This window comes from Sturnus vulgaris, chromosome 6 (genome assembly GCF_052056855.1).
Source record: "Sturnus vulgaris isolate bStuVul1 chromosome 6, bStuVul1.hap1, whole genome shotgun sequence".
In the NCBI taxonomy this organism is placed as follows: domain Eukaryota; kingdom Metazoa; phylum Chordata; class Aves; order Passeriformes; family Sturnidae; genus Sturnus; species Sturnus vulgaris.
In genome coordinates this window covers 21,201,994-21,320,967 of record NC_142248.1, presented here as the reverse complement: position 1 = coordinate 21,320,967, position 118,974 = coordinate 21,201,994, and the positions used below count along the sequence as shown (strand labels likewise).

The following is a 118,974-nucleotide window of genomic DNA, read 5'->3' as shown; positions in this document are numbered from 1 at the left end:
CTGTCTTAATTTCTAATATTCTTAAATTTATAATAACAAGACTGATGCAATTAGATTGTTTTAGGCACTATTAATAAGAAATGTCTTATCTAAGACTTGCAATGATTTCCTTAGACTTTCTATTATTTTTTCAGAAGCACCTATCCATTTATAATTACTGTGGCTGCACTTCCTTGCCAAGGAATTCAAATGTAAAGCAATCCTGCTTGTATTTTCAATTCAAACCAAGCTGTATTAATAAAAAAAGAGTATAATTACTTTCCAGTATTTTGAAGAATGTGCATACATATACATATGTATCTATATTACATCTACAGCAAAACTTGTGTTCAGGACATATAGTACAGGTGGTCAAAACTAACAGAGGGAAATAGCATAATTTCGAAACAGACAGCAGCATACATTTAAAAAGAATGTATTTAAATGTCTTCTTAATGTCATAGTTTTAGTAATAACAACAAAGTGTTGCTTTATAGGAATTTCACTACTTATCTTTTACAGCTTTAATGGCCCTGCCACTTTCACAGCAGCACTGAATTACCACAGCACTAAAATATATTTCATACAGTGCTCAGAATGCACCTATGAACTGGAAGAGTTTAAAATAAAAGCTAGAAAAGTGTCAGGCCTGGACAAGCTTGATGGTAGACTGCCTTTAGTTTAAGGGAGAGCTTTAGTGCATGGTCGTATGAAAATACTTTAATGGAAAACAAGTTTACATGTTCTAATGAGCAACAAATTTTATTCTTTCATACTCAACAACATTAAGTCTAGCTCCTACATTTCAGTTTGAAAGACTAGTTATTGTTGCGTGTTCAACATTTCCTTCTGGTTTTTACTGTTTTGGATCTCTGAGTAATTAAAAATTAATGCATGACAGTAGAAGGCAGAAACGTGCAAATGTCAAAGATTTTCTTTAAAAACAGAGATAAGTTCAACTGGACTTTGTCCTTATTCTGTATTATTTTACCTATGTTTTCTCCAGACCTTGAATGCACTAGCCACAATGATCATAAAAACTACAAGTATTTTTAAAAGTTTCCTAAGTTTCTATGAACCATCAGAATGTAAATGAATCCATACAAAACAATTACTGAAAAAATATACATATACTGAAAAACTGCATCACAGTTTTTACGCAAGACAATGCTCTACAGCAATTATCTTTAAAATTTACCTGGTTTGTTTCTGATAAATAAGATACCTAAGTATTTGATACAATCCACATACTTACCTGTTACAGAGTGTGATAACATTTCATACCTGTCTACAGCAAAAGCTGACATTTAAACTACTTCTGCAAGAGGACACTTAAGGTCAACTTCAACAGGAAAATTATTCAGAAGAGAAAGTTTTTTTTAATTTGAAAATTGTCTTCCATCTCATAACATTACAACTTTTAGCACACAATTTTGGGGGAAAGGTTGGAAAAATACTAAAAGCATGTTGTCCAAAAATACAGTAGCGAACTGAAAGCAGACGTTCCTATGGAAAATGCAGATTTCCAACATTCAGTTCAATAGCAAAAATACTTATTCCCTTTCGAGTCTTAGTGTGTTTCTGATGGTGAACTCCATTTTATTTTTGAACTGCTGATACGTCTTTGTTATAGGAAGCTCTAAGCAATTAAGAAGTCTGTTTCCAATGGGATACCTTATACGCAAAAATTTAATAGTAGGTTCAGGATCAAAACCAATGGATGGTATATAACAGGAGCCTGTTACAAACAGCAGAACATCCTCCAATGTCACTACAGACTCACCACCTAAAACAGTAAGAGTAAGTTCTATCATTGATTGTCTATTACATATAAACAGTTACCCTGCATGTTAAGTGCTAAGAGGAAAGAAACCCCACATGAAATCAATCAATATGCTGGAAAAACATGCAGTTATATGGCTACCTAAGAAAAAGTTTAGCAAGAAAAACCCACTTTAGTTAGGCCCGAAAAATCTTAAGTGAATATAAAAATCCCTTCTGGGAGAAAAAGATAGATTGTCTGAAGTCTTAAAGACCACTGTTTTCCATCTAATAAAGGATTTTTCTGTATCACGTAGGTTAAGTGCTGGATTTTTACTTTCTAATTCACAGAAATCCTAGAGCCAATCTTTCAGATATTACCCCTCCAAAGTTTTGGGCAACAGTTTCAGAAATTCTAATTAGTAAAAAAGAGGGGGAAGAAGTAACAATTAAGAACTGATAATGACTACAAAACCTTGATTTATTTACACTACTGAACGCGAAAAATAAAATTCTGTATGTATACGAGCAACTAAATAACCTGGACGGGGAGGATTTTTTAATTTAAAAAAAAATTACTTACTTTCCACATCTTGCAAATAGCCCATCCAAAAATCAGCACCTTCAACTTTATTTACATCTGATGAGGAATGGATTGTAAAGAGATCACAAACAGTTTTTGCTGAAAGTCTTTCGGGTTTGTGGCACATTATGCTAGAGAACACATCTGGGTGCATTTGCATTTTCTCTAGAACGCCAAGGGTTTTCAAACCCTGCCTAAAACTAGGAGAGAGGGAGAAAAAAGAGTTGACCATGCATCAGAACTCTGCATTTTATAAAGCTGCAAGATGGGATATAATAAACTTCCCCATCTCCAGTCTCTAAATCTTGTCAAGAAGGTTACACAGTACTCTCCCATTTTATCTTGGGAAACGTGTCTAACTCTCATTTTAACAATCTAAATGTTTCTGAGCTTTTTGGGGAGATTAAAGAAATACCAGTGATATGTAGAAATGAACCTTATTTCCTGGTACTTGACTGTATGTACAAGGTATACTTCTAACTTCAGTATGAAAGCATAGCAATTATTTTCCTTACAAATCGCTCTTTGGAAAACAGCTTAAATTCTTTATCCAAAGACAAAATGAGTTGCCTTAAAATATAGCCTTTGCTTGGCTTTTGCAAGTCTGCACGTGCTTACATGCTATTATTTGTGCCTGTAGCAAATGCAGACAGCAGCATCCTGGGCTGTACGAGGAACTGTGTTGCCAGCAGCTCAAAGGAGGTGATCTTCTTCCTCTGTTTAGCAGCAGTAAGGCCACACTTGAAGTGCTGTGTCCAGTGCCAGCCTCCCCAGTACAAGAGATAGGGACTGGAGAGAGCGTGGGGAAGGGTGACTAGGATGATTAAGGGACTAGAGCATAACCCTATGAGGAGAGGCTGAGAGAACTGGGACTCTTCAATCTAGAGGAAGAAAAGGTTCAGGTGGAATCTCAACATGTAGAAGTATCTGAAGGAAATGTGCAAGGAGGTCAGAGACAGGCTCTTTTCAGTGATGCCCAGTAGCATAGAACATTTAACAGCTAAAATAACCAACTCTCTAGTTACTCAGTCCTTTATAACGACAAGTAATTTCTTGTTCTACTCTCTTATGCCCCTCTTAAGCCCATCTCCCAAAATGTACAAAACTCCACTACCTCAAACAAATGAGCTAATTATTGTTTTACTTTTTAACTCATTAATTTTAAAATACGGTAATGATTATTCAAACATGCCCGAGGGCCTTGACTTAAGGACTATGAAGGTCTGACCTTCCTTAAAAAAAAACATCCTCACATTAAGAATCAGTTTTCATAGCTCTTAGAGATTGAGTTGATCAAATTTGTCAAATATAACACTATATGTGAGGTTTAAATCAGGCTATGCTTGTTGGAAAAATTAGCATCCAATAAATTTTTACCAAGCAGATGAAATATGTGAATTGGAAATAAGGCCAGAGACCAATCAAAGAACAGTCAAAAGCTGCAACTTTTCCAGCTAATGAGGTCATCACTGCCTCACAGAAACATCAATGCAGCGCTTATGTTCTAAGCAGGCCAATTTACACTTATTGACAGTATTGTACTCCTAATGGCACACACAAACTCCCTAATCAGAACGCTAGAAAATTCACTTGAGTTTTAAATGTACGTTAAACATTTCAAAAACGTAAAGATTCTAAACTCAAGCAATTCTGAATTAGAATTGATCACAGGCTAGAGAAATCTTATAGTACAAAGGTATTTGTGATATTGTAGTTTAAAAACTGTGAATCTGCCTTCTTCATAAGGCTGAAAAAAGAATATGACCCAGGGAGAAGTCAGAGCAGATATGTAGAGAAATAATTTCAGTCTTTTGGTTTAACTACCTAGTTAACAGCTGTTACTTAATCAACTGAAAATTACAATATACTTTAAACCACTACAGTGGTTTAAATGGAGATTAAGTAAGAACATGTGAAAGTTAGTTTTAGCAACATATTATTTAGAGTTGCAGTGAGGAAAAGAACCAAGAAGTTCAAAAACTCAAGCCAAACAAACCTTTCTAAGGGTAAAGTAACTCTCTTGATTACATAGGACATCAATATGTCATTCACCAGCACTTTCTTATCACACAAAGCTGTTACAGGTCTTAAACATCCAGCAGCAGCGAGGAATTCACAGCAGTCCTGTAGTGTAGACTGTAGGCTGGACAGACTATTTGCATATTTTATCTGCATAAAAAGATAAGTTAGGCACTTGTTTACTACATATGTGTGTGTATATATATATATATGTGTGGAAAATAAGCCTTTTAATTTCAACAAAATTTTTATTCAGTAAGTCCTTCTTTATCTCCAAATAGAGTCTTGAGCAAGAACTAAAATGAAACTTATTGCATAGTACCTTTTTTATTGTTTGTGCTACATCATCATCAGCAACATCTTCCAAAGCTGGCTTCACATTCTCTGGACCATAGACAAGACAATTGAACAGTGTTTTGGAAAAGAAACCAGGAGATGGACCACCATGAACCAGAGAAACTGCAATCATTTTACCAGCTTCAAAATAAAGATTTTCTTCTAGAGCTGCAAAAAGAAAAATATGTTTATTTATATGCATAGAAATTATTTCTAATCCTCATTTTTTAATAGCAAATGTCATAGTGCTTTTTTTAATGACTTTTTCTATCTTCTGATAGTTCAAACTATAAGACCATACTTTTACATAGGAGTACCATGTTCTTTTACACCAACTCTTCAGTCACTATCAAGGTTTGGGAGATGTAACTTCCTCTTCCACTTTACACACAATACATATTTAATTCTGAAGCATAAGAACTCAAAGAAGCTAACTTGGGGTCTTTGGGGAGCACGCTATGAGAAAAAAATCTAGAAATTTGAGGAAAGATAAATAATTAGCAGAGAAAGTGAGTTCGGAAGAAATTAATTTAAAAGAGAACAAATAGAAGTTTTTAATTAGTGTAAGTTCAGTTATATGCTGTTTTTCAATGGTTGTCATCAACTTTTCCAACCAACCCAATTTTTCAAAATTAAAAATCCACACACCATCTCCCTTTAGAATTGAAAAAATAAAAATAAAAATAAAAAAAAAAAAAAAAAAAAAAAAAAAAAAAAAAAAAATCAATCCCCAATTTTTATCCTTCAGGACTATACCAGTGAACTGACACTCACACTGGCTGAAGACTGAAAAATATTTTAAGATATATGCTTCTCAATATATTTTTGAACAAAGCAACTAATTACCTTGAAAATCAAGCGACAAATTCTTTCCAGAAGAGCCCTCAAACAATGATGAATTCTGAAGGTGAAGCATTAACAACTGGAAGAAATGGTGTTTTGATGCAGCAGAAGTATTTGTCTTCGATCTATTTTTGCAGTTTGAGAAACTTACTTCAATAGTGTTTGTGGGACTGAAGATGCGCTGTCTAAACCCTTTTAAAGCACTACTCCAAATATTTTCTGCATTGATGTTAAGTCTTGTTGGTTTTGTTTTAACTTGTACCTTTAACTCCTTCAGTATATTACAAACTTCCCTTCTTTGCTCTCCTAAACGCCTACAAGAAAATTGCATGTATTTTCAGATGAAAGCTATAATTCATAATTAGCAACAGTTACACAAAAAACATTTTAAGTCTGCCAAGAAGAACACTTCTTTAAAGACTGTGGCACGTTCAGGTATTGCCTGAATTATATCAGTAAAACATTTAGCCTAGATTTAAAAAATTTTAACACTGAAGTAGCAAGTTTTAAAATACCTCCAAGAACTGAAAAAAGGAGGTAGAAATAATTACCCAGGCATAAAACAGATTTTCTTAATTCAGTGACTCCAATACAGTGCCAAACAATTCTCACACAATGAGCTGACATTTAAACGAAGTGAAACAAGTGAGAAATTGAAAAGTTTATCATTTTACATTAAAGATGTTTTGCAACCAAATTAGAACAATCTTTGTCACTACAATAAAAAAACAGATTTGAGTAGGAAGAAAATTCTCATTTAAAAAAGCAAGATGTTTTCTTTGTTTTCTAGCTTCCAACCAAAATGATCTCAAATGCCATATCTACTAGAAATAACTCATTCCCTCATCAGAATTTTTAGCACATCAGGTAGAATCCATAAATTAACTACTCACAAGAGGATAATGAATTTTATGTTCTTAAAAACTGAATATTCTGTGTTAAAACGTGTTGTTTTAGCACTAACTTTAGTACAATCATGAACTATTCATATGGTACAGATATAAAAACATAAAAAATTTAGGACACATCTAATTAGAAGAAAGCAATTAGGATTCTTTGTATTCCCTATTTTCTAAAGAATGTTTAGCCATGCATCAGTAAGGACAAATATGCATTTTTGGGTTTTGATCCCCTCACTACCTAACCTAAAAATTCTCAGTAGGTTTCACTCTTTTCTCCTCACATTCCTCTAGCATTTATTAATAGTGGAAGCCTTTCTCAAGCTTCAGTTTTTAAGTGTACACTCATGTTATTTTTGCAGTGACTATATACATATATACACACAAATATATATGCATATTGTATATAGTCATATAAATATATATGGATACTGGATATACACACAAATGCATATGGATACTGTATATACACACACAGACACCTCCCCCACATGTTCTGTAGGAAATACAGTATAAAGCCATGTGCTAGATTACTCTTCAAAATCAGAAAAATAGAAGAAATACCTGTGCCTCAGGGACCAGTTCCTGTTTGACATCATTGGAGATAAGGACATTGTCACTCTGTCGGATGCTGGAAGTTCTCGGTGTGAGCACGGTGACAAGTTCTGGCACATTATCTTTGGTGATCTATACGCCAAAACAGTATTTCAAGAAGAGATACAACTATTTCAAGATACTTCCTATTTCAAAGGAGCACTATGGTTTCCCACTAAATCAGTACTGAATCTCATTTGTATCTCCATTTCCATGAAGCCCACCAGCTCCTGAACTACAATTTTTAAAATAATAGTTCAGCATTTTATTACATTATGGTCTTAGGATGTGTTTTTAGTTGCATCTTTTGCATCAGACAAAAGTCCTGACTGACACAGTAAGTAAAAACTAAAAATATTAGTTTCTACAAACTTGAAAAGTTTTTGTTAAAGCAGAGGAAAACATTATTATGAACATCCTTAAGTCAGACTTCTAGAACTCTATTAAAATGGAAAAAAATACCAATAAGCAAACTTAAAGCTTTGCTGTTTGTATACTTGTTACCACTAAATTGTTAAAAAGCAAGGATCTATCTTTACCAAACTAAAAAGTGGTTCACATGCCACCAAATCCAAATAACTATAGCAAATTTCCAGAGTTCATGGCTTACTCAGAAAACTTCAATCACTAAACTTTATTCCAATTTCATTTGATTTGCAAATCAATATAAATTTCTCCTACAGAATAAGCCATCATTTCCTCATGTTTAACTGTTATTTTACGCAATAATAAATTTCTGTGAGAAAACAGAAAATTACACACTGGAGCAGAAAATTGCGTGGAGATCCAGAAGACTGCCGAGGGAACTTTGGAGATGGCTCTTCCAGGATACAAGGTGTTCCATTTGTCTTTTCAGAGGTACCCAAAGAACGCTTTTTCTGTTTGCTATACTTCCCTGTATGATTACACGATATTAATTTAATGAATTTGCTATTTGTAAAGAAGTGTTCTTATATAACTTTAAAATTAACAGTTAAGAAATCACTGTCACACCCATAATTTTACCTGATTTTGCAAAGATACTTCTGCATTCCATGCACTCCCAGTTTTCTTCCCACGACCTCATAGATGAACAGGCCAAGTGAGTCCCACGAGAACCGCAGTACTGGCAACGCTTTATTTCCCATTTACTAAAATGAAAAACTTAGGTATTTAGAATTACATAGAAGAATGAGGCTAATTAAAACAAAGACTACTCAACAGTAAGTGCAATCCAGACACTAAACCAACAAAGCATAATTTTATCAGTCTGGTAGAACTGATGCTAATCAAGGAGACTTTCTTCATGCAAGATGTAGCCATAAGTGGCTGCAACAAGAAAAAAAAGCTACTCCAATGTTCCAGCATCTTGCATTGAATGAGACTGTAAGAACTCCTCTGTCCTGAAGTCAACAGATTGCAGGCACTATTTTCTCCTCATCCTGCTAGTCAGCAAAATCTTCTGCGTTTTATGAGTATCCACCACAGCCAGCTTTTCCAAAATGGTAAATCTTTTAAAGGAGAGCTCTTGAGGGAAACATTCAAACTGATCTGTCTTTACAATACTTTAACAATAACTTCTTGTAAAGACTAAGTATTTTAACACTTATTGAACTGCTGCATTAAAATCTGAATGATACATACACAACATTCATTTAGGCACATGCTACGTTGATGCACAAATTCTACTTCAGCCTGTAAAAAATGAGGACAAGGACAAGGTAAATGATAACCCCTTGAATTTGTTTTTCATGGCTTTTATAACCAGATCAAGTTAGAGAAATTTGTATTGAAATAGTATTGTATTGAGTTAAACACTACTTGGACAGTGTGTTGGCTTGACATTAAAACCTGATGCCAAAAAATATCAAAACATTTAAGTAAATAAAAATAATACTAATAAATAGCCACAGTGAAATATGTCAAAAACCTAATTCCATCCTAAGTTATACTTTCCTGCTAAAGTATCATACCTATCAGGTTCATTATAATCTCTTCCTTTCCTGCAGAGACATCTTTTAACATCACAGTGTTGATAACAATGCAGTAAGTCTTGATATGCATTTTCTTCAAGTTCCCAAGACGCATCCCTGTGAACAAGGCAGAAGACTGGATATCAGAACTCTATTGCTGACTGTTTCAATGGGTTACTCTGTATTTTGAAAAACACAATAAACATATGAATATATTTCAATCATGTCACGTTGTAGGTAACAGATAGGGGTTCTAGGTAACTGAGAGAGGGAAGAAAAGTCTAGTAACTAAAATAATACTATAAAACACACAGACAGACTTTTTCTTGATTTAAGTTACTTGGATTTCAAGTGTTTATTTTTCACATGACCTCAGTGCATGTTTGTCTCTGTTCTTTTTTTCTCTCACAGAAAACAAGAATATTTGTTTAGGCAGCTCATTCAAGTTACTGCTGAAACTGGTTTCATGAATGGTAACCTGGAACGTTCCAGGCCAGGACAGCAAAGTTCATAAATTTTGATTCTTCTTCCTCTCCAGAATCTAAAGCTTTTGTCTCAAGAGGGAATTAATGGTGCTCTCTAGAGAGACTAATAGTTACTAAGGGATAATAGTCTAACAAAGAAATATCATTCTGATCTCTTTCTGTCATATTTTGAGCCTTGTCAGGTGATAGAAACAGGAAAAACAGCTCGGAATTTTGGAAGCAGTTATTGCACTAATGTAACCTTTGCAATCCCTTGGCAGAAGATTGAAGCTGTATGGCTGAGTAATCAGTCAGTTACAATTCTGTCTTGACAGAAATTCAGATAATTAAACTTGTGCACAGAAAATACACTTCTAATCAATCTCTGTTAAGGAAAAATTATTGTACTTGAGAAGTGCTTTTATCTTCTAATGTGGTTTAAAGTTCAATCATAGTATTAAAAATGATTTTTCAGAGCTTCCTGTTTCATGGTTGAGATAAATAATTTCACCTTTGCCAATTTTTATGCATATCTAAAAGGAAACAGGCTACTCCTTACCAAACTGAACAATGCTACAACTGAAGGTAGAACCAATGTTTCATATATTAATAGTTGAAGTTCTGTAGAATAAAGTAAGTGTTTAGAACAGTCTATGAAAGTTTTCATACAAGAATAATCATTAACAAAATTACTTACCTTTCTGGAATGTGTATGCCCATTCTCAACATTTCTTTTTGAAATTTGTCCTTGTTATTACATACTGTGCACCTAAAGAAAAATAGCCCAGCACTCAAAGCTTGATACTGTGCCAAGAAAAAAAAAAAAAAACACAACAAAGAAACCAGACCAATTATTGAATTACTACCATCCGTAAGATGCAATAAATTATGTCTTAATATTGAGACGCATTACATTCATGGATACTGTCTGACATGGGTGTTAAAGCTGCTATCAATCATGATGTGACTTGACATTAAAGCAAACAGCAAGGATTTTCTTTTCCTTTAGAGGAAAGTGCTTATATGCTAGAGTAAGGCTCATAAACAAAAGCGCCATCCTTTTCAGTCAACCTTTCCATATCCAGTGTAAGTTTACAAAAAGAATGTTGCAACTTTTTCTAGTCCTGGATTCAGCCAAACAGAACTGATGATGGATAAATTACATTTTTAGCACTCAGATTCTGCACATAATGACTTGCAGGAAAGCAACTGCATAGGTTGAACTTCAGTTCCTGAAAGTAGTAAAAGCATAAAGTATATACCATACATAGTGAAACATGGAGAGGCCACAGGGGGAGAAAAATTAATAGCATTAAAAGCTCAAAATCCTTTTGTGCCCATGACACAATTTTAGCACTGTTCTTCAAACCTAATATACTTCATATCTACTGCGTACACTTAAGAGTATGCAATTGTTCCATTATTTTTAAACAGAAATGTGATCTCCATGGTTGCAAAAAGCATGAAAGGGAAAACCTGTATTACCTGCAAGCATTCTCGATGAAACCAAGCGTTTTTACAGCAAGGACTTCTCAATACAGTGTACACTGGAAGATGTTCAACCAAATCCAGGCATATTGTGCACTGTGAAGCTCCTCTAAGTTCTTTATCCGTAAACTCTTGGACTGGTCTATGCTCCCAACAGTAAGATCTAAAAATAGTAATTCATGGTTCCCTTAACAAAATAACATTTTAAGAATCTTCTTCATAAAGTTTGAAGACAGTAAAATTAATTCATTAATCCATTTTTCATGAGTAAGTGCTATGCAACAAGCTAAAAATGCAGACATACTGGTTTTGGCTAGGCTAGAGTTAAATTTCTTACTAGTAGCTTGTATGGTGACATTTTGGATTTGTGAGGAAAACAAAATATTTTTTAGACATCTGATATTAAGCCGATTTCCCCTGCAGTCCATCTCTAATAAACTTAGAAACACAACAAAAGGGCAGACACTGTTTTGGCTGCTGAGATACACAGGTAGCCAAAGCTCTGCCACTTCAACAAAGGCACAGGAGACAGGTAAACAAAAAACCCAATTCGACCATTATGCAGTCTATTTCAGAGTTCAAAATTTACTGCTCCATTTTATAAACAGCTTAACTACTTGTATAAGGTCATGTATTTAAAAGTGTTGAGAATTGAGTTTATAAATATTAGGTATGCAATATAACTGTTTCACTTTCATGCCTTCCACAAATCGGGTATTTATTTCCTAGATAATACGTCATTTGCAACTATCAGCCTATCCAATAACAAGCCATGAAAGAAACCCAAGTCCTGTATAAATAAAATAAATTGAAAATGGAAAATCAACAAAGCCCCAAAACTCACCTGAAGTCTTCCATAAACTGGAAAATGCATTCCCTTTGTAACCCACAAGGAAAATGGTAACTTCGTTTGCATTTAGGAGCTACACATCCAATTGAAGCTCCCTTTTTCTTACAGATATTACATTTCTAGAAATAATTTGTTTTGGAAACAGAGGATTAACATTTCAAATACAAATAACATTACAGGAATTAAACCAATAGAAACGTTACAAAAAGGGTAAGAAAGAATAGTAGCTAATAGATTAAAACTGTGACAAGACTAATGTTTTAGCTCTATTGCAATGAGTAAACACATGCCATTATTTCACACACTTTATGTACTGGCTTATATGCCTCGTGTCTTGTGACATGAAAGATAAAATGCAAGTTATTTTACCAGTACCTATATTTTATAGGGGTATAATAGGCATACACATATATACTTATATATAGGTATCTATAAATTATTTACTGTCAGCTTCAAGCTCAGCACAATGTCATGAGGTATTATGAAAGTTTAATTCACTCTTATATATCTGCAAGTCACCCAAGGAATAAAAATAGCTGCAAACTGTAGAGGCCCTGGGAAGCTGACTTCAGTTGTGGGATGGATTGTAATGGAACACCCAGGCCACACTGATCTCAGAGATGCTCACTAGGCTTCAGTCTGAACAAACTGCACTGGACTAAGCCTCTCTTGAGGCTCATCAGAAACACTGTCCGTTCCCAGAAACTAACAGGTATCTAATGACCTCCTGTTTTAAAACAAACAGCCTTAGAAACTTATTTTTCTGGCCTGAATAACAACCCAAGTGGAACAGTATTGTTACTGAAACTTCAGAGAAAGTTACAAACTCAAATTGCAGCCAGGATGGAAAATCACTGTAACTACAGCCCACTCTCTCTCTTGTGGCCCTATAAACAGTGGTCCAAAGTGAGACCCTTGGAGCTCTTGATTTCCAGAAGACAAGGGGCTAACGTGTATGTCTCAAACACTGATAACCACGTGGCTCTGGAGCCAACCAACGACTGCTGGTAGAAACACACAAGAACTGTTGGCAATAACCAAGGACTATTGGTACTAACACACCCTGAGAACAAGATTTGACTGGAGTGGAGGGCCCGGCAGAGATTCACTATAATGTGAGAAAGAACCACAACACAGCACAGTGCAAGCACAAGAACATGTGGCAGGAAGTCGGCATGGATTATAGGTCAGGATTTGGACTCCCAAAGCCCTCAAAACCCATTTCCAGAAAGGTGTGAAAGAACAGACTGCTCATGGTAACTAATTTACACAGAAAGAAAGAAATCTACCTTTGAGGTGGAGAAACCTATTCCCAAAAAGGTAGCACCCTCCCACAAAGCCCATGCCAGTTTCCATGCCAAGTGTTTAATCGACTAATAAAACTTTGTGATCTCTAGTGGAGTCTCTGACTTTTGCCACTCCTTTTGCCCAACTTATGAGCATTATGTATCTTTATGAGCCCATTACAAGCATTTACGAATCTTAGGTTCTTTCTTCCCTTTAACAGTGGATCATTACAATTTTGGCAGGGCTTTTTTTCCTTGCAGCTCCAACAGATCAAATATACTTGTTACCTAAACATAAAATTCAGGTGCCTGAATGGACTCAGCACACTGACCATTGGAGGAAGAAAACAAGACCTATGGGCTTGTACTAAGAGCACTTCAAAGTTACCTTTTTCCTCTTGTAAATACCAAAGACATAATTCTTACCAGTTTTGCAGCTCTCTTTACTTCTTTTCTAATATCCGTGATTAAAAATCCATCTACACCTTCATCTTCTTCACCTCTCTGCCAAATGCCACTTGACATCAACTACAAAAACAAATGAAGTATTTCAAAACATCCACGTAACCTAAAGATTTAAAATTACATACACTCTGCTTGTCAAATAAGAGAGAAACTTAGTCAAAAAAAAGCTCACGTGGAAATGTTTTAAGGATAAAGAACCTGGAATAAAATACATTTTTGTTTGACATGACAATAACCAGTAAAATGAAAACAAATATTTCATAACATCAAAGTATTGTATCATACTGTAGGACCAGAGACAGTATATTTTACCTTCCTTTTTGAAGTATACAGACTATTCAGATAATTTTCAGACAATTACTTTCAGCATATAAATTTTCAGAGGAAGTAAAATTAAATTAGCTTAGTTAATATGAATGACAATTGTGCTGTGGAGATAATGAAGCACAGTAGGAAGTAACTGTACTGAAGTGTCACCTAAGAGGAAAAGTAATTCGTTTTAGAGGAGATTTAAATAAACACTGAATCAAGTAACTAGGCAAATCAGAAGAGCCTGATGATAATTTAAAGTTAGGCAGCTACATTACAATCTTCAAATAACTGAAGAGTTTCACAACTTGATGCCGTGTATATTTTTTACAATCTTGTTTTATAATTTCAGCACAGCACCATTTAAAGTAGTTTTATCAATATTTTACTCAAATAAATGTAAGATTATATACCCAAACCAATTAACTATATTTTTCCAACTGTGAGACATTTGGCAAAGAATAATTAAACTGTCACTAATGTGCCTCTTAGTAGAACTCTTCTCTTATATAACAAACTATATTTAAGTAAAATCACAGGGCTTTGCTCATTTTTAAAAGAAGCAGAGACAAAAAATGTAAAAGATGCTACGATGATCTTCCTGCAGTTAAAATACCTTATAGTCCTAATGCTTGGTATTGCATACATGCCTTTTCCTAGTTGTTCATCAGGGTAGGATTTTTTCTTATCATTTGATATGGCCTTATATATGAGACAAAATTACCACTAACATGGCATAATGGCCTCTATTTCCTTACAGCTGCTTAAAGTTTATTTAAAAACAATTACCTATATTTTCATGTAACTAGAAAACCTCCACTCTCCTTAGTTTTTAAAAGATTCAGTATCCAAACTATTAAACCATCTACAATCAACACTCTTTTAAAGAGCTTGTTGAGAAAACATACTCTCTATATTACCTCTGATGCTCAACACTCACTTTAGAATTGGGGAGAACAATTCAAATTATATTTATTAACAAACAAAATACTTTTTTCCGTAAAGTAGTAATATTATTCTAAAGACCTGCAAAAATTTAGAGTTTGACAGGAAGTTTAAGTATACCTTTAAGAATATGAATCTTGGAAAACTTCAAGGGTGCTAACCAAAGCTGCAGGTTATATTCACAGCTTTGTTTAAATTATAAACTTCTATTGATTAGTGAAGCTGTACTAATATGATCAACAAGGTACATATAACTTAACTGAGAATTAGGACTTAAGTGTTCCAGTGTTCTATGTAATGTTGGAGAATAGCTCACAGCCAGTAAGAACTATTGAGAAGAAATGAGAAAAAAACCTTTTCTGTACTTTGCCCACATTGGGTAGAATTTTCACATTTCAAATTTTGAAACGACACTTTTCTTATAGGAGGGAATATGTAGGTGTCAACTTTGTCTTAACATGTACCTTCATTGCTATTTGCTAGGATAGGTTGGGAGAATTAATGAATTCCTTTGAATGGACCATGAATAGAATCTAGCTTTGAATAAAGGCTTGTTAGGATTTACGAATTTCATCTGCTGCACCTGACAAGTACAAGCCTTCAAGGCTATGAGTTAAAGCTCACATTTCAAGCTTTACAACAACAGAATTGTTACAACAACAAGACAGGTTATTAGTATTAAATACTTGTACCTTTTTTTTTTCTCCAAATAAAACAGGAAACTCCCAAGATCAATACCATACACTTACCAAACAGTAATAATGAACAGTGAGATCGTATTCCACATAGGTCCTTTTTTCTCCATACTTTTCAGTGCAGTCATCTGTCCGTCCACAGAGAACACAGACTAAAATATAGAATCATGTTTAGAACCACAGTGAGTGTACTGGAATTACTATGGATCAACTACAGAGCAGTAGCTTTCACCTCTTTTAATCACATGCATCTTCAAGTAGATTACTGCATAAAGGACAGTAGATATCCCTTACCTTAATGTTGAATTTTATAATAGATACAGAAGAATATACTATCTGCTCCTCCTCTAGTTACTAGAAAGAAAATACTTCACCAGCCTGCTGGATTCAGGAGTGGTCTATCAGCCAAGCTAAATTTACATGCAGACTGTGCTCTCAATTGAAATACTCTTCCCAAAACACTCAAAGAGAATTATCAAGCGGTCAGCAATTTCCAGGTGTATGTGAAATGTCATCTAGTTGTTTTTAGTACTATACATAAAGTCATCCCCATATTAGAATCCATGAATCAATCATTTATTTGTCTACCTATGTACCTTGGTGATCAGCAAGTGAATGGTTCCAAGCCATTTGCTACTATAGCTTTTAAAAATATTTATCTATATGAGAGAACACCCAATTCAACTAAAACCTTGAGGATTTCCCACTTACTGGAGTTTCTAGTCGGCTATCATAGTTCCATGGACTTTTAACAGCTTCCCTTTAATTCCCAGTAGATGTACAAAATATATTTATAATATTCTAGATTAAGAACAGTCACCATAGTAATAAGAATAGGATTACTGCCTCAGCCTAAAAGTCCTGAATGGTACATCTCAAACACAGCTCTGTGTGATTTTGCTGCTAAATTCACAAAGTTACTTTCTTAAAACATCTGCAGAAAATACTACTTAAAATAGTCTAATTACAGCAAACAAACCAAAGGCAGTCTGTAAGTTATTTCTTTTCCATTTCCTGAGACAAGTGGTGGTTCCAACACAATTTCACAGAATGGTTAGGGTTGGAAGTAACCTCTGGAGATCATCTGGTCCAACCCCCTGCAAGGCAAGGCCACCCAGAGCAGGTAACAAAGGACCTTGTGCAGGTGGGTTTTGGGTGTCTCCAGAGAGGGAAAGTCCATGACCAGTCTGTTCCAGTGCTCTGCCACCTTCAATGTAAAGCAGCTCTTCCTAATGCTGAGGGGGAACTTCTTCTGTTTTAGTTCATGACCATTGCTCTTCATCCTGTCACTGGGCATCACTGAAGAGCCTGGCACCATCCTCTTGAGATGGCCCCTGCCTCTGAGATATTTATATGGGTTAATGAGATTCCCTCTCAATCTTTTCTTCTCCAGACTAAACAGGTCCAGCTCCCACAGTCTCCTCATGAGAGAGATGCTCCAAACCCCAAATCATCTCTGTGGCTTCTGCTGAACCCTCTCAGGAGCTCCCTGTCTTTCTTGTACTGAAGAGCCTCAAACTGAGCACAGCAATTTGTTTACTGAAAACTCACCTGCTCTTTAAGCCCAAATAAAGCAAGTTATAACTAGCATAATATATGCAGAATAAGTATTTCTGAAATTATTTGATAAAAAAACTTTACTCACATGTGCTTTGAGCATCAAAATTATTCGTTTTACTCATCTTGAGTTGTTCCAGCTGTCTGTAATGCAAAAGAAACAAGGTATTAAATACATCCAGTGAACATTATACACTCCTTTTCCGTTTTATTTAAAATTGCCAAAAAAGCACATAAACTCAATAAACTAAAAGCAGCATTATGAGAAAATAATATTATAATTCAACTGTTATTGTGAGAGATAGAGGTTGAGAAAGCAGGATGCAATTGTCCAGAAAAAAAATCTGTAGACCACTGAGAGATACAGAAACTTCTAGCTATTTCCTCAAACTAACAATATATTTTATTTTCAGAAGAGAAAGTAAATCCAATACAACAGCTAGTTATCTACAAACTTAATTGTACAGAAGAGTTCTTACTTATTTTAAGTAACAGAAATAATAGTCTACACAGGCAACATAGGAAACAGCTCTGACTTCTGCTCAAATAAAGACTGTACTAAGACAAAGAATTTGGAAACAAACAACCCACAACTGTGTAGTGATGTGACTATGAATATAACCTCCACTGTTTGCAGAAAATGCAGGAACCTGGCCTAATCGGAGAAATCCTGATCTACAAGAAAGTCAAAGGAAAAAAAACCCCAAAAGAACTAAAAAGGTGAGGAATCCAAAACTGGGACATGCATACAAGGGAATTTATACCATGTAGGATAATGTATTTACATTTTGAAGTGGAAAGTAATTTATTTAGAAACACTGATCTAACTTGCATTTCTTTGCATGTTCTTTCTAGGAACACATCTGTAGATCTTAGGCTTACCTTCCCTCAGGAAGCTGAAGAAAGCATTAGCTAAGTTCTGCAAGCCAGGAATCACAAGTGATGGCCTGTATCTCCAGGCTAGATCTCAGGTTGGCACAGACAATTCCCTCTCGAGGTGAAGAACAGGGAAGCAGCCAGTAACAAACCCAAGGTTCAAACCAGAAGCCTGACAGACTGCGAGCTATCTGTGGTCTGGTATTAATAGTTTGGGTGACTGCCAGGTATCAGCCTCAGGAACAAACTTTAGGCTAATTCAAACTATTGCAAATAAAGCACTGTAGCAATTTTACTGGAGATTTAGGGAAGGAGGCACATTAAGAAAGAAAAAGAAAGGGAGACAGAAGGCAAATGCCCTATGCCATTAAGAACAGGAGTAGGTGCACAAAGCAGCTTGGCCACGAAACGATATAAAAGGAAAACAAACCAAAAAGCACCACCACTAAATCAGATGAAAAGTTTCCTAAAGACACAACACACTGACAGCCAGATTAAATAAGTGACTCCATTTTCCCAGAAACACACTTCCCTTTTTCTAAATTAAAAAGGAATAACTATACTTAATCAGGTACAGAGGGAGCAAAAGAGAAGCACAGAGCTCACACACATTCCCTTTCTTCAGGATTTCCTCAGGATGGTCACTGCAAGTTTCACCATTCCCAAGCTCCTGCGGTAATACAACAAAGAAACTACCTACACATGGCCGCACAAGCCGAGACTGTTTTGGTAAAAAGCCCTACAGGTGGGCAAAGCACATATGTGGCTGGAAACAATAAAATCACCTCCCCACCTTTCCTCGGCTCCAGCAAAATAGAAAGAAAAAAGAAATCATTACACCACCCCCATCCTCAATTCCCTCTACTTTTCACAAATTCTTTCAGGTAAGTGAACCCAAAGTTCGAATTTACAAGTTAAAAGATACGTGGATCACCATTGAGACCCTCTGCATAAGTCCTCTGGGGCTTTTCACAGGAACAAAGCAATTCCTCATCAAGTCTGTTTGCAAGACAGGAACGACCACATTATCGCCCAGTGTCTAGAAAACTGGTGTGAACAAAAGGTATCTACTTTGCCTAAACAGGCTAGAAAAGTCCTAAGAGTGAGCGTTTAGATTTTGCTAAATTCTGTAACTTTTTAACCACTCCATAACCTAAGGCGTTTCAAGAGTCTTTTAACTAGAGTTGAAAAAGAAAAAACAAAGCCACCTCCAAGAGGCACGATATCAGGCACACATTTTCCCCAGCACAGGAACAAAGGAACTCTCCCCAAGCCATCGGTGCACCCTGTGTGTCCTGCATTTCCAGGCCGTGGGACCTCCAGGTCACCCTGCGGTCACTGCGGCTGCCGTGTCCCGAGAAAGACGCGTCTCTGGGCACGCAGCCCCGGGCGGCGCGGGAGCGCTCCGGGCACGGCCCGAGGAGCGGAGCACCGGGGTGCAGGCGGCCGCGCTCCCCCCGCCCGGCACAAGGGCCACAGCAGGTCCTGGGCGCGACCCCCGCCCGCTCCCCTTCCCACTCCGCGTCTCCCCGGCACGCCGCCCGTCTCCCGCTAGCGCGCAGCCAAGACGGAGCACGCTGAGTTAGTTACTCCCGGAGCTCCTGCCGCTCCGAGCGGCGGGAGCCAAGCAGCGGCGGCTCCCCAAAGCACGGGCTGGGAGGCTGCCGCACCTCGCTCCCCGCACGGCCAAAGAAGGGGCTCCCTCCTCCCTGCCCCGGCAGCTCACACAGCCCCTGGGGCGCCCCGCCTGGCCCCGGGCCGGGCGGCACTCGCCTCCCCCCGCCGCGGAGCCCCGAGGGCGGCACTCACCGCTCGCACCGGGCCGGGCCGCGCCAACCGACGGCCGATTCAAACCCCAACATCCGCCCCCTGCCGGAAGCGCGGCCCGCCCCGCCCAGCGCCCCCGCCACACCCGGGAGCCGCCCGCAAACCTCTTCTGGAGGATTTACCTAAGCTAACAAAAGGTCGCGGTTTTTGTAAAAAATCCTCTCCCCCTTTTAAAAAAATTTCAGGAGTTTGTTCTGAAGGGGCCTAAGACGCCACAGTGTAAGGCTGTGCTGACCCTTTTTTCCCCATAGCTGCAATGAAATGGAGTTTCTCAGTGGAGCACTGTATTTGATGTTTGTGCTGATGTTTTTCCATCGGAATGCCGCTGGCGGTGCGCTGTGAAAGGAGCTCGTTCCAGCGGCTTCGGGACTGCGGTCCCGGGGTCCATGCGGAGGGAACGCTGAGCGGCTGTCGGCTCAAACCCGCGCTCTGCGCGCCATCGAGAGCGGCTCTCCGCTCATGGCCGCCCTGCCCCGGCTGGCCTCTGCACTACCCGCTCCAGACCTCTATTCCCCCCTTAACTTGGCTGTTGAGGCCGGAGTCTCTGCAGATCCCAGGTCACTTGCCCTGGCTGGAAGTGCTTTTGCGGCACACAGGGACAGAACAGAGAGTTTATCTGGCTCCTGGAGTTGGTTAGGCAGGTGTGGTGACCTGCAGCTTATTTTCACACAACTGGCCCTATTGTCCCACTCCCTCTCTATTTTCCTGTTCTTGTTCACTATAACGTACCTTCATCACACCCGTTGCCCTAAACATCCCGTAAGGCATTTTGTGCAATGATATAAATACCCTAAAATACCCCATAATGCTTTTGTTCTTTCCTGATAAATATGTGATCATCTTTCCCCGTCAACAGTTGGAAAGTTCCAGTTAAATCTCCATGGGCTGGAATGTTTCCTTCAATAGCCTGTCAGAGGTCCTGGTCTTTTGTCACAGTCTCTGTTACTTCCTGGGTTTGTGTATCTGTGTTACCTACTCTTGTGTATTGCCCAAGTCCTGCATGTTAAACAGCTGTTAATCCTTCCAGTCTGTGCTTCTGAAAAGAAATGAAGGATGTCTTCAAATGCACATTTTCAAGAAATGTACAGTGTCATTCTTGTCCATACCCTGTCTGGCTTGCTGACTATTCTATTATGTAAAAGGAATTGTCACACTGCCAATGGAAATTATAAGCCTTAATGTTGTCTTTTGATAGTCTGATCCCAGTCTGCCACATTCTGGATATATCTGTCTCAAGTAATGGTCTACTGAATAAAGGACGTTATTATTATATTACCTCCATCTTTTGTAATATATAATACTATTTCTGGTATATATTACAGAATTTATTTGCTGTGTACAGTTATGTATGCTGTATGATTCCAAATACAGAATATCTCATTTTAGTTCAGCTGTTAAGTTCTGTTAGAGTTACTAATATTGTAATAATAATTATTATTATTATCATTATTCTCAGTCAGAAAAAAAAATGAACATTTTTTGTTTTCGTTCAGTCTTTATCAGGGAGAAAGCTCTAAAAGGAAGAATTAATGTTTGAATGTATCTGTGTGTTCTGCTGGGTTTTATGAACTTTTTTTTTTTTTTTTTAATTAATGAGATAGCCTCAAACAGTTTTCTATATTTAGGTAAAACTTTAACAAGCAGTGTATCCTCTAAACATCTGAAGTATGGTAAGCTGTGTAAAACTCCATACCACCTGTGGAGATGCTTAGTATTCATGTCAAAGCTTATAAAGTTTTTCAGGATGTAACCATGATGGGTGCATGATATACTCGACTTATGTGGTTATATAATAAAAAAATTAACATAATAACTAATAAAGTCCTTATTCTTTAATTGTTTTTAAAAGGTGTCCAGGTTCCTTAAAATTTATGTGGATATATATATATATTTAAATCATAGGCTGGCTTATTCTTTTGTTCTCACATAACCTTTTAAAAAGCACTAGCTTACTATTTACCACAAAACAGAAGTGTTCTGTTTTCCTAGCTCTCCCCTATTATATTTTCTGTTTCTTGTTTGAATGTTTGATCTGTAATCACTTCTGACTGTTCTTGATGTCTTTTAAACTGACACGTAGAAGCTCTTGGCAGCAGGAATTTCCTCACAAAACAGCAGTTTCAGGTCTCCTGGTCCCGGGTTGCTCTGACAGCAGGCAGGTGTGTGAACAGCAGTGGCTGGGGTGATATTTCTCCTGCTGTGAGACAGTGGGGCTTCACTCCACAGGGATCATCTGCTGCCTGCACTGCAGCGTTCACGCCGGGTCAGGAGCTCGATGGGCCTGGGTAAATGCAACAGAATTGTTCCACTCCGTGACTTTTCAGATGGGACATAGGCAAAATTGCTTACAGATTTTCCTCCCCAAGCTAAAGGTATAAATAGGTCTCTTCTGTGTATCTGGACACTTGTGAGAACCAGGGTGGGGAAAACAATTTCATTTATTGACTGAAAGTTATTGCACACACCATATCAGTTATCCTTCCTGAAGCTGATAAAGCACTTTAAAATTATCTTTCTACATGTGATGAGCAGCTGTAGTTTACATTTCTCTGATTTTTAATTGATAGTTTGTTGAGATTTTTAGGTTCAGTAAAAAAAAATTAGAAGTTTTTCCTTTTTCATCCTGTGTCAGAAAAATTTCAATTTCTCCCAATCCAAATGATCAAACTCTAGCCTGAAGATGTGAATGTGCTGTTTTACTTCAATAGTTCATGTTGTGTTTTATATTTGCAAGCTGTATTTAAATATCAGCTAATACTTGCCTTGCAGAAAGTATTCTGTAGAGTACATTGTGGGTGATGCTGATGAAATACTTTTGATTCAGAGACTTATAAAATATTCCAAAAGAAAATTGTATTCGTTTTTGCACAGTAAGTAGCTTTAGGGAAAATAGTTGGGAAAATGTTTTGAAATTCTACTGCCACTTAGTTCTCTGAATGTTGATGCCTTCCAGTATTTCTTAAACCTTTAAAATAGGTTAATATTTCTTGAGATGTTTGTTTGAGCATACAAGTATTTAACATAATTTGTGAGATAGGTAGCCTTGCTTATGAAATTCCTAATCCACCTCAGGCAAGAATCTTACTTATAAAGTAGAATAGAGAACATTTTCTTTGAGCATTTAAATAAATATTTATTTTAAAGGTGGACAGGGTTTTGTTCCTTTAAGGGTTGGTATTTTCTGTTTAATTTGTTGTGGAAATCTTACAGGTTTTACAAATAAGCAGAAGTGAGCAAATTTAGCTGAAATCTGCTGAGCCAGAGTTTTTCAGTTGGATAGACTGTAGCCACCTTATTTGTCCAGTAATAATTAAACAAGAGCAGAGTGAACCAGTTTACCTTAAGCAATCCAAGAAGACTCAGATGAGGGAGCAGTCAGTGGATACAAAAATCAGACAAAATTCAAACCTTGAAATAATTTAAAAGTGCACATCAGATGCTATTTTTTTTTTTTTAATGGGAAGGTTTCTGTCTGTTCTCTCCTTATCTACTTTTGCCAAAATCTTATGGACAGCCTTACTGAAGAGGTAACTAGTACTAGTTTTTCTTTCTTAATAGTCTAGGGCTTATTGAAAATGAAAATGTCAGAAAGACACATAGATTTCGGAAAGCATGGAAGCATTTGGAAACATACCCCTGAATTGTCATTGAGGGCTGACCATCATTCACAGTTGACTCTAAATTCCTTTCACCTAATATCCAGTCAATCATATTTTCCTTTCATAATGATGCCCTGAATATTATTCACAATTTTTTACAGATACAAAGACAAGTCTGAAAAGGAATCTGCCTTTACAAAAATGAGTTGTTGGATTTTTTAAAATACATGTTTTTTAAAGATCTTTATGTTTAACTGTGACAATTATGATGCTAATTTTGCCTTCTCAGGCAATGGTGAATCATCCTTCAATGCACCATGCAAACATTTTGTTTTCATCACACCCAGACAAGACAGAAATACAGGTTAACTCCCACAAGAAACCACTGGTGTACCCTGAGGGTGGAATTGTCCTGTGCAGCACAAATACCTTTGACTTACATATTAATGAAGATCCCAGCTCCAAGATCCAGGGTGTCCGCTTGCAACTTTGTTGATTTGTAACAATTAATCTCTTTTGAAAAGATTTAAATGCTAATAGAGGAGTTTCACCACAAAAGCTTAGTACTGGAGTCTGACAAAAGTAGAATAAAAATGGTGATGGCCTCAGTGATTGCTCTGCTGATGTATTTTACTTAAGTATGTATGAGGTTTGTGTGGCCAGGTGTTGGGGGCTGGGGGTTGGGGGTGGCTACAAGGGTGGCTTCTGTGAGAAGCTGTCAGAAACTTCTGTCAGAAGTTTCCCCATGTCCTGCAGAGCCAAAGCCCGGTGGCTCCAGGATGGACCTGCTGCTGGCCAAGGCCAAGTCCATCAGCCATGGCAGTAACGCCTCTGTGATAACATATGTAAGAAGGAAAAAAGCTATTGTGCATGTAACACATCTCTGCGGCCAGAGAAAAGCAGAGTGAGGAAATGTGAGAGGAGCAACTCTGCGGAAACTAAGGTCAGTGGAGGGTGGGACAGGAGGTGCTCCAGCTGCTAGAGCTGAGATTCCCCTGCAGCCCATGGTGAAGACTATGCTGAGTCAGGCTGTGCTGCTGCAGTCCATGGAGGACCACAGGAATGCAGAAATCCTCCTTCAGCCCATGGAGAAGACCCACACTGGAGCAGGTGGATGCCCAAGAGAAGACTGTGAATCCTGCAGAAGCCCGCACTTCAGCAGGCTGGCAGGGACCTGCAGACTTGTGGAACGAGTGTTGCCAGTTTTGGGAGCTCTCCAAACACAGGCAGTCTAGTTAGAAAAGAGACATTGTTTATTCTGTGCAGGGTGCAAGGTGGAGGTTTCCACAAATCAAGTACACCAACTGTCAAAACTTTTTACTATTTCTACTTTGCCAAACAAAGGCATTAATGTTTATTGGCTATAAATGACATGGTTCTCTTATTAATTAACATTGTATCTTCTACTAGTTAATGACTCTCTTGCTTCTCATGCTAATTAGTCTGCATACTCAGTCCTTCTCTTGAGTCAGTGGGTTTCCTGGGTTGGTGGTCTGTGAGGGGCTAAAGATTTCCCCCTGCCAGAAGATCCTTCTACTCATCTGGAGCTGATCATCACAGTTGCTAAGTTGGTTTTATTAGTTTCTTCTTAATCTTCGATGTTCTGCCAAATGTCCTTGTGGCCCATAAATTATGCATTCTTTGTGGTTTACCCTTCTTCCCAAGTTTTGTTTAACCTCCCTTTAGGTCTGAGAGCATTAGAACATGTCATGTCCTACACCTTAACAATAGGAATAATTTGCCTTTCTAACACCTAGACATCATCTATAGCTTGCTTGTTGGCTGCTATCTGTTTCACAGATTAAATCTTTGTTGTTGATTAGGCTTGAAAGTATACAAAGATCAAACATCAAAGAACATTCTTTCTTAAGAAAATTTTTTACATATTCCATCTTTGCAAGAGTAAGGCAGGACCCTGTTTCTTAACCCCTTCTCATTCCCTGTAACTCTCTGGGCAAATTGTTAACTTTTTTTGTGACTCTTGAGATGTCGGCATCAAGAGGAGCCCATGCTGGAGCAGGTTTAGGGCTTGTGATCCTATGGGGCATCCATGCTAGAGCAGGCTGTTCTTGAAGGAGTGCATCCTGTGGGAAGGTACCCACGTTGGAGCAGTTTGTGAAGAAATTCCCACTGTGGCCTGTGGGAAGGACTCATGATGCAGAAGTTTGTGGAGAACTGTTTCCTGCGGGAGGAACCCCACACTGGAGAAGGGGAAGGACTCCTCTCTCTGAGCAGTGGCAGGAACTGACTGAAACCCCTATTCCCTGTCTCCCTGGCCCATGGCAGGGAGTATGAGGGGGAAGGAGATAGAACCCTGAGGAAGGAGGGAGGACGGGGGGAAGGTGCTTTTAAGATTTGTTTTATTCTCATTATCCTTCTCTGCTTCTGATTTGTAATAAATTCAATTAATATCCCCAAGTCAAGTCTGTTTTGCCTGTGATGGTGTTTGGTGAGTGATCTTGCCATATTCTTATCTCAAGTCATGAAATTTTATTAACGTTTGTTTTTCCCTCCTCTGTCTTGTTGCAAAGGGGAGTAGAGTGAGAGAGCAGCTTTGGTGGGTACCTGGTATGCAGCCAGGGGTGACCCACAAGTAAAAAGCAGGAAGGTATCAGGGAGGTCATGATATCTACATTTTGTTTGATGCAATTAAGAGTTTGGGGGGAAAAGACCTATGCACTGCTCTTATAAAGTTCATGGATAGATGTAAGGAAGATACCAGATGAAGTAAAAACAGGCAAGGAAGCATCATTTAGTGGTGACAAATGAGTCCGAGTCCCGATTTTTGTATTTGTTGCCAATGACTTCTTTTGTATTTACAAAGAAAGGAAATTTGGTCATAAACGTCTCTATTGCTTCTCAAGTGCTGAGATGAGGTTACATTCTCAGCTCTGAAATGGCTAGACAACCTGAAATCTTGATGGTTTTAATGATGATGATATATTCTGCACCTGACTTAGGCTGTGGTGCACTTACATAAGTGTTCTGTGTTTATTTTATTATCCTCTACGAATTCTTCCTTTTGAGGAAGACCTGCTTTGGAGAACAGAAATAATTTAGATTGAGATGGTGTCTCATAAGTGTAAAATCTCACTGCAGAAATTTAGAGCCGAATTCACTACCACAATCCATGATTATCCAGACTTCTCACATTCTGCAAATTGCCCAGGATCTGAAAACTGGCTAGACAAAAGATTAAAAATAACAGGTGATTACTTAATTCCTGGGATACATTCTTTTATTGAATGACTATCGAGGGAAAACAACCTTTATTCTTTTTAAAAGTATAAACAGTTACAAGTAAAGAATTTTATTATAGAACGGATAGTTTTTAAACTAGAAGCATGGAAAATTATTCCTATTAAAAAGTCTGTTCAGACATTTTTCTTTTCTCTAAGGTATCATTGTAACAGGAGAAGAAGGTTCTAATATGCAGCTATAAGACAACAGTATTAGAACTGTGCGCTGGGGATCATCTCTATGGTATAATTTAAAAGGGAAATAGAAAAGTGTCAGTACTCACGACTGGTATTTTTAATACATTAATTATATTACTTACAACTCTCTTTGCTGCATCACTTACAATGAAAAATACAGTTACTGTATTTGTTTCAAGTACTGCATTTATTTTGTTGATCTAGATCTTATTTATGAATACCAAACTATTAATCAGATGCTGTAGAGAATGTAGTATATCCTAACTGACAGATCTCTTACTAGGTTGCAATTAGCTCTCATTAAGATCTGAAGTCACCTGGTATATCCATTACTTGAAAATTCGAAGACAAGAACTTTTCCTCTAAGTTTTTGTTTTGGTAATCACATGGGAGAAATAACTGTTTTATGAAATTCCAGCATTTTTAAACTGACTAGCTATGGAGTCTCTCTCAATTGTCTAGGGAATTAAAGATGCTCTGCTCATCCATAGATGTTCATAAGGACAGCATGTAGAATTCTTCTACTTTGTCCCAGAAACGGTGTACTGAACACTGAATGTAATGGCTTGGGAGAACAAGTGTTAGTAGCTAAGAATTTCTTCAATCCAGTGATTTTTCACTAGTACTCTTGTCAAAGAGAAGATAGATTTGAGTGGGACGGGGTTTAGCTGTAGAATTTCTGTGAATCAACTGTGGTTGACTAAAAACAGCAGAGGGGAAGTAAGCTTCTTTATTGACATATACTGTTTATACTGCTTTTAGGAGAGCACTGTGCTTGCCAAGTTTACTTCCTCAAAATAATCTTTGGATAATTTCACTAGTGAATGCTTTTGACATTAAAATTTTACCTCTGAAAGCCCATTTCATTATCGTGTTAATCCTTTGTTCAGTGTCATAGCTCTTTTGGCTGTGCAGACTGACTGACAAGGTAGTGTTAATCAGCTCAAGCTAGAGTTGAACTCCAATCATCCTGCTTATGGAATGTTTATTCTTATCAGTAGTTGATGTTTTCCTCATAGCTGTGGAACAGTTCAAAATTTGTTTATAGCTTTCCAAATTATTAATTGGAAAGTGTGTTATGTATTTGACTTTACATAAACTAGAACAGTGACATTTTTGTTGCCCTGTCATGGAAACTCTGGAGATGAATAATGTGTCTCCTTTCTGAGGTCCACTGTACTGCTTGAATTTACAAGTACTGTTGTAAAAACAGGAATAAAAATTGGCGTTTTTGATATTCACATTCCCCCAAAGCCCCAAAACTTCACAGTGTTAAAATCACTTTTCTCTATAGTTCCTTAGATTCTGATCACTGTGGACTTAATTTTTACTTCAATGACCCTGAATAAACATGTGGCTTTCCACATCTCAGACTTTTCTATCAGACTTACGTTTTATTAGTTATATAAACAAGATTATCCAAAATTACCTCATTTGGGTTAAATGCTTTTAAAAAATTCTTGAAAAATTACAGCTTGAAAAGTGTTTTTGAAAAATTGCAGTTATTGCCCTGGAGATTTGACCTGTTGCATAGTTTTGTTTGTTTGGTTGGTTGTTTTGGGTTTTGTGTGTGTGTGGTTTTTTAAAAATTTATTTTATGTATTTTATGTTTTTTAAATTTTGTTTTATTTTAATGTAGATCATCAGGGAGTTGCAGTGTAAACTTCTTTATGCCATGCTGCTACTTTGATTAAATTGTACATTGTGGGGGCTGAGTAAGCAGAGCATGTTCTGAGCTCTGATTTTTTTGTATTGTCTCAGCAGCCTGCAACATGGCTATTTTTAATGGCTAAGATGGTGGCTGCAGTGATATGCCTCCCTCCTCTAAGTTATGAAAAGGAAAAATACCATTTCATTTAGTTCAATCTCATTTTATTCAGAGTGCCAGCCACCAGTAGTCTACTAAAAAATTGCCTCAGTCATCCTGGTTCTCTGAGGGACAACCTTGTGGCTGGGGAAGCTGAGGCTCTTGTCCATATTCTGCCACTGGCCTAAATTGTCTCATTTCCCTCCATCTCAGCTTCCTAAACTATAGTGTATGAAAAATAATGTGACTTTCTTTGCAGAATATTTTGAGCACTGTTCTTGCAAGAGATGTGGGCTGATTTTCTAGATTGTTGTTTTCTGTTGTTGTTTCTTGACTTGTAACAAATTAAAATGAAAGTTTGGAATTGATTTCTCTACTGAAGCAGTTGCAAGTAAAAAATTACAGAAAATTACCACTAGATGGAGTCAATGATTTTCTAAATTATTCTTCACAGCTCAATTTAATAGAGTTGCAAAATTATTATGATCACTGAGTTAAGTGGAATATGATAATTTAAGTAGCTCACCTGTATCCTGTTATAATTGCATTATCTGTTCTTTGAACTTTACAATTCTATGATTTTTCACTTCATGTAAAAAGATTTTTTACAATTTGATGCTGAATAACAATATCTTAATAGAATTCTTTATCAGACTTAAAACATCCTGTATCAGTGCTCACTTTCCCTATTGTGTCTAAGTTGTTATTATGATTCTTCTCAATCCTGTCATTTCACAAGATAAGATCAATTCTAGTGGTTTCATCCTTTTTATTAATTAGAAATTGATAAGTAGGGTGAATTGCCAGATATAATTTTTAGTTCATGTTTAACTAAAAAGACTGTTGTGCATTGTTCTGAAAAGCAGCTTGGATGTCATCAACAATCATGAAATGCCAGTTGTTAAGAGTAAGCTGTGCTAAATTTAAAAGCACAAAGATTATTCTTTTTGGACCTGCAAACTTCACCTTAGACCAAGATTATTGCAGTATTTTTCTCATGTTGCATTACTTAGTACAGTCTAGCCTTCTTATCTGAAGATAGCTAGCCAGTCAAAAATGTCATTTACTTTTATTCTGCAAAATGAAACTTGTTTCACTAAGGAGTTGTCCAGATGTTCCAGCTTTCTTCCAATGGGACAGTACTTACGTGTTATCTGTGAAATTGTGCAGAATACACAACCATTCTCAACTTCATTTTCTGATGATTTTATCCTGCAGCCAGACTCATTGCAGTTGTTTTTTGTACAAAATGAAAATAGGACATAAGATTTCCTTTCAATATTGGACTACTAGTAATAGGCAGCTTTTTAGTAATCTGTTGAAGAAACAACTTAATTTCTTGCAAAACAAATACACGACGGTACTTAATAGGAAGTCTTTCACCTCCTAGTGAATATGATCACTAGTTCAGAATCCTTTTACCAGCACTAAATCCTATCTTATACAGCTCTTATTTTTTTTCTTCAGATAATACCAAAGAAAAAAGCAATACAAATACAAGTTTCACATTACAGTTAATATTTCTGTTACTAGGCAAATTAGTTAATGCCTTCAGTGTATTACTTTTACCCAGCTTCCAAGAATATTAATTTATACAAATAAAGGAAAAATTAATGATACCAAAAAGAGAAGATAAAATTGTGGATATGTATAATACATAGCGAAAACCCCCCACAAACAGAAATTTATATGTTATCTAAATACTATAGGAGAAACAATGAGAAAAGTATGATTTTTAAAATCATGTGCTTTGTTATATTTCTAGAATCTGACATAGATAGCCATATTCAAACCTATCTATAGGTAGCTTTTTCTATTCATGTTGCTGAAAACAGGACTGAGAATTTCTCTAAATTCTGCTGATTATTTTTCATAGAATCATAGAATATCCTGAGTGGAAATGGCCCTGCAAGGATCATCGAGTCCAGCTCTTATCCCTGCACAGGTCACCCCAAGACCCTGTGCCTGAGAGCACTTTTCAAATTCTTCTTGAGCTCTGCCAGGCTGGTGCTGTGACCACTGCCCTGGGGAGCCTCTTCCAGTGTCCAGCCTCCTTCCGGGGGAGGAACTTTTCCCTAATATCCAGCCTAACCCTCCCCTGACAACTTCAGGCCATTCCCTCATGTCCTGTCACTGTCATCCCAGACCAGAGATCAGTGCCTGCCCCTCCTCTTCCTCTCATGAGGAAGCTGTAACTGCAGTGAGGTCTCCACTCAGTGTCTTTTTCTCCAGGCTGAATGGACCAAGTGAGCTGAGCTGCTCCTCACACTGCTTCCCCTCCAGGGCCTTCACCATCTTCACTGCCCTCCTTTGGACACTCTCTGGTGGCTTTGCATCCTTCTTATTTTGCAGCACCCAAACCTGCTCCCAGCACTGGAGGTGAGGCTGTCCCAGCTCAGAGCAGAGCAGGACAATCCCCTCCCTTGCCTGGCTCTGATGCTGTCCCTGATGTCCCCCAGGACAGGGTGGCCCTCCTGGCTGCCAGGGCACTACTGGCTCAGAGTAATTTTTGGTTAAGTATTGCTGGAAACACAATTATTTTTCAGACTAAATTCATGTATTGCTTTGGTCAATACTGCTGCAAGGCTATGGAATTAAAAATACAACGTACAATTTCTTCCATACGTTGTAGCAAAGCCTTTTAATAGTTTGTGGTATCTTTTCACATCTAAACAAGTAAATGGGTTTATAAAACTGTGTTGAATAAAGGTTGCACACTAACAAATTGAATAGAACACACCATATAAACTAAATTTTGTAAAGTTTACAAAGATTATTTTTAAACCATATGTAGGCCCAGAGTCAGCTATATTGTGCATCTGATGATGTAGTCATCTCTTGGAATAATCATTATCCAATCAATTACAGAATTGTACGGATTTGACGTGTTTGTTTTACGCATTCATAGCTGTTATCAGGAACTTTAATGGCTTACTAACCCCCACTTGTGAATAAAGCTTTTTCTTTTGTAAAGCAGGAAGGATGTGGCAGAATAGAAGCAATAAGACTTTTTACACCTCCTCTTGTCAGTCTGAATGATTCACTAGTCATGGTAGGCTCTATGCTCTATATCAATTCAATTAAATAATCAGTACCTGTAAGTTAAATCACTTCTCACACCCACTAGTAAAAATATGACAATAAAGCTATTCCCACTATAGTTTTTTCTCTTTTCATTGAAAGTACTTGCATATAGTTTAGAGACTAGCACTACAAGACATAAAAAGATACCAAAAACTTCTTCCCCGTAGCTAATAAACTAAACAGAAGAAAAGATACATTTCTGTTAGAAGTTCAGTATGTAGTTTTTACAGGGACAAGACACTGAGAGATGGTGAAGAATATTTTGTTTATTTAATTTTAGGCCTTCTAAATGTCGTTAGGATTCTAGATGTGGTATTTTGGGCTTGAAAATCAACTGTGTGATGCAGGAGTTATAAAATGAAAAGATAAAACATGTTTTTAAAAGTGCAGTATTGGTTTAAATCTTAAACTCATTCAGTAGGAAGAAGGTGCTTATTTTTTCTATGAGTTGCCTGGCTAAATCTTCTAACAGCCTGGATTGAGTCTTGACAGCTCAAAAGTTCTACTGAATCCATATAAAACCTGTGGTCCCTATGTTAAATTTCCTTCAGACACACAGGGAGCAGTGAATTTTTTTTATCTAAAATGAAGTTGTTACCAATGTGGTTGCTGTAAAGTAAAAAATGACTATGATTAATAAGAGTTAGTGGCTTTGAACTTGAGACTTTCTCAATCTACTCTCGGCTATATTCGTGAGAAGTCCAGCTCAGTCTTTTTAATTTTATTTTAACAATGCCTTAAAGAAGTGGTGAGAAAACAAGAAGGTTAATCTCTATGGCTTTATGTTCTACAAAGATTCATGCTCTAGCTCTCCAACCCTGGGCTGTATACAGGTAAAAGATAACTCTTACCTTTCACTGTGTTTGAGTAATGAGTACCCGAATAATGTAGTTGACCCCTTTTGGCACCATCAGCACTGGTTTACAGAATAAAGCCTACATATGAAATTTAGATGTTCAATCTAAGCAGACAGTACAACTCAGCATTAGTATTTTGACACTGCATATGGCATTCAACATACATGAAAGGTGATTATATATATTATGCATTGCCTTTTGGTAACTTACATTCTCATTTTAATGGGGGGAGGATAGTGAAAACTTTGAAGTGATGCAAGTGGCCATAACTGAGCAAAGGCTAGAAGAGGAAGAATTTCATGTATCTTTTTGTAGCAATTCTTCATTTTGTCTTGTAAACTCTTATATATAACCCTGTCACCCTGGAACTGTTTTAGTATATAGTTTGTTTTAGAAAATATTGTATGTCTTCTTTAGGGAAAATATTACATTTTGGCTTTTCAAATATTCTGTCTCTTTGCCAGGTTTAGACTGAACATAAATGGCTAATTAAAAGGCAGATGAGTTTCTGTCTTTTTTTGCAGTTTCTCCAGCAGGGAAAGTATTATATAAAGAAGTTACAGAGCAGAGCAACAAATTTTGAGGAATACATCTTGATAGACTCATTTTGTTGGCTTGCAGTGAAATGGACTGAAGATTTCATGTACTGAAATCTGAAAATAAACGTAACTTGGCATTTATCCATGAAACTTAAGAAAGTTACCTTTATTTTATAGTATAATGCAATGCCATCTTCGAATGCACAATGTGTCTTCACTATGATAGAGTCATAGGAAGAGGGGTGGAAAACTGGAGGTTTTTGGGACAGACAGAGTTGTTAGTATTGATACAATATTGATATTGATATTATTGATATAAGTGTTGATACACTGGTTGCAGGAAGCTTTTATTTTTGGATGGACATGCAGAGCAAAAGCAGAATTTTGTGCATTAAAACTGACACTGTTATTACAGGGCTCACAGCTAATCTTAAGCAAATAGGGTGGAGTTAACATATCACAGGTTACTGCTGGAGGATGTCTGCAGAGTAGCCAGATAGTGCAGCATGCATTACACCAAGACTGCAAAGAGCCTCTACTGCCCTGCTCCCTCACATTTTCTGAAGCACAGTTCTGTTTTGTGTCTTTTAGCGGAATATGGGAATCAACCAGTCTGCATCCATGATGCTTTCTGAGACTCTTCTAGGGACCAAGCCATTCACATGTATGCTGTTGGTCTTCAACGTGCCCTGAGTCCATCCTAAGCCCTTCGGTTCTGTGAAATACCATGCAAATGCAGGTATGCTGAAGTGGCCTTTGTTCCTATAGAAATGTATGGTATTGTTCTGTAGTAGAGTTCAGTGCAGGGATGGTAGAAACGATCAGAGAAGAGGAGAATGCTAAGAATTTTTGTTCGTGTCTATTTCCAAAAAATACTTGGTGATATTTCAGAGATGTTTCAACTAAGTTTATCAGCTGTGCTTCCAGACTGGCATGGAGATTCAGAGGTGCTTCATGTCATCTGCTGTGACTGACCATAGAAATGGGATAAAAGGTCCTGTGGTAAGCAGAGGCTGCAGAGGGCTGGGGCAGAGGCTGTGGCAGGTATGGTGGCAGCTATATGGGGAGCCATTCAGGCCATGCACAGACAAGTGTGACAGGCCTGAGCATGCATTGTTCTTTGGTTTCTTTGGTTATACTGAGTTCCCCCCGCAGGTATGCTACAGCTGTGGTGGCGTGGCTGGTCCAGGGCATCAGTCCTAGAAACATGAAAGATAATGGACTGTAATTGGTGAATTTTGTGAGTGCTGGGTAAACAGCAGTGAGTATCTCTTTGCTTTATGTAGGTAGATATCTGTAACGTCCCATTTCCCAGAGTGGCTTGAATTGAATTTTGGTCTTGGGGCAGTTTTTTTTAACATTTGTCGTGATTTTTCCAGCATTAGCATAAGCAGCATTTACATCAGAATGTGACTCATATCAATAATTAGATCCTTACTCACACAGTTTTGTGAATACTCTGCTTATAATATTTAAGTGAACTATTTCCTTTCTGAGACGGAAAGAGTACTTTGAGGAGTTCTGCCTTGGAATTCTGATTCTATTTTGTAGATACTTGAAGGGTATAATTCCTCCACTTTTTTTATATATTAGGTATTTTTCCCAGTGATTGTCAAACTCGAGGAATGTCCTTATATGTTTGAGACATATTTTGTATGTATCTCTGTCTTTTTATTTAACTAAACTGTTTATTCAACACTTAATATAAATAGAAGGACACAAATGAAGTTTTAGCTGGAGTGCTGATTGATGAGTTTTCCAAGAGAAAGACATCAATGGCATTATATGTTTTTAAGATGCACAACACTGGTGATATTTATAAACACATGGTAGGTGTGCATAAATCAGTGTGTTTATGGCATTTTATTGAAGAATGTGAGGTAGGTTGTCATGGTGATTAAAAGCTTCAAAATGCTATTTATTGGTATTAGTTTGCTGGGCATAAAGGCATGTTCATTCTGCTACACTGAAACTTTAGTTGTAAAAAGAGCTACATTTCTACCTGTATTGCAAGGACTATTCTAGCAGAATAAGTAAAGATCCAATGAACACATTAGACTTAAAGAAAAGATACTGCTTTCTATTTTTGATCAACATAACAGTTTTTGTTTTGAAGCTATTTAGGAGGTTGTCTTTTAACTATGTAGTGTTTCAGGCTATTTATAAGGCAGCAGAAAATTGTCAACTTCTCCAAATCTCTCTACCCCCCATCAAGAAAAAAAATAGTTCTAGTAACTGGTAAATGAAAGTATTTTCTTCATATGGAAATGTTATAGAAATTAAAGCACCAAATGTGTTTTGGTGGTATTTGTCTTTACAATAGTATATACTCTATATGAAAAAGCTAGAAAATATCTGGTGCTTTTTCCTTAAGTAATTAGAAAAAACCAGACCAGTTAACCTTGTTAAAAGCAATGTTGTTTTCTGCATGAGGTCACTGATGTGTTGCCATTAGTATGGTTGGTTTTTTAACAATGAAATCAATGAAAATTCTGCAACAAATGCTGCATGCATACACAACATCACACACATTCCGAATGAGTAATACAGTTTTCATAACAGACTTGAAGTGATGATTATTAACTAGAATTATATATATTTATATTTAAACTGACACTACAGAATTCTTTTGAGTCTTGACAGATCTGTGGAATATTTAAATAGAGTAATTGTAGTTACCAGACCTCCTGGGATTAACCTGCTGGAAAGAAAGTGACATTTTGCAAAGAGAAAAATGAATTTATATTGGGAAAAAAAGCTAAAAATGAGGTTATGGTGTGCCTGTTTGTAACCATGCAGGAGGAAAATATGTTTCTATGAAGTCACTAATACACTGTAGCGATATACTTCACTTACACTTAATTACAGAGGGGCTTTGCATATCTCTTTTTGGGTTCTATGTTTCCTGAAGTAGAATAAGCCATGCTGAAAGGAAACTTATGAGATATTTAATTTTTAGTGCATTAGTGTTTAGGAGTTGATTTTCTGCTATTTGTGTTTTCACTGGGAATAACTTTACTAAATTCAACATACTCTATGGTAATAAAGAAAGAAGTCATCCAAAAGTGAAAAACACCAATCTCTCCCTCTGTGGCACAAACTACTTTGGATAAATCACACCCTTTCACTTATAATTGTCAGGCACACTCAGATTTTCAATTAGAGCAGCAGTGGTAAACGCTGCCTGCTGAGCTTTCCTGAACTGAATAGAATCACAGAATCACCTCATAATTTAGGTTGGAAGAGAATTTTGGAGGTCATCTGGCTCCACTCAAAGCAGGATCAACTTAACAAGGTTACTCAGTGATTGAGTTTTGAGTGGTGGCAATGCCAACAAAACCTGTTCCACTGTTTGACTATGATGAAATTTCCCATGTTGCAATTCATACTCACCAGCTCTGTAATTGTGCCCATAGAAGGAATTTGGCTTTGTTCTTCCAGACCCTCCTAGTAAGCAGTTGAAGACAGCAAGAAGATCATTAAGATTTCCCCTTTGCTTATTCTTCATATATTCTAATAGAATAGCACCAGCACTGGTGGCTGGCTGGTATACACCACCAGTGCCTGTGGAGATGGTTGGTTGCTAAGAGCAGAACTAGAAAAATTCAGCATTAAGTGGAAGGAAGTGGTTTCATAAGGAAGTGAATGAGACATTAACTGTTCCCTCAGGAACTTGTGGAGACCTTAATATCAAGGGTATGTCCAATGCAACAAATAATGCCATCCATGAGCTGGCAAGCAGAAGTAAGCCATAAGAACCTATGAAACTGAAATTCAGGAGAAACATGGCATTCATGGGTATTGAAGTGACTTTAACCGGTGTTCTACTTATGTACTCTGATATTGCCTACAGCAAAAATATAAGTGGGATATGATGGGTGCAACTATGTCTTCCTACATTATAGAATTCTTATATAATCATGATTTTTACATTATATATAATAAATACAATATTAAAATTAATTAAACATATTTATCATATTTTCTCATCGTCCTTTAGGACACCAGGAGTAATTTTCTTATCCTAAATACTCTGGACTTATAAATTGATAATGCATGACCAAGATAAGGTGAAACATATACGACCTTTCTTTTCTGTTACCATGCCATGCCATTTAGCAGCTAAAACCTCAAGTTCCTACCATTGCTTTTCCTGTAACTATGGTTATTAGTTAATTTCAACTGCTATTACTAGGAAAAAAATGCTGCCACTAGTCTCTTTTTAGCAGCAAAAAAGTCTTCTTTTTTTTTTCCACAGTAAAACCATTCAGCCTTTGCTGAAAGCTACACTGAAAGCTAATGTCCTGAAATAGTATTTGCTGCTATGCTCTTTAGTCTCTTTCTCCCCTTGACCAGGCAGCAAAAGAGGATTAAAAAAATATATCTACACTAATAATTGCTGGAATGAGCAACACACATTGTTAAATAAATACAAGTATTTCTTTGCAAGACATTTGACCAAGTATTTCTTGAAGGTAACAACATGCAGTTCTAATTACTGAATGACTGCCCCTTCCTTGAGAAGTGACCATGGTAAAAGAAGAGTAAGTAAAGGGAAAAAATATGAGGACAAGCATGCAAAGTTCTCTTTGAAATATTTTACTCTGTTCTTACACTATCTTGTGTCTTCATCAAAGTAGTGTCACCTTCTTGTAGTTGTGCATTAAGCTAAGTGTATAATGAATAGTTCATTCCCCTTCTTAGCTTCTCCTCAGGGGGAGAATTAAATGTGCACTCTTACATCCTGTTTTGGTGCAGTTTTATTTTTTAATTTTTTAGAAGATTTTTGCAGAAGGTGCCTGAATTGCAGAAAGTTGTCAGAATGAAGGACTCGGGGGACAGAAAATTATAGAGCAGAACATTATTATGTATCCTAGTAACTATTCTTTTAATCCTGTCTCAGCCTATACAACCACAGAGGTGCAGAAGGAGGAATAAAGGCCTATTACCCTTATTCCTCAAATCTGCATGTGACTGCAAAGCAAGCCCAGCATTGAAAGGCTGAACTGTGAGCTCTGCTGGACAGAGGCATCTTCTCGGTGTGTGGAGGAAGGTAGGTAGTGTCGTTCCACCCACAAGCTGTTCTAGTGGTTTTCCTTTTTAGGAGCTACACATGGAAGGGAAAAACCATTTTGGAAATGGGTCTGGACATAAGTCTTTGCTATACAAGGGATATGTACTACCTACCAAACAAGAGGTGACAGGTATGTTTCTGACTTCCTCCTGTTTGAAGCCACTTTGCACAGATACTAATTCTTCATTTGAGATGAGAAGCTGGACAGATATGGGAGTCAAAAGGTTGAAGACTGTATAGAGTTCTACAAAATGTCTGCACGCCTAGCACCTATATCATAGAGAATTTTAAACAAGATTTCTGTCTTTTTCTGTAATTTTTTCTTTTGGATTGTCACTGTGAAGGAAGGGGAACATTGTAGCAAAACTAAGTTGAGTCTTTAGATAAAACTTTAAAAATGTCTCCTTTTCCCCACCTTATTCTCTCCTGTTTTGCTGAATATTGGGTGAATAAAAATACAAGTTAGAGAGGGAAATATGTCCCTAATATGAAAGAGAGAATTACAAAATGAGCATTCAACTTGAAGAGAATGTCAGGGAACAACAGTACCTTATACTGCACTCTGAAAAATTGTAAAAAGTACAAAGGTTCATAACATATTGTAAAGAAAATTCTTTAGAACTTGCTCTGTTATCTTGGAGGTAACAGACACACCATATGCTGTGTCTGGCAGTTGCTATGGCAACTACTTTTAAAATTTAAGCATGGGGAAGCTATTGCCTAAAATCTGCACAACTTGGGGCCAAATCTTGCTTGATGCTGAGCATCAAGGGAGAGTAAAAAAGATAAAAAGGAAATACTAAAATATCTTTCTTGTTGGTTACTGAAATTTTATCTTGAAATCAATACTAAAGGAGATTTCAAATCGTGGAGTCCCGAGGACATTGGAAAAGAGAAGAATGGGATGATTGCAATATCTTAAATTTAATACCATACAAACTGCAATTAAAATTAGGAAAAACTTATTTGTTCATTGAGGCATTTTACATAAAAATATGATATTTGTGTGAAAATAATCTGTCACTGTTTTATGTATTTGAGAAATCTTGCTTAGAAGTCAAAAATTAGTCAATTTTTGAAGGAAATAGATGGGAAGGTAGTAGATCTCCATAAAATGTTATTAAACTTATTAAAACTTAGCAAATGCAGATTTATTTCCTTGGAAAAATAATTTTAAACTTTGAATAATGCTTGGACTATCACACCAGCAGCCTGCATAATGGACTTCAAGTGCAAAAAAGGCTTAAAATATCGAATAAGGGTGCTTCTAAGGAAAAAGAAGTACAAATAAAATTAAAGATACTGTTGTTCTTCACCCAGAAACGTCTATTAGACCTTGGTACAATGAATGCTATTACAAGCAAGATCAGCACTTCAGTAACTGGATTTCTGTGATTAATCTACATGACAAATTCTGTATTGCCCACATGCATTCTAGGTTTCCTTGAGAGTTTGCAAAGGTGGGACATAATTCAGCCAGAAAATAATACTGGTGAACTATAGCTCTTTGCAAAATTACCCATGCAAACTTAACTTGTGGCTTGGAGTCATTCAGTAATGGTCTGGCCCAATGTCACTGGAGTTGGTGGTGTTCTCTCTATAGATGTCCCCAGACTGTGTTTGAAGCACTGCCCAGTCTGCTTACCTTATGTTAATACTTGTTGGATTAATCATTACCAAGAATATCTGATGTTTTTAGCCCACATCAATGTAACACTGACTTTCTAAAAGTAATTTTTAAAAATTGTATTAAAGATTCTTAGATTGTATGAGATCATGGAATATGCAGAGTTGGAAGGGTCCCACAAGGATCATCAAATCCAGCTCTTATCCCTGCACAGGACAGCTTCAAGAGTCACACCATGTACCTGAGAGCACTGTTCAAACACTTAGTGAACTCTGCCAGGCTGATGCTGTGATCACTTCCCTGGGCAGCCTCTTCCAGTGCCCAATCACCCTCTGGAGTAAGAATGTTTTTCTAATATCCAACCTAAACCTCCCCGACAGAGCTTCAGGCCATTCCCTCATGTCCTGTCACTGTCACCCCAGACCAGAGATCAGTGCCTGCCCCTCCTCTTCCTCTCATGAGGAAGCTGTAACTGCAGTGAGGTCTCCACTCAGTGTCTTTTTCTCCAGGCTGAATGGACCAAGTGAGCTGAGCTGCTCCTCACACTGCTTCCCCTCCAGGGCCTTCACCATCTTCACTGCCCTCCTTTGGACACTCTCTAACAGCTTAATGTCTTTTTTTTTTTATTGTGGCACCCAAACCTGCCCCCAGCACTCGAGGTGAGGCTGCCCCAGCTCAGAGCAGAGCAGGACAATCCCCTCCCTTGCCTGGCTGTGATGCTGTGGCTGATGTCCCCAGGACAGGGTGGACCCCTTGGCTGCCAGGGCACTGCTGGCTCAAATTCAACTTTCTGTCAACCAGGACCCCCAGGTCCCTTTCCACGGCCCTGCTCTCCAGCCTCTCACTCCCCATTCTGTTTGTACATCCAGGATTACCCTGTCCTGGGTGGAGAATCCAGCACTTTCCCTTGTTGAACTTTGCATGCTTGGTGATTGCCCGGCTCTCTTGCCCTTGTCCAGGTCTCTCTGCAGGGCCTCCCTGCCTTCGAGGGAGTCAACAGCCCCTCCCAGTTTTGTATAGTGTCAAGCTTGCTCTGTATCCCTTCCAGTCCGGCATCCAAGTCACTTATGAAGATGTTGAAGAGCACAGGGATGAGGATGGAGCCCTATGGAACCCCTTTAGTGACAGGTCTCCAGTCTGATGTCCCCTTCAAATGCCACTGTCACCCTTTGTGCCTGACCTGTGAGCCAGTTGTTCACCCATCCCATGATGTGTTTATTCAGCTGTGTGCTGGATGTTTTGTCCAGAAGGATCTGGTGAGAGACAGTATTGAAAGCTTGACTAAAATCCAAATGGATTACTTCAACTGGCTTCCCCTGATCAACAAGGTGGGTTACCTTGTCCTAAAAGGAAATCGGGTTTGATGAACAGGACCTTCTTCTCATGAAGCCATACTGGCTGTGACTGGTGTCTGTTTTGTCTTTCATGTGTTTTCCAATGGTGACAGAATAATTTTTCCGTAACTTTACTTGGCACTGAAGTGAGACTTGTAGTTTCTGGCCTCCTCCTTCTTGCCCTCCTTGAAAATTGGGGTAACATTTGCCAGCTTGCAGTCAGCTGGGACCTCTCCAAGACCACTCAAAAATCATTGAGAGAGGATTTTTTTTCAAGATAAAACATCTTGCAACATTGCAGGATCCTTGCAAGAAAATGTTACTCAAGTGTCCTTTTCTCATGCTGTTATTTCTCACTGGGTTGAGTCTCTAAGTCCTCCCTCCAAAATAATGAATTCTGTGAGCTGTGACTCTCATAAGCTGCTATGAAATTATCAGTGCCATTATTGACAAGAGAAAGAGTTAAACATTGCTTTAGGCACTAGTTTATTCAGAGCTTTTGAAATTAGTTATTTACATTGTAAAGAAAAAGATGTGTTTTACACGCACTCTCTTTAGCTACAAGGATCGTTATTCTATCTTCTTTGCTTTGTCTGCTGCTCATTAATCAATGTCCCTTAATTTAATTTCTTGAAATATTTTTTGATGGACAGCAGCAGTAGAAAAGGTTGGTGCCCATCTCCTTCTCCTCTGTTCCCTGTCCAGTCACATTTGGGCCTGAAAATCATTGCCATGTCTGTGAGAAAGACAGGTCTTGCTGACTGGTTTTTCCAGTTCCTGGCCTCTGGCTCTATCCCTGTACTGTTTGTCCTTCTAGAAATGTCTAATATTTTCTTGGCAGACCATTTCTGAAGGGGATGTGCATCATTTTGCCAGAGATTTGACAATTCTTCATGTCACATTAAGATATTTGCTTGCAAAAACTGACTTGTTGCTGAATAGACACTAAGGCACTGATGTTCACAGTATAGCTGATAGCTGGTGGAAATGAAATAATCTGTATTGACACATTTGGAAGTTTCACATCTTTTTCTACTTAACATGCTAACGTGATAATTGCTAGACTGATGATTTTTCCAGTGACACGTCTCCTTTTGTCAATATTTAGACCTGTGTATAGAAAACTTATCTATCACACCTGGCTAATTTTCACTTAATTTAAAAATAAATCAAACATATTTAGTTTGCAGGGTTAGCAGAACAAAATGAGGTTTTATAAACATTTTTCTTGAAACATTATTTGAAGAATAGGAAAAGATAATGGTAAATATAAAATCTGGCTCAAATGAAAGTATATTCCAGGAAATTCTTTTAATGCTTAAATAAAACTAATTGAACATTTAAATTGAGGCTTCATTCTGCTTGCCATTTACTGCAAGTGAAACCTAAACATAATGCCAAATAAAAATAGCAACAAATACCCAATAAAATCACTTCAATATCTATCCAGGAGACAGGCGAATTTGTAGCCAAAGTGATTCTGTGTTCCACTGTACGTTTGTTCATGGGGTTTAAATATTGAACCCAAGCAATGAATTAATCTAGGTTTCTATCATAGCATTTCTTTGCTGTGTGTGCTATGACTTTTGCTATTAGTGATTAGACAAACAATTTGTCAGTGAAGGAACATAGGCTGTAGTATTTTGAATATCCTGACATAACTGTAAACATTATTAGCTTTCGTTTTCTTTAGCTTTGATGCTTTTTGTTGGACTGATCCTCAGGAATGACTGCAACCATACTGTTCTGGAAGAATAGCTATCATGGCCATGGAATGAATCACTTCACCACTACTTTCAAAGGTTAAAGTCAACACTTTTCTTCTACATGTAATTATCCTTCTTGCTGTAGTTCTGTTTTCACACCCTTGTCTGGTAAGTGTGTTCTACTTGTTGGGGTGGAAAGTTTATTCCCTTATCTTTGGTTGCAGCTACTCTGTGTAAAGATATGTGTTCACTTACTGTGAGCTCTTATTCTATAACACTTCTCAAATAGTTTATTTTATTGTGAAACTGATATTCCAGTTACATGATTGAGAATTCAGTCATGGTCAGCTTTCACTTAGTCTGAATGGTTATGAAATCTTATATGTAATACGAGTGTTTCACAAGGTTTTTAGTATTATAGATATTCCACATATCATAATTTTGGATGTCATTAAGCTAGTTAAGGTGTTTTTCTTTCACACCTTTTTCTTCAGATAATGAGAACCCACTTTGGGTTTTGCATTCAGAGACTTTTGTCTCACAATCAGAAGGATGGACAGTATTCTAGAAAATGCCACTGTGAATTTGCAACATGTACTGACATATAAAAGAAGCAAAATTCATACCTTTTTCCACTAGATCATTGCATTTCCTGATTCTTCTTTGATATTAATTTGCTTCCAATAACAAAAATATGTGATCTGAAAAATAACTTCTGTACATTTTTATGAAATCCAATAAAGAATCTTTTTCTGCACAACTTCAGTCATCACAACAGGTTTGTCTTGTAGTTGCATGCTTATTAATACATTCCTGCTGTTCCTTGCACTATGTTGTGCATCTTATGCTGAAATGTGGAAGCTGACTGCTTTTATCATGTGTCACTCAGTGCTTCTTTGCTGAGAATCTCTGGAATTGTTTCCCTGTGTCTTAGAAACAAACCTGATATTTGCCATTGAACTATATTTATATTTTGCTTTAATGCTTTTATTTTTTAGTTAAAAGGCATAATTTCACATGTTATCTCTCAATATATGGTTTTAGTTTATCTTTCAAATAGTTGCAGTTGCCCATGAAATTTCTCAAATAGTTTGCCTTTGATCAGATATCAGGTATTCCTTATGCAGCTTTTACTGGGTTTTAAGCTTCATATACTTCACCACTATTGTGTAGGCCTTTAAAATGAGAAATATGGGTAAGAGGGAAGGAAATGTGCTTTTGCAATCAATACTCTTGTTAGAAATATTCTGTATTATTCTGTCTTACAAGCCTTGCAAAGGACTCTCATTCTGTGGAAAGATTATATCGTAGCTTTCTATAACCTGCAGACACAGCTAAGTATCTGATTTCCTGAGTGATAGTGCTTTTTTTCTTCTACAAAAATCTGGAAACATTGCCTTCATTTCTTTTCCTTGTTAAGTTCCTATCCAGACTAAGAGATTTAGAGAACTTATTTTTTTCCAGAATAAAAAAAATTCCCCCACTGCAGATAAGTGTCAGAACATTTTCAGAATGCCAGTTACTTGAAAAGTCAGTATAATAATAGGTTTGTACCCTTTCATGTGACAGTACCCATAAACTTCTGTAACAATAAAACTGAAGTGCAGCCAATCGATCCAATATTGTGATCTTCCAGCTTTTTTCACATGCATAATTTTTAAGTGTTTTAAATTTTGATCCCAAGGCAAAAGACAGGAAGTGTTTTATAATGCTTGAATACTTCTGTCTGATAATGTTGTGAACCAGGGCACAATTTTGCCAAATCCATGCCATTTTTGGAACTACCAATTTTCTATATAAGTTTGTTCTTTTGTGGATGTATTTGCACAGAAGGGGAACATTAGGGCTCTGGTAGGGAAATACAGAGAAACAAACCGAGAAACAGAGACTAATTTTGCCTTAAGACTAGACAATTTTATAATCACCCTCCACAGCTTTGGGAAACAGGAGTCTTGGTTTTGCATTTAAATCTGTTTGGCAGTATGCACTGTGTCTCCCAGCCACTTGGTTATTTGTAGAATTTGCTGTATTCAGGGGGTTTGAAATACTTTAAAACAAATTGAGCTGAATGGGCATCTTAAACCATTTCCTGATTGGTGTGTCTTCTAGCCCCTAATGTGCCTTTCTAGGTCTTAGTTATTTCCTTTTCATAAAAAAATAATTGCTCTTAAAAATGTCTGCTTGGATTTCTTTTGTAAAGAGAGCCAAACTGAGGAGCTCTAGGCAGATTAACTGGACTGCTTCGTTTAGTAGGCTCTCTGAGCTTTGAAGAATGCTTCAAAAGTATGGAATAAAGCTCTTTTTCTTCCTATTTTTGCATGGGCTAACAACTTCCCAGTCTTTTAATTTGCTGTCCTGTTGCATTAGAGTTCATTATCTTTGTGTTTCAGTTTAGTAATTCTGTCTGAGTTCCTATCCTTTCTCTCTTCTGAGTCCCTGCCGAAAATGGCAATACAAGTAACACAGCAGAAGCTTGTATACGGACAGAAGATATAATGAGAATAACACTGCTCGTGGGAATTAAATGCTGCATCACAGGGTTTCATTTGTAAATATCTGCAATGGAAAAATATGTTTAAAAGTGCATTCAGATTCACTGTTTGGAATCTCCTCTCTTTTGTGCTATGCCTGCACTGTTCATATTACAAAACAAGGAATGCAGTTCAGGCTAGATTGAGGGTTAGATATGTAAATTTGGAGAAAACAAGGCCAAAAATGGTTTTAAGGCATAGTAAAGACAAAACTGACTTTAAATGTACAACAGAAGCACAAAACATTTGTGCAAATATTGGCTGATAATAGCTTCAAAAATGAGAAGTTCAAGGAACAAAGACTGCAAGTGACTTATTCAGTGTTGTTTGGCCAGATGGTGGCAAAATGCAGGTCTTCAAATGACAGTTCCCATGTGCTGACTTCTCAAGGAGATCATCACATTAGCTGTGAACACACAGATTGTTTTCTGAGTGGAAAACTTGACCTGTCTTGTACCAGTCCAGAAGTCTTTTACAATATCATACACGGTGGGGAGGATGGATATGGATAGTTCACACATGGAAGTACTATTCAGTGAAAGGGCTGGCTGTTTTCATAACTGAGAAAAAAAAAAAGGATTGTGTGGAAAAAATTAAACTGGCTCTTGTACGAGATTTATTCCCCTTGGTCTAGAAAAGATCTTCCATCAACTCCTTTACTTTTTTAAGAGGAAAATTGGGAAAAGCTTAAAATGTCTACTTTAAGGTATTTTGTAATTCAATTTGTAGGTATTTTTTCTCTCAAGAAGAAAGAATGCAGAGAAAGGTAATCTTGATGTTCAAAGAGATTTTGTCAGTTCTGTTGATGTCAGTATCAAAAGAAGTTGATAATTATCTGAAGAAAACACATTTCTCTTAGTTACTTTCTTTTTCATGAAAATTTCTCAGGTTAATCACCAGCAGATCTGCAAGGGTATGTACTGTGCACCTTCACTTCTGCAGCACATTGTCTACCAAGATTCATACAGGCAATTATAGCATTATACCTTCTCTGGTATGACTAAACTCATGTTGGATAGACTGCAAAGAGAAAAACCTAGTAGTTATCTTAAAACTATATTTCTTGTACAGTATAATGATGCCAAAGGCATGGGTTAGCTTTTTGCTATCTATAGATCATGTTTGGCCATGTTGTGTTTCATTTAAGGGGGACTCTATTGCAAGTGCTGAAGGTGAAGAGGTAGCTCATGGAGAATTGTGAGTGCATTTCACTTTGCATGATTAGTGTTTATTTAAGACAAATAAGCTTCTGCATTATTATTAAATGAGTTCTTCAGCCAGAATAGGCTCTATTCTGTGGAGCATTTGTCCTGATTTAATCTGTACACCACTTCTCCAAGAGTGTTAACTTGTGAAGACACTGGAGGACTTCTCGATGACAGTTTAATTTCTAGCTGAATTGCCATCAAGATCAGCTCTGAAAATCATCACAATGATAAAAGAAATCAAAAGGCCTTACTGCAAATGAAGCAGAGATAATTTTTTTCTTTTTTTATACGGAACAAAAGAAGTTCTAATACACTATTGCTCTTTGGATTCTCTTTAAAATTTCCTTCAGAACGCAATAGCATAACCTTGTCTATGACTTCCTTTGGTTGGGATCATACAGTGTGATTCAGACAATGACGTCTTCAGTTCTGCTCATCAGGATTTATCTGCAGAATAGTGCAAAGCAACATTTATTCATTTATTATGTTTAATTTCACAGACTTTTAAAAGGTTTTATAGCTTAAAAAGCCATGTGTTTTGCCCTTTATGTTTCCTTCAAAGCTGCATCCACTAAAAGGAAAAGGAACTTGGAAATGCTAGAAATTCAAAATTTCTCACATACTAATTTGCTCTCCTTTGGATTTTTCATAAAGACAAATCAGGCAGAACATTTCTGTACCTTAGTTTCCTCAGCTGGAGAAGGAGGGGGAAAAAAAGAAGCTGTGATAACTCCCACATATGTTGGGAGGATACATGCATTTCATAGGCTTGAATGGAAAGCTTTACATGAGAATATTTACAATAACCAGTGCTCTTATTTTGTCTGGCCTCTCATGAAAAGAAACAAAGGGTTAATTCTGGAAGCTAATTCTTGGAGCTATGCTGTTGTATAAATCTAACCTTGGTATTATTCAGTGCTATATTCTAAAAAACACTTTTTTTTTTTCTCTTTCCCCCCCTCCCCCAAATAGTACTGCACCATAATTACGATTGCCATAGAGGCAGGAGCAGAGGAATTAAATTCCCCATAGGTGTCGCATGTAATTGTTCCTAGAGAATCAGAAGATTAAATATGGCAACAATGCACAGCACAAGATAGCCTAAACCTAGTTTTCCTGCAGAACTGCAAATAGTAGCAAATCAAAAGACTGTTCTCCTTAATTACCACTGTATGAGGCATCAAGCTAAAAGCAGGCTCACTCTGTAATGTTTTCTATACAATTACAGTATGTACATACAATGCAAGCCCTTATGCACCACCTAATAGACAATATTATACACACAATTCTTGCTAACTTCCATTTTACAGTGAGAAATCACTGGTGAGCCTAGGACATTGACCTCTAAGCTTCCCCAGCAAGCAATACTTGACTAAACTAAGGGAATAGTTTTACTTCCTGAAGCCAGTAGAGACTATTTATACTTAAACACATTTCTTCACAACTTACAGCCTGTTGTATTAGGTGAGAGCTTGTGAGCTGGATGGGCTGCAATCTCTGTCAGGTTTGCAAGCTGGAGCTTGTGGACTACTTCACAAACTTTACACATTTTCTATCTCTCTCTGTATTCTGAAATCAGCTACCCTGCTGATCAGAAGTCCCTTTGGGACCTGAACTCAAGTCAGCAAGAGTCAAAGAGCCAAAACAATAAAAACAGTGTGGGGTTTTGGGGAAGAAATTGTCATTCTTGCACATTTATCTAACATGTAGCAGTCTGAGCAATATTTTCTGTTTTTGTTCTGAGCCAAAATAAGTATTGGGACAAGCTAAAATATCTTCATTGTCCTCACTGACACTTTTGCCAGGAATTTATGTAGTTTCATGTCATTATTTCTTAAATCAGATTTCAACATCAAGGTATTCCAGTAATGAATTTCTTCCTATTGTAGTTTAACTGCTCATTGAAATTTCCATTCAGTTGGAGAAACCATTTTGCTCTCTGACATGTTTTTACTGATTATCAGGGTTAGTGGATACACTGTGCACTGAATTTTAATTGGCACCGAGCTATATATCTTTAGTGAGAAAAATGGGAAGTGCTTTTCATTAAATTCTTGGAATTCAAGTGTTGTCTTTGGGGATAAAACGATTCATAAGATTTACTGATTTACATATCAGAAGCAGATTATAAATCAGCCTTCACCTGTGGCATAAACAAAAGAAACAAAATGCATAAACAAAAGAAACAAAATTTTGATAGTCCTTATTTAAACAAAACCTATTTATACAATTATTCATGTTGTAACAGCAAGTATTATTTTACTTACTGTACAAGGTCAATTACTTACTGTACAAGTGGATTTTAACTTTTAGCATATTCACCTACTTTTATATAGGAATTGAAATAGCACAATAGTACTAAATACTATCTGAAAATAGTTGCATTTTATAGGGATTTCTTCTCGCAATATTAGCACCAACTGAAAATTATCTTTTTCTATATTAATAAAATGAACTGTTGGAGATGCAAAATATCAATACTTTGTCTGAAGGATGGAAAATGAACAAAGCCCAGGTAAGCAGACTTGCACTGTTTTTAATAGGAATAACCAGAGATGCACAGTTATTTCATAACAAGTGAATCAGAAAGAAATACACTTTAGGAAAGTATCAAACAGTTGTTAATTATGGCATAGTGGACAATCTAATCCTCCTAGGAAGCCCAAGTGCTGTCTTTTCAGATCCTAGTTCTGAAATTCATTTCTTCTTCTTGGAAAGAGACAAAATGCTATGTATTCTCTCAAATCATCACAGTCCAGCCAGCTGAGGGGAAGAAAATGAATCCTCTAAAGTAGCTTGAAATTCTACATATTTGCCATCAGGTAATTAAGAGGTTATGTCCATTATCCATATTTTCATTTCAAAGGCAATAAAAGGATAAAGAGAATCATTAAAGAAAAGTGAATCATTAAGGAATATTGTAGCTGAGGTAACACCACGTTTTTGTGTAAATCAGATAAACACATTTGAGACTATATTATTAATGCTGATTACACAAAATAAAAATCTTTATTATATATATTAGGAAAGAAGTTGATTTTGTTTTATTCATTTAGAAATGTTTCAAACACTGCAGAATGAAGCAGCCTAAAGATGAAATGTAGATTGTTTTCTGGTTTGCAGGAGATGATAAGCCACTCTCTAAGCTACAAATAATGAAAAGAGAGGAAATGAAAAATATACTAATGAAGATGTTGCAAAGAAACTTTCTCAATGACTCTCAATGCCTGAGTTTATTTTCCTTCAACATGGCCTGAATTGTAGTTGTTTGTACAGTTATTAATACTTTAATTTTATTTGTTCACTGCAGAAAAACCTGATTTACATCTTGTGCAATTAAATGATGAGTCAGCCTCAATCACATACCAATCTTGCTTTCTTGAATGCAGCATTGAAGGTGACCTCAATATGTTTTTGACATTGAACTTACAGAAAGCGTTCTGCAGAGAAAATTTTGTATTGGGCCTAGAGAAAAGTATACCCCAAAAGACACTGCATCTTTCAAAATTGATGGTGGTGGCTGAATTCTGATTGCATTCAGACCATAATTAATGAACTTCTGGTTTTACACTGTTGTAAATTTTAGAAATGTAGCTGGTAACCATCTGGTGAAAAAGGTAATCTTGCACATACAGAAAGAATATTTTAGGACGGGAAATAGTCTAACTTGTGTGCTGAATAGCTATGTGGGAATTTGCTGCAGTAATTACCCTCCTATCATTAGTGACAAGTAATTGCTATAGCAACCCTGCTGCCACCTGTCTCACACACTCTCTTTCAAACACACACACACACACACACACACACACACACACACACGCTCTCTCACTACATATTCATAGTTTTGAAACAAAAGCAGAAAAGCCAGTAGCTTAATGTCATTTATTGAATCACTGTTTGTTCTAATCATCAAAATATAACCTCTTTCTCCCCTGCCAACTCCTCATAAATATTTATTAAAAATAAAACATTTGTGTTGTAGAAAATAATGCTGTTCAACCAAAGTATCTCTATTCAACACTAATTCTCTGAGGGAGAGAAAACAGAATTCTCACAGCTTGATTCCTTTTTTTAATTTTATTGCATACATTGGGCCTGAGACTGATTTTGCAGATATGGATGCGAATTCCAACAAAGGCAGCTATCTAATATATGTAACTGGTTTGGTATTCACACCTAGGGCAGCTGAGATTTGTTCTTTGATTCAGACACATCCCAAACCACCATGCGACTCTGTCAGCACCAGGTATTTCTTCCTTGCAGGCAAACACTTCCAATTTGCACACAATATTTTTAACTTGTTGGCAGTGGGTGGAGACTGAAGAACAGGCTGGCTATCAAGGTTTCACTATGGTATCATCTAACCCTGGTCCTAGTTTTCTATTTTGCTACTGCTTTTGACCATATTAGTGGCACCTAACTTTGAAATTCTAGAATAATCTACAAGAGTAACAGTTCCTTTGTATTTAAAAGTACCTGAATTTCACAATTCCCTATGATTAGGCAGTGAAAGAAGAGAATGGTTTCTGAGCTTTTTCTTTTTCAGCTTATGAAATGCCAGCTTCAAACCCACAGTAACAAGCATTCTTCATAAAGCAATGATCCTGCTACAACAGCGCAGGACAGAAATCTGGCTTTGTCAGGTTTGTCACCACTAGATGTCAGCAAAATACCAATAAACAGGGCCTAGCCGTGCAAATTAAAAACCACTAGGTCTCTCTAACCCTATCACTCAGTATGTTCTAATGTGAAGATGAAATAAAACAGCGTTTGAAATATGAAAGAACAGTGAGGAAATTCAGGAACAGCATGCCTCTACATCCGACATTTGTGCCCCACATGCTTATTCCAACTCTTTTGATCAAAAGAGACCATTCACATTTAATTCTTAATATATGGATTTTTTCCAAAATAAGACATTTTCTCACGCTGTTCACTCCATCTAAAAATAATTCTGTGCCACAGTTTTTCATGTTGCTGAGGATGAGAAGGGAGATATCTAATGAAGTGCAGAGGTATTCAATTTTTTCAGATAAGCAAAATGTTTGGAATATTATTTCAGATACAAGCTTGCACACAAAAAGTAAATATTGTAATATTTTTAGAGAATTAAACCCTATTCTTTTCATTGTTTTTTTGAATTAAAAAAAATACCTTAAAAATTTTCAAATCAGCTGAATAATAGTTTTAATTTTAAAATCACCTTACAGACTTTATTAAGGGTGTTAAAAGCTATGTGCCTCCTTAACATCTCCCTGCAACTGCCAGTAATCTGAATGTTTTATTTATTTGGTTTAAAAACTCGCAGGAAGAAACCTGCTTCTGATTTATTGTGGAACGGTTGTCCAGTCATGTGAAGCATGGGTAGACTTCAGCTTTCAAGAAGGAAATCCATGTACTGTCCGTTATACAATTTGTCTCATTTATTTCTGATTAAATTATTCATTCTTTCTCTGACGTTCTATCTCAAGATAATATGGCCTGTCAAAATACAGGGTTTGCAAGCAGAAAGTAGTACTCATTTCCCAGACATATGTAGTCCTTCTGTGCTAAATCTTTAAGCAGTATACATTAATCCGAGGGATTTGTTTGTAAATTGTCCTGTATTTTGTCACCTGTTTAACTTGAATTTTTCCATATATTTGAAGATTAAAGAACTATATATTTTGTTAATGGGAATCTTCTGCCTCATACCAACAGGGAATAATTAAAAGACAAATAATAACAAAAACCAAAACTCTGCAAACATATAAAACATGAAATGCTGTCTCAAAAACATTACAGAAAGACATATCTAATAGTTTATGTTGAGAAGGAAACAGAGGATTTTTAATGTTCATCAGAAATAAATCAGTGCTATAAATGAGTTGCAGGAGTTGCAATGCTTTCTTCCTAAGTGCCAGGGGTGCATTTAGCCAGTGCCCAATACCATGATGTAACTCTGCTCAATGCTGCACATTGAGACCATTTAATATTTTACAGACAATACTGGTCTTATGGATTTGGGAACCTATTTTGAGTACTTCAGAAAAAAAAGAATTCCAGAGATTTCCCTGAAGCTTACTCTTAGAAATTAACAATTCGCTGCATTACTTCTGTGTTCAGTTCAGCAAACAAATAAATAAAATTCTCTTTCAGCAATGAAGAGGCATTTATACAATTTATCTTTTGAGCATCAGTACACTACTAAAGTAAAAAACATATGATGGTGAATATCAAAATTCAGTAACTACTTAAAACTCCAATGTTTAATAGCACCTGAGCTTCTTATTTAATCTCTTCCTACCAATTTAGCAACTCTTACCAGAGGAGGAGGCAGAGATTCCTGGGGGTAATTCTAGGAGATTATAGGTTGGTTGATGCTTGCAAGAAAACCCACAACAGTGCATTCATATTTGCTGATGGAAATAGTAGAGACTACTCTTGAGTCCATGGGCAGCAAGACTGGTTATTTCTCTAATGGAAGGGAAATAACAGAAGAAAATATCCAGTTCACACCTGACTGTGGGTTCTGCAGACTTAAGGATCATTCTATTAAAGTCAAAGCCCATTAGCAGTGTGTAAACAACCTCTTAGACACTGACTGTTCATGTTGAATATATTTTTACATGTTTTCAGTTCTCATTCAAGGCAGAAATGTCAACACTTTTGCCAGACAGTAAAGGGCAGACATTAAAGGGTGCTACAATCTTGAGGCTGCCATCTGTTATTCTTGAGTGCCAGTCCTGATGGAAAGGAGAGGTGATACTTAAGAAGGATGGCAACGGAGAAGCAGTGGGAGGGATTCAAGGGGAGGAGGCTTTGTCTGGAATTTCTGTTGCTCTTGCATATTGACTTTTCACTAAAATATTGCACATACATGATTTTTTTCCCCCCTGAAGATGAAAACTGCTGTCCTCTCAAAATCTGCTTGGTATCTTATGAAATCTCAGTGTCTTATGCATGTGATTCAAATACAAATAAAGGATTGATGGCATTTATAACATCTTCTACAGAAGGCATATTGATGGGGATTCATGAGTCACAAACAAATTGCACATATGAAAGCAAACTGTATTGGAACACATTGCACTTCCATCCAGAGGCTGTTTTAGGAAGCTAAATACTATGGCATACTCATTATGGAGGAAAACTGCATTTCAAATGGTAATGGAATATATTGTCTGACATAAACAGATGAAGAAACTTCTTTTCCTTTTCCTCTGTTAGCCAACCAGCGAGAAACACCATCAACTTGGTAGGACAGCAAAGGTTTGAGGATCCAAGAGGGTGTAGATTGTGTTTTTTTCCTTCCCACTAGACTTACGCTCAAAAGGAATTTCCAAGTAATTCCTAGGTAATAAGGGATGAGGAAGTCAGAATATATTTTATATTTTCTCTCAAAGATCAATGGCTTTATTTCCCTTTCTGAATATCTGCTTCTATCCTTAAAACATCAAATCTGCATTTACATCCAAAGACTTTTGATGAGATTCTAGATTTCTAGTTGTGCTGACAAATATTTGGAATAATTTTTCCTGAAAATCAGTAGTTATCTGTCAGCTAGATAATAAGTATTCATTCAGCTAATGAAGGTGGATGATTACCAAAAGACTAACCTAGAAACTTGGTGTGTACTTTGAACCTCTATTGTACTTCATGATACAGTATTCAGAATAAATTGTGCATCAGTAGACTGAGACACTCAGCAATACAAGTACATTTACACTGGTGTAGCTGGAAGCAAAGATAGCAAATATGGAAAGCATCAGACCAAGATGTTACTCAGATCAAAATTATGAGACTGGTGCTGCAAAATCAACCATTAAACATCGAGGTTTCCATTTGGAAACATCACTCAGACTGTGAGCTAAAGGATCTCCCAAGATAGGTCATGTGGAAAATGATGCCAAACTAACTGGTAAGTCAGTAGCAATCTGCAGATTCTATCTTCTTGCAGAATGATTGTATTTTTAAAGTGAAAAACTGGGGTGTTGTGTTCAGGGGTTCTCAGGGAAACATTCTGGCACAGGAAAAAGGGAAGTTGGCCAGGATTCAAAAAAAAAAAAAAAGAATAAGAAAAAAAGAGGGCACTCTTCATTTACTTTCAGTGCTAGAATAGAAAACTAGGACATCATGTAGTAAGGACAGGTTGGATAAATTTTCATCACTGTGTCACCTCTTCCCTGTCTTCACTCTCAAATTCATTCATTCACATCTAGCTCAAGCCTTGTCCTCTTACGTCGACATGCACACCATCAATTTTGTATGTGATTTATTTTACCTTTTTTTATACTCTGAGTTTTGACAACATAATTGAACCATTTTTGCTCATGATTAAGGTCTCCTAGAGAAATTAAGCTCTGTCTTCAGAAATGTTATCCCATTTCATGTTAGGATTTCCCTTTCTCCTGTTTGATCATTTTACACTCAGGACTAACACATCTACACTGAAACTTCCATCTGACACTTTGAGGCTTAGGGTATTACTCTTTTCTCTTTCTTTTTCTATATTCTCTTTCAAGACCAAAGCTTTTCATTTGGTTGAAAACTCACTTTCCTTTGTAGTAAAGCCCAAACCTCACCATAACCCTAAGCCTCACACGTGCATACCCCATTCTGCACTACCACTTACTGACTGAAGAGTCTAAGCACATATACTTTTAAAGGCAATGATGAATTCTGCATGCAGGAAGATTGCCTGTGTTAGCTACAAACATACTTTTCTACCTCTTCATTCTCCTCGAGATGATAGTCCGCTGAGCTACTACAGTATCTTTCACAATATTTAATCAGAACCAATCATTATAAGTTTTATAAGAAGAAAAATATACACTTTATTATCATAGGTCAACATTTTGTTAGTAAAATATAGTAAGCAGTCACAAAACAATTCAAAAAAACCTACCCTGAGCAATGATGGCAGAGGAATGCCTAACAGTTATCTAGCAATAACTTGGAAAATATGTTAGACTTTAAAAAGAAAGTAGTTGGCAACCCATCACGGTAAGAATACTACTATCAATTTATAAATGGTCATAGCTGTGAGTGCTCAAAGTTCAATTTTCAAGAAGAACAGATGTTATTCAACAAAACTGCTCAAAACATTGTTTCTCAGGCCACAAACACCAGCTCTTCTACTATGGCAGAGCAACCATGTGAAACATGGAAACTTTGCAACATGGAAAAGTTTAATGCTTTGGGATTCAATGGAGATAAAATCCATTAAATTTAAGCATGCATTACACATTTACATCCCTGGCACCTGAGCAGAAAATGCAGACTATACCATTTAAATTTGTACAGTGAATAGAAATCTCCAAATACGGAATCAAATTCAGTCAAAATCATTGTATCTTTAATTCTATAACGTTTCAGTCTGCTTCTGGCTATCAGACTTGGGAGGTACTGTGTGTAATTTGAATTTGTTTTAATAAGAAGTTGTCCTAAAAGTAGGTTAGAAGTTGATGAAAACATCTGATGAGTATTCATCCCCAATATGTTTTAATGGTATAACCATTTAGTCACGAGGACTTTAAGCAATTTAAGAAGGGGGGAAAAAAATGGAAGCAAATATAAGCTAACTTGAATACAAGTATGTTAGTATGGTGAGTTTGTGGAGTCTTCATCTGTGGAGATAATCTTAACACCTGGCTGGCCATGGTCCTGAGCAAGGCATGGGGGTAATGACCTGTCAGCCTCAACCATTCTGTGATTGTGTGATCCTCCCAGGCTTGTTTGTTTCATTATCTAGAAACAGCCAAATTTTTCTACTAAAACTATGTTGCTGCAAACTAGGGTATACAGAATATATCCTGTTTATAAATATGATCTTGTTACCACCAGGAAATAAACTGTCAGTTAATTTAATTAATTAAAAAAATAAAAACACATCTCAGATGAAAGCTAGCTTGGAAGTAGCCCAGAGGTCAGAAACTGAAATCTTTGATGTATGCTCGATTATCTCAGTCTTCAACATATGTCCTTGCATGATGCTGTCTGTAAGTTTCTGAAAATGGTGAAGACACTCCACATTTCCAGTGGGTGTAGGAACAGTAAAAACAAGCAAGAAAGTGAACTTCCTGGATAATGCAATAGAAATAGCATCTCTGTGCCCATCTGAAACTTCATTTAACCAGCTAAGGCTTACAGTCAGTCTAACATTACAGTGCTAAATTCATTCAGAGGCTCAATTGGCTTACTGCAAGTGAAAACAGTATTGCAAGCATTGATGTAATTTCTGAATTTGACACTAGGCACAGATATTTTTGTGGGTTATAGGTCATTTGAGTCTGAACATTCAAGTCTGCCTATGTAAGCTACATCAAAACAACAACAAAAATTTGTTTTAAAAATTTAATCATTAAAACTTTTAAAATAATCCTGCCAGTATTGACTAATCTCTGCAAGAAATTGAAGAGTTGAAAGAGGTTAAAATGATCAAGTTTTCACTAATATTTTGCTATTTGAATGCATTTGGGCTCGAATTTTCAGAGCATTTTAAAAAACAAGCATAGATCCAATTCATTTCAGTCACAGCTGCGATTACTTGGCACTTGCACGGATCTGCCAAGGATGACTCAAATAGGTACCTAGAAAATGTGGCCATTTTTAGCAGCCATTATCAGCCATATGAAAATTTTAATTTAAGTGTCTCAATTACCATCACATTAGAACTTTGTGGTAGATTCAGTTCTCACTGTCACAATTCAAATCCATTATCCTTCACCTGCCGTTTCCAGTTACACTCTGGTCCTACCGACTTTCCTAGTTACATGATGGATGAATCAGTTTTCATTTGATCTTTATTCACCATTGCAGTTTATCCTTGATATGTTTCCAGAACAGAGTGTAGTCTTATTCAATTAGGCAAAATGTGAAAATCTTCTTCCTAGAACAAATAAATAAGGATCTACCACCTAAAACAGACATGTAAGGCCTGAATTAACATTGCTGAATCAACCTTAATTCATGGGTTTCCTAAGTTTTGAAGGTAGAAAATTAATATTCTTGCACTGCAATACATATCGTTCCTGAGTTTGGTTTATTATTTTTTTGTTTGTTTGCTTTTTCTTCCAGAAAATAAATTGCAAAAATCAGCTGCAAAGAAACCATATTGCATCTTGCATGTCATCAACAGCACAGAACTTTAGTAGCCTATCTGGAAAAATAGCTGGAAAGTAATAGGCTGTTTTTTTTAAGCTGATGTGACAGACATATTCCCAGCATGCTTCACAGGTATTTTTCTCACAACAGAAAAATTCTGGAGTGATTAAGCTGGAAATAGTATAGTTATGTTGGCAGATTGAAGGCCTGGAGCTAATGAGCCTGTGGTCTTAGCATAGGCTAAGTGTTTTAGAATTTATGTATTAGAATAGATGCAGTTTGGAGCTGACATGCCTAAACCACTTCTGGATTATTTAAATTGGAATACATTGGACTGTATGGGCATGTTGGCTGCTGGGTAGAGTTGAAGCATGTCTAGTGCACAATTTCATGAACTACTGAGTTAGGCATACTTATTATTCAGGAAATTATGTTGCTCAATTCTAAAAAGCATCTTACTAACATCCAGTATGATTCTTTACTACAGTATGAACTGTAGTATCTAAAAGTTGAAAAGATGGCTGTATTTGGCTGGGCAAAACCAAGGTTTTGCTTCAAAGCCGACATAAGTTGAGAACTCCTTATGAAAGGCTTTTAGATTATGAGGAAATATATGAAAAATATTCAGCAGCCAACACCTGACATAAGACTTTCAGTCCAGAGTTTGAAATTTCAGGAAATTTAAATGCAAGTCAGATTTGAATACTAAAATAGTAAAGTATTGGACAACCTTAAGTCTGGATATTATCTAAAATTATTGTCTTTTATGTGTAGGAGCATGTGTAAAAATTATAATATAAAACTGTTACTTTTTTGTTAGCCTACTTCTTTCAAAGAAACTAAAAAGCACATAATGGCTTCTATGATCCTATATTGATTTCTCCCCCATACCTTGAAATGTGTATACTCAGGTTTTTTAAGGTCTCTTCAGAAGGGAAATGGATGTTTGCTTCTCTTTATTGTGATGACAAGTATGTGACTAAATATTGTCAGATGTATAAACTTGTGTAAGTAATTTCAATGACGAATTAAAAGGAAAATAAAACAGATAAATCTCAATGTTGCAGATAGAACAGATACATATTCTTCATCAGAAAACGACAAACTGCCATGTTACTAACTGCATTATTGTGACTTTCTCAAATGATGAGTATATCAAAGACTGGGAAGAAGTTTGGTATGGTTGTCTTTCATGATATTACTAATATTTTATAATATATGACAGTGATGAATAACCTTTCATGTATGTTTACAAAGTAATGGCATAATTGTTCATGCTTGCATGATAATTAAGTGTGTTGATGTTTACAATTAGATGTAATAACATAAAGATGGTCTGAACATTTGCCAATGCATCCTCTATCTGGATCTTTTAAAAAATAATATACAGTAGCAACTAATTAGGTGACTAATCTTTATAACAATTTATGAATGGTCTGCATGATACACACACCAGCAGACACACATACACACATTTACATTCTTATCTACCTTCACCGAATGAGGTGGATAAAGTCAATACTTTTTTGCATAATGCCTTACTTCAGTCTAAGGCACATTATTCTTACAGAACACTTGACTGAGTTTGAATTGCAATAAAATATATGTAGTAGTGAAGTACTTTATAATAAAGTGTACACTGTCTGATATAAAAAAAAATTCTTAGTGCTCTGATTTGTATGTATATTTTAAACTAGTAGCATGAATCAATCAGCTCCTGTAGAAGAATGACAAAAGGGGTCTTTTAGGTGTCTGACATGAATTTACATAAGAATAGATGGTTTTTGTATTTTGATAAAGGTGTTTCTTGTTCACTAAAACTGAAAACTTTGAATTATTTTTTCCTTGCAGTGATATTATAAAGGACAAAAAACTCTAAGTATTAACAATTCAGAAACATGCACAACACAGTCTTTAACCATTGCAATTAACCTCAATTTCCGTACATAAAACTGATGAATCATGGGCTGATAAAATATCTCTAAATAAATACTAATATATTTCTATTTTCAAATGCTCTTTGGGAAACCTTGGCTTAACTTTTAAGTTTTCAAGGGCTGGGGATTAATGTGGCCCCATTTTTAAAGAAACAAACATTTTATTAAAACTAACCTGTAGGAAACTTAAACACAGCAGGAGCTTAATAATCTTTGTCCATTGCAGCTTTACAGAACCTAAAAAAGGGGACAGTGCATAAGTTCTGCTTAACACATCTGATATGTTACACTTGTAAAACTGTAACCATGAACAGCTAATCTAATTTAAAAAAAAATCAGAATTGATTATTAAGCTTCAAGGGAGCTGTGAACAAGGGTTAGTGATTGAAAAATATAGGGACTTCCATTCAAACAGTCAAATTAAATGTTCAGCCCCTATTTAGGAGCCTTTTCAATATATTTTATACCCTGGGGAACCTAGATCCAACCAAGAGCCATGGCCTGTGGTTATTCTGCCTACATTTGCAACAGCTTGAGGTATGCCATCTCACATGGTTTAGGGAAATTGCTGCCAGCATAAGACAAATAATTCCCTCCCTCTGGTCCTCAAGAATAGCTGGAAAGTGTAATCTCTCATTATCAAACCTTCTGCTTTATTCTGTCCTGCTGTAGCTCTGTGTCATTGGCCTTGTTCACAGTCATTTCATCTTTGTCACAGATACATTATTTTAATGTGACAGAACTGCATTTAGTAATCATGAGCTTAACAGATATGTATTTGTGAAACAAAAAATTATAGACGGCAAATTTGAAAGTTTCTATCAGTTTAATGAAAAATGTATTCATTTTTGCCCATGTAGGTTCACACATTTCAGTTGAACACATAAAGCCTTAATTATGATGTAATCTTGTATGTTCTTCATTTAAATAATGAAGATTCATTACTACTTGAAGATTCCTTATCTTCAGTGTTTATTCTCTCCATTCCAACAATTCCTTCAAAGTCATGTATTTCAAAAACTTCAAATTTAAATTATAAAATCAAAACTTGAATTTTAGTTTTGTCAGGACCATTACTTTATTGCTTCCTTCTATGTAGGTAAGTCTATCCAGTGTAAACAGATTTCACTAAAGATAAAATAGTGCTTGTTTGCCACTGTCAGAAACCAGCCCAAAATACAATCTTACCATTCATACATTCAATCTCGATTTTTACAGCCAAGAACTTTCAGATATAATGACTTTGACTTATTCAAATTATTTCACCTGGCTCTAATCAGCAGCAGAGGTGCCCTATCTCATAATATCTGAGCAATCTGAAAACATTAGGCTTTATGGCTCACTGTACTGAATGAGAATATTGATATTGCTCAAATTGGTAAGTCAAGCTACAAGCAACTGAAAGCCTCATGGTCTTTTGGTGACGCAAAAGCTCTCAAGCAGATCTCATCCTCTTCTGGTCTGTGGGAATATGAGTGTAATCAGTAGAAACAGGATCTTGATTTCTGAGTAGTAGGGAAAATGGCAGAGGACATGCTCCAACATCTTAAAAGAGCCTTGTTAGAAAGGACAGAAACTGTTACTGGAAAAGCTGAGAAGAACATTGAGTTTGATATTTTATAGCAAATCAGAGGCAGAATCAAGACTCGTGTAAACATTTCTGAAGAGCAGTTCTATATCTAAACCCTGAAAATTCTACATAAGACAATTTACATATTTTTTTCCTAGTAACTTTTCCCTATAGAGAGGTTATTGGATATTAGAGTGTAATATAGGTATAATGGATAATGATAAGGAAAAACAGGAGGAAAAAAAGTATGCCTGAATTCACATACCCAAAAATATATCCTGAGAGTTGTCCCAAAGGGCCACTACAAGAAATTGTCTCACTCATACAAACTCAGTGCTCTTCTCTTTGAAGTGTGATACAAAATTTTTCTTTTCGAAAAAGATATCATATGGAGGAGAAACAGCAAAGGCTTTACTAACAAAGTGTATGACATCCCTTGAACACAGTGCTCATTCCCAACCACATTCTGGAACCTGATTTTACTTATCCCATCACAGCTAACTTCCAACTAATTCTTCTCAGCAAACACCTTTAATAATAATTGGTGAAAAGCTTCCCTCTCCTCTGACTGATTTCCAATATAACCTAGGTTACTTTCCTCAAAAGAACAAAAATCACCAGTGGAGCTAGAAACAGTTTAAGATTAGTAGGGAGAAAAGAATGGCTGGACAAGATTGTCTCTCACAGTCTGATCATTGCACATTAACTCACTTATACTGTGTATATCTGTTCTCTCTACAGGTCAATGGCCACCTAGCCTTAAACATTTTAGTTCTTGGAATAAAATTCAATTTAGTGGATGATGGTTTGATATCCTGCTTCCTGGATTTATTGCACTCTTCATTCGTTCTACTGCAGGAAGAGATTAAAGCATGGGAATGTTTATATGATTGTCACGTGTTTATGTTGGGAATTCTGGAGAATACCACCTATACACTTTCCTGGGAATTCAGTGATCCATCACTATCAAAATTTCATGCTCTCACATTTATTCTTTATTCAAATTGCACACACATATACAAATGTCATTAAAACCTGCCACCTATACAGGCAACATGATTAACACAGAGTGCCCAGTATTGCAGATGCCACCCATGGTCAAACTTTCCCTATTATGTCAGTCATTTCAAAGCTGCTATTGCAGAAAGTTAGATATTTTATATCAGAAGTATATGACACTTGTAATATCCTTATATATTGTAATATTTTGCAGTGACCCCTGCTACATTCCTCAATGGCTAAGTTTCTCTGAGAAAATTTTAATTTCTATCATGAGCTAAATTTTGCATTGTGGAAATGAAGTTTGTGAACAACCAAAGCTGTAGACAAGAGATTATATGGACACTTGCAAATTCAGCTTTTATATCCATTTCTTTCTAGCTGAAGATATTTGATTTTATTGTTTTTAACTTTTTTTGACTTACATTTTTTTAATGTGTCTTTCAATGTAGGTGTTAGAAAGAAGAAGCAACCCAAACCCCATCTAATCTTGGGTTAACCCCATCCAACCCACCTACTTACACTGACATTGTTTTAAATTTATACTCTACTGAAATTTGATCTGAAATTAAATAGATTATTTTCTTAAAATGTTCATTTTGACTAACAATGAGAAAATAATTTTAAACTTAAAAAATTACCCATCTTTTTATATCAGTATTTGTTGTGAACCACAATTTAAGAAGGAATTGGGGTCAGCATTTAAAATTTTTTTGTGCTGTTTTGATGTTATTATCAGCACCTCATCATCAATTGTTAAGAATTCTTGAATATTTCCTTCTGAGAATAGGCAAAAGATACATAATATCTGGGAGAAAATGAAAGGCAACTGTTTTTTCAGTGTTTCAAGTGATTAGAAAGGCATAAGCTAGGCCTTAGCCTGCCTAATATTGTGTAAAGTTGAGACGGGAAATAAAAGGAAACTGGCATATAAAACTCATCCAGAAGGAATTCTGATGGGAAGGTCAGCCAGTTTTGTTAGTCAGTGGTGGAAGCAGAAAAGAAGGTGAGACTGGTACAAAAACATTGACCAGTATTTTTCAGAGGTTAAAGATAGCAGGAATTTATCTGACTCTTTAACACATTGGAGTTACATTGGAGTCCTGTGAGAAAAATAGGTGGGAGCACAAAGAGATTCTTCAGCCCTTGGGGAAACACAGTGCTACTAAGCACGCTGATTATTGTTTCAAAGCCTAGGAGTGGAGACATTTTTTTTCCACCTAGTCCAGCTATTGAAACTTGATTTTAGGATAGGGAACATGGGTTTGTGTGCTCAGACAATGTTTCTCTTATTGAGATTCTAATTTCATTATATGGAAATTTGAGGAGATGGCAGCTTTTCTTTGTTGTACACTGAACCAGTCTTGTGATAGGTAGTCAGTAAGTGATGGTTACTGGCTTCAGTGACTATTATGATGTAAATTTTATCCTCTTACCCAGTTTTTTATTATTTTTTAAATCAAACAAGACAAACCTGTTGACAAACCTGTTCCTGTTGGATTCTGGTTTCCTAAATTACCATTTGCTTTTTATGCAACTCATCAGTAATGACACTGTTCCAGGCAAATGATGAATAGATATTTTGACTTAGCTCTTAAAACTACTCTTTTTCATATTCCATAGTGGGCTGAACAGAGGAACTCTAAAGAAATTAGTCTGAAAAATAAATTTTCTACAAACTCATTCTATACTGAGGGGAAAGTAATATTCCTACATCTATACTGTTACCGCATCACTTCATTAAAAATACATTTAAGAAGATCATACCTGTGCTCCATCTTTCTATTTTGCTCTCAGTTATCATATGTGGGCTAAATTTTCATCAAACTACACATGTACATTCCTCAGTCTTTGCTAAACTTTTTTTTTTCTTAGGCAAGTGACTTTTAAAACTTTTTAATCTTACTCTTTCAAAGCAGTTATCCTTTCAATTACTGTTTTTCTCTCTTGCATACTTGAATGTCAGAAAGCTGCAACCACTATCACATGACCTAAATATTCACTTAGAGTAAAATATTTTCAAAGCAGTGACCTTCCACAACAGGCTACAAAATTGATAGTAAAAGCCATTCTATTGATGCTTCTCTTTTCCTTTGTTCTTCTCCTAAGGAAAGTAGATTGGAAATACAGCAATTATTCTGCCTGGATATTGAAAGGGATTTCTGAGCAACCTTGCACAATTGAGCTGGCACATGTAAAAACTGTTTCTGACTCACTGAGCTGGCATATACTGCTAAATCAGCACTGGCAGGACTCCAGGCAGCCTGTCACCAACACTGGATATTGCAGTAAGTACCAGTTCTGAGTATTGTATCCAAATTGGTTTTATTGAATTGTTTCATTTAGTTCTTAAGGTCTGGCTTAAGAAACTAAAGCCTTGGACTAAAAATAAAAAGACCACAGTGGAACTAAATATGTGCCAGCTGAGCTATGGTAACTGAGTATGCTATTAATAAAAAAGACTTTGCTTAAATTCCTGTCAATGCCCATATTTTCTTACTCACAGGGACTTTTAAATATTTTACAAAGGTATCAATTAGTTTACCAATTATCTTTATGAAAGAGTTCAGAAAATAAAATATAGACCGAAACATACAAAGAGTGATTATTAAGTGAAATATCCATGATTTTTCAACATTTTTTTTTCCTGGAAGGGATACCTTAGAAACTGCTCTTTTGCAGGTAACTAGATAAACCTTGATATGATAGTAAGATAGTAAATTTCTCACTTCAGTTTTAGTAGTGCAGTATTTTCCTTAATTTTCTGCAGACTAGGAACATCCTCAGAGACAACAATCACAGTTCAGCCATTCATACAGATTTACTAGTCTGTGATAATTCAGTTGAATCTGGGCTGTATCCTTGGTGTTTAAAAAGTGACACCCATTGTGGACAAGATTAGTCTCACATGAACTTAGGCACATGTCAAGGACCTTTCAACATACTTGATGAAAAAGAATATAACTAGGTCTCCAGTAAGGTTCATTTATTAAATGGTATTAACTTTAGAGAGAGAGAGACTATCGTAGAGGTAAAAAATATCAGGAAATAAGACATTAGAACAATGGGACCTGAGATCATGCATCGTGGATGCCAGAAAGCCTGTGGAGCTCTAAAAAGTCTGTGAGATTTTGTTGCTCTTCCTGTTTGTCTAAATTGGATTAAAGACAATGTCTGTCACCTACAGACATTGGAGGCTTTAATACTCTTTGACTGCATAGTAGGCTTACTTATAGGCCTTTGGAAAATAGGAAAAGACCATAAGTCTATGATGGATAGTGCTGAAAGCCCTATGAGGGCAATATAAATTATCTCTCTTATTATATTTGCATACAAACAAGTTTACACATTTTAAATATGCATTAGCATGGATATATTCAAACAATGTATTTTAACAAATGGAAGTTAGAGAATGTAAATGAATGCAACTATTTCAGATGAATGAGCATTACTTTGCTCAAAAAATACAGTTAAATTCATGTATATCTCTTGATACTAGAAAGGCTTATCAGAAAATAAAAAAAAAGGAGTATATGAAAATCTATATAGAAATCAACTTCAGTGCCTTAACAGTCCATAGATAACCAAATTGGCCTCAAGGCTTCTGATAGAAAAATGCCAAGTTTTTCTAACTCTCCAGCTGTAGTCAGCTGGTTTTCTCTATGGCATCGCTATTTTTTGTGCACCTTCAGCTCATGAAGATATGAATGCTGAAGTCCCTTGAGTCTGTTGTTCTTCTAGAACTGATTGACCCAAAGGAATTTAGTTAGAAGAGCAGCAGGATTTCAATCCAGGATGTAAGGAGCCAACTTTGGTTATCACTTTAAAAATCGTTTCTGTCCTTAATGGCTCTGTGATGTATTGTGTAGTGTCATTCATTCTAAAAGGTTTGCTAAAAAGTTCTATGATTAGATAATAATCAAACCTGAAATATTTGAATTGCTTTGAGCAAACAGCTAAAGGACGTCTTTCTATGTCTGTGAAAGAACACTGATGAAGATAATATATAGCAGACTAAATATCTTTTAAAGCCACTTTGTCAGGGACTATATAGTGATTTTGCTTTGGAAATCTTTAAAATTCCTATGACCTATACAGTTGAAAAACCCACCAATTCACGGTTATAGTTTTACAAAAGCAGAACAAAGAGAAGAAATAATATACTTTTCACAAGGGACTTGGTATTATCTGAAACCCTATAATAAAAATCTCATTCAGTTTCTTCAATTAGTTGATTGATTTCAGTAGGCGTGCCTACAATCCAATAAATTTTAAAACAGCTGTAAAAATAGATTTCATTCTTTGAAGGATATCCTACTCATGGATCAACAGAGAAATGGTGGCTGTAGGGAGATGTTTTTTCCAAGCCCATCACAAAAGCCATCACCCACTCAAAGGTCCCTTTCCAGTCGACCAGAGGAGCACAGGGGCAGGAAGCTAGGTGACAAATGCAAATTAAGGATGGAAAGGAAGAAGCATCTTATCAAACCTGTTCTGGGACAGACTGAACCTCATTTTCCAGGTGTGAAACCCATCAAGAAGAGTCAGTGCTGGAACACCTCATATTTGCTGCCTAAAGGTAGAGGACATATTATGAGGTGAAGGAGAAGAACATTTCAGGATTGCATAGGATTTAGTATGGGATGTTTTGGGGAGGAACTAACAGCAGGAAAAGGGAAGAATTTAGGTGATTTGAGGAAGTGTGGGGAAAAAGATTAATAAGGGGATAAAAAGGGCCTATAACATAAACAGTGGCTTGTGGGTATGCTTGTGTGGCCATGCCTTGTACCTGAAAAATGCAGCCTGTCCTATCCTCTTACTAAATTCCTTCCCTACCCTTTCTTGTGTGAAGGACTGTTCTCTATGTGTGTGTGTATGTGGGGCTCTGGGTGCAGCAACAGGAGCCAGACCGTGGGTTGGAGGGTCTGTGTGCCTGTGGGGCCAGTGGCTGGAGGATGTGCAGCCACTGAGCAAGTGTGTGAGCAGTAGCAAAGATCACCCCAGACTAACCTGCAAGGCCAGAGAACCATGTGTGTGCATGTCTGCCTGCTTGTCTGATGGGGAGACCACGGGAGCTGACTGCTGGAGGGAGCAGGGGACTTTAACCTGGTCCAGAGAACAACCAGAAAGCAGTGGGATCTGCTGGTCTCCAGAGATGGGACTTGATGTTTGTGTAACTCATGGGGGGCTGTAAACAGTGTCATTACTCATGGACACTCTGCTAAAGTATTCCACTGTCCCTCTTCTGACTTCCCCCCAAATCACAATGAACATTTCACTTAAAATATCACTTTATGTCTTTCCAGTACAAAAGCTGATGAAATAAAGTATTCTGCATCAGTATATCGTCTATTTCAAATCCCAAGCTAATGAAGGAAAAAATATTACCAGATATATTCACAAGCATGCCTCTGTCTTGCAAATGGAAACCAGATGCAATTCTGCTGAAAATAAATATAATAAATAACAGACATATGTTATCAATGATATCCTATATGTAATCTACAGTTGGTTCACAATTCACAGAATGATTTTTTTCTTCACAATTGTTTCTGCAGAGTTACAGCAGACTGAAGATACAGGGAACTGTCAGTAGAATGGCTATTGTTTTGACAGACACTGAAGACCTTCATGTGTGAGGGTGATGATGGAAAAGCTAAACCTGTAGCCAATTACAATATCACCTTTATATTCAAGGCTATCCACAAGCAAATGGCTTTTCCTTTATGCACTCTCTATATTCAGTCACTGTTAAAGTGATTAAAAATAACTTAAAAAACTATTAATTAATTTATGATACTTTTGTGGGTCATTTTCAAAGTGTTTGGTACAGGCAGTTTGAGATTTTATTCAAGTTTTGAAATTAGAGACTTGCCTAGCAACAACAAAGTATCAGCGCTTTCTTGGCGATGCTGATATCAGAGCATTAATGTTGTTTTAAGACTCTGCCTGTGAGTATAGCATATAGTTTATATTTAGAAAGAAAATCCTACAGGGATTCCATAAATCTGCAAAATGGTCAAACTTCCAAGCTCTTAACAGTCCACTGCACAGCAGCATTTCTATGTATGACTCAGGAATAAAAAATGCTAGGTCAGCTTCACATTAACAAGCCAAACATTTACTTTAAATGAAGTTTTTTTCTCTATTATTAATGAAGTTCTATTTTTTGGTACTGATGATTGATCTGTCCTCATTTGTTCTTTGTTATGCTAGTGACTTTTACACAGTAACAACAGAAAATCACCTTGCTTTTCTTTTAATGAAAAAATTATTCCCCTTGGACACTCAGACAAATCTTTCTAAGATTTGTAGAAAGGTGAGCTTTTGTATGATTTAATGCTAAAGCACCAGTGGATGAAACTTTAAAATCAATATGCATTTTTGTCTAAGTATCATAAAGTAAGAGTAGAAAAGAATTAATCATTCCAGATGTGGAGAAAGGCATAACTATGTTGCTACATGTTTTTGCTGTCAAGTAACATATTCTGTGTTCTTTCATGGTCAAAGGTTCACACTACTGTATTGCATTAAAAAATGAAATATTGTTGTTAAGCGTTCAAATGGAGCATACATTAAGACTCATTATTAATTACATCTTTTTCAAGGTGGACCTACTTGTACTTGGCAGAACAGTTGCAATAAAACTTTCTAACAAGCAATATAGATAGAGTGAGAACCCACATACTAGAATGTGTTTCCAGGTAATGTACAACTAATATTAAAAAAAACCCCCAAACAGCTGTGATCCTCTGGATCTCTCCATACAGGCACATAAGTATATGCACAGAGCCAGAGAGGAGAATCTTGATTGATCTTGATTGAAAGGCATCTTGAACATTTAGGTAGCTTTTGTTCTAATTATTTCTCCTATGCTGCAACACCAGCGTGCTAACTACAAAGGAATTCAGGTGCATGCATAACAAGCATGCGTAAACAATCTGCTGTTACCATCTAGAAAATGTAGAACTTGCAGTGTTTTGAAACAGCACACCAGTATTCTGTTCTCTTACTGTGTTATTGAGCATATTCTGGGGATTTAGAAACCAAGAAAAGAACTGTCCTGTTCTTAGGTAAGAACCATCGTCCCTTTTGCAGTCTTCAAGTGTTAAATGAAATTATTTTCAAAGTATTTGGTTCATTAATAGATGCAAATATACTTCTTTAATTTATACTGCGTATGTCTGTTATTCCTGGTTTCAATTAGAAAGAACATTTTGAAAAACTGCATCAGAAAAATCTATATGCTTGGATTTGGTACTCCTTACTTTCAAAAAATTTTTCAAATTTAATTTTATTTACTGACTGACTAAGCTGCATGGAAAATGCAAACTTGGCTTCATCAGTATGACACAAATTTCAATGTGTCTTTCATGTTCCAGTATCACATTTAGAGAGTTTGTATTCACCTAATTGATGAATAAAACTGATTTACAAAGTCCACAAAAGACACAGAGCAATATGAGCATAAAAACTATTTACTGTATTTCTTAGAAATTTGCAGGATCTGAAAACTAGATTGTAACTTTTAAAATTGTGCTTCATGACACTAGCTGTAGTATTTGTATCTGAGTTTTGGTTTTAGCTTTTTATTATGATAGGTATACTAAAAATGTAAAGGCCATTCATGGAAACACAATGTAATTTTAGATAAAGAGGAAATTCACAAATTGCAAAAAAATAAGGGCTGCAGAAATAAATGAAACATTATTTTTGGCAAAATGGTAGTCTTACTTCCAGGTAGGCAATTTCCTCCTGTCTTAAAATGTAGAGACCTTGAAAGGCACTCCAAGTTAGAAAGATACGAGAAGCCTCTCCGTTATCTCCTTTTGATAACGAATCCTGTTCTATCAGGTCAGGACAGCCCTTGCTCAGTTCCTTAGGACAGCCCCCTGCCCTCTCTCTGTCTGTCAGCCTTTTGGTCACTCCCACCCTGGCTCCCTGTTGGCCCCTACGCCCTAAGCCCAGCCTTGTAAAACCCCCACGTACCTAACCTGGACTCCCAGACCGACGGTATTGCCTTTGCCTCTGAACTCCCGGACTGTGCACACGCGTGGCTGAAATAAACATTTATGTAAAACCCCTGCCAAGGCCCTTTCTGTTTCTTCACCTGCTTCACCTCAACAAGAACCCCAACCACAACATTAAAACATTCTTAGATATTGGATTCTAAATGATGAGAAACAAAAAATCATACACTTAGAGTGTGCTTGAGGTTTGTGCCAAAGCTTGCTTTAATTTAAAAGTAAACTGGGACATAAGCAGTGTGAAAGAGGATGTTCATTTTGCCTTGCTGCAGTTCTATGCTAAGCTTCTATAGAAAGAATCAAGACATTGTTCATGCTATGTCAGTGTTACTTGCTCTGATTTACATGCATGATGAGATATAGAGAATGCACCTTCACTGCTACTGCACTATATCATTGGCACTCAGAGGTTTGATCTCATATATTTAATTTCAAATAAATATATTTAAATGGGAGTAAAAACATATGAGAAGATTAGGATGTCAAAGTAAAGAGTTTTACCTGAGGATTATTAAAGCACTGCTTACCAACCTCTCCATTCCTGGACCTGCAAAATTTTAATGGTAGTAATGACACAAAAGAAATGTGTATCACAAAGGAAACCCTGTGTTCCACAGAAGCTGAACACAGCCTAAACAAGCTTATCCTCTTCATATGGTTTCCTTATTCCAGCAGCAGTCATTCATATTGGGTTCTGAGAGAGAAGGAGCAGCAGCAGGATGCTGTTCTGCAGGGGTGGTGAGCCAGGCCAAGGGCAGCAAGACAATGGCCTGATGAACAAGTCACACAATACCTGAACAAGGAGGGCAGAGCAGGCCTGGGGACAGTCAGCTGAGCTGGACAGCAGGCAAGTCCTGAAATACTAAGACAGGTGTAAGGTCAGGCCAGGCAGTGCTGGCCAGTGGATCAGGTTCAGATCAGGGAGCTATGTGTCTGGGCCCCCGCATGGATGCAGAGCATCCCAGAAAGGGAACAAGGGCAATTGCCCAGATTAAATGCAGATCCTGAGTGCAAGGGAATGGCCTCTGCTAAGGCTTCCCACAGCTCCTCCTCAAACAGCTCTCTGAATCCAGGCTGCACAGCTGCGCTGCTGTCAGTGCTGGCCCTGAGTCCAAGCAGCCAAAACCCCATGAAGGGGCTCTGGCACCAGCTTCCTCCAGTTCATCCTTTCTCATTCCCTGATTGCAGCCAGGAAGTGGGAAACCACAGATCTTGCAGATTTGGGCACTGTTCAGAGAGTGGCTTGTTGCCCCATTGAAGTGAGCATTTACACTGTGTCATTATTTCCCTTAGTGACCTCACATACCTATCAAATAGGATGTGACACTTTATATGGTCTGTACATGTGCATCACATAGTGTGAGAATATATTGTAAAGTCTCCTTATTACCTCTCTATCAGTGTATAGCTATTGTCCTGGTTTTGGCTGACATAGAGTTAATTTTCTTCATGTTTGCTAGTATGAGGCTGTGTTTTGGATTTGTACTGAATACTGTGATAATAATATAGAGATGTATTTGTTATTGCTGTGCAGGGCTTACACAGAGCCACTTTTCTGCTTTTTCTACTGCCAGGCTGGAGAGGAAGTTGGGGGTGCCTGGAAGGCTGGAAGGAGATACAGCGAGGACAGGTGATCCCAAGTGACCAAAGGGATATTCCAGACCATGTGACATGATGCTCAGTATATAAACTGGAGGGAAGAAGCAGGAAGAGGTGGACTTTTGGAGTGGCTGTGTTTGTCTTCCCAAGTCATTGTTACATGTGATGGGGCCCTGTTCTCCCAGAGATGGCTGCCTGCCTATGGGAATTGGGGAATTAATTCCTTGTTCTGCTTTTGCTTTTTGTGTGTGCACCTTTTGCTTCCCCTGTTAATTGGTCTTTAACTCAACCTGAGTTTTCTAGGTTTTACCCTTTTAATTTTTCTCTCCAATCCCACTGGTTGGGGGAGTGAGTGAGTAGCTGCTTGGGATCTGGTTCCTGGTGGGGTTAAACCACAACACTCTTGAACTGGCTATCTCCAGACCAAAGGTTCCACTTCATTTCAAGCTGAGAGATGGCATTAGCTGCATACAAATCCTGTGTTCACTTTTGTCAGTCAGAATAGAGGTGTAGTCTGTGCAACGTAAGAGCTTTTATTTTAAATACAGTGTGCACATTAGTAAAATGTTATGATGAATTTTTATATAACCTGTTCTGTAAAATCTACACTGTCTCTAAAATTTGAGAGGTCCTATATTAATATTTCAATCATTACAAAGTTACTACAGCCAGTCTCTTAATTTCTGTAGGAGATACTGAAACTCTGGAGTAATTATGATTTTATAATATGTGCTCCTATGTAAGTAATTTCACTCCTCTCTGCAGCCTATTAATAGTCTCTAGATTCTACAAATAAGTATAACACTAATTGTACTAGGGTCAAATTCACCTGAAAAAGGCAGATATAAGTATCACACAAATCTTGGCAATTTGAAGTGACACCCATAGCTCAGGGCATTAGCACTGGATTAGAGTTACTATACAATATAAATGTTTATGCTGTTTTGCAGTGTAATGCAGACAAGAGAACACAATCAAAGCTTTCACAGACATAAACAGACATCACACACTGTAATTATATTTGTCTGCAAGATTATAATAATCATAGATGGCAGGTATTATAAGGCAGTTCTTTTTTTCTGGTTAACCCATTCAGTATACTCATCTTACTGCAAAAGCAATTTCCATAAATGGAATATTATATATATTTATATTTATATATTTAAATATATTTATATATTGGAAGTTTTGGGGTGGAGAGGCCATTGTCTATTTGTTCCCATTTCAAACATCCCTGCAAAAAAAAAGATGAAGAAAAGAATCACAAGGCATTTATGCAATAGTGGTGTGCATTTGTGTCCAACCAGCCCAGACTGCTTCTATCGTGCTGCCGAATATGGGGCAGAGCCTCATCACCTGAAAGGCTGTGAGAGGAATATCTGTAGCAGAGGGCACGATACAGGGAAGAGCTTGTTTCCCCTTCCAGTTTATATTGAAGATTAATCATCTCTCCAAACTTAATGTCAGAGGTTCGCTTGGGTTTGCTTGAACAGCAAATTAGTCAGGAGACTGATTAAAGCCTCTGTTTGTTGTGAATGAATTGTTAAAAGGCAAATCAGTCCTTTTTAAAGGCCATTTCCTGCCCTGAGTCATTCACATAGGACTCACATTGAATTCAAGAATTCAACACACGCCTCCAAGGGCAGAATTCATCCTGCAGCTTAAAGGCTGTGAACTTTGTAAATCCTTAAAAACAGCTTATATGCAGAAGAAACTGTAGTCACCTCAATATAATGCCTACAGTCTTAAGCATTAGAGTCTATGAATCTTACATGTTGAATTTTGATTGAAAACACAGAAAAAAGACTTAACTTTACATGTTAAGTTTTACTGATGTATAAATACAGAGCATTAAAAGAAACTGTTTTAAAAAGGAATTCTTAATAAGTTATGTGCTAATATTAAAAATCTTTTGAGTATAATCAAAGACATTTGCATCTGTCACTGACAAAGTATGCATAAAGTTTCAACAGGAAAGATGTGTGTTATCACAGTTATCAGGTTGAACAAGAGGTATATACGATATTATTTTACTTTGGATGTGCAAGACTGATTACTTGTCATCCTGAAAAGGAAAACAAAATATATATTTTCCTGAGCATAACAGCCAGGGTTCAGTTCATATTTTTAAGACAAAAAAGACTGTTTACTCAGTGCACATGAAGCAGAGAACATAATTATAATTGCAAGTATTAATGTGGCGTTATAGTTCAAAAAGTGGGTAAGAAATACTTCTTCAAAACTGTTTCATCACTCAGTGATTTAACACAGTACTATTATTAAGGAACTTAAATTTTGTATATTTTCCAATTGATCTGTTACTTTTCATATTATTAGTTCACACTGAGGCATAACAAGAACACAAGAACACAACATTGTCTATAGACATGTCTGTAGACATCCTCTTTTCAACAGATTATCTTTAGGGGTTTCAGGTGAAAAGGGATTCCACGTATCAAGAAACATATGTATCAAGAAACGAATGGAAAACAGCAGAAGTAGCTCTTAAGGTTAGGAAGTAGAGGTTAAGACTTCTCTTAGTCTGCCTTTCTCTTAGAACCAAGTCCGATTGTATGCCAGTATGAAAGGCTTCTTAGAGATCACTCCTGTTAAAATCCCTTTCAGAGCAAGTAACTTGCCATCTGAGCCAAGCTGTATTTCTTTCTTGCACTGCTGGCCTCCCCAGCACTCCTTACATTGAGGGCAGGCAGCTGCTATTATCTGTTCAACTCATGGAGGACAAGTTAACCCTATCCTCACCAGGCATTTACGGATTATCTCAGGATGAAAAGAAAGACTGTATCTCAGCTATTTGTGAGGTTCTGTGATCACCACCCAAAGCAAATATCCCATACATTTCAGAAAACTCAGTATTACATAACTCATTACCCCCCTCGTAAAAATATGTGGATGATTCATATCCATACATAATTGAAATTTATCTGAGCTCCAAATATGTGATTCTGTATTTCAGATCTACTACAAGGATAGAGATCAGCTGAGCTGAAACCCTGAATCTGAAATTTTCACAAATCTATCCTCTATTTGAATTGTTGTTCTAAGCAGTCTTTCTCCTTAAGTGCACTCACTTGTCTGTACTCTCCACTCTAGTGGCTGAATGTCAGCCCTCTTTCTGCTTGTGTTTTGTACAGAAATAAAGTGGTGGTTCTGGTTTTCTTCTACAGTTATGGTATAGAAAAGTGTAAGAAACACACTGCTAGGAAAAATAATAGAATTTCCATTCTATTCCATTTCTATTCCAGGTCTATCATTTCTGCTCATGGAATTGCACTTATTATCACTGCTGTGATGCTTTATTTATACCTACAACTTGCAGATCTTGTATGCACTAACATTTGCCAAACTTCTATTTCATCCATGTTGTTTATTTGCATAATCATAGTATTTTACAGCACATGAACTACTTAACTGTGTTTTAATGGAAGTATTTAACTCCACAGAGGAGTTTCTCATTACTATGCCTGAACATAAGATAATATTGAAAAATGATAAGAATACTTCAAAATATTAAAGAAAATTTCACTTCTTTCACTCAAAATACAAGACACCAGCTGCTTGAATTAACATTTGTCCTTCTGCTTAATTTTCTCTTATATTATGACAATTTGTGATAAGTAAATACAAGCATTTTCTGTCAAATGTAAAACTTTGATCTTTAAAGAAATCAAGTTCTGTCAGGTACAAAGATTATAAAAACAGAATATAGTTTTCTGCTCCTGAGAAATACATGCCTACCAAGAATGAATACCTATACAGTAGATATTGGAAAAAACAATAAAAAAGTGCAGTGACCCTCAAACATATTTAGCAAACTGCAGCAGTAAGTAAAACATGCCATTCATTCATCAAATCAGTAAATTCAAAACAAGCTTTTATAATTCAGCCTTATTTCACTGCAAAAGAGACTGATAAGAATGAATAGACTTTGAGAAAACTAAGAAGAATTTTATGAAGTTCAACAAAGACAAATGTAAGTTCTTACACCTGGGGAAACATAATCCAGGAGTGCAGCACAGACTGGGATCTACTGGTCTGGGTAGCAGGTCAGTGAAAAATGTTCAGTGTTCTGGTGGACAACAAATTCAGTACGAGTGAACAGTGAGCTGCTGTATAAAAGAAAGCCAACAGGATGCTGGGCTGCTGGGCCTTGCTGAATCAGCAAGGACATCATCATCAGAGATAAAGAAGTAGTTATCCCCCTCTGCTCAGTGATTTTCAGGCCACATTTGGAATACAGTGTTCAGTTTTGATCCCTGCTATACAAAAAAGATGTGGACTGGCTGGAGATGGTCAGGAGAAGGGCCAGAAAGATGAGGAGTCTATCATATGAGGAAAAAGCTGAGAGAAGTGGGGTTGTTTAGCCTTGAGAAGAGGCATAGGGAAGAGTTTATCACCATGTTTCAGTATTTAAGAGGTGGTTAAAAAGAAGACAGATTAATTTTTTTTACAAGGAGTTACATGGAAAAGTCAAGGCAAGTTACTCCTAGGAAGATTTCAATTTGACACAAGTAAAATTTTTCACTATGAGAAAAATCAGTCATTGGAATAATCTCCCCAAGGAAGTGATGGATTCCCCAGCATTGGACAGTTTTAAAATTTGCCTGGGCAAGATGTTGGGCTATCTCGTCTACACTGCAGTTTTGTCAAGAAAGGTTGGACCAGATGATCCTTGATGTGCCTTCCAACCTGGTGTTCTGATTCTATTAATGAGTTACAGATATGTATGGAAAAGCTGCATAATATTTCTTTATTGGTAATTCCAAGGGCTACGGCTGAAATACCCGTTCAACTGAAAAAGCCTGGATGGAGATGGTGGAAGAAGCAACTGGATTTCTGAACAGGAAATTATGAGTTTTCTTAGAAAAATATAATGGCCTCAACACTGAAAATTCTGGTTGGTATACAACGTTTTACAATTGATTTCTGAAAATGAAAGTAGCATGTTTGATTTATTTTTCAAGGTATTAAAAGAGACATTCTCACAACACTCGGTAATGTATTTCCTGGTTCATCATGTTTTTGGCTATAATCCTAACCTGCAGCTTTAAGCTAGATCATGGGTTTAGCCTTCCAAGTCCTGAAAAATACAACATGACATGAATAGGAGAGACTCCAAACTGAATATATGAACATTTATCATAATCATATGGAATTTGATGAAAGCATCTTGAAATTATTACACACATTATTTAATTGCTAATAAAAAATGTACTTCTGTTCTTGTTTGTAAAAAATAAAGTGAATAAAAGTGCAATGGAAGGCAGTGTGAGCTCCACTTTAATGAAAAAAGAACACAAGGCTATTATTGTATTTGTCTTCGATGTTGCTACATGACTGCTGATTAAGTTACATCACTCAAAACAAGGCAAAACATCAAAACATGTAAATGCTTGAATATATCCAATGACATTTAATAAGGCTTTCAAGGATGCAGTTAATTTTAGCACAGTACACAAAGCAAGAAGACTGGAGTAGAAAACAGTTGAGGGATTCAATGGGATCTAAAATGAATGCCTTATCTACATTTTCAGGTGTGTTTTGATATCTCTCTTATCTTACTTCTTATTTAGATATTAGTCTTTCATGAAAAAAGGTTTTTATCCTGTTTTTACAAATTCTAGCAATCCCTCTGAAGCAGGCCCCAATGAGGACGTACAAATTTAAAGTCTCTCGTCTCTCACTGCTGATGCATTTAGGGAGAACAAATGTCTAAGGGGCAAAATATGAAGATATGGTGGTAGCAATAGATGGATGGATCAAGAAATGGAGGAATGATAATTGGAAAGGTCTAGAATCATCCTCTGTCTTCTGCTTACATAAGAACAAGTATAGCCTAACATAACATATAAGTTTTAACAAATTCTTGTTACAAAGTAATGCAGAATCTTAGGCAGTAAAGATTCCAGCACATATAACCAGTATTTTGATGGCTGGCTTTGTGCTGAAAGGGCATTCCCTCAAGTTGCTGGTCAGTAGAAATCTGTTGACCGTGGTCACAGTTTAATAGAGTGCTTTCTCCAGTGACAAAGGATGCATGTATAGCTGAACTTGAAATGTAACCCAACTAAAAACCAACCCTCCTAAAACATTCCTTGTTTTATTAGAGCTAGTGGCCCCAATTTTGAGGCCTCTGTACCATATTCCCTTCCATCAGTAATCATTATGTGAGCAGCTGTTCACTCCACTGTGGCCTAAGTACTTGTCCTGCATGTTCTGTCCTGACTAAAGTGTCAGTTCTAGAAAGAAGTTTCATGCAAAATACAAAATGGAGATGCAGTTAAAATACACTGGAATATTGTCGATCCTATCATCTTCCTAGCTGGTAAAACAAATTCCCTCCAAGAATGAACATACAAATTAAATTGTAAAATTGAAGCATACAATTGCAAACAGAAAATACATTAAAATAAAGGAATAAATACAGAATTTAAAATCCACAGAAACAGAAATATAGTGAAGAAAGAGAAATGGTAGCTTGTATGAGTGGCTCTGAGAAGCAGCAGGGAAAATTTAAATCTATAGATGTTCTGATTGCAGTAACAGCAAGTCCCAACACAAAAAGCAAAATCTCCATAAACTGATGATTTCCCAACAGGCTTGGGATGAAAGCAGGATGTAACCCTAGGAGTTATTCTTGAAATTGAGATAGTCAACATGAATACATATACTTGATCCATACAAGATAAAATTTTTTGTAGCTTGTTTTAATACACTAGATTTACAAAACACAACAATGGTTTTACAGCCACATTTTAAAATTTAATTCCCTGAAACATTAGGAAAGATGTTTGTTTTCTCTTTGTGAAGAACAGAGATAGTTTGTTTGCCTATCAGATCCTAGCTTTCCTTCTCATCCATCCACCAATGTCTTTTAAGCAGTACAAATGCCAAAGTCAGACCTGACACGCAAGATTTGCCCCAAACGATGAAGACAGAATTGCAACTGAACTGTATAGCTATAGCAATTTTGAGGCAATCATTGTGTTTAAATTTATCTTTGCTAATGAATAAAGACAATAGCATGGCAAATGTGACAAATCCACTTCATAGTTTAATGAGAAAATGCATATATATATAACCTGATATAAATGCTGAAATGCATCGACATGTGTATTATTGAAGTATATCTAGGAGAAGCTGGTCAAATACTTCAAAAGACTCTTTGTTAGCCTTTGTTAAATTTTTGAACAGCTATTCAAATTAATTGTGCTGATACACCTCATTATATACTGTTTATGTGCACTCACATTCCTATCAATATTCTGAAAGTTCTGTTCTTGAGAAAAAAAATAAAGAAAAGAATGGTGACTAGCCAGTGGTTTGATGTACTTTCTTTTAAGTTACTTCTATTAAAAATGTAGATATTCAATAATATTCTAGAAACAAGCTATTTTTACAGTATTTTTGCCACACAGCCCGAAGTATAAACAATTCATTAGTAGCCTTAGCCTGAACTTTGCTAGTATAAATTGTTCAGGTCTTTTTAATGGCTAGTATAAATTGTTCAAGTCAAGATCTAGTCTTAAGAACTGTCAAGGCTGTGCTCAGTTGAGCAACAAGAAAAAAATAGCAAGAGTGACTATGCCACTATTGTGCTAACAAAGCCCTCGGGTTAATAGAGACTATTTTGACCTTATGGCACAAATTAACACTACCTCAGGGTTCCTTTAATTTAGGCCACCCTGCAATAGCCTCTGGCACTCAGGGATTATTGGATGAAAGCAAATCGGTTTGAAGTGAATGTAGGTTCAGGAGACCTTCATTCAATTCTTGATGACACCATAGAGTCTTTGGGTGATATTAGGAAGTATTAAACTTTCTGTCCCTCCAGCAGCTGTATGATGAAGCAGCAGTAGCATTTACATACGTTATAAACGTGCTAATCAATTAATTTAACACATTTTTGGAAACTTTGCACACAACCCCCTAGAAGCCCAGTAAGAGCTTTGTCAGTCTTTGGTTGTCTGTGGCAGAAGAGTCACATTTGACTGCTTGGCTTCAATACATGAAGTTTTTTTTTGTTTCTACATGTGTCTTTAGCATACAAAATATAAGAAGACACCCACAACCAGCCATGAAAATCAAGTTTGTTAAAAATCCCTAGAGTATATGCTTCCTTGAAATAATACATATACCTGAATAATAGTAATAAGAAATATTCTGTGAATGGATTTGCATGTATGCATGGATTATTTCTGTGGAATGAGACATCTCCAAAGTCCAGCTTTTCGGATGTGTTGTAGTCAATGCACTGTTCAGGGAAAACTTGTGTATGAAGGAACTTTGATATAACGAGTTGTGTGCAAATTCTGAAGTGTATCTTTTGAACAGTTTTGTCATTCAGATGTTTATTTGGCTACAAAACTGTCAGTTTTAGCATACTGAATTTTGTATTATATTATTGCTTTAAAACTTTTAGTAATACAAAAATTAATTACAAAGTTTCAAATTTCACTGTTTTTCATTGAGTTTCAAAACTAATCCTCACTGATATTTCATCACACCATGTATGCATGAATTCCATAAAAACGGAATGAATAATTAGCTAACTGATTTTTTTCTACAAATAGACAAGCTGACATTATTTAATTAGCACATACCCATGTTCTGAAGGTAATATAAATTAGCAATTTTCTTACTACCTATATCTTCTGAATAAAGTAGCGCATCATATTATGTAGAGAGAGAAAAATTAATATCTGAGTTCTAAATAAACTGGAGAGGATACATTGTGTACCTAATGCAAAGAAAACAGAAGAGGTGATGTTCTCAGGTATATCAAATATTTATGGACTGACTGTAACGATGGCAGTAGTGACAGGTTGCACTCAAAATGCTTTAGACTTCCTTTGATTATTTAGTTGACATATGTCCAAAATTCTGTGCACTGGTATCTAGTGTGGAAATTTTCACTTGAACATAACATTGGGAATCCTGTTGTCTTTTTATCTTAGTGAGAAATAGATAAACCATTTACTGGGGCTATTTCCACACAGTGTCTCTCTCATGGTTAAGAAGTAGGAGGATGGATACCAAAGGAATATCTAAGTCTTGAAATACTATTTTTGGAGTCTAATTTGCAGATTTTGAGCCTGTTATCATTTTATGAATACTTATGCAAATAATTATGCAAAAAAATTGACCTTGTCTATTATCCTAAGTCATGTTTGCTTGATTTCACCAAAGTACAAACAGGAAGTGTATATATGTGCATACCTGCATGCACAGGAAAGTTACTTTCAGTTTTATGTTTCAAATTTCTTCCCTGCAACAACTGAAATCACGGATGTTGCTTTGTAGCAATCACCCTTTCTTTCTTCAGTTTCTAAAGCTCAGCAGTATTGTATATGAACTCTCACAGATTTTACACTGGAATGACATATATTTTATGAAAATGGCTTAAAACAAACGTCAAACTGTCATATATACCTAGGCAGATGAACAAAGTAAATGAGAAAGGATGATAATGCAGCTACTTGAATGATGTTTTATAAGCAGCCATATATGCTCTATATCAAGAATAATAACTTCTTTATTATTTATATGTTACCATAAGTGTAAATAGGCATCAAAGTCAAGGCTTTTGGAATAATTAATGAACCAAACAATAAATATTTTCAAAATGCTCAGAAGACCTAAGCTAACTCAAGTCCCAGCTGAGGAGGAAGGCAAGATCAGAGCAACTGGGGAGTGATGAGAAATCAAACATGCTATGAATGGGGCAGATATAGCCCAAGTGCACAGCTGTTCCATGTGCTCACAAAAAGCTAATGCATTAAATAGTTAATCTTTCATTAAGAGTGTGTAATCAGTTGGCATGATTTGCTCAACACACAAGAAAACTGGTGACCATTCCCTTGAGAGTGTAATTACAAGCTTCAGCACTATCAGTCTTTAAGGAAACCTCACCTCTCAGTTTTAGATACAAAATATGGCAAGTGCAATTTTGTCCTTTCTCAAAAGCATAAAGTAAAAGGAGAAAAAAAGGACAATATCAAGACAAACTCTTCACCTTTGTTGGGACTTAGTGAGGATCAATACTGAGTTATGAAAAGTCTTTGCAGATTAATCTGTAAATTAATATACTCCATCAGCAGCACCTGTCATTTCAAAGGAGCAATAAAAGGTTAAGGGAAAAAGATCAAGCAAGAATATTCTTCAGCTGTGATTCCTCCTTTGGAAAGATGCCTTTATTTGCTCACTAAAGGATTTGAGTCCTGGTGTTGGTGTTGATGGTATGAGGAGCAAGGAGGAGTGAGATGGGGGATGGGACTCCAGGAAGTCTCTTCCACTAGTTACAGCCACTGGGGTTTAATGCGATCTATAAACTCATCTGTCTGTTTACATACCAGCAAATGATACGTCTCTCTGATCCACTTACATTTTCAAGCCTAATGTATACACAGGGCACTGACGTTGTGTATACAAGACACAGAGATAGCTGGGGGCTGTGTGCTATCCCTGCTTTCACAGCACACTGTCACTCTTATAAATAAAGCATTCGCTCGGGAAAAGAGTCTGAGAGCTGGAGAGCCACATTGCGTGCAAATCCAGCTCACTGCCTGAGCTTCCTCGAGGTTGAAGCTAATCCTAACTGACATGTTACAGTAAAAGTACTTTATAAAATCAATATTAAATTCACAGCCTTTGACATCCTGGGACATCAAAGATAAAGGAGAAATAAGCTGTGGAGTAAACAGTCCTGCAGCTATGCCAGTTGCTCAAGGAGAGAGGCAAAGGAAGACACAGGAGACCATGGGGTAAATTAGTACACTGCTAGTCTTGTTTTTATACCAAGGTCTTGACATCAATGAAAACATTATAAAAACAGCACGCGAACTCTTACAAACAAGAAAAAAAATATTAGGAAAGACTGACTCAGTTACAAATTCATACAACCTTTTAAGGTTAAAGGGATATAATGCTTCCCATGAAAGGCACATTTTTAGCCTTCTCTTTCAATAAATTATACCCAAGAGTGATAATACAAATCTAATAATAAAACAATATATCACTGAACTAAAGAACTGGCCTAGAATTTGACTGCCTAATCCTAACATGGTATAATCATTCCAGCTTTCTGTGATGTACACCAGTGTATATTTTACAGTCATCTAGGCTGGCATACAGTCAGCCATCATAGTGTTTGTACTATGGGTGTGAAATACAAATTGTATGGAGTCAAGAGGATGAGAGCTTGAACGATGGTGGAGCTACTTGCCTGCTTAATCCCAAATTTTGTCTTTCATATGTAGAATGACAGTCATGATTTATACTTTAAAGGGTAACAGTGGTCTTGATCAAGGGTAAAAGGAAGACCAGAATCAGCTCAAAGTGGAAAACCTCCTTTTTCACCTCTTGCTATTCTCCTCAAACCTTTTCCTATAGATGAATGAAAACAGCATGTACTGTCAATACAAGGTTGTGTAAATCAAGGTGGTGAGTTGACAAGTCCTTACTGGAGATTTGCATTGTGTGAATTGAAAATATTCCTTGACATTTTGTGGTTCTTGTGTAGTGAAGTTGGTAGTTATAATGGCTCTTGGCACAATGAAATTTGAAAAAAACTATAATTTAAAAACAACAATATTTTATTTTTCAAAGGAAACCACGAATGAATTTTTACTCATAATAAACTGACACACTAGCTTGCTGTACCACATAATATTGCTACCAACCGCCACCCTCAGGTTAGTATTTATGATGAGCCAACTGTTATGGTTTAGAAAAGATAGAGAAAATTAGTATGTTTGCTAAAATTAAATATGGAAGAGAAGGCACACTAACAACTGTTTTTATTTAGTTAATGTGTCTTCAAGAAAGAAATTTCTTTCCTGATGCTTAGGAAAATGTAATTTCAACAGTATTCAACCCTAAAGTTAGCAAGGACTAGATACCTAAAATTATTCTGAATAGCCTGATTGTAAATATTTGAGGGCAACAGACTAAACTTAAGGGGAAAGGACTGAAGGAGTGATGCGGTGAAAATGATAGACCTGATAGAACTGATAAAGGAAGAAGCCACCTCACCTCCCTAGAGAACACACATATTTTCAGATATGCAAATGAATATAAGCTTTTCTAGCCCTTAGATTGATGTCAACATTCAAGAAATGATGATTAGGGGGTGAGGTGTAATGTGGTGTGGGAATCCTATTAGAACCAAAAAAAAAAAGAAAGAAAAAAAGAAAGAAAAAACCCACACAAACAAAACCCAATAGCAAAACAGAAAACCTATAGCAAACAAAATACAAGAAAGGTCAATTCTAACATCTTCTGTTATCACATGTCTGTGATGCACAACTGATTCTAATAGGATGAATAAAATCTTAGCAAACAGGATGGAACCATTTTAACAGCCATTACAAAGACCAAACCAACATTTAGCCTAAGGCTAGTGTCTTTATTTGGGAAATAAAGAAACCCTCACTGCCTCTTCTAAATATACTGCTGGGTTTTAGTGACCAACAACTGGTAATGGCATATATGGCTGCCCTTTTGAAGCTTTCATGAGCTTGGCAGCATGTCAATTTTGGAGTTAGGAGAGCCAAAAGCTGGGTTAAACAATTACTTTATGCATTATTTTACCCTTGTAGAATGAAAAAGGAAATATGCTGATTGCCAGAAACCAATGCTTTTCAGCTTGCTTTACTCAAGGGCATAGAGGATTTGGTTCAAAGCAACCTGGTACTTCAGAAGGCACTGAATACATCTGGACCTGTGGAAGACCCACAAGATGAGAGACTTGAGGATGACACGTAACTTAAAAAGTACTTCTCACATCAAAAGGAAACTCAAGAAAAAAAAGGAATTTTTCAGAACAGAAAAGAAAGTAGGTATTTATGAAACCTATTCAAGATTCCAGCAAGTAATTTAAGTTTTTGATAAAGATTTCCTTCATGTTGCTTAATGTAACTACTCCCTACAAGAAAAAGCATTCCTACTGTTGTATTAAGGACTTACCTTTTTTTGTATTCTATGTGATGTTTAGTATGTTATAGAAATGACAAACTCAATTATTTTTATGTACAAAAAATAAAATGTATGAGGCATTTGATTTTCTTGAGGTGTCAGCACTGTTTATCTGAGTGCTATAGCTCATATCATAAATATTTTTATTATGTTATGTATATATTTGCACACTGCACTTACAATCACATCTTAATAGCTCATAGCAATGCATTAAGCAACAAGAATAACATCCACTACAGATTAATCGCATTTTCATTCCCCAAAAGAGGAAGCATATACAGCCAGTGCCTCATTTTTCTAAAGTTGGATACTTTTTAGTGGTTTTTTTGCTAGGTTATTTTTGGGTGGATCTTTTTGTTTGATATATTTACTTTCTTTTACAAATTTCCATGGTGCAGTACACTTAGGTTAGAGATGGAAGAGTAAAAGTAACAGATTTTCTCTTTGGATGGAAGTTTTCACAGCTACTGCTTCTTTCCCCCCTTTGCATTCATTCCATGACAGATCAGTTTCTTTACAATATTTTGGTAGTTTTGATGAAGATACATTGATGGTTATTCAATAGACTGCAGTGTGCCCAAGAGGTTGAAAGTTAAATATTTCCCCATAGTGAAGAAAAATTTGTATATGGCAAGCTAAACGACTCTAAAGAGCCCTGTTTTATTGTCCTTCTGAGGCGAATGTGACATAGTCTGTTCTTTAAGGTCTAGGGTCAGATTTGATCAATATACAATCATATTCCCTACCTGTACTTTGAAGACTGTAAAACGACTATTGTCTGTCAAAGGAAACATTTTAAATACAAATGAAGTACTTAGACCATCACTAGCTGGAGTTATTACATTCATGCCTGATAACAGTTTGATTTTAATTGGACAAAAGATTGGCTGGAAAACATCTTTGACTATGTAGCAGAGAGGAGTACCATTACATGTTGAAGTAATAGAGTAGAATTATACTTCTGCTTGTTCCTTCAGGAAATAACACTTCAAATTAACTATCTTCTTGCAAAATGTCCTGGAGGGTATAACAGTATGCTTAACATAAAACAGATATGCAATAAATATTCAAAACATTACACAACATTATGAATTCATATCATCACAAATCCTTAATTGAATGGTTCACAAATAATTTATTATGGCCTCTCAAACTGTTTTTGTTAGACTTAGGTAAAACCCTAAGATAGTAAATCCATAAATAAAAACTTCATCACAAAATGCTAAATGTATTTAATATTAAATTCCTTCTGTAATATTTAAATGTACTGGACTCTGTCTCTTATCTTACAAACAAGTTTTAAATTAATATCTTAAACTCGTCTCTTTAGCAGAAGGAAATTATCAAATTAAAAATTTCTGTAGCATGCAGAAAAATATCTGCTTCTGCTTTATATCTGCTTCTGCTTTGTATGCCCACTTCTTTGTCTACACTAGTAATGAGAGAGGAGACAAGAGATTCAAATAAAGGATTTTGTTTTATATTGCATATTGCTGTTTTTAGCTCACCAAGCCATGGTTATTTATGGTTCATTTCCAGGTAGTCATGCGTAAGAATCTCAGCTATAAAGTCTATGAGCTGCAGTGGACTATTGTGCTAACACAATACTTCATATACTGATAAGAAGACAGATGAAACCAAAGTAGAATTTTTCATTGATACAAATTGGTACACAGAAATGGCCCAAATTAGGTGACACATTATGATAGCAGTTATTAAAAAGTCAAAATTTGCATAACATAATTACACATTCATTATTCAAAAATATGTAAAATAGTGAGCCTATACATAGGATATCACAACTGTACCCCACTATCACTGGGTTCTAATTAAATAATGGGGATTTGCACTGAAATTCTTTGGTTAAGCTGTGCGTAGGAAGCCCATATTAATTAGACTCTTAAATAACAGTTACCTACTTCTGCTGATACAAAAGCTTGTTTCTTCCTGCCAGGGATGAAGCAAATACAAATAAAAAACATTTTTCTTTTTGACTGAAATGTCTTTATCATGTTATTTTTTTAAATAGCACTTTTTTTGATTGTTAAATATTATCTCTTCATCACTGATAACCAGTTAAGTCATAAGTCTCTACTCTGCAGATTGTTTATTGATGAAATATTAATGTGATCTCAAATATACTGGAAAATTCAAATTATTTGTGAATTGCTAACTGTCAGTCTCATCCTAAAAAACATGGTCTCTATGGTATCTGTACTTCTATAAACAAAGAATTAGCTAACAGTCAACTTTATTGGTATAATCATAATCAAATATGTCAAATTCAGCTATGCCATAGCATCTTGCCTATTTTAGTCTGATATTCAATTAATAAAATAAATCAAACATATATGCAGATGACTCACTCTGTGTTTAAAAAGTGTACACAGCTTCAGATCTCAAAATCAGTTTAATCCATCTTCCTCTCCATGTTTCGTTTTTCATTCCAGGATTCCTTCTGCATAACCAAAAAGTATGAAGTGGAGAAGCCTGGAAAGGTCCTTTCACAATGTGTATCATTGCACACATATTGTAGAGTGAATGCTATTCACCCACATGGGCAACATGACCAAGAACATTTGCTGGAGCAAGTGCTGTTGAATTTGCATGAAAGCTGTAAATTCTTTCCAAAATATTAATGCATTTTAAACAATACAAAGATGAAGACTTTTTAAAACAAAGAACTCAAAAGCATTATAGAAGTATTAGGTCTAAACTATAAAGATCAAAACTTCCTCCATGCAATTAACACAGTTATTTGCTCTCATTTTCTTTCAAAGAAACCCCAAAAAACACAACATAGAAAGTAGAATAGTCTGTCCTCCCATAATTATCTCAAAAGTAAGAGGGAGATAAACAGTTTCAAGGAGGCAAAAATCTAAGAAACCTAGGCACGGATTGCTGCTTTCAGAATTAGCAAATGCAGTCTTGGGTTGCAATCCGGTCTGTATCAGCAGATGAAGAGAACTACTGCTTTACCTCTGTCTAGTGAAGATGATTTCCATGCAGTTTGTTAGAAAATGATGGTCACAAAGAATACTGATTATGCCTCATATTTGCTTAACACCTCCCCTTCTCCACCCCCCAGTTTTTCTGAAATGTTTCTGTAAGTACTATAATGTAAACTGTTACAGAGAAAGATGTAACCCCCTCAAACTCTCCAAACTTCAATCATCCAGGGTGATGTTGAAACCTATATTGGCATTTTCTTTGCTTTCATTGTTATGTGTACAAACCTCGCTGGTTTTAGGTGCTTCTATAGCTGTCTGTATGATCTCATACTCATCAGTCCCTAATTGGGCTAAAGTCTCATATGGATATGTACAACCACAGTCAGCCTGGTCTTTTGTACCAGATCCCCTCGGTTATGAGTCTTTTACTTGTTATTTTGATTTTGCTTGAAATAGGTTGTTACACTTTTCAGTGGTAACCAAACTTTAATCATTTTGGTGTAATAACAATGCTGAGAAAATGGTTTTCAGGAGTAGAATTAGTCTCATCTTATTCGTGGGCTACCAGGAAACATCATGTAAAGCTCTTTAACTGAACTTCACACCAGACTTCCCCAGACTACCACTGTGCCAGGAGTTGTACAGAGCTCTTTCACAAAGGAGCTTTCTCATTTGGTTCCTCAGCCACTGTCTTAAGGACAAAAGGGAAATCAAAGCACTTCCTCAGAAGAAGTTTCCTACAGAAGTGTTTCAAGGTCTTTATAATTTTTCCAGAAAATAATTCAGTACAGCTTACCTCTAGTAAAATATTTGTCTGAAAGAAATGCTATGTACCAGAGGTTGAGCTGAAGTTAATAATCTTGAACTAAACCAATACCAAATACTGCTGAATCCTGACAAATTGTTACACAATAGTCTTAATCAACAGAAAAATTGAGTCTCGGGAAGCTTGGGACTTATTTTGTTTCTGCCATTTATCTGCTCCGTTTGATTCCAAGTCACTTTGCAACTCTTGTGAATTCTCACATGTGTGGCCTATCTTGTCTGTTTAAACAGAAAGATCTTTGGGAAGAGATCTTGTTAAATTTCAGTTCTGTGGCTAAGCCAGCAAGTAGAGACTTATGACTTAACTTTATGTTCAACTGTGATTTCTAATCTCTCCTGATATAAAAAAATGTAAAAAGTAATGCTTGCCAGAACGAGGAAATTGAATGTTAGCCTTAGATTTGAATAAATCTTCTTAAAGAAGAAATCTACTGCAACGAGCAATTACTTCAATTAAAATTCAATCTTAATATTATTATTTTTTTGCACATAGACTTAAATCATCTATTAATCAGTGGAAATATTTTGTGAGGAGTCAAGTGCACTGTTGTCACAGAATCATTTAGGTTGAAAAAGAACTCTGAGATCCCTGAGTCTAACCTTAGACCATGTCAGCCAGACCATGGCACTAAGCGCTATGTCCAGTCGTTGCTGGTGGTGGCTCCACCACCTTCCTTTGGCAGTTCATCCCAATGTTTAACAACCCTTTCCATGACAAAATTCCTCCTGATGCCCAGCCTGAATCTCCCTTGGCACAGCTTGTGGCTATGCCTTCCTTCTTGGCCTGTTGCCAGCTGCCTGGGAGAAGGGGCTGGCCCTCACATCTCAACATGTGCTCTAGGATGACCCTGCTTGAGCAGGGAGGTTGAACCAGATGACCCAATCTGTTCCCTTCCAGCCCTACCCACTCTGTGATTCTGTGATTCTGTATAGACTTTAATGTTCAAGACCTTACTAATCTTTATTGATCGTATAATTTATATTTTCATTTAGTTTCTGGGTTTTTCAATTATTTTTCAGATCTCAGGTATACTACAGTTTTCTGATAATTAGTGTAGCATTGAATTCTAAGTGGCAGGCTTCCCTATTGGGTAAATTCCCTGAAACTTCACATTGTAGCACAATTTCTTCATGGCTATCACTCTGGAACTATATTTGTCTTTGAGCTAAATTTTTTACATGAATGTAGTTTGTTTTGTGATATTTTGTTTCATTTTATTTTAAAATTTCATCACTAGATTAAATCAGAATGATGATGAATAGAACATTAAAACTTCTTGTAAGAAAGAGACTCTGTTATATGTTGCTGTTGTATTTTAAAGTTCCTTAATTAGGCAAGGCCATTTGTTGAATAATATTCTTTCTGCTTCCCCTACAAAAATCAGCCCAAATGTGACGCTGTTATAAAAGACTAAAATAAACTTGTCCCTTGTCTGTAATGTTAGTAGAACTAAATTTTTACTATTTTACCATTGATGTTCACTGAACATGCAGCACATTGGGAACATGCTGTATAACACTTGCTGCAATTGCCATTACTAATTGCTTAATGAAGGAATGGGGTTAAGCTCTGGTACAATATAGACATTATTTTATTTGTGCTTCAGAGAATTACCTAACCACATGGATGAGAAAGAGGTAAAGGTCAGATAAAGTACTAAATAAGAAAACTGGGGAGCTGGTGCTAAAGAGGCTTAAAGCTGCTAAGGGAAGTGAAAGTGACTAAACAGGAAAACTGAGGTTAGAAACCATAAAGATGTCTAAGAATTATGCTATTCAGACAGCAAAGAAAAACATAATAATGTACTGTATACAAAGCCCAGTCCCTCAAGGCCCTGTCTTGGAACTGGCGCTCTTCCAAATGCTGGACATCACAGACAGTGGAATCAAATGCACCCTCAGCAACTTTGCAGATGACGCGGAGCTCGGTGGGGCAGTTTTGGATACCCCATCAAGGCCAGGTAGGATGAGCAAGCTGGTCTGGTGGGTGGTGTCCCTGCTCATAGCAAGGGGGTTGGAACTAGATGATCTTTATGGTCCTTTCCAACACTAAAGATTCTATGATTCTATATCATTATAACAGTGTATTATAATGGCTAGAAACTGGAGAGCAGGGGAGGAGTAAGATGTAGAGGATATGGGGAGAAATATAAAACAAATATAATTTTCAGAGTGTGCAATGAAATTCATTATTAGTCTGCACACTGTATAGTCTATTAATAAGCATGTTTTGTGTGCTGTCAGTCTTTGGAGTAGTTCAGTTACTCCAATGGCTTATGTAGCCAACAAATTTTCAGAGAATCTAAAATAAGAGATTCATCTTGATCCTGGGAATCTGATTTGCTTGAATACCAAGAATGTACATTTGCAATAGAAGAAGTTGGACTATAAAAATATAAATTATACTAGAAATAGTTATATACAACACATCATATATACTATAATAAATTATTCTATATATGGGAATTGAATATTAGTTTCTTGGGTTTGGGACTTTTATTTTATAAGATGCATTTGCCTTTTCTCTCTACCTCTGTCAATTTCCCACCTGTGAAATGAGGAATTGACCCCCAGGGTCAAAAGGACTAAATTAATATAAATTAACTGTTGCATGAAATATCCAAACAGCACAGTAATGAATGCCACAGAAGAGACGTTAATGAATTCTGTCTTCTAAATAAAGTTTAAATAATGAAGAGTAAAAAAGTCATAGGGCCATACATTGAGCAATGAACAGAAAACAAAACTCTAAATAAATGCTCATTAAGAAAGTATTGTCCATCCTCTGAAGGGAATATGACAAGAGTCTTGTGAAAGCCAGTGTTTATGATGCTTTAATTAATCAAAATATTACCATGAGATGCAATGGGAATGGTGGCCAAGAATTAGGTTTCTGCAGGCCACTTTTCACCAGCCATATTGAAAATTTGACTGCCTGAGTTTGAATCTCCACGTATTTGGAAATATTTTTTATAGTTTAATATTACAGGGTATTAACTTACAAGATAACAGTTGATGGAAAATTGCCCTAAATAGCACAATTCCATTTCAACTTAAAATACATGTCTTGATAATTGTAAAATTTTTTGTTTGTTGTTTTTATACAGTTATATTAAGAAAAATTGGCGAGCATCAGTACTAAAAGGTATTTTTTTTCCCTAAAGTCTCTGTGTTTTCGAGAGTTTTAGAGTGCCAAGAAGACTACATACGCTGTGGCTGCTTCCAGCTAAATTTCCTGAACATCTATTGCAACTCATCTTTGTGCCCTTTTTTAAGCTGTCAATGCATGTGATACCTGGCCTACTTTTGGGAACTTTCTATGACATGGAACCCTTCAAGACACACAAAATACTTAGAAGCTCTAATTCTAATATAATCACAAATCTCAAATAAATGCCGGTGAAAGGATCCAGCTCCGTTTTTGATTTGAAACAGAGCTGCAGACAGGGGCAAGTAGCAGCAGTGATCTGCACATATCATCTGTTCAGCATTCAATTGCTTGGCATTTAAAGTGTGTACAGTACTGCAGATGCACTGACCTGCAGGTTTGTGTATAGCACAGAGATGTGGAAAGAAAGAAAAATCCCCATATAGAATCAATTGTAAGGCAACTGGAATTTTATATGCAATACTAGCTGTTTGCTTGTGTTGTTAACCCAATGGTGAAAATATGATAATTTAGCAATATCCAAAAGTAATAATGAAGAAAATGACTCATCTATATATTCTACATTACATAGTGTTATTTCTATGACTGGTTCTATACAGAGGAAAAATATTAAAAAAAAATTCTGAATAGCAGATCTTGGTTTTCAATAAATTCCAGGTGCTCCAGATGTTAATTATTCTTTAATTTTTACAAATAGCCTTGCTTAAGCTTGAATGCATTTTCTTACAGTTTATATCATTAATTATTTCTAAAAAATGTACAATGAACATTTAATCTGCTGATATTCTGGATAAAAAATTTGAAATCAAGAAGACTGAATATTTGCCCTTTTGACTGGAGAAAACTATCGTGTTTTGTGATTTGTGTGAGGATGGATCAGTTAATATGATTCATAAAAGGAATGATCACATTTGAAAGGATTGAAGATATACTTGAAAAAGAATAATCACTGTTATGTGGTAATATACCTTTTTAAAAATAAAAGCACATTTATTCCATAATGTCCACCTTTAACTCAGAAAATAATACCCTAATGAATAAATGTATCAAAATTGGGCTCTATGGGATTTCTTGCAATCTCCTGTCAAGCATCTGTTACTAGCCATTACAGGAAACAGGATACTGAACCAGATGGACCATCAGTCTGTTTTGAGGGAATTGGTTTCTGATGCAATACCAACACTTAAAGTAAGTACACCAGCACAAATTTGCTCAGAAGGCCCAGTTAAAAAAAAAATAAATACATAAGTATATACTTATTAGGCAAACAAGGCAGGAAGATAATTCTACAGACAATCAGAAAATGAGGAAAAAGACTGTAAAAGAAAAGTCTTAAAATGAACAAAAAGTGCAGAGAGTAGCATTTTTCTTTCCCTTACTCTGCTGGTTGGCAGAGTAATTATACCTCTTCTACAAAAGGACCACCAAAAAAAATTCCTTTAACAAATGCCTTTTCCTTAGAAATAACAAGATTAAAATGTAACTTTTGTTTTCATAGTTTCGTAAAATTCCTGAGAAAACTTAGCAAAAGTGAGCTTTACTCATGTTAGCTATGGTCTCCATGCAGATCTTAAAGTGGGATCTTGCTTGAGGCTCACGTTACTGAGCTTACTGCAATACTGCTCTCTTAAAACATGGGGTTTATTGAGAAGTAGAAAAGTCCATATTAATTTGAAGGAGAATTGCAGTGTCTCATAAAAATTGACCTGTTAGCATCCTAATTGCACGCCTTCCCTTTGGGTTCATCTTTCTGTACTCAAGGCCAGCTTGCTGATAAAACACAATATGAGGAAAGAGATGGAAGGAGCCTCTGTCAAAGGTCTCCCCAAAAGACTTCTAAAGAGTTTCAGCAGGGTTCTCTGCTGAGTTTCTCACTCTTGGTTCCTGCTTAGGTTACCCTGTACTGGGGCAGAAGTCATGCCTACGTCTACACCTAGAGATGTACCCCATTAAGCCAGTCTTTAATCCTGACCTGTAGTCTGACTTTCTGCCTTGACCTGTGCGTTCTGCAGACTAGGCTGGAGGCACTGACCTGTGTCTGATGCAGGACAATGTATTCGAAACCAATCACCTCCCCAGATTGATCTTGGACCTGCTTCATCATCAAGAACTTGATTAGTGATTTGGATCTTTAGTTGCAACGGATTACCCTTGCCAGAGCTTCTCTGCTTATCTTGTTTTGGTGCTGTGTGACCCTTATCAGTGAGAATTCTGCCTGCCTTGTTATTATGCTCAGCTTCTGAGTTCCCTGTCCTTGTAGGGCAGCCTCCTCTTGCTGCTCCCTGATATGGAGCTACTGACAATTTCCTGCAACAGATGTTAATGGAATCTGGAGAAAGGAGAGCAATGCTAAATACAGCAGAAGTCTGACCACCATTTATCTGGAATTGACACAATCTCCTTGACAACTGGACACAGAAGAAAGTCTAATACATAAGCAATATCTGTTTATTTACATATGCGGGAATATTTGCAGGTGCACCAGAGCTTATTCCATCAATACTGCTCTAGCCAGGTGTGAGCTGGTTGCTAGGAAAAACCACAATAGCTCCAGATTTTTATCCCATTAACCTCAGATTTAAAGCAAAGTGTATTTTCTTCAGCGCTGTACTAGGCTAAGCCATCCAGGACCATAATAGAAAAGAGCAAGCTTTGGTCTGTCCACAAAACATATGTAAACATACTAATAAAAAGTCTTGACCTGTGGGCTTAAATCTGATGAAGTAGACAAAAGTACAGTTACAAATTCTACTCTGTTCTAGTCTAGAGAGACTGTTCTATGCCCATAGAACTAGCCTTGTCTTGCTTGCATTCAGATCCAGCTACATGCTCTGTTTAGTATGAACATTGGGTCACAGTGGGGACAAGGACTATGCATGATGTGGTGATGAACAAGTAGAGCTGTATATTATTTTCACATCAGTCTTGTACCTGCTGCCTACAACATTGTGTTGACAGAACAGTTGAAAGTATTGATCCCAGTGAGACCTGACATTGAGATATCATTGAGATAAAATTAGCAGTGAAACAAGGATGTTTCCCCTAAGGGCAAACCATGCCTTACCAACCTGGTGGCCTTCTATGACTGCAGTGGCTGACCAGGGAAGAGCAAATAAAGTCATCTACCTAGACAGCTCACACTTAGGTTGCCCAGAGAAATTGTGGATACCCCATCCTTAGAAAATGTTCAAGGCCAGGTTAGATGGTGTGCTGAGCAACTGATCTAGTGGGTGGCATCTCTACCCATAGAAAATTGGTTGGAGCTAGATGATCTTTAAGGTCCCTCCCAAACCATTCTGTGATTCTATGATTTTATGTTACTGATCCGAATACAGAAGGTATAAAGTCTATTTCCAAGACTTCTGAAAAATAATAGTAGTGCTTTGATATCTGTTAATTTTAGTAAAAGGAAGCTTAAATAGGATGTGAAAACTACCATGAATCTTCATTAGCTGATGAACACTGAAGTTTCTGCTGATGAACACTTATCTGTTTGCACAGGTTCCTCATGCCTTATAACTAATTGAATTTCAAAATGATATTAAAAAGGCCCAGTAATCTAAAGGAGATTTGCAGATGCTGGTCTATAAGCATCTGTGTCTGCAAACATCCTATTTTCTTGTGACACTCATCCTGACATCTTTATGAATTCAGCTAAGCTATTATAAACCTTCTAAAGAATCCTTTGCCCATCTTCCATGGTTATAACCATGTTTGTCAATGTGTCTAATTCACTTTACTGATTATTGGTATCAAGTTAATGTTTACAGACAAATCTTGAAATTGTGCGTTTCCCTAGAAACATAAGTTATGATTAAGTTCATTTGCCTGAGATTTGCCATTTTCCCATAAATTGTAGCTCATGACATTTACTGTACAACATTCTTTTTGCAATAGTGCAGCATTAATACAAAATAAGACCTCAGCTTTCAAGATTAAATAAACTTTCCATGGTAATATCAGTCCTGGGCATGCAACAAGTGTTCATAAAAGCCCTGTGACTCATATTTAACACAATAAACTTTTACACTAATTGACATTTATAATTAGTACAAACAAAAATGTTTAAGATGTAAAATAGAAGAAATAATATATGCAAGTATATATGAATAGATGGAATTCTCTGTCTTAGGTTACACCAGTAGGTGTTAACTCCAAATAAGCCACTCCCCTTCCTCCGTCCCTTCTGTTAAGGGACTTGATTGCCAGGGTGGTGTTTGAGCTGAGAGTTCTATGGTGTTTCACACTATGCCTGTCTAGACAATGGAGGTCTTCGATGTGCCTTCTGCTATATATAATCCCACTTTCTCCATCATACAAATAAGAAAAAGATTTGCTTTTCAATGATTTTGCATTTGTGTTTCCACGCAGAAAAATAAATTTCTATTTTGTCTTCATTGAATCTTTAAGATAATTGTATAAATAATTCCCATGCTTATTTTCTTGTGTTTTCAGGATGAAAAGAATAAAAATTTGTGTACAAAGTTTTTGATAAGAAAGTGAAGGTTTTTGCACACAATGATCTTTGTGAATGATAGAATGAAGATGATTACATCCTCTTAGAGGAGCTTATTCCTGGATTCTAGATGCTAAGGAAAGTAGAAATCATGAACCCTGTTTTTTTCAGGTCAAGAAGCAGCAGGAGTAGGCTGCTCTGCAAGGAAAGGTGAGCTGAGATTGGCAGCTGGTAGAGGGCTGTGACTTCACTCACAGGGGCTGCAGTTACCCCTGTACCTGATCCAAAACAGCAGAGCAGATCAGGTGATGTTATCCAGTCAGTCAACAGTTGAGTGATTGTCAAACCTCATTATGATGAAGAGGGTTTGATGTCAAGCCAGAAATTCAAGTCTTCCATATGCAGGCTTGCCTGCAATAAAGCACTGCAAGATCCAAATGGGAAGTTCTCACTTAAATGTAGCTCTTAAGCAAAAGGAGAGGATGAGGCTTCTCTCATATTCTCTCATATTGCACTTTTCCCAGCAGGTTGATCCAAGGCCATACAGCTGCGTTGTATTAAAGATGATACTGAATACAGGCAGTTAAACCCCTGAGCAGGGCAGGGTTAAGTGATTGCAGTTTTTTGGTGCATACAGGATCCTGACATTTCTAGATCTTCTTTGTCTTGCCAGTACTCTGTACATTGCTCAGTGATTCTGGTAGCTGGCTTTCTCTGTCATTCTCTTGATATCATCTTAACCCTAGTCAGTTGTATGATTTTAGGATGAGCAAGAAAGAAGAACCACTGCAATACTGAGGGCCTAACCCTGCCTGATCATCTTTCTCTCTCCCAGTCTTCTTTAGACATAGAGTATGAAAAATTTCTTCATGTTAAGAAAAGTTCAAAGGTAGAAAAGCAAACTGTTTTGAAATAAACATCTTCTAGGGGATACATTAGTAAATTTGCATAATAATAAATGGTGTGGAATATTGATTTTGAAATGTTTATATGTGCTCTTTAAGGCTATTCAGATCTATTTAATGCTTAACAGTGAGTGTTTAATGTACTTTGTAGTCTCCTGTATTCATTTTTTTTATTTTGTTCTGTGCAAGTCTGACATCTCAGATAGCCTTTCTCTCTTGAAACCACTCCCGAGGGCTTCAAGATACAGAGGTCTCAAATTAGGCATGTAATTACCATGGATATGGGCATAACTGGCTTTGTTTGAGCAACCTACTAATTTTTATCCTCTATTTTCCTATTTCCCTATATTTCCCTGATTTGCCCCTATATTCTATTTCTAAAGCTACTTCATTATTTTTATGAAATTAGGGGGTTAACAGCGCTATTGACTGAGATTACTTTCTTTTCTTCATGCAGAGCTATTATTTTTCAGCTAAATATAGGCTTGTGGATTGGAATTCACTGCACATGAAGTAGATCTTAAGTATACTAGTCAAATTTCATGTTTGGGTCAGCTGTCCCAGCTGTGTCTCCTTCCAACTTCTTGCCCATTCCCACCCATAGACAAGCAGAATGCTGCACAGTTCAGCAACAGCCAAAACATTGACATGTTATAAACACTGTTTTATCCATGAATCCAAAAAACAGCACTAAAAGCGCTGCTCTGAAGAAAGCTAACTCTATCCCTACCAGTCACAGTACAGGTAGGAAATAATATAAAGCTTATTTAATTTTTTTAAAAGATCTCTTACAGAGAAAGGCCCACTTCAATATTAAGCTACAGACTATATTCCAACCTTAAATATTCCTCAACTGCCACAATGCATTCTAGAATGGGGCAGGAAATTGTCAGTGATGAGCAATGTATTGAGAGAGAACAAAATAGTTTGTGGAACGAGAACCCTTAGAAGAGATTTGTTAAAATTGGTTTGAAACAATAGCTGTAACAATGTGGAAGGTAATAACTTTCCTATTTAAATGTTATTTTGTACTTAATGAGATATTCATTCATGGAATTTGATAAATTTTAAAAGCTGCTTTTTTTTTAGGATAAGCCTTTATTTAACAAACCAAACAAGTTGTTTATCTTAAAATATTGATGTTGTCATTATTACCACTAAACACTGAGTAATAATTCACACTTAAAAAGTGATACTTGAATGTGTCAGTTTAATATCAAAACAATTACTATAAGAAGTATCTCAGTTTGATAGGTTAAAGAGAAAGATGTAAAAAAAATGTGGCATCATGGCCTGAATATAGGCCTTAGAGCAAGAAATTTCGTCTCAGTTCCAAATACAGGCTCCTTCAATTATCTCAGGGAGATCACAACTTTCTTCTTTGTTTCTCCACACCTAACAGAGGATAACACTGCCTACTAATCTGTATGGATGTGCAAGTATTTTTTGAATAATGCTGATCCTGACAGTAACTCTTTCTGGGACTACTACTTGCAAAGCAATAAACAGAGCAGCAGCAGATACTCTAGGAGCCAACCAAAGACTATGTTGAACAGCTTTCTGAACAGCGGTAAAGGAAACTCATTAAGATACATTAGCATGGCTACCTCCTTAGAAGATGTACATTTCTAAGTCAAGGTCAAGACAAAGTTCTAAAGCAAAAACTCTGAATCTGACGTTACTAGAATGTTGAACAGATTTTAAATTTCAAGGTTAACAAAACATTGCTTCTGTAACCTCCATCCGTCTTTTTTCCTGTTGCTTGCCATATAATAGCCAATCCCACCTCATTCTTCAAAGTTTGAGTGTAATTTTAGTTATGTGTACTGGAGTCCCCAAATCAGTCCGAAAACAGGCATTTTTATTACATTGCTCTTACCCCATGCTCTACTACATTTGAAGCCCTGCCACCGGATAGTGCAAAACAGAGAAAAGCAATGCACTGCTTTTGGACCATGAAACTGGTCTGAAAACAACCTGGGTGGGTCTATCCCTGGTGTAGAACACAATGAAGGTTGTGCCCTTGGGATATTGTCCAATGACAAAAACAGTACTCAGTTTCTCAGTTCCCATGTCAAAAGTATTTCCAAGAATAATGGAAATGAGTGATGAATAATATAAGCTAGATGGGAAAAACCATTTAGATAAATACCCATCAGTTATCTGCCATAAAGGCAACCAGTTAAATAGGTACATTCCTCTTATCTAGTCTTTCCTTTCTTATTAGCATTTAGAGTGTGCCCATCACCCAACTCTCTCTGCTCTAAATATAGAATTGATACCTGCACAGAATGTACTCTATAATCTGCCTTGTGTCATTACTGATTTTAGCTCCTTAATTATTGCTATTGCATCCTAGGTTCTGCATGCACCAGGCAAAATAGTATTAACTGAAAATTCACACTAGACTTTCTGTTAAAACCATTTGATCTCTAAATTCAATATTTTAAAAAACAGTCCCTCCAGAGGAATAAATTGCTTTATACATAGTAGATTGTTCTTTTTTTTTTGTTTCCTATTATATCTATAACATTTCCATGCTCTTGGGAATCATAATGCCATCTGTATATATAATGACATGCTGCAAATCCTTCATTTGGGAGTATCACTAGGTAATTTAAGACTTAAACCCAATTCCTTTTCCTGTGTTTTGGCTGCAGAACTCTGTTTAACAAGGATCATTACGTATCTAATAAGGTTTCAGGCAGAATTTTGCATTCAATAAATTGTTTAATGACAGTAAAAACATATAATTCAACTGAAATATCTTCATATGTTGGTTTCATTACTTGGCTAAAAAAAGCAGTCAAGTTGGATATAATTTGCTTTGAGAAAATGAATTCTTTATATTGCTTATAATTCAATTAGCAGTTGAAATATTTTTAAATACTTGATTTTTATTATAAATTAGCATAATACTAGATTATTTCTGGCAATTACTGCCAGGATTACTGTGTTTTCAATAAAGCCACTCTAAAGCAGAGATTAGCAAAAGAGGTTAACAGAGACTGAAAGCTATATTCTTTTCCATGCATTTGGAAGACAATTTTTTGGAAACAGCTCTGGTCTGTGAAATCTAGTTACTTCTCTGAAAGTATGTAGATCATGAAGCCTTCAGAATTTGTTAAAAATAATTGACTAACTGAATTCAGTTAGCTAATTCAGACGTCTCAATTTTCCTAGACAGCCCAGTTTTCCCATCTCTTGCATTTTACCAGCATCTTCATGACTTGCTGACTCTTTTTGGTGACACTGATCTTGTAAACAAATCCAGTAGGACACTTAAGGGCTCAGAAAGTTTCAAGCCCATCCTAATTTATTAGTAGATTTACTTCTGTAATACATCTTTCTCTGTGGTATATTTGTGGTGACTCTTTTTATCCTTTAAGCTCAATTAATTCTACTTTGAGGTATGATAGGAGACAATGAAGCAGATTTTTACAGAAATAAAGCAAGCTTCATATTTCTGATTCTGCTTTGGATAATACCTCTAAGGGAAAAGCTGAAGTGGGAAGGGAATGAGAAGGGGAAGTGAAAGAGAAGAAAGGAAGGGTAAATGAGAAGGGAGAAGAGAAAGGAGAGGAAGAAAATAAAGAAGAGCAGGGATGAGAAGAGAAATGCAGAGTTCTACAATCCTAGCAAATGTTCCTATTTCTATACATCAATTAAAGTGACATCAGTGAAACTTGCTGTTTACTGTGATCAGTCACATTAGTAAAGCACTAAACCTTGCTTTGGACAGAGTTTGGGCCATACAAGAGTAACTACATAAAAAAATGTACCTGTAAGGTAACATGAATAGAACCAATTACATTCACTTTATGCTAGCTAGGATGGGTAACAGCAGTGAATATCAGGTCCACCAGGGAAAGCCCCTCAGCAGGATCTAGCTTCAGAAAAGAACTCTGGAAATCTACAGTGCATACTACAATACCCTCTTTGCTCTTTATTCCCTATGTTGATTAGCTGAAACAAGCAGCTATATGATAACTACTTCTTTTTCGTGCATTCATGTGTACAAAGGCTATGGCTCTCATACTGCAGTCCAATCCACAACATTTGCTTCTACTACTACAGCAGAGAGAAACTTTTGCTATTGAATCATTTTTACTGTTTCTCTTATGGGAGAGTAATCTGCAGGAAAAATGAATTTTGACAGGCATTCAGACCACATAGCTATGAAATGTGAAAGAGAAAATTCATACAATCAACTTTGCAAAGATGCATCAGAGGAGTTTGGATTAAGTACCTACATAGCTCGTTCTGTAAGGGCAGGTTAGTCTATTTTCTCTGTTCTGTTGCTCAGGTTACATGCAAGAACATTCTTAGAACTGGAACTGAACAAGTGCTAGAAATAGAATGGTCTAATATTACTTTTCATTTTAGAACATTCCCATGCATACTGACATGTTAAGTATAGGAAACTTTAGGAAATTATTCCACTGAGTCATCAGTACTGTACTGCTTACCATATGAGCTCCTCTTGTCTGTTAAGCCTACTTGCTAGATTGCTTTAGAAACCAAATTAGATACTTCATTCCACTTGTATTGCTGCAGGGTTTGATCTTGAACCCTGTTTTCCAAATGCTGTGCCTGAACTTATCTTTGATTTCCTGACTTTTCTTCATTGTCTACACACATTCTGTAGCTGCACCCATTTTCTTAAATTATTCAATCTCAACAGAATTGCATGTAGTCTACTGAAAAAAACAGAATCAACAGTCCAATGGGTAGGGCATCTGACAAATCTGAGATATCTGTCTCTGAGATGTCAGGATTTAATTTTCCACAGTACTAAACACTACCTGTGTCCCAGACCTATATTCAATAGAGACCTTTGGGGTCCCACATCACTCTGCAGAATTCAGTGTTGCCAGTTCTAATTAATTCCATCTGAGTGATGAAATCTTCATTATGAGAGACGTGAATTTGACAATTATGTGAGAAAATTCAGATTTCTTCCCAGTTTTAGACAGACTTGTAGGAAAATTCTTTCTGAGTGTCTTCTTGCCATGCTTGTTTTTCTGTGGAACTTTAATGATGGAGACTGTGAAAAAGATGTGAGAATTCTAGGAACCTAAATGCTAGATTTAGTTACCTAAAGACTTCTTGTGACTAATACCTTACCTGCCTGTCCATCATGTACTTTGTCTGAAAAATAATATTTTTCAAAATAATTTCGTTTTCTTTTTATGAAGTGTCCTGTGAATTATAATTAAAGCAAAAAGAAAACGTAGAGTTATCATACATATGATTGTTACAATATAGAGACTCTTAGATCCTCTTTCATGTTGCTGGATCCCAACACCTTGAGTATAGAAAATATCTGTACAAAACGAAAGTCTGTAGAAGCTAGGCTGAAGTCTATGTCACTGTTTAATAGACAGTTATTATTGTAACATATGGCAGCTAGAACAACATATTTGAAATGAAAATACTAAGGGGGGGGGGCCCTCCTTATTTGAAAGTATTAGTGCCTTTACGTTGTATTCCTAAAGCTGAGCAAATGTTATATTTAGATCTAAGAAGCAACAGGGTATGAATTATTGCACGCTAATTCACAACTAATGTGCTGCTGCGAATGAAGCTAAAGGCTGAGTGCAATCAACTCTGTTCCATCAGTACAACATTAATTCACACACTAGAGAATCTTACTGCACTTATAAAAATATTATTCCAAAAGGTCATAGAATCTAAAAATAAATGGTAATGTAACCAGGGTCAAATTCCAAGAATTATTATCAAGCACCAGTTTGATCTATATATTTTAAAAATAATCACATGTATCACAGAGAACTTGTGTACACATTAACCAAACCTAAGAACATTCCTGATTTCAGCAATAAAGTTGCATGCAAAATCACTGAATATGGAGTTCATGGCCATACATGGAAAATAAAATATGTCTGCTGCATCTGTTCCAACAAACAGGTATAAGTCAAATGGATACAACACATTTTATTCAGATGTGATATTTATGGACACATCTGGATGTGCTTCCAAGTGTTATGGACTACTGAACTTCCACATGTCTAGGCCTAAGGAAAATCCTGGTTTTATTTGGTATTCCATCTACAGTTTTGGAGTTTAAATACCTGGGGACTTTTTTCGGGAAGCGTTTTGTTGTATTTTATATATTTATGTATTTGATGTATTTTTGTTTATACTGTATTAATTAGACTTCACAAGCTAAATATTTTATGGGGATTAAGTGTGGTTTTAGGGAACCTAATGTTACTTTCTTCTAATGTTTAAATATAAAGTATGCATTGATTATGACATCATCTAGTGTTTACATATTTTTAAATAGATTTGAAGACTATTTTCAGGTTTTTGTTTAATGATATATTGGTTTCTGTTATGGAAAGACCAGGAATAGGTTAAAAACAAGCTGTGAGGGACCTTTACCAAAGGTTCCTCACCAAAGGATAACTGGGGTTTATGACTTTCCTGCGGCTGGAGAGGCTGTCTTGTCTTTCTTCTTTTATTGGGACTGACAAGAAACAGAGCCACAGAGAAAGGCTGTGCATGTGCTCCATTTGGAGGTCTGTCCTAAGAAATGGTAGCTCTAAAAAATAGCCTTTAGGGAGAAAAAATTTTGAATAAGCTTAGGGTCTTCAGCTTAGTGCTGAAGAAAACAAGGGATTGAAAAACTACAATTCAGCAATTAAATGGAGATGTCAGATCCTGGAATCCAGCATTTCCCAGGAAAGAAAGTTAGTTACTCCAGAGCTCATGTTAATATTTCTATACATTTCACTTCAATATATTTGCATTTCAATATATTTTCAACATGAACATGGAACTCAATAATAATCCAAAAACGAATCCAATTTTTAATATTTCATTCTAAGTCCAAATGCCTCACAATGATAATTCAATTTTCACCAATAAAACTATACCTGCTGAGAAGTGTTTGAACAATTTTGTGTGTGCTGGAATTTCATTAAGAATATTGGGACAATTACACTGATTGAAAATTAATCAGATTTATTCTATCAGAGGAAAATTTTAAATTTTAAGCAGTTCTTAAAAGGAATTTTGATTTATCAAAATAAAATTTATACACTGCATCTTCACCACCAGGATTCGTACAATGTAGAATGAAAAATACTTTATTATGGACAGTGGATTTACACTGAAATTAATCTACACAAAATTGGATTTATTTCATTACATTTCTTTAATAAGATTAAACAAATTAATGCCAATCCTAAATAATTTAAGAAATTTATGTACTCTTTTAAGAGTGAGATGTGGTAGTGGGAAATAACATAATGTTCTTGTGGTAACTTAGCTATTGCACTAATATTTGTGAAAGGTTCCTTAAGAGTCATTTAGTGTGATAAAGAAACTAGTTGTCCTATTCAGTTAAAACATCTCTCAGGTAGTGACTAACTGTATCTGTTCTCCATTAAAAATGTTTTGTGCATGATTAAATAGCTAGGAAATTCCTAAATACAAAATAATATTGGTATTACACTAGAGAAAATGATTGTGTTCCTGACAAGGGGAAGATATGTCAGAAGATGGCAGAGCTGTGCCACGTGAGTCAAAGGGCTGAAATGTTGTCTAGGGCCCTCAGGGAGCTAATACCAGGTCTCTTCAGAGATGAAAAATAATAATTAAACACTGCTTATCAATTAATGCCAACTTATAGGAAGGTCCTACACTTAGATTAAGTGAGGAGATTGGGTTGCTTGAAAACAGCAAGAAAGGAGAAAGAAAAGGACTATGGAATAATGAAAGATGCAAGGAAAAAGCAAAAATAATTAAACACACATGCACTTACACAGAGTTAGAGCACTCATATTTCTAATTAGAATTTCTGTGCAGGAGCCCAATTTAACCTTAGGGAGCCTTATAGTGATGCACGGCACTCAATCTAATACTGATATACCAGCTTGAATTTTCATATTACATTTAGCAGGATACTGTTATTTATACACATAATATATTTCAATTTTAGGTGCATTGTAGTGGCTGTTTATAATATCTGCTTGTGAGAAGGGTTTTTTATTGAAAACTTGAAAACTGTCAGTTAATTGCTTTTCCCTCATTCTTACATCATTATGAATGCATGTGATTAGTTCCCTTATCACTTGAATTGATAAAGATCTCATATTTTTGAGATATTATACAGTATGGTCATTATTTCAGAGGCAAGTTTTTTTCAATATGTATCATATCCAGAGACAGCTCAAAACCACTTATGCATTTAACAGGTGAAGAAAGTGCCCCAGTGAAATGACCATGATGATACTACAAAAACTGCATCCTCCACCAGTTTCAACCTCTGATGAAGCCTGCAAACTAACAGAAAGCCATTTTCTTTATTTTGAATCTTATCTCCCACCTAAACAGATGTGTCTTAGATTGAAAGAGCACCAAACTAAAAAGTTCTGGAAAATATTCTATTCCACAGGATATTTCCTTAGAAATTCTAACTAAAAACTTTATTAACAGTTTTTAGCTCTGTTAAAGAGCTATTTCTCATTCCTAAAATCTGTTTTCTTTAAAGCACTTGACAGGACTTGAAACATTTTAAATATAGCTGAAAATGTAAATTTCACAAACAATATTTGGGTTTTATCTTGATTTATATTGACGACATCTTTACTTCTTCTTGTATTGTCTAAACTACCACGTACATATCATTCCCTTTGAGACAAATCCCTCCCAGTTACTTCACTACTTAGAAAATTTTGACTACTTAGTCAAGTTTAATGGATGGCAAGTAAGGTTGTGCTGGAAGGGTTAATTTTCCATTTCCCCACCAACAATGCTCAATGGGGCATATGTGCTGCTGGTCATGTGATGCAATTACAGCTGACAGCCTGTCCTGTCCCCTGAACAGCTGGGTCTGATCCTCAGATTAACGTATTTAAAACCGTAAAATCTTTCTAAGTTGTAATGATCAAGAATGACAACACTTTTTAGAATATCCCATATTCCTACTGAACAATACTTTTCATGGGAAATTACTGGCTTATGCTCAAACAAAACAGAGAACAGTAACTAATGAAATACTTATTACCTGTGAACCTTATAAAAATATTTGGTTTACAATTTCATGTGTCTTTATTCCTATTGATGAATTTTTAAAATTACCCTTCTTTAAGGCCCCAGAATGTTTACACAGTCGTTGCACACTAACATCTGCTAAGCTTTTTTTTGCTCAAGAGGAATAATTCATGCCTCTTGAGTTTGCACACGTTTCCCATATGTCTAGAAAATCATATGCTATCACTCCTTTCTTGTCAAAGGTTTTAATTCTCCATACATTTATCAAGGAAGAAAAACTGCAAACGCACTTTATTTTCACAAGTTTTTCACCAACCACTTTACATTTTGAATCCCTATACATTTACAAAATTGTTCCCATGGAAACCAGAAGGAAATTTCTCTACGATATTCTTGATGGAAGAAATGCAAGTAAAAGTGTATTTAATATTTTTATCAAAAACTTTTAGTGTTTCAGTTCTAGTTCAGATTTTTAAGAATATATTTTGAGTGTGGTGTTGGGGGATTAATAGGAGGAAGCTCTTTCAGCATCCATGAAAAGATTCAGATGATAGCATACTTCTGTGGGCTCAACACAGCCCCACCATGACTTTTCTGCCAGTGGTGACAATAAAACTTCGAAGTTCTGATTTGACCACAGACCTTAAGTTTTTGAAACAAGATTTGCCTTATACATTACTAGCTTGGATTAGAGGAAAATTCATCATACAGTTTGCTTTACAGCAGAAACTCTAGTGACCTCATGTAGGCCCTTACTGATGAGAAAGAAATGGTATCCTATCACTTTTGATGTTTTCAACTTTCAAGTTCCATGGACTCAAGAAGTTACCTACTGATGTAGGTGAGGTGACAGCACTAGATGTTTTACAGAGCCTTCAGTAATTCCTTCAGCACTATCTCCCACAAGATTCTCCTAGAGACACTGGTGAAGTATGAGCTGGACAAGCAGACAGTGATGTGGAGTAAAACCTGCCTGAAGGGGTTCAGAGACACAACGTCTTGTGTGAGCCAGAATCCAGTGGTGCACTCCATGGATCTAACCTAGGCCTGATTCTTTTCAGCATCTTTGTCTATGAGCTGGATGGTGGGGTAGAGTCCACCCTCAGAAAGTGTGCTGATGATACAGAACTGGGAAGAGTGGCTGATACACCACAGTTGTGCTGCTATTCAGAGGGATCTTCACAGGCTGGAGAAATGAGCTAGAAACATTGTGGAAAACGACATCCAAGACCCAGTGAACACAACACTGAATGCGAGGCAGCAATATACCCTTGAGGCAAAGATGGTTGATGGTATCATGGACTGCATGAGGACAACTGTTGCCACCAGGGTGAGGCAGGTAATCCTTACCCTTTATTCAACACTGTTGAGGCCTTCTCTCAGGTATTGTATTCGTTTCTGGGCTACTCAGTACAACAGAGACCTGGAGCTATTTGAGAGAGATCCGTGCAGGGACACTAAGATGGTTAAGGCACTGGAAAATAGCTTCTAAGAGGGGAGGCTGAGCAAGATGAGACTTTTTAGCTCGGAGAAGAGATGGCTGTGGGGATCTTATCAATGTATTTAAATACTTGAAGGGAGGGTTCAAAGAAGACAGATCGAGGCTCTCTTCAGTAGTGCCTGGTGACAGAAGAAGTGGGCACAAACTGAAACATAGGATATTCCATAAGAACACAATACACTGTTGTTTGCTGGTTTGTTTTTTTTTTTTACTGTGGAGGTGACTGCACAATGGGACAAGATTGCCCTTGGACATTCTCCATTCCTGAAGTCAAAAAAGGCATTTTGGACATGGCATTCTGCTCTTGTTGGCCCTTCTATAGCAGGGCAGCCAGACCAGATGAGCTCCCTTCCAAAATTAACTGTCCTCTGATTTCGTAACTGTGATCTGTGAACTTAATTGCTAAAACCTGCCTTTTGGCTTTTGTGAGTGTACATACATGGTCCAGAAACAGCTTTAATGAAAACTTTCTATTAAGAAGTCAACTATACCTAACTTTTGCTCCTAAGACCACATTCTTCAAAATAGGTCAACCTATAGATACATTATAGAAAGGTACTGGTATGACATGATATGTGGACATATAGTCAAGAGATGATGTTCATTTTATATGTATTTTACATTTGTAAAGTATAACTAAGTCTGATCTCTATGTAGATCTTTTAAACTTACAAACCACAAATAACTTCTGATAATAAAAAGGCAAGAGTAGGGGATCAGAATGAAGTGTAAGATATGTAAAAGAGAACTCATTTATAAGAGAAAAAACGTAATGTCAGTAAGATATTCTATCAAGAAGGCTTTTGAAAAGCTTCATCCTCTATAGTAACATTTCTTTTTTCCCAACAAATCTATGATTTCTCAGGTTGCAATGAGTCATGTCATGTAACTGAATGTGTCACATCCAACTGCGATATGATGAGAAACAACATAACAAAAAGTGACAAGATTTAACATGACAAGTAAGAATGAAATGTTACAGTGGTAAACACCAGTTTTCAGCAATTTGGTATGTCATGTTTTTTAAAAAGGACACCTAACAGTATGGTTCTCATATAATAATCACAGTTCCTGACAAACAGAATTACTTAGTTTTCAATGATTCATGTTTTCAGACACCCCAATGGTGATTATATTTTGATATGCAGTTGAAAGATGTATTTTTGGCTCAATTAACACTGATATACCCAATAAAATTAAACATAATTGTGAGTTTAAAACAAAAGTGTTTACTGTAATCAGCTGAAATGAGACTAACTTGCTTAACCAATAATTGCAATTTATATTATTGATACGGAGAACTGCTTAGAAGAATAATGTCACTGCTCATTTCACAGTAGCTTGTAACAGCATATGATTTCTTAGTGATACCAGGTGTAAGCTATCACCCGCTAGGCAAATTTTCAGGTAAAGAAAAAATAAAAATAATTTCAAATTCATCAGTGCACAGAAATTGAACATTAAAAATTTTAATTCAGAATGGAACTGAAAAAAAACCATTAAATCTAGGAGGCAGAAAGGGAAAAAACAAATTGGGAAGAATCAACAAACATAGGAAAGAAGAAGATAAGTCTCACCATAGAAAATTTTATTTTGCAAAGTTTCAAAATATTGGTTTAAAATTAGTATTTCTTATTTTTGCAGCATAAGAAGTATATACAATATAGGTTACATAGTAAACAACAGTGTTACTGATGATATGTTATCTCATAAAACTGCAGTTGAAATAAAGAAGGAAGTTTGTTAGTGCTCTGAATTAAACCTTTCCTGGATCACAGTGTCTTTGCTTTACTGAGACAGTTTTTTTTATGACATTGAAAGTGCAAAACAAAGACTTTGTTATTAGAAACAGAGATCTAAGCAGTTCCCTCAAAAAGGTTAGAAATATTTGCAGTTATCTAGTTAATGATAGAAATCTATGCAAACACTGTCTATCCCATACCTGTTTTACAATTTTTTTTTCATTCTTAACAGCTTAATTTTTTAACAAAATAAACTATGATTTTCACTACAGGGTACTTTGTAGACTGTAGCAGCAAATAGATCTTAAAATGTCAGTAAGTCTAGTTCTCCATTGTTGCAAGATCAAGTTTTCAACATCTCTAGTGTTTAGCAAAGTTTGCCATAAACAGAAGAAGGAAGTTCAAGGATTTCTGATTTTCAAAATCTTAAAAAGAATGTTCTTTCTTTCTTGATTTTTAAATTTTATTTAATAGAAAACTCATTTGAGACTACCAAAACTCTTGTATTCTGTAAACCTTTTTGCTACCATTTCACTGCTAAAGACAAAAAAACTCGAAAAATACCCAAGAAGCACTACTGCAATTTAACTGCATCCTTGGTGCCTCTGAGGATGATGCATGTATCACTCGCAGTGAACAATCATCTGTTTGGATTTTTTTCTATTTTTCAATTACAATCAACGATATGAAAGTCCTAAAACGTTTTTATTACAGTGAAATAATGTACTTGTGTATGGTCACTAGTGAAATGTGCAAAAGCAAATTCACAAATAGAAAAGAAATGGATTCAAACTACAGATTACAATAATGTTTACATTCACTGTCAAAAAGAAAATAATGAAGCCTTTGAACAACAAGAATTATCAAGACACAAACAATTTTTACTTAGATCCTAACTATGATTTTTCACTTAGATAATCACAGAATGCTGCAACTGTGTGCCTAATTTGCAATAGACCAACATTACACAAGCCATAGGGCTAGGAACCTGGCCAAAGTGTCTAACTGACAATCTTAGTAGAGAAATGTGAGCTGGTGTCTCCTGAGAATCTAAACATTAGTAAATTGAGACAATAATTTCAATTGTGTGTGGCATTTAAAATTCTGGCATTACACCCTTTGTCTGGAAAGAAAATAAATGCAGACTAGAAGTTTGCCAGACATAGACAGAAGTAAACATAAACCACTACTCCTTCCTTCTATTACACATTCAGGATTGCAGAAGCTCCCTTAGGCTTATTGAAGGTAAAGCATGGCAGAATTATCAATAAGAGCTCTCACATATTGAGAAATGCCTATTTTTTACAGCTAGGCAGGCAGCAGTATTACTGCTGTGATTACAATACACTGCAGTGTTACAGGTCACTAAGCCAAAAGATATTCAAGCTTTTTTCCCTTCAGTTTGATTGTATGTATCTAGGAGAGACACATGCTAGAATTAAAATCTAACTCTGATCCACCAGTCTGTGAGCAATATTTAGGTCTAAAAAAGATGTTCCATTTAGGTGACATAATTGTCGAGTACTGATAGCGCCTACCACAGATGGGGAGCTGCTATGGCCACAGCTCCTATGAGCTGCAGCTTTCGGTGCTGCTTCCTCACACTCATTGCCAGGATTGCCTCTGCTGACACACCACAGTTGTGTTGTTACTGCTGCTTTTCAGGCTCTGGGTTTGGAGCAAGAGCTCACATCGGAGCACTTATCTGGTTCTCTGCTTGAGAAAAGGTCTAGCATGTGTTACCAGTATCTGTTCATTTCTTAGAGGTTTTCCAAAGAATTATGGTTAAGTTCCTCTATCTATCCATAATTTCCTTGAGCTGCCAGAAAGTTTTTGGCACTCCCCCAGAAATATACTTCCACAAGTTCTGCTAAGATTCTCAGAGCAGATTTGCCTACCTAGAGCAGAATATCAGAAGATGAGCTGAAGCTGTACAGCTAATGTGGTAACAGTGTACCACTGGCTCCTAAATATGAAAGTACATCAAATGTTAAAGGCTCTGCAGCACAAGTTCAAGACAGCTTAGCTTTTCCTAAAGCCGCGCTACCATGCAGGAAAGAATACAAAATTCAGTGTATCTAGAAGAATATGAAAACAGGAATGGGGTTCTCTGCCCCAGCAATTTGCTTGTGTGGGAAGGACTTTTGGATTCTGACGTCTATAGTTAGGCTCTAGTATTTTCTATGGACCTGCCATTAATTAAAATGTACGGAGGAAAGCAGAGGTAGCAGACTATGTAAATGAATTTTTAAATGTGAATTGAAGTTTCAACATTAGTGTGCTCACCATGAAAAAAATATTTTGATACTCAGTAGCATATGAATAACAGAATATATGTATTTTAACTTTTGCTAAAAGCATATCCAGACATGTTGTACTGTCTTGGAATTTGAAATGTGATGTAGACTACAGAAATATAAGGCCATGAAATGGTCAGTTCTTTGATGGAATTTTTGCTTGGAGTTTTAGCACACTCTTAATAGTTCTCAAAAAAAAAAAAGAAAAAAAAAAGAAAAAAAGCACTTTCAAGGGGCTTAGTTTACCATTATCCTTTTCTGTCTTGTGCTTTCCATGCAGACAGGAAAATAATGAAGAATGGAGGAGATGAGATCAGTCTACTAAGTAATACTACAGTATTGCATGAAAACACTTTATTGCCTGTATTTGCTCAATTCAGACAGTAAAAGTAAAGCAGTGATCAATAGAATTTCTAAGCTTAACCCAGGCATATGAGATTCAGAAAGAGTTCCTCAGGCAAGTCTGTTCTAAATGAAAATTCGGTGCAGACAAGGATAGCATAATTAGCATGCTGCATATGTACCTATAAAATAATTTAATACTTAGGATCGATGAATTAGAATTTTTAATTACAAATTTCTCAGCAATATCTATAAATGCAGTCTTTTATTAGAAGATTTGTTGATTTTTTTCTGATGTGGGTTAATTTGGAATTGAAATGCTGTAAAACATGAAAATTATGATCTCAGAAGGATTACCAAAAAAGTGCCAATTCAAAACACTCCCAAATGACTGAAGAAAATCAAAGTGAACCTTCTTGTTAACTGTGCACACTTTTGATCCCTTTACTTGTCCTTCAGCAAGAAATTTGCAAAATGAGGATACAAAGTGATGTTCATTACAGGTTAGACTATTTCCATGTAGGCTGATTTTCAGACCCGTATTTATAAGCACACTGTCACACCAAAAGGAAAAACATTTTTAATGACTCAAATTCAATACTGATTTTTTGAAATGCCAAATATAATGCATAAAATATGGGCATAATTTCTAATTGTTTGAGTAGTATTTTGACTTTTTCTAGATCATTAATCCTACTGTCCTATATACTTGGATAGTGTTTAGAAAAATATGATTCAGTGAGGATTTATTTTTATTTTTAAATTTTATAACCTATATTGACAAGAATGCTTTTAAATTAAAAAAAATGCACAAAATTCTTAAGTGCTTTTTTTTTGTTTGTTTCTTTTGTTAAAAGTGATTTAAACAATTGGGCTATTTTCAAATAAACATTTGAAGTGGCTAAAGCTCTATGACACGTAATACATTTTTTTTACCCAAGATGTTTTCTTCTCATCTCTATTTCATGAGGGCCTTTTTTTTTTTAGTTTTATACTGGCAATCTGAACATATTCAGATAGTTGTTGGGTAACTTGTGTCTGATTCATGGAGAGGGAGTAAAGTAGAAAATTCCAAGTCATAATTCTTACTTAAAACAGTTACAAAACTATATATATTTCTTCCTTTTAGATATTAAAATAACTATTAAAATGTATTTTATATTTTGTATTAATCTTTATTGTATATATGTCAAGTCCATAGGACCTGTTTCCATATACTTAAAAAGAAAGAATATAAATCTAATTTTGTTCAGTCCTTTAATTACGACAACATGTTCATATTTTGTGTTTGAACTGGACTGCCTAAGCATTTTTTATGATTATTTAAAACTTGAACTTTTCTTTTTGAGTCACGCACATAATTTTTAATCACTAACTGTAGCTCATGCAAAAAAAGTAACAGCTTGCTACTTGTATGAGTCAGAATCTAAACAGAGCTATTTAAAAATCATTTGGAAAATGTGTTATTAGCTAATTAGCATAATGTAGTTATAGAGAAGATATACAATCTAACATGTTTCTCTGAATCAGTTCATAAACAAAAACTGCAATTAGCTACTATTTCCTTTGCATTATTATTTTTCTTAAGATCCTATCATATGGCCAAGCCAACCTAACAGTGTTGTCAAACAGATTTCAGATCTGAAATCCTGTGCTGCAGTTAGAGCACACCTTTCATTTTTTATGTATTACATTCCAACACTCTCTACTGAAACATTTGCACCAAATTTATGTTTCATGTCTTAATAACTTTATAATTACTTATATGCATAAGAAAAGATATCTTATTCTAGCTTACTCTTAATATTTCCACTTAAATTGCCTGGATTTAAAATCTGAAACAGTAAAACTGAGCAAGAAAGAATGATATGTTTTTTCTAGATTCAATGTTGAGTTGAATTTGTGCTGAATTAAAAAACCACACTCAGACAGGAAAATCAACTGACTTTTTATGGCTATTTTAATTAGTTGTTAGAATCTTGCTCCAAAACTGATTAATTGCAACCATTTGATTATCATATGGATTCCATGTGAAGTAATAAAAGACAACAGTCCATAACTCAGGCCTGACTGGTCTCTGAAATTTTCATTCTTCTGGTAAGTTTAGCATATCTTACAAAGCCTGGCCATATTGTCCTTGAAGTCAGCACAGATTGCAAGGTAAGTGCCTTCCTCTAGAATCCCTAAGCTCACCAGTAAAACAGTAAGGCCTGAGAGATTTCAGGAATAATTTCTTGACATTCATAGACTATCTCTACATTCTAGTTATGCTATGTTTCCTAGGCCTCTAGAGAAAAAGAATGAAAGTAATCTAAAATTCCATCTAAAATTCTGTGATCTACGCAGAATTCTGATATAGTCACATAAGAACCAGCATAGAAACCAGGATAGGAGAGGAAAATGAAAGAAAAGATAGTTACATTATAAATGTAAAATAATTTTGGATTTTGAAAAGAAAGTTCATAGCAGTGTAAAAAAGTGATACCATCTGCATTCAGGGGGAATATCACATTTATTTCCAAGAAAACGGACAAATTTATATTTAAAAAAATTTCGAAGGCATACTGACTGATGTGTTAGTGATACTTAATATGCTACTGGTGAGGCCAAAGTTTAACTGATATTAGACTACAGAAGCATCAGGAACATCAAACAACATTTGTCTGAAGCTTTGTAAAGCAAAAAGCAGTAATTTTCAAAAAAATGCAGTATAATTGTAAAGCTATTTTAGAGGAGAATATTACCTGTCACTGGGCATCTGTGGTTATTAAACTGTTCCCAACATGTCATCTTTTGCAACTCTGGCTTATGAAGACAGAAAATAATTAGGGTTTTTTTTAATCAGAGTTCCCAAGTATTTCATCTTGCAAATATCTAGATTTCCTGGTCTTGTGCCTTGTGTTCAGTGACAGTGCTACAGATGGTCTGGGTAACCTCACAGACAATCTTCTAACTGAGATCTTATCCTGATTCTTCAGATTCCTTCCCAAGGCACATGCTAATTGTTTTTTATGATTGCCTTTCAATATTTTCTAGCAGACAGACAACATCCTGCATTAAGTTGATTGTAGTAAAAATGAAATTGAAGATCCATTTTCCTTGTTTGTTTAGGTTAAGTTTTAAGATGAAATGATGAAAACTCAGACGTTAGTAGAAATGGACATTATAAACAAGAAAAAAAATGCTGAATGTACAACCAATTAAAATAAACAAATGCATTTAATTAAAAAAAAAAATTAAAAACCAACAAGGCAAATAGGCAAAGGAAAATACCAACAGCTGCTGAGAAGGACTCATAATTGTAAACTGAACAGAGAGGAAAGGATGAAGGAATATTAAAGTAAATTCCAAGACTAATGTTTAATGCTTATCATCATCAGTGATTTGCTTCCTTTTGCAATACTGAAATAAATTAACTTTATTGTGAAGAAGGAAGATCTCATTTGTCAGTGCATATTCTAATTTGGCAGTTCCTGACCTTCAAATTTGGTCTGCATGGTTATGCATTAGCTCAGGCAGTTGCACAGGATTTTGGTTTGCTGATATGAAAGACCAATTGGACAGTTGCTCTGCAAAATCATGGATATTCTTATGTCCATCCAAACAGTACTCCCTCAAGGAGGACTACAGAACTCTCACTGATAAAGCACTAGTACTGTCAAAACCATCCTTAAACTAACTGTCATCTAACTGGCCATCTTCCTCTGAGACAAAAAAGATTGGATCTGAGGAGATGAATATGTAAATCACCTTATTAATAACATACCAGTTACAGTGAACGTCCCCAAACTATATACAAGTAGTTCATTAAAATGTTACTATAGTTTTTCTGGGATATTTCAGAATTTCAGCTTGGACATATCATCAGTTTACATCTTTCATAGCACAGAAACTTTATCTCAACAGGAATCACCTTCTACGTTTAGTCTGCCAACCTAGCCACACAAAATATTTTTTTCATAGTCTCTTTTTGAGGAAGAGATTTTAAATTATTTAATGAGTAAGCCTAAGTTGTGAAGATGACTTGAAACATAGATTCCTTCAGCAATTTCCATGAAAACACAAAGAATCACTGCTTTCTCACCCAGTTCCTGTATAATTACCACTTCATTTGGTATCATTGTAATAACTATCAGAGTAATTAAAAACTGGAATTTGTATGAAGACCACAAATCCATGCACCTAATCCTATAAAATTATCAACAATCTAAATGAAACATACCAGACAAACTAGTTTCCAGGTAAAACTGTGTTTTGAAGATTCTCATGATACCATAACAGTAAAAATACATTCCCCAAGAGTGGGAGATGTCGCTTTTTAAAATACCATTTGAATACGATGTATAAATTATTATGAAAGAAACACTAAACTCTGCTTGGTGCCTAGAAACTCTTGCTTATGTCCTAGAAAATCATTAAAATTATTAATTCTGTTCTGAAAGATGAATAGAAGGTCATACTTTGCACCTCAAGTCGTCAAAATTAGGAAGCCAATCTCCATCAATTTCCTTGTATAGGCAATGGCTAGAGCTTGTCCCCTGTAAGAATTCCTAACAGTTCTCTGAGATAGACTCTGAAAGACTCTCTCCTACATTTGCAGTCCCAGAACATATGGAAACTGTCCTACTAAAGCAGGAACTGTAAGTAGTAATTTTGTCATCAGATAGAATAGCCCACTTGCCTGTTTCCAGATAAGTAAATCCCCCAGCAGTATGTTATGGGGAAATCACTGGCAGTGATGATTTTTAATTATTGGCTTATTTAACTTTTATCTGCAACCATGTTGCACTACTATATTATATTATATTATATTATATTATATTATATTATATTATATTATATTATATTATATTATATTATATTATATTATATTATATTATATTATATTATATTATATTATATTATATTATATTAATTATATTATATTATTTATTATATTATATTAATTATATTATATTATACTATACTATATTATATTATATGACGTAGGTGGGACAGTACTATTACTAGTACTACTACTACTGTAAACTGCTCTTCAGGAACTCGTTACCTCCAGGTGCAAGGAAAACCAGTCTCAAAGCCCAATTGATGACCCATGTCAGACTGGTATTATCTGGACCCACAGCTATGAGTCTGTTTCGGCAAAAGTTAATTTCAATGTGATCCCTCCAGCCCTTCAGATCCTGTGTTCCACTGGACTTGAGAATCAGGATCTTTATATAAAACTGAAGGTTTATTTGAAGAGATGCTGCGGTGTAGGATTCTTCCTTTTATTTCTTTCTCTCAGGGAATTTTCTCCCATATGTGTTGCCAGGAGACAATAGCTACTGGGTCCTTAAGAGAGACAGAAAGAAGTTGCCAAGCTCAGGGGAGGAGGGCACTTAGCTGCACAAGTTATTATCTGAGAGTTTTTCTCTGAGGGCGGAGCTACTGAGGGAATTGGGCTGGGAAAAAAGGGGCTGGGGCAGCTGCTACCTCCTTCTTGCTCACTCGGCATTAGGAAGGGAAGGAGGCTGTAGTCGCTGTGGGAAGAATTCACCACCATGGTGGAGTTCTCTCTCCTGCTGCCATCGCCCACGCCCTGCCCGGCCGGGAGCCAGCACCGTCCCCTGCTGGCCGTGCCCGGAACTGCACGGAGGGAAATGCTCGCGGCCGGGAAGGGTCCCTGGGCTCCTGCTCGGGTTGTGGTTAATTCCATGGCTGTTGTTGTTTTATTTCTTTATTATACATATTAGTAAAGAACCGTTATTCTTTTTCCCATATCTTTGCCTGAGAGCCCTGTATTTCAAAGTTATAATAACTCAGAGAGTAGGAGGTCGTATTTTCCATTCCAAGGGAGGCTCCTGCTTTCCTTAGCAGACATTTATCTTTCCAACCAAGACAAGACGAAATACTTTGTCACAATATAGGAAACCAAAGTAAGAACTCTTCTTTCTTTGCAAATGTTTAAAAGTAATTCAGACCTAAATGACTGCCTGGGTCAAGTTATTTGCACAGAAGCTCTCCGGCTCCACATGGGTAATGATTTTCAAATACAGCTGCTTTTGAATCTCAATAGGCTATGACTGGATATGTTCCTTTTCCAAGTTAAAAATTTCTAATGCTTCATTTTGACTTAGATAAGGAAATAAAAAAGAGTTACAGCAATAAAAATAATTAATGGAAAATTTAAAATATCTATAACCTAGAAAAGATGAAGCCATTTTGAAATTAGGCAAGTATGAGACCTGACAAGATAATAGGGATAGATGATTCTCACCACCTACACAGCAGGAGATGAGGATGGAGAGGCTGATAACAGAAATACTGAAATATATTTTGTAGCATGTTTGCTTTCCTTCTAAGTTTGTAAAATCATCACAGAAATAACAGAATTATTAACAGATATGTAAGCGAGACTGAAGGATAACAATGATATGAAAAAATAATTAGGTTCAGACTGCCCTTTATGGACCAGAAATTGCTGGGCAACTTGATTAGGAGTTTGTTTCTTTAGCCTGTATTTATTTGTTGCATATATAGTGACTTCTCTGATTATGTTGAAGGGCTGTAAAGAAGAAGCAAACAACAAAAATATAAATTGGAAGTTCTTTGGAAGATATTTGTCGGGGGGATGCTGTGCAGAGGCTCACAGTCTTAGCCATTCAGGAAAGAAGTTGCACTTTGGAAGAAAAGTAATTAGCTTTAAGTATAACTCACCTGAGATCATTCTACCTTACTCACTGAATACATACTGCATTGCCTACAATTTAAAAAGTCTCCTTCCTGTATCTAGTACATTAATTTCTGTTAAGGACTGGGAGGGTTTTTTTTCATTAACTACATGAGAGGTCCCTAATTTGTTACCAAGATTTTTCAGGTGGAAATCTACGTTCCTCTGTCAACATTGCCAACGAACCTGCTCACACACACTAACTCAGGCCTGAGTAGGTTACTGGGAGAAATCTGTCTGCTCTTTCCTAAATTATTCAGGAACATCTTAGTTTTGTTTCTGGCAGCTGCATGGGGGGTGACCCCTTCA

The 118,974-nt window shown here is 36.2% G+C and overlaps 1 protein-coding gene and 1 long non-coding RNA gene across 4 annotated transcripts; one reads left to right on the top strand and one right to left on the bottom strand.

The window, feature by feature from the left end:
- Positions 1–1,335: 1,335 nt before the first annotated feature.
- G2E3 (G2/M-phase specific E3 ubiquitin protein ligase) lies at positions 1,336–19,769 on the bottom strand. 2 transcript variants are annotated; one of them, XM_088167223.1, is made up of 16 exons: positions 19,711–19,769; positions 17,114–17,169; positions 15,523–15,620; positions 13,481–13,582; positions 11,763–11,887; positions 10,916–11,081; positions 10,128–10,234; positions 8,967–9,083; positions 8,020–8,144; positions 7,777–7,909; positions 6,985–7,107; positions 5,525–5,835; positions 4,665–4,846; positions 4,320–4,492; positions 2,324–2,523; positions 1,336–1,765 (listed from the first exon to the last, which is right to left on the bottom strand). In XM_088167223.1, exons 1-16 carry the CDS (start codon positions 19,761–19,763, stop codon positions 1,533–1,535), a joined length of 2,304 nt encoding a protein of 767 aa, XP_088023349.1. In that variant the 5' UTR covers positions 19,764–19,769; the 3' UTR covers positions 1,336–1,532. The 2 variants fall into 2 exon arrangements, with proteins under 2 accessions (XP_088023349.1, XP_014746895.1); XM_014891409.2 differs by lacking the exon at positions 19,711–19,769 and adding an exon at positions 17,908–18,031.
- An 18,125-nt stretch (positions 19,770–37,894) lies between these two features.
- On the top strand, positions 37,895–79,200 carry LOC148223356 (uncharacterized). Of its 2 annotated transcripts, XR_015804592.1 has the most exons (5): positions 37,895–38,104; positions 42,811–42,960; positions 64,232–64,410; positions 71,684–71,779; positions 76,534–79,200. It is a non-coding gene; the product is annotated as an uncharacterized LOC148223356 (long non-coding RNA). The 2 variants fall into 2 exon arrangements; XR_015804593.1 differs by lacking the exon at positions 42,811–42,960.
- The last annotated feature ends 39,774 nt before the right edge of the window (positions 79,201–118,974 follow it).

Bases quoted from the DNA above. Each gene is read 5' to 3' on its own strand.
- G2E3 (XM_088167223.1), bottom strand. From the start codon at position 19,763: ATGTTGGGGTTTGAATCGGCCGTCGGTTGGCGCGGCCCGGCCCGGTGC. The intron at 15,621-17,113 runs GTGAGTAAAGTT...TCTATATTTTAG, and splicing joins TTTTGATGCTCAAAGCACAT to TCTGTGTTCTCTGTGGACGG. The intron at 9,084-10,127 runs GTAAGTAATTTT...CCTTGTTCACAG, and splicing joins GGCATACACATTCCAGAAAG to GGATGCGTCTTGGGAACTTG.